Below are 144,179 nucleotides of genomic sequence, written 5' to 3'. Positions count from 1 at the left end.
AAATCTGGCTTGGAGAAGCCTTTTTAGATCACAACATTGTTAATCATCTCCCAAAAAAGAACTTGTGCCATTGTGTCCTCCTCTTTCATTTCACAAGGTGCAATTGTCATGAGCTCTTGTAGGCTGCATGCCATCATACGACAATTGGAAAAGTACTAAAAACAAGATCAATTTTTTTCAAGAACTTAACAAGACCAAACTCTACCTTGGATCATATACATGTGCAACCATTATTGTCTATCCTTGCACACGCGTGACATGATCAAAACAAACCCAAGCCTTCCTCAAATCCCCGTCTCCTGTTTGGTGCATACTGTTCACTAGATCTAAACCCGATATACAGGCCCTATGGTTGACATTTTAAACACATAACATTAGTCTGACTCAAAGCTTGCCCAGGAAAACAACTACCATGGAAGAACTCAAAAGCACATTGTCTCTTTAATTCTAGGATACTTGACTCTGCTCCTTGCACTGAACTGTTGATCCTAGAAGCACGCATTATCCTCCTGAATCTAAAAGAGAATTGGACAACTTAACAAACTATGTAAATGTTCATTCACAAGAATTACCAAATAATTAAAATCAATATGGAAAGCACATTACCTTTGACATTGAATTAGGGGATTCATGTGTTCTAATAATGGTGACAACTCCATGTTGCTTATATTTGATTCATTCTTTGTATGCTTCCTGATGACAACTGCATCCAATACGAGTTGTTTAGTGATATCTATTTGTACCTTCCTTGGACCACTTGTAGCAACCTCTCAAATTGCCTCTTGCACAAGTTCTCTTATCTTTTCCAATGCCTGCCTTGATGTGCCTCTTTGCACCTCATGCAAATGTTCCCATTGATGTATCATCAATCTCGACATATGTGGATCAGCAGGCATACAATAGTACACTGTAGCACTACACATTCTTCTATATACAGGTTTGTTCTTGCAGTAAAAACAAGCTAGTGATCCATATCCATCCGTTGTTAAGCCCAGAGAGGGAGGTTTCTGTGTGAGCTTGCCTATTATGTGAAAAATTACAAAGTTTCAATAAATACTCTTATAAATCAAAGTTTACTGAAATTAAGCCAAGACAATAAGCTTACTAATCCATGATGTTATATTCGGTGTGCCGTTCATAGTTCTACTTCCACACAAGGCATATGTGCACTCAAATAAGCCTCCACAAGAACTCTTTCATACAACTCTAGGAAACTTCACATGACTCTCTACAGGTTTCACCCAATAATGGTCATCATGTGTTTGCTCCATTCCTTGCATTGGAGAGGCTGAAGGAGCATGTACATTCAACAACTCAAAAGCCACATTACCATTATAGATTTGAGGAATCTCTTCTACTTTCTCAATATGTGTTCTTACTAATAACAATCTACGAAGAACACCAGCATGAGATTCCTTAGATAATAAGTATTTGACCACACCTTCTGAAGTGGTGTACTTGTGGGAGAATCTCCTATTGTAAGGTCAATAATGACTTCTTTTGGGATGCTTGTTTGTAGTGTTTCTTGACTCTCCTATTATTAGAATAACAAGCTATTCTATTGTTATATCTTTATCAAAGATATAACATGGTTCCTCTCCAGCAGGTCTAGCTGACTAGATAGGTATAAGATGTTCTACACCATCATCTTGTGGTTTGATTGCAAAAACTTTCAATCCAGAGTGAGGACACAATATTCCATCAAAATCATCAGCTTTAGTAATATAAAACGACCCTGTACAGTTCTAACAATAGGATCACGCTCCAAACCTCCCACAAAAATGTGAAAAGGAGTGCTCTCCATGGCAAGAAAAGCTCTCAGAAAACCAACTCAGAAACACACAAGCTCTCAAAAAACCATCTCACAAACATACAACAATGTTGGAATTAGGGTTGCAGGAAAGCACACAAAGCTTGGAGAAGAAGAAGCAAGAATGCACACAACACGCAATGTATTGGATTGTGTCAATGTACAAAAGATAAGTTAGCCCTAGAAGGATGGGCGTATATCCAAGCCGAGGGAAAAAACCTCCTAAAGAGGGAAAAAGTGCCCCGGCGGTCCTAAGTGTGTTCACACACATCACTGCCTATATAAATATGGCAACAAATCCCCCCTAGGAGTGATGGTGTGAACGAGAGCTGGCACTCATGTATAGGGGAGTGCCATGCCCGAAGTAGATCAGTCCACAAAGGGGAGCAAGCCCAAAGCTTTGCGGAAAGCTTCGAGCTTCTCACGAGGAAGTGCCTTTGTGAAAAGATCGGCAAGGTTGTCCTGTGTTGGCACATAGGCCAAGCTGATCTCTCCTGCTGAGAGTCTCTCCCTGACATAGTGATAATGCACCTCAATGTGCTTTGTGCGAGCATGAAAAACTGGGTTTCTCGCAACTGCCAATGCGCTCTGACTGTCAGTGAAGATAGAGGTGGCAGACTCCTGTCCAACACCCAAGTCAGCCATAAGCCGTCTGAGCCACACACACTCAACCGTAGCTGTGAAAGCTGCCCTGTACTCAGCTTCACAACTAGAAGTGGCCACAGTAGGTTACTTCTTGCTCAACCAAGATATGCATGAGCTACTGAGCATGAAACAAAAACCACTTGTGGACACTCTTGTGTCATAGCAACCAGCCCAATCTGAGTCCGAAAAAGCATGTAAATCTGGCGGCAACGATCCCCCCTTGGGATAAAACAACCCAAGATGTATGGTGCCACTCAAGTAGCGAAAGATGCGTTTAACTGCCTTCCAATGCTGAGACCCTGGGCTATGCATAAACCTACTCACCTGTGAGACTACAAACTGAATGTCCGGCCTCGTAATGCATACATAAATGAGGCAACCAACAACTGTCTGATAGAGTGTGACATCAAAGTGATCTCCAGCATCATGAAGACTCAACTTCAAACCTGTCTCCATTGGAGTAGCTATAGGCTTGCAGTCTTCAAGGCCAAATCTCCGTAACAATGTCTCAATATACTTTGTCTGACACAAAGCAATACCTCCATCACACTGCTTAAATTGTATCCCCAAATAATGATGCAAATGCCCCAAATCTGACATCTCAAAAGAGGCATTCAAATCAGCCTTAAAACCAGCAATATGACTCTCATTTGGTCCTGTGAGCAGCATGTCATCGACATAGAGAGCAATGATTAGATGTACATCATCCACATGTTTAACATACAAAGTGCTTTCTGTTGGACTATTCTGAAAACCATGTGCAGTTAAATATGCATGTATCTTTTCATACCAAGCTCGTGGAGCTTGCTTTAAACCATATAAAGCCTTTTTCAACCTGCACACTTTGTTTTCCTGCCCTCTTTGAACAAAACCACGAGGCTGCGATACATACACCTCCTCATGCAAATCTCCATTCAAGAATGCAGTCTTTATGTCCAACTGATGTACATTCCAACCATTATGAGCTGCCAATGCACAAATGCTACGAATGGTAGTCATACGACAAGTGGGAGCAAAGGTCTCATCAAAATCAATGCCCTTTTCTTGAGCATAACCCTTTGCAACAAGTCTAGCCTTATAGCGATCAACACTGCCATCTGGCTTTCGTTTCAACTTAAAAACCCACTTACATCCAATGGCCTTTTTACCAATAGGCAAATCACACAAAGACCATGTACCATTCTTCATTATAGAATCATATTCACTTTGCATTGCAGCCAACCAATTTTTTGAATTTTGTGCCTCATCAAATGAAAGAGGTTCTTCCTCTTCACACATACTAGACACAGCCAAAGCATAACAATCTGATGCATAAGAGGCATGCTGAAAACCTGAACGAGTACGACTAGACATAGGTGCATCAATTTTACTATCACGCAAGGTTTGCACCAGCCATTTAGGCATACCTCTAGCCTGCTCATTTTCAGCCCTATCCTCATGAATTATATCCTGTAAATCTGCATCAGAAATAGGCTGATCTATGATGTCGTTTGAAATCTGCATAGGCTGAATATTTACCTCATTAGAACTTACATTTGAATTCCCACCTGTAAATAGAGGTAATAACGTATCAAATACATCCCGTGAGCTCACACCTATTTCTTTGGTACATGATAACAAAGGCTGCACAGTATCTTCCACAAAAACAACATCTCGACTAATCAAGATACGCTTTGACTGCGGATGATACAATCTGTAACCCTTGCTCTCAGCACTATAACCAACAAAAATGCATTTGACAGCCTTATCATCCAATTTTCTGCGTTGTTGCACAGGCACTAAAGCATAGGCCAAGCAACCAAAGACACGTAAGTGACCAATAGAAGGCTTCCTGCCATGCCAAGCTTTGTATGGAGTAATAGACTGCAAGGCCTTAGTGGGACACCTGTTGAGTACATATGCAGCACACATGACAGCCTCAAGCCAAAACGCATGTGGCAAAGCTTGGCTCTTGACCATACATCGTGCCATCTCCATAAGTGACCTGTTTTTCCTCTCAGCAACACCATTTTGCTGAGGGGTATACGGCACTGTACATTGGTGTTTTATCCCACGACTAGCCAGAAATGCATCAAACTCTTTAGACAAGTACTCCCCCCTCGATCAGAACGGAGGGTGCCCACAGTACAATTGGATACATTTTCAACCATAAGCAAAAACTGTTTGAAGCACAAAAACACTTCGGACTTTGCCTTTAGTGGATATACCCATGCATGCCTTGAGTAATCATCAATGAAAGTCACGAAGTACAAGTGTTTACCAAATGACGGAGTTTGCATAGGCCCACATACATCACTATGTACAAGTTGCAATTTGCGAGTGGCCCGCACAGAACCATCCTTTGGAAACGCAGAACGCTGCATTTTGCCCAAAATACAGCCTTCACAAACATGTTTCAATGGTGCCTCAAGAGGGGGCAATGAAGCAACCATATCAAATTTCTGTAAACGCAGCAAACTAGCAAAGTTCAGATGACCAAAACGAGCATGCCATAGTTTTGCATCTGAAACTGCCTTTTCATCAGAAACTGCATTTGCTGAATCTTCCACACACTTGTCATAAGAATTGAGCCTATACAGCCCACGAAACAAGGTGCCAGATGCAATAATCGTATCACCAGAAGTCAAATCATGAACAGTACATCTGTCATCCACAAATTTGACTACAAATCCAAGTCTAGCAAGCGCAAAGACAGACAATAGATTCTTTTTTATCCCTGGCACATACAAAGCATCTGAAAGTGTGAAAGCACTACCATTTGCAGCACGATGCAAGGTAATGTGCTTTGTAGCACCACTGTCAAAATACCATACATTAGAGTCAATAGAAACTGCCAAACATGCATCATGTACAGATGGGTCATACTGGCAATACACGCTAAACGCCCATTCTGTATCCTGCACAACATTTACAGAATCTGCATTTGTAGAAGCATCCGCTCTATTGTGGCTGCATTTGACTCTTTCTTCTTTGCCTCTTTAGCCTTTAGCTTAGGGCAATTCTTAATGACATGATCATTTGCCTTACAATAGTTGCACCTGGTCTTTTTCTTGCCTTTATCAAGAGCCTTCTCAGACTTATTGTTGCTACCTATGGAAGGAGAAGAAGTTGCATACCTACTAATAGGAGAAGAAACAGTGGAAGGGGCTGCCTTACCACTTCTTCTCTGCTGCTGGGGGCAGCAATAAATGCTTGATCAACTGCACGCTGCCTGGCCCTGTTTTTCCTGGACTGCGCTTCTTGCAAGAGCTTGTTGACTAAAGTATCATACTTGACAGCATCAGGTCTGTCCTCATTAAGAAGTCTCCACGTGGAAGCAAAAGTCTGATATGTCTCAGGTAAAGCATCAAGAACAATCTGCACAAGAGAATGATCAGGAATAATCTCACCTGCAGAAATCAACTATTCTTTGAGATCTTTAATCTCAGCAAGAAAAACATTCATGTCATCATCTTCTTGCATAATCTTCAATTCTAGCTTTTTACGCAGGTAAGCGATTTTTGCCTCGTTACGACCTGCATACAAACCAGCTAGAATATCCCAAGCCTGTTTTGTTGTTTTAGCTAAACGAATATGTGGGGTGATGTTATGTTTGACAGAAAGTGCAATCAAGGCATGAGCCTGCGCATCTTTACCATCCCAACGAGCTTGTTCAGCAGTGGGTAAAACAGCAGCAACAGTAGAGCTGCTAGAACCTGCAACATCCTCAACAGATCCTACATCCACAGAACCTGGACGTACATCCATACCCTGCACAATGTTCCACACTCCTTTTGCAACCAAAACATACTGCATCATGTATGCCCAAAGTGGGTAGTTGCTGTCTCCATCCAATTCGTCATCAGCAGATAACATGCGAAATACATCATTGATGTTATCAGCCATGGCCACTGACTGAAACTGATGCAAAAGCTACCTGTAATGAAGCAAAGACTGAACAGAAGACAACTTGTGCTATGTAGCACGGTCCACAATAGAACACGTATGCCTGTTTTGCAGAAAACTGCACTGTCGAAATTTCTGCAGAAAATGACGAAAACACCTGTGCAGAACTTGAAATGCAAAAATGGAGCCCGAAACGACCTCAGATGCAAATTCTGAGAACGCAAAGCCACGGTATGATTTGCAGAGTACAGGGACCTACAAGCGCTCGTGAAAGCTCACCTCAATCGGAGAACGTGCGTCGGAGGGTGCTGGCGGTGTAGCCCTAGGAGCCGATGCCTGCTCTGATACCAATTGTTGGAATTAGGGTTGCAGGAAAGCACACAAAGCTTGGAGAAGAAGAAGCAAGAATGCACACAACACACAATGTATTGGATTGTGTCAATGTACAAAAGATAAGTTAGCCCTAGAAGGATGGGCGTATATCCAAGCCGGGGGAAAAAACCTCCTAAAGAGGGAAAAAGTGCCCCGGCGGTCCTAAGTGTGTTCACACACATCACTGCCTATATAAATATGGTAACAAACAAACTAATGAGAACGAATTCAAAGTCTAAACACGAATTATATACATATTAGAAAGTTTTTTAAAAATTATACTCATTTTTTAAAACTGATCATTATAAATAATGTCATTAATACACAAAATCTAAAATTCGTTTTCAATAATTATACTATACAATAAATGCTTGCATAACTACCTCTCATTTAATGATTATTTCATAACTAACTCCTACATAATGATTATTCCATAACTAACTCTTATATAATGATTATTCCATACTAACTACTATATAATGATTATTCCATAACTAACTACTATATAATGATTATTCCATACTAACTACTATATAATGATTATTCCATAACTACCTCTCATATAATGATTGCATAACCTTTATATCTCTGTTGTGATCCCAATTTAAGCTATAACCTTTTTTTCATCTTTTTTATAATTCCATCCATTTTTATTTTAAATAAAGAGTACATCCTTGTATTGCCCAACAATGCATGGGAGAATTTGAAAAGATTCAAAATGTAACATCTAGGCATGCCTATCATCATCATGGTCATTATCATCATCATCATCATAAGGGTCTCTCCTTTAGGTTTTACCACAGTTTTTATTTAGGTGGGAGGGTTAGTAGCCTTCCAAATGTTCTTATGCTTACAATGTAGCCTTCCAAATGTTCTTATGCTTACAATGTACAAACTTATAAAGGCCTTCACTTATTTTCGACATAGAGAGACAAAGAAGCTTGCCGGTTCCATCATTCTCCTTTAGGTTTTACCACAGTTTTTATTTAGGTTGGGAGGGTTAGTAGCCTTCCAAATGTTCTTATGCTTACAATGTACAAACTTATAAAGGCCTTCACTTATTTTCGACATAGAGAGACAAAAAAGCTTGCCGGTTCCATCATACTCCTCCATTCTTTGAAGGTCCTTAAATGTGTAACACAATGCAGTATCACCACATTGTGGAGGAATGTAACACACATGTGCACATGCATAATTGCAACTATACATGTCATGCTGAGCATGTTTTTGTAAGTATGAAAAACATCAAACATTTTCAAAATGCCATAACTTAGAAGTATGGGGGGGGTGACTAAGGGTGACCCGCCCAGTGGTGGGTGGGTGCCCCTAGTTGGTGACCCTCACCCCCCGCTAAGGGTGGCATCACCCTTAGTGGTGGGGGGTGGACTAAGGGCGAGACCGTCGCCCTTAGTCACCCCCTTGTCGCCCTTAGTGGGCAACCCCACTAAGGGCGACCGTCGCCCTTACTGGACACCCCCACTAAAGGCTCCCCCCCCCCAAAAAAAAACAAAACATGCCCCCCTCCCTACAACGCGACAGCCCTCCCCCCCCACTAAAAACAATGCGGCATCCTGCAACACAACAGCCCTCCCTCCCCCCCTCCCCACTAAAAACAATGCGGCATTCCTCTCTCCCTCCCTAAATAAAATGCACCTCCCCTCCTCCCCCCACTTAAAGCAAAACGCCCTCTCCCTTCCCCCTCCCTCCTAACAACAAAACGCCCCCTCCTTTAAAAACAAAACTCTCACAGACTCGTCCTCTCTCTCTCTCTCTCTCTCTCTCTCTCTCTCTCTCTCTCTCTCTCTCTCTCTCTCGCTCTCGCTCTCTCTCTCTCTCTCTCTCTCTCTCTCTCTCTCTGAGATTCTCTCTTTCTTCACTCGCTTTTTTTCTCCCTCTCTCTCTTTATACACTTTCCTCTCCTCTTTTCTTCATTGTTTCTTCTCTTCTTCTTTGTTTGTCCCTTCTTTCTCTTCTTTCAAAACCCTAATTTTTTAAAATTTATTCTTTTTTTCTCTATTTATATCTATTGTTTTTTTGCTCTATTTTTATCTTTTGCTTTCTTATATCTTTTAGGACTCTTTCTTCCTTGTTCGTTCTGCTTCTTCTCGTGTTACTCCTCATGGCGTCTTTCCAATTCCAAAGAGGGACACAAGTATCCTTGATGTTCAGTGATACCAAGCTGGGACCGTTTTGCATGTAGACCCCACCGTGGATACTATCCATGGAATTACTTTGCCACTTGGTCATGTTGGCGTGTCAATAGAAGATGTTGAAGTGGGAGAAGTTCCTCTTCCTTTTCCCCTCAAATATGGTGATATCAACAAGCTAAATCAAACCAAAGGATACATCATTGTGTGGCCAACTAGAGATTGTGTAAGTCTTATTTTATCTCTCTCCACCTTTCCAATTATGCTCTTTTTTAGTGATTTTTTTAGAGCAATCTGTCTTGTATATGTCGATGTGTTTAGATTGTTACAAACACATCAAAGGAAACCCCACATCCAAAGTGTGAAAAATGTGTAAAGAGCACACCTGCCACGCAAGCAAGCCAAGAAGTGACAAGTACCAAGAAGAGGAAGAGATTGCAAGAGGAAGATGATGATTGGAGCCCTCCTCGAAAGAATCCAAGTCAAGTTACTAAGTCTTTGAAGAAAGGTGCTTCTTCAAAAACCATTAAAGAAACTAAGAAAGTCGGACAGGTAGACGAGGGAATTGAAAAAGAAGGTGAAACGCCTTCCGTCATAGCTAAATATGAGGAGGGGATGCCAACATGACGGGAAGAGCCATATGAGGTCATCGGTCTCATGTACGGTTTGGGAGCCGAGCCCCAGTAGTAATGACAGTTTTATGGTGACTCATGCAACTCGCTTGCAATTAGAACTCCTACAAGACAGCCTTAACAGAGTGAAGGTAATTGTTAACCACTTTTTATCAAATCTTACATAAGGTATCTTTTCGATTACCAAGCATAACGTGTGTGTGTGTGTGTGTGTGTGTGTGTGTGTGTGCATTGTAGGTGGTGAAATCCACTCCTTTGCCACCTATACGAAGAGTGCAGTTTAGGTACAAGAAGCTAGAAAGGGAATTTTATAGGAATGGCTATGTTGCCGATAGATGCAGGTTCATTTGCTCCATCTCCTCGTCCCATAATGCACTTCAAGAATTATGGAAACAATTTCTTGGATCAAAACGATTCAACTATCAAAACAATTCTACTTCATGAATTGCCAATCCAACTCTAGGATTGCTCAATGTTTGGAATTGTCACGGATTGTCTTGATCATAGATCGACAATACTACCCCTTAAAGCACCATGTTCCAACTTCTTGAACTATCAAATGCTTGAATCACTCAATTTCTTGGATTGCTTGCTTCTTAGATCGACCGACTCAACTAATGTGATTTCCTAAGCCTACTTCAAGGATCGTAAATCCAAACTTTTGCCACATCATCAAGCAAGTATAAAACAAAACTCGACGCAGATCTAACCCTACATTACAAAACTTAGAGCTCTTGACACACGAGCAAGCTTGCTATCAAAGACATGGTGGTAAACAACCAGTTGTGATCTCTTCACCACCCCATGCACACCGATTGCAATTTGTGCATCCACCAAGGTAAGCATCATGCCAGTGGCCTTGGATTGCATGTTTGTCAAAAGCTCTTTTCATTCATAGTGCATGTAGAGTCTTCTTGGGAAAGCACAAAAAATTGCAAGTTTTATTGACAGCCTTGAGGTACAGTAAGCTATCTTGGTGGAAAAGGGAATATACTCCTTGCACATTACAAATCAACAGTAGTAGCAAAAATATACCTTATTTCCCTTCGTGGATTGTTTAAACATACAAACAATATCATAGTCAAATCGGCCTGCTTCTAGGATCGTCTACACAATTGTATCGATTTGCTTCTAGGATCGCCTACATAGACAAATCATTGGCCAAGTTAAATCAGTTGATAAAGTGGGATCGCTTGACTAGGGTAGGATTACCATGATTCAAGTTCACAGTCACCCACCACTGATTCCAAAAAATAAAATCTTAATTGAGTAAGATTGGCCATTTGTTTGCAAACTATACTTGCCCAAGACAGATGCATGCCATTTGATGCCCACACTAAAGTAGTGACTTTTATGGATGCATATGCATGAAAAGTGTTGATTATTCCTTATAGTGAAGGTTGCTTATTCCTTATAGTGCTGATTATTCCTTATAGTGAAGGTTGCTTGTTTTAAGACAAATAACACATTAGGAAGATGTAATTTTTTCACAACTTATCATGCCTTGCAAGTTGTACTACACTTACCCCTCTTTTTACAAGCCACATCACATGACCCAGGTGGATGTAAGGCTACTCATGCGCTTTAACACATCTCACTTATGCCCAAATCCTATTTAAGAAAAAGAAAACTAGGCTGAGCTTATCTACACAAAGATTAAGCAGGTGTGTGCACTGAAGAACCCAAAGGAACCCTACCTCGTATAGCTCCCTTGCTCATAAGAGTAATTTATCAAGCCACCAACTCCCTAGATAAGCTCCCACCACCGCTAACAGCAATATGAGCTAGTGCCTAACTAAAAACACTGGCCAAAGACAGGAAGTACAAGAGAGGATATGGGGGTAGCAACAGTTGAGCAGCCACCTCCCAAGAAGAAAAAATTTTCTACTACTGATGTGAGCAAGGGAACATGATGGTTGAGTTTGTGTCAAAGCTTGAGATAGACACCAAAGCAGACAAAGAAGCCAAGAGAAGGAGAAAGAAAAAAATAAAGTTAAGGCAAAAAAGGGCAAGGAAGGCATGGCCAGGGTTGAAGAGGAATAGCAAGGCACATCAAAACTACAACCATCCAACACAACCACCACCCACCATGCCAAGCCACCCCTGTAGTAGCAGTGTTACAGTTATTTGTAATCAACCAGGCAATTCTCTAAACTTTCTAAAAATTTCAAGCAGACAATGCAAGTGCTGGATGCAAGTGATGTTGTGGATTATGTAGTAGTCCTAAGCCTGAGGATAGAGGAGGGGTGCACGGAGGCAACAACATGTACAATACACTACAACTTTTGCAAACACATGCAACAAAGGTGCAGATGTATGAAACTACATTAAGAGATGCATAAAGTTCATAGCAAGAGCATGCACATGCTAAGGTTCTCTGCATGGAATGCATTATGCTTAAAGACCAAATGTGATAGCTAAGGACAGAGATAGCAACAATAAAAGAGAAGGTGTCTTCTAATCTCACACAAAAGATAGCCCTATTGGCAAACCACTTGTCCAAGTCCAACAAAATGATATAGCAAAAAATTCGAATCATCAAAACAAGAGCAGTACAGATTTGGGAGAAGCATGCTCCAAGGTGGATGAAATGCAGGTTAAAGCAAATAAGATACAAAGAGCCCTAGAGAAAAATATTGAAGATATGCTACGAGACAAGCTAAAGGTCAAAGACAACCGAGTAAAGCCCTTGCAGGAGGATTTGCAAAGAAGCACAGAAACACGATGAAGGGCCTTCAACACCTTGCACTCTACGAATAGCCATGAGGAGAGGGATGCTACTTTAAAAGATGTAGCTTTGATGATCCTTGACCTCCTATGCAACAATGAGATCCCACGCAATCACATGAAACTAATCGAATAGAGCTTGGACCTTACATTTATTTTCTAAGGGATGTCACGCCCCTCTCCCAATTGCAATTTGCCATGCCATGCACGCAGGTACCCTAGGCACTAGAAGCTCATGTCACCATGATGTTCTTTCAAGGGATCTTGGCCTTGCAAAACTTTACAAATTTATATCAAGCTAAAATGCACCCCATGATCACAAATTTCATTACATGGGTATTCTTATTTGAAAAGGCACTTTTGGATTTAGATGAAGATGGCATCCAGCTCTGATAGTTGAGGAATACACAGCTAGAGTGCCAATGGGCATTGGTAGGCATGGCCATATGCCAGGAAAATCTTAAATGACTAGGGGGCACACAAAATAGGTTGACTGACAAGACTTACCAAAAATTAATAGAAATGGCATGCCCAGCATACAAGCTTGCCAATTTTTTATTGTTCCTACATCAGAGTCCACAGGAAGTTCAAATTCCAAATAAAAGAAAACACTCGCTTCTTCAAGACAGAGCACACATAGCATATCCCAAAACCATCCCATAGGAAGAGCATGGATACATAGAAGACTTCCTGGAGGAGATGGAGCACTTAGAGAAGCGCAAAGGGCCAAAAGATTTAGACATGTCCACAGAAGGGGAAGAAGAAGAGGACAAGGACAAAAAGGGATAGGATGAGAAGCAATATGACAAAGAGCCCGAAGAAGATAAAGATAAGAATGGCCAAGGGTCAGGAGATCAAAGATCAAATCCAGAGACAAAGAACGACTCCTAAGGCCACCAAGACAAGGAACACCAATCAGAAAGAGGCCAAGGCCAATAGTTTGACAGGTCTACACAAGAATCGCCAAGCCTGAAGGACAAGAGAAACTGAAGGAAGGGCAACAGCCTAGGCAACCGCACTAATTTGATTTCTTAGATCTACCATTTCCTACAAGCCCACAAAGCAAGCATCATAAACCTCATTCACTACCTACACCAAAATAATGTTGAGGATACCCAAAGCATTTCTAATGGTGGTGGCTGATCTATAGGAAGATCCATTGCCTTGCCACTACCTAGACCAAAAGAATGTTGAGGATACCCAAATCATTTTCGATGTTTAATCTATAAGAAGATCCATGGCCAGAGCCCTCCTTCCCATGGCACACTCTATTATTGGAACATGAGGAGAGTGCATGAGAAGAAAGTTCAGATAAAGAGGGGGAATAGCTTAAAAACTAAGAAGTTAACCTTCTCCATAAACAAGAGGGATATCCTCCGATTCAACAACTTTATTTATGCCATAGCCTGCCATAGACTGTAAACTCTAGCAACTCCTAACATCTACAAAATGGAGCTGCCTCTATTGAAAGAATACATGGAGCTAAGATGGTGGCAGTGAAACAAGGATCACTTAGAACGTGAGAGGGCTAGCTATCACCACAGACCAATAAAGGATAAAATTTTCACCAAAAGCACCATGGAAAAACAACTGGCTTGGAGGCTCGTTTGGTTTGCCAGAGGCCCCCAGTACAGGGAATACTTATTGCAAGGTACTAACACAACAAAGAATAGATCCATAATTCATGCCAATCAAGAGGATCTATTCGTGGTGGAAGTACTTCAAGCGATAAGAAAAGAATTCCTTTTTGATCAACTTTCCAAAGTTACCCTCTGCTGTGCCGCACCAAGTGAAGCCATAACCATAACAATGGATGCTCAAGGTGATAAGTATATTCATGGGTGAGCATGGACTTTGAAGACCTGCATGTCCAAGAAACATGCAAGATCTTCCACACATTATCTACTTGCCTCAAAGGATTCAACAAGGTGAAAAGTTATCAAGGACAGATTTATCATGAAAGTGAAGTGCATAAATTACCTTCAATTTAGCCACAAGCCCAACTTTGAGGCAGATATATGGCTACTATGATTTTGCCATCAGCCCAACTTTAAGACACATATACGGCTACTACGAGTGCATCCAGCACCTACCATTCCATCATCAACGGATGTTTGAGGAGAGTTTTATGATGGAAATTTTCCAATGTAGGATGTCAAAGATTTTCCATCCCTTTTCTTTAAATCCTCTACTTCGACATGACGTCATGCGAAACTTATCACTCACATTGCTCATTGTACAGTAACACTTCCAAGGAAAGAAGCTAGACTGTTGTTACTTCTTTTTCGTACACTTTTTATAATCCCCACCCTGGCCACATTGTATATGGCCAAAGGCCCACCTTTGTAATGAAAGTCGGCCATATAAGGCTCGTATATGTAAAGAGAACATGTTTTGGACATCCCAACATAATACAATCTACTATTGAGCTCAAGCTTGGGAGCTCCATCCTTCTTGCTTGTCTTGTTCTCTTCTATATTCTTGCATGCTTTCCATGTCTATGCTTATATTTGGCTATGGAGTCTTGTAGGGTTTGTTTGCTTACATGTGTGTGTGTGTGTGTGTGCATGAGGTGAGCATGCTTACTCTTGAATAGCTAGATGTGGTGTGTGTGTGTGGGGGGGGGGGAGAGAGAGAGAGAGAGAGAGAGAGAGAGAGTGAGTGGAGAGGAAGCTTGCTAGCTTCTCCATCTTGTGTGATTGGATTACAGAGGTCCAAGCATTGTATCGATAGAGCTTAAGGGCTTGAACACTCTTGAGGTTTCCATTCCCACGAGCAATGCACTATCTCACGACTCTAGATGGGTTTGTACTCCTTGGTGTTGACAGGTTTTTTGTGAGGCTACAACTACTCTACACAATGTTGATCGAATAGTATCTCAATACACCCCAACGGATGGCTCCCATACATCATTGGCACTCCAATCTCTCAATTACTAGATCCAACAAGTGTGCTCAATGACATAAAAGCTATGGTGCCAGCTCAAGGAGTGCATGAGAAAGAAATGTGGCACACCCACAGAGTCAAAGAGGACAAGCTGGAAGACATGAATCTACACTTACACTAAATCTACAATCTCTAACATAGTTGTAACATAAACCTATTATAATGCAATTATATATGAGCTAATTAAATAAACATTGGAGATGAGAAAGATTTGAAGATAATATGGATAAGTGCAAAGCTGGAACAGGAAGTCGATAAGCTACATGAGCTATTAAGCTCATATGTGGATGTCTTTGCATCATGGAGTTACACAGACTTGAAGGAGCTAGATCCTGAGTTTTATCAGCATCATGTAAATCTGAAAGAAGTTACAGTTTCAGTCATACATCAATGCTACCTAATCAATCCAAATTATGCCAAATAATTAAGGAATAAATTGATAACTTATTGAAGGTGGGATTTATCTACCCTGTAGTTAAGGTGACCTAGTTGTCACCCATAGTAATAGTACCTAAAAAGAATGGAAAGTTGCAAGTGTGTATGGATTACAAAAAGCTAAATGCAACAACTAAGATAGATCCATTTCATCCATTTCCACTTCTATTTATAGATTAGATTCTCTACAGGATGTTATAGGCGTAGGCCATGAAATGTATTCCTTTTTGGATGGCTTTAGTGGATACAATCACTAAATGGGGAGCCTTTGCATCTAATGTGATGACATTTGGCCTCAAGAATTCTCTGACTACTTTTAACACAATGGTGCAAGAAATCTTTTATGAGTTAGTTAGTGATCAAGGAGAGCATTTTCTTAATGATGTTATACAGAGCTTGACCCATGAGCACATGATTATTCATGAAAAATATGTATTCTATATTATCCCTATAAGTAAATGGTCAAGATAAGCCTCCAATAAGATTTTACAGAAAATCCTAAAGAAAGTGGTCAATGAAAAGGAGATAGATTGGGACCAGAAACTTCATTCAACCTGGGGTAAAATAAACTGATAGCCATTGACTATTTTAGATGGTGGCAACAAACATAGGTTTCACACTTTGTTAATCCTATCCGCAATGATCAACATGAGGCTTTCAAACCACGTCCAAACTATTGTTGATGGTGCAAGGGGGTAACACAACCAACGCCTACACAGATGGGCCTACACAAGTGGAGAAGAGGCAAGGGACATAGTATGGTAAGCACCTACATAGGTGGAGAAGTGCCAAGGGGCATGGGCGAATAAATGGTGGGAGATGCATGGAGGGAAGGAGGTGAAGAGTGTGGGTGAGCTTTGACCAATGTGCAAATGGGTGTACGCATGTGCTTGTGTAAATGGGTGTGCATTGTAAAAATGTGTGGGTGCATGTGGGTGCATGTGCTTGTGTAAATGGGTGTGCATTGTAAAAATGTGTGGGTGCATGTGTGTGGATGTGTAAGTGTGTGTGCGTGTGGATGTATGAGTGTGTGTATACACGTGCACATGCAAATGTGTGTACATGATATGAAAGTGTGTGGGTTGCAAATGGGTGTGCACACATGCATGTGTAAATGGGTGTGCATGATGGAAATGTGTGGGATGCACACGCGCATGGATGTGAAAATTTGTGAATGTGTGTATGCACCTGCCCTCTAGGTGTTTCAAACAACTTACAAGTCGGCAGTTAAGCAAACATCATCTTCAATGATATATGATCTATAAGAAGTGGTCCCAATAGAATTTGTAGTGCCCAGCCTATGGGTAGCAATTTTCTTCGAAAGAGTCGGGAGGAGCACTAGATTCAACAATTACTTGCTCTTGGTAAAAAGTGGCTCCAAAGTCTCCAGATAGCTAATGTCATCCAACACCGCATCAAAAACTTTGGGTGGATTGAAATACCAAGTTTTGGATGTTTAAAGTTGGTGATCGAGTCTTATTATTTAATTCACAAATAGGCCACATCCCTCAAGCTCCATTAGATGGGCCCTTATCGGATATCCGGAAAGGTTGGATCCCAAAATTTTGAAGCTGCACAACTGATGAATGGTGTGAAGCTGCCCAAGGATGACTGCTCAAGGTTGAACGCTTTTTGGCTCAAGCCTTATTTTGGAAGTGTACTTGAACCCACAATTTATTCTATCTTGGTTCAAAATATTAATAATATACCACATGTCATGCATGCTTTGTTTGTTTATTCACATACATCTAATCAATCTTTTGGTTGTTGTGGTCACACTTATTTTTGCTGCCTTGTCACTTTAATTTGTGATGTCTTAGATTATAACTATAACCATAAATAGATGTGCACCATCATCATCTCTCGATATATAGAATATTTTCCATTGTAATCGTGTTATCTCTTTGAGACTTCACTATTTACTTTCTTGCAATCATTCTTTCATTTTTGCAACCTTTGTGCTCCCACACCTATTCTTTCATTAACCTTTGTGCTCCCACACCTATTCTATTCTTTAAGTTTTCTTGGTTCTTGTCTTCTTGTTGTCATCATGGTGGAACTCAAGAAGCTCCCTACTATCCTAGATGTGAATGTTGATTCCACTAGGTTATGGCTAGAAAGGGTTGGCCTTTTGTAGTTCACCTCACTACTCCTTGGACTACTACAATGGAACCCTTTCTACACCGACATAGTAGGTGGCAACCCATAAAAACACAGCACGGTGAAGACATCTCAAGGGGTGTATGTGCTGACATACCTGTCTGAGTTTTTCCATTTTCCTTTGGAAGGCCGAGTGAAGGCCAGATAAAGATACCCTGCCACTTACATGGAGCGGTTCTTTGGGCCAAGGGGGTGGTCAAAGAATACAAGATCACAGGACATCCTAACTCGGTGAATCAGATTCATTTCTGATTCCTTATAGAAATGGTGTTGTTCACCCATAAGACAACGTACATGCCCAAGAGGGCATTGGCCACATCTACCTTTTGGTGGATGCAGGGGTGAGAATTTCTTGGGCCACAATTCTATATGCACAGCTCATGGTTGAACTGAAGAATCTTAACCCCAATTTTGGCATTTTGGCAAAACAAAAACAACCCCATTTTTGCACTTCTTATATCAGGGGGTGTCTCCCACTCCAAATTATGTGTACTCTTTGACTCTGTCGGTGAGACCAGACATCAAGAAATGCCCCAATTTATAAAGAAGGTAAAGATTCATGGTAGGGTATGCCAAAAATGATATCCTGTAAGGTACATAGTGTACCAATATAAATCATACAATATGAAAATGAAGAACCATAAATGAATAATGAGATCCACACTCCAAGGACATGGAGTGACATAGTGTACCAATATAAATCATACAGTATGAAAATGAAGAACCATAAATGAATAATGAGATCCACACTCCAAGGACATGGAGTGACATATGAACACTACCATATGGATGATAATCTACATAATCTACCAATGTAGACTCTAGCAACTGTATCATGGGTTAACAAATGACCCATCACTAAATGAGTGTGCACATATGCTCGGGTGAAAAAACCTCCTAAAGAGAGAAAAAGTGCCCCAACCCATTATTAGCCTATGTCCACACATTACTATCATATAAATGCTACAAATCTCCCCTGTAGTGATAATGTGAACATGTATAAGGATCATGTGGCCCGAAATAGCCCAAGGCTTTCCGAAAAGCTTCAAACTTCTCTTGTGAGAGAACCCCGTTGTGAACATATATGCCATATTATCATGTGCAAAGACATAAGCCAGGCTAATCTCTCCTGCAATGAGCCTTCCCCTAACATAATGATAATGCACCTCAATGTACTTTATGCAAGCATAAAACACTGGGTTCCTCGCAATGGCTAATGCACTCTAGCTACTGTTAGTGAAGATGGAGGTGGGGGATTGTTGTCCACCAACATCTGCATTTGTGGATAACTCTTGGCTCTCTTCGCCACTCTTATCCTTATCTACAATATCACACTCTTCCTCATCCATCCCATCAACTATAGAACTCTGAGAAATCTTGTTCTCCTCCACTACCAAGGACTTCATCTTCTCTCCCTCCTGTAAGTGTAAATAGAGGTCACGAAGCTTTTTCTTTAATGCTTCCAAACGCCACATGATCCACATGCTTCCTTTGATCTCTCTTGACAATGAGGCTCTCCCCAACATAATGCACCTCAATGTGCTTTATGCGAGCATGAAACACTGGGTTCCTCGCAATGACTAATGCACTCTAGCTACTGTGTTAGTGATGATGGAGGTGGGGGATTGTTGTCCACCAACATCTGCATTTGTGGATAACTCTTGGCTCTCTTCGCCACTCTTCTCCTTCTCTATAATCTCACACTCTTCCTTATCCATCCCATCAACTATAGAACTCTGAGAAATCCTATTCTCCTCCACTACCAAAGGACTTCATCTTCTCTCTCTCCTGTAAGTGTAGATAGAGGTCATTGAAGATTTTTCTTTAATGCTTCAAAACACCACATAATGCAAACATAATCCACATGCTTCCTTTACATTTCATATGCTCCTTACAATGCTCACCATTTTCATCATTCCATACATATGCTTTGCAGAGCCCTTCATGATATCTATCCACCATCACCCCTTTGGCCCAATCATATTCCACAACATGGACAAATTCAAGTAGATAATGCAATTCCTCTTTGAAAGCAAGAGGACAATATCTCTCCTTGTGAGGGTTTTGGGCAATGTTTGGCATTGTGCCCAAAAGCATCACGGTAAGAACAAATGGGCATTCGGAAGATCGATGCCCATCATCACCACAATGGCAGTAGAGCTTCACCATAATGGGGAAAGAATTAGCCCACCATCCCATATATAAATATCCATCCAATGTGAGCATATAGAATCTCCATGAAAGCTTTTCTCATCATTTTAAGAAAGATATAAGAGTTGAGAAACCATAGTCATCATGAAAACCTCATCACGGATGATGGAAATTTAAGTTCAAAATTTGGAACTCACAGTCGGCTTAGATTTCAAACTTCAGAAGCTACAGCGCCTATAACTTACAGAGTTGGCACCCATCAGCAATCTGGCTAGAGAGCAATGGATGGCAGACATACAGCTGGGCAGATCCATAATGAAGCATCAACACCACCACCAACCATAGTGGATTAAGGAGATTGGAAGCATGCATGCATTGATGTCAACCTTGGTCGCCTTGCAGTGGATTTGGGTAACTTCCACCCCTAGGGGAGGATGCCATCAAGAGCAACATCCAATTTGGAAGAAAGAAGGCGTGCCACAGCCCACAACAGCCGATTACATATTGGTGTAGTTTGAAGCAAAATCATGAGTGAGGGCAAATCGAGAATAATGTCATGCATCATATCATGCAAGATGGTAACCCAATCCAAATATGTCATTTGGGCATAGGATATGTGCTTCTATGACACATGCATGTAGCTAAGCTATTGAATACATCTAATACTTCTTCTGGAGATCAGTTTTAAATGCCCTCAGCTCTAGATTCCTCTAGCTATATAGTAAGGAAATTGCATTACGACCTTGTGTGTGTGTGTGTATGAGGTCCACTAGTCCTCTAGCCCTATAGTCAAGAAATTACATTACAACCTTGTGTGCATGTGTGAGGTTCACCATGAACTAGAGGAAGACATTTCGATCACGATGACTCCACATCAGGTGGACATTTGCTCAGGGGCACAGTATCTCTGCTGAGATGTTGAACAATGCATTTGACCATGTTCCAATTTAGCGGTGGTAACTCTAAATTATAATGGCCCATAATCTCAAGAGAGTGTTGGATAAAATCACATCATCTCTCCATTTCTCTTTCCAATACTTTCATAACTTTGTAATGCTTCACCTCCTCTTGATCATAAATTCTTCATATTCATCAAGCTTCTCTGTGGCAACAGCATGGAGCTCTACACCAGACTAAGCTTTCCTTTCGAGAAGCAGAATCACTATTTTTTGTTTCTACTTAACTCTTTTCTAGCTCTTGATTTGACATCTTTAGAGCTAGGTTTTCATCAAAAAGCTCTTTTACTCTGTTAGAGTAAATAATGGTATGTTCTCTAAGAATCTTTAACTCCTTCAAATGGTCGACGTCCTGTGCTAGAGCCAGTTGTATTTAGGGTAGCATGAGTAACATCCATATTTTCAGATGGGCCTCCGAATCCACCTGTGTGTGTCAAATCCATCTTTTAAATTTTAGGTTTGGCAGGTTTGCAAGTTGAATCCATAATCAATTTAAGAAATATGGGCTATTTTGTTTTGGCAAAATTGGGGTTAAGATTCTTTAGTTTAGCCATGAACTGTGCATACATAATTGTTGCCCAAGAAACTGCCATCCCTGCATTCGCCACCATAAGTAAGATGCCTGATGCCCTCTTAGACATGTATGATCTCATCACCATTTTGTAAGGATTCACCGAGCTCATGATCTTGTATTCTTGACTGCCCCCTTCAGCCCAAAGAACTACTCCATGTCATCCATAGAAAGTAGCATGCATCTCTGTTTGGCTTTCCAAAGAAAGATGGAAAAACTTGAACATGTATTCTGGACTCAACACATACACCCCTTGAGGCGTCTTAAATACTCCATTCTTTAGGGCCACCACAAAGTTTGTCGATGGTGCAGAAAGTTTCTTCATCGCAATAGTAGCCCAAGGAACAAGGTGAACCATAGAGGGCTGACCCTTTCTAGCCATAACTTGGTGGAATTAGTATTCACATCTAGGATATTAGAGTTTATCAAATTCCACCACGATGAGACAGTAAGAAGACAAGAACCATGAAAACTCAAAGGTTTGCAAAAGCAAACAAACAATTGCAAGTAAGCAAACAATGAAAGCTCAAAGTGATAACATGATCACCACAATAGAACATACTATAAATCAAGATGATGATGGTGCACGTGTGTTTATGATTACAATCATAATCCAAGATGTCCCAAATAACGACCACATCAACTAAAAGATTAATTAGATACATGTGAATAAACACCCCTGCTAAACGAAGCATGCATGACACATGGTATATTATTAACATTTTGAACCAAGATAGAATAAACTATGGGTTTGGGTACACTTCCAAAATAATGCTTGAGCCCAAAATTGTTCACCTCCTTTCGGCAGCTTCACACCATCAATCATTGCAAGCTCAAAAGTTTCAGATCCAATCCAATCTTTCTGGACTCCGGTAAGGACCCATCCAGTAGAGCTTAGGCTTTTTGAGATGCGACCCCATCCGCGAATTAAATAATAAGACTGGATCACCAACTTCAAGCATCCAAAACTTGGTATTTTGATCCACCCAAAGTTTTTAGTGTGACATTTGGATGATATTAACCGTCCACACAGACTCCATAGCCACTTTTCACCAAGAGCAAGTAATTACTAAATCCAACGCTCCTCCAACCCTTCCAAAGAAAATCTGGCAAAAATTGCTATTCATAGGTTAAGCACTACGAATTTCATTAAGACCATTGCTTCCAAACCAAATACCATTGAAAACAACATTTTCCAAGTTGTTGACTTGTAAGCCATCTCCAGAACGCCCAAAAGGCAGAATGAAGTTTTTGCTTCCAAACCATATACCATTGAAAACAACATTTATCTAGTTACTGACTTGTAAATCTAGCAAAAACTACTATCTATAGGTTAGGCACTACAAATTCCATTAGGACCAGTGCTTCCAATCCATATACCATTGAAAACGACATTTGCCTAGTTGTTGACTTCTTGTAAGTTGTCCCAAAACAGAGGCTTGATGTTGTCTTTAAAAATCTTGATGATGATGGAGCTCAATTGAACCCAGCCAAATGCAAACATCAGCATCCACCACCAAGCTAACTTTCTTGCCAAATTTGGCTTGTTTTTACCAAGACAAACAAAGCGTGATGATCCACATGGAATGTAAAATGGTTGCCCACACCAGGAGGTAATGCACGGATTTATTAATTGAATAGGTCATGCCAAGAGCTTCATGTTCTATTGTGAAGTTCTAATACATGAGATAAGCAACATTGAGTAAGAATCTTAGGCTATGCCACCAAATCTAACCCAAAAATTGGCCTAGTTCCTTAAGATTATGAGGGGCCGTCAATCCCTTGATCACCCTGACCTTCTTGGGATCTAGAGCTATTGCTATAGCTACTGACAACATGTGTCCCAAGTGAAATTTGTTGGCCATTATAAAAGTACGCTTTGTCGGATTCAAGCTTAATAGGGCGGAACAAAACTTTTCAAGACACAAAGAAACAAAAAGACTAAATGCTCCACCACTTTACTAAACACACTGAATCTAAAAATATTGATGTGGATATAATCAAAAAGTCATAAAAGATTTCTTGCACCATTCTCCAAAAGTAGCCAGAGCAACTTGAGGCTAAACATCATCAAATTAGATGCAAATGCTCCCCATTCATTTATAAATATCATCTTTTCCCTATCTTTTGGAGCCATCAACACTTGATTGTATCCACTATAGCCATCGGAATAGGAATACATTTCATGGTCTGCCTACATCATCCAGCAGAGAACCTATAAATGGGAGTGGAATCTTAGTTGCTTTATTTAGCTTTTTGTAATCCACATAGACTTGCAGTTTCCATTCTTTTGTGGTACTATTACTATGGGTATGTCACCATGTCTACTAGTGGTTGGGTAGATGAATCCCACCTTCAATTTCTTCCCTCACTAGTTTAGCATAATTTGAATTTATATGGTATCATTGTTGTTGTCTTACTAGAACTGCATTTTCTTTCTAGATTTATATGCTACTGATAAAACTAAGGATCTACCCCCTTATTGTAACTCCACACAAAGACATTCGTATATGAGCTTATCATCTCACAAAGACATATGTATAAAACTAAGGATCTACCCCCTTCTTTGCAACTCCACACAAAGATTCGTATATGAGCTTAACATCTCATGCGGCTTTGTCTTGAATTCCAGTTCCACCTTTGCACTTACCCGTACTATCTTTGAATTTTTCAATGTCTTCTAACTTGTCCTCTTTGACTCTACAAGTGTGCCACATTTCTCTCTCATGCACTTCTTTAGCTGCCACCATAATTTTATGTCATTGGGCATGCCCGCTAGATCCAGTAATTGAGACGAGTGTCGGTGATTGAGATTGGAGTGCCGATGATGTATGAGAGCCATCCACTGGGGTGTATTGAGATACTATCCAATCAACATCTACCTCAAATAATGAGACTAGATCTAGATTATATTTGAGGATCTCCCCCCTCATCCACATCTACCCTATCTAACCAATTCAATCCTTCAACAGCACAAAATTGGGTAGACTAACTTCCATAGCTGGTCTCTGGATGCTACTGTAACCCGGACTTTTTTCTTCTAGTTTTTGAGATGTAGCTCAAAAACGCTTGATCTTTGCTTGCCACAACCATGGTCTACATAGTGGCATGGGGTATGATTCAAAAATCTCTTCCATCTGCAGGACTATGAAAATCACTAGGAAAGCAAATTGTTTTTCCTCATAGCTGCACTATGAACTCAGGAAACAGAGCTTCAAAAACTAAGCATACCTAGTAGCAGCATCTTTTTATCGAGAATCAGCTGGAGGCGGGCCAAGGAGAAAAGGGATCATCTACATGTGGCCAAAGCTCGTATGGCAACTTTGGAAATTACCAAGGATACATAAGTATATGAACTATTAGCTGCACACAGCTTGATATGAGGTCAAGTGTAGGTAGCTTATGGAAAGTACATTCAAAATGTTAAATTGATTATAAATTCAACCTACAAGCCATATGCCTTGCAAATGCAAAATCCAGAAGATGGATCCTGTGAATTGATTATAGATTTAATCTACGAGCCATTACAAATACAAAATTTGGAAGATGGATTTGGTGACATGTAAATCTAGAGATCCATCCAGAAATCCATATGTTACTCATGCTACCTTGAACACAACTAGCTCTAACCCAAGTTTAGAAATGCCCACCACTTTAGATAAAGGTACCCAGGCAAATCATTTGGAGGAGTTAATATTATTAGAGAGCAGGCCATTCGTTACTCTAACGAAGTAAAATAACTTACTAATGAGCTTACTGATGAAAACCTAGCTCTTAAAAATGTCAAATCAGTTGTAGAGATAAGAGTTGAGCAGTTCTAATCCAGACCAAGTCTCTAATAGAGGAGAAAAAGAGAGACCCTAGGGAACGCACCTCAAAGGAGGGCCTCTCAGGACTACTACTCTTCCTCTGCTCTGATCCAAATCAAGTCTCTAATAGAGGAGAAATAGAGAGACCCTAGGGAGCACACCTCCTAGTAGGGCCTCTGCACTACTACTCTTCCTCTGCTTTGATCCAAAACCCGAAAAAAAACTTCCCTCGCCCAGAAAGCATGGGCGATTCCTCTAGGATATTTTTATTCTAACCTAGTCAAGAGCCTTAACTAACCAAACTAATTCGACCGAACCCGTAAGTCACATGGTCAGATCAAGGAAGAGACTTGCACTTGGATCATAGCCCGAGCACCGTATGGTTAGCACCCTCTAAGCTGAAATGATTGAAAAGTGATACAGTGATGTCGAAAAGATTCAACTTCTCAAAAAGAAAGCTCAAGCCTTTGTAGAGCACCGTGTTGCCACAAAGAAGCTTGATGAGTATGAAGAATTTATGCATTGGAAAGAAATAGATTAGCAAGAGGAGGTGAAGCATAGTGCAAATGTATTGGCAAAGAAAAGGAGAAATCCAGAGCCAAAGGCATTTAAAGCTTATCTCCTCCAGAAGTAGTATCACATATATCAAGTAGTTTTCCTAGATTACCAACACCCAAATGACATATCCAGATTGGGTTATATGGGTATATCATATCAAGAAATTTCAGCATCTGAATATATCTTTTCTTATCTGCGATTTCCATCTCGTATTTTAGTGGATCTGACTTTTGTCCGTGGATCAGACAACACATTGTTGGGTGTGCCAGGCTAGGAAATAGCGCTTAGTAGTAGGTTATATTTAAGCTTATACTTTAGTTAGCTTAGTCGTCACATTTTCAACTTATCTTTAGTTATCAACATTCGTAACTAAATGGGTACTATCTTTTTGTATCCTAAACTGGTGTAGCTATGTAAGTGCAAAGGACAATCTATTATACAGAAGAAGATTCATTTAGTGGCAATATACCTCAATGTTTGGTGATCTTTGTCTTCGTCTTCTTTGCATGATTGTTTATTTGATTGCTTGAGTATTTCTTGTGTATAGTTAGTTATTTAATACATTAATTTCACCGTGGTGGTCATCTGCCAACACCCACTCTCACTCAGAATCAGACTTGCACACTCATCTCACTCTCACTCAATGTTTTTCCAAGAATATGAGAATATGGCAAGAATTCACAATTACTCTCAATCTTATGAATTTGTCTAAAAGAAAAATTCGGTGATGAAGAAGAAGCTAGATCTGTTGTGCTTTTCCTTCATGTAGATCCACACTTTGAATAGTATGCATGTGTCGGTAATGGTGGCAAAGGTGCTCAAAAATAGAGTGCCTCAAATAGTTGGAAAGACAAGTTTGGAGTAATATGTAAGTTGGCAAAAAAAGTGATGCTTTTTTTTGGAGTAATAGTATGCATGTGTCAATAATGGCAAAGGTGCTCAAAAATAGAGTGCCTCAAATAGTTGGAAAGACAAGTTTGGAGTAATATGTAAGTTGGCAAAAAAAGTGATGCTTTTTTTTCCTTCAAATGTGGAAACCTATTTTCAAAAGGTTGCAACTTTTCTTAAAGTGTTGAAACTTGTCTTTCAAATATACACATCATTTTGATAAAACTATTAATTGATCTAGGCATATAAATAAAGCTGAATGGTCCAACATTGAACATGGTTTTTTAAGGGCTTGACAAATAAAGCTAGGGGCCCTATTTAAATGGTCAGCATTGAACATGCTTCTTTTGAGGGCTCAACAAATCAGGATATGTAGGATGGTCTACATCAATGTTTGGGTTGAGGGTAAAGGACTCTAGTTTTAACACTACGTGAAAATGGTAAGGTATCTCTCTCTCTCTCTCTCTCTCTCTCTCTCTCTCTCTCTCACACACACACACACACACACACACACAACATAGATACGGATGCATGCATGCGCACGCGTGTGTGTGTGCGCGCACACACACACACAATCACTTGTTGAGTGAAATTCTAGAATGGGGCTATTGTTTATTGTGTGGATTCCTCTCCTGGCCTTTCTCACTACCCATTGCTTTGTCTCTCTCTCTCTCTCTCTCTCTCTCTCTCTCTCTCTCACACACACACACACACACACACACAATCACTTGTTGAGTGAAAGTCTAGAATGAGGCTATTGTTTATTGTGTGGACTCCTCTCTTGGCCTTTATCACTACCCATTGCTTTGCGTGGCTCGATATCTCCTTAGTGTGGACCCTTGATCTAATAGAAATTTAACCTTTTTCATTTTGACATCTTTCAATGTTGGTGTCAAGGGCTTCACATGTTACTTTTAGGACATTCCCTACATGAGGGACTTCAAGTATGTGGGTAACTTATTAATGGATACCTTGTTTATGATAAACTTAAGTAGTTTTTATATAGTCTTTGCATGGCATCTTTTAATAATGATCTATTCTTTCGTCTTTTTTAAATACCTTGGCATATTTTTTCTATTACTTTGCAAATTAAAGCATTAGAGTGGTTTAAACTCCCTTATAGAGTGATACTAACTACCCAATATATACATGAGCCACCACCTTGGTAGTAATGATGGTGGATTCATACGATGTTAATGCACTCTCAAAGTGAGGCTTCCCATTTCCTACCTCATTGTTCCTCTTGATAGACTGTGTGTGGCATCGCACTCTTGTCTCCTTGCCTAGTTTTGTTGTTTGACCTGTCTCCTTGTGGCCTCACTCACAGCTAATTACATGCAGTTATTTTATAAATATATGCTTAGCCTCATAAACCTTGCTTCTCATAGTTTTCTTTGCTCAATTAATCTACATGTAGCTCAAGCATGATCTTTTCATTTTTGAACACATGAGCATGCTGCAAGTCTTGCATGGATTAATGTTTTTTCTCTACATTTCTGAACACATTGCAAGTCTTAGTGATGTCTTTCCTCCACATTTCTAAACACACTACAAGTCTTGCATAGATTAGCGTTGTCCTTTCTCCCCATGTTACTTAGGAGCCCTGCTACTCACCAAGGATAGTGCCTTCTCTCTATAAATTTAACAAAACATGCATCTCTAACGTCATTGCTTAATGCTCATTGGTTACATAATTGCTTATAAGCTCTCCTACATTATGTTTGCTAATCGATATCCCATCTGATTACTTTGTTCCCCCCTGTGGTAGATCCTTTTAGTAGTTAATTTTTTCTCTACTAGGCACATCATGTCTGGTTGCCACTCGAAGGAGTCCCACTCGAAGGTGATTTTCATGGGTGCTCAAGCCACGTGGGGTGCCATGGGGGGAGCACCAGCTAGGATATCAATCCAAGACCTCTTGATCTTGAGTAAGTGCACCCAACCGCTATGCTATAACTCCCTTGGCCTGATTACTTTATCTTACAGTGGTCTACTTGCTTTAACTTCATGCTTTTAATATCAAGTGTTTCCTTTGCCTAGATGGTGGAGCCTATTTGCTACTGTCCCCTGAGTTCTTGGTACGACATGTTCAACATACGCTACCTTCATATGGCCACATAACTTCCCTAAAAGAGTGGCCTTTGTATATGGAGATTATGATCATGGTCTTGCATATGTGGTCAGGCTTAAGCCTTGTGTACGAAAGATTCCCACCTGTTTCATTTCTATTCTTAGCAACATAGTTCAGTCTAAGGTTTGACACCTTATTTTTATATGTATTTCTCTAGTGCTTGAGATTAGTCATAACTTTGATGATCAACATGCTTTCTTAAGCTTTAAACATCACTCTTGCCTATGTGATAGATTTAACATAGTATGTTTTATATAGCTTAAAGCCTCGATGTGATAAGATCTTAATCCTCTTGTCTTTGGCTATGTTACCATCAAGATGCTTATGAGATGATTAAACTTAGAGTATTGTCATGTCTTTTGCCTATTTTTATGCGCATCCATACTCACATTTATAGGATGTAATTTATATAACTCTAAGGCTTTTGGGTGATATTTACCTTTGGTTCCTATAAATGGATATGTGATATAATGTTTTCCCTTGGTCTTAGTTATGCACATATTAGACTGCTTGCAATCATATAATTTATACTCTCATGTGATATAATAGATATGTGATATAATGTTTTCCCTTGGTCTTAGTTATGCACATATTAGATTGCATGCAATCCAAGCATATAATTTATACTCTCACAACTTATTGATGTCCTAGTATATGTAGTTATGCTTAGAGGTTGTTTATAATTTATATTCTCATAACTTATTGATGCATAGTATGTAGTTATGCTCGCCATCTTCATCTTTCAATCTATAAAGATGTGACATTAATGATGACAAGGGGGATAAGTGTTGACATGTGCCTTCCTCTTAAACAAATTTCAAGCACTAGCTTGTGTTGTTTTTGGATCGTGGCAAGTAAGAGTTCTACCCTTTCAGCTTTATGGAGTAGTGTATGGCATTAGATGGTAGATATAACTTTGATACTCGACATGAACACCTAATGTTATCACGATCTCATGTTGCAATTATAAGGGTTCATGGAAATTACCAAGGAACTTGTGTGGTAGTCTTTCTTATGAATTGAGTAAATCACCAAGAATGTCCATTCATATGTACCTAATGGTTTTCCCATAATTGGTTTATGTTTAGCTCAATAAAATGTCGTTCAAATTGATTCGACAATGAGGTAGGTCCATGTGTAATTCACTAGATAAAGTGATATCGACAAATTGGAAAATAGAACACACACACACACAGACACACACACACACACACACACACATACATGAATGCATGCATGTGCACACACACCCACACACACACGCGCATGTGAGCTTACTCTTTAAAAACCTATCTACACCATTCCATTCATGTAGGCAAAAGGCTATATAGAAAATGGTAGCCCTGCAACAAGCGTGTGTGAAATTGCATCATCTGACAAAGTTGACCAGTGCACCACAGACATATTGGTGTTGCAGACAAGATGCATGAGCTTAGGCACATGCATTGTGTGGCAAGAAACAAATAAGGTGTCACCTTACAAAATAGAGGAATTCAAATTTTAAGAACAAATTTTATGGTGGGAAAGTTTTGGAGAACGACATCATCATGTAAATTTATAGCCTATAGAGATTGGGTATGTGGTTTTATAGATTAAAAAAAAAACATACCGTGGGAGAACTACTAATATCAATGCCACCAATAAGGATTGTTATCATTATATGATGCCTTATGTTATATGTACAGCTTATAGAAGGCTTGGCATCATTATTATGTACGAAATAGAAGGCTTGTTATCATCATTCTTATATGTAGCATGTCATATGCATAGCTTAAGCCTTGTAAATAATTCTTCAAACATGACAAACACAATTTGGTGGCTGATTGGGTGATGGGATATGTTGGTGACACATGGATGATGTGATAAAAGGGGGAAGCCATAAAATGTGATAAAAGGGGGATTTTTTTTTATTTTTATTTTTTGGGGGGCCTTAAAGGGGAAGATCAAAAGCCATAAAATGGGATGGTCCCTTACAAGGAGAACAAAAAAATTAATTCAAATAAAGAAAAAGACAAGAAAAGTGCTATCATTATAAATACAATTTTACAACAACAATCTCTTCCTTTTTTCACCATCCTCTCTTTGCATTTGCACTGCAGAGCCAGCTTTTGTGTTTTGTTGGTGTTGTGGGTTGGCTACTTGCTGCAGCAACGCCAGATCTCTTGCACTTGTTAGAAAGCAAGCTTCTCAGATCAATCTGCCTTTTGGGTTCGCTTTGTTTTTTTGTTTTTTTTCCTTAAAATTTCTTGAAAGGATGGCACAAATTCAGACTCCTTTGGTCCAGCAGGGAGCTTCTATGGCTGCAAACCAGTATGCTTCAACATCTTTGTATGTGGGAGATCTCGACCCTTCCATCTCCGAAACGCAGCTCTACGAGATTTTCAATCAGATTGGCCTCGTCCTCTCCATCCGAGTGTGCCGGGATCTCATCACCAAACGATCGCTTGGATACGCCTATGTCAATTACAACACCGCCCAAGATGGTATGCTAATCAGGTTTTAATACGGCTTGCTAATTGCGTTTTTATTATGCTATGCTGGGTTTTTAATTGCTTGCTAATTGGGTTTTGGATGATATGCTAATCATGCGTTTTTAAGGGTGTGCTAATTGGGTTTTAGATGATATGCTAATCATGCGTTTTCCTTTCTTGCAAACCAAACCACGGGTCATGCCCTGCGTCTCCCAGTGCCATAACCCATCACACTCTGCCAATTTTTGATACATTAATTTGGCTCATATTTCCCACACTTTTATAAAGTGTTAATTTCTTGGTGCATTGAACTCGCTTATAAAATCCACATTGTATGTATGCTTCACAACATCCTTGAGATTTGCAAATCCACATTGTAGGTATGCTTCTCAACATCCTTGAGATTTGCTGGTCTAATCTCTCTCTCTCTCTCTCTCTCTCAAGTTTTCACTTTGAGAACCATGGGTCATGCTCAACAATGGAGGATGGGACCACGTGCAAATGCCGTTTTTCCACATGGATCGTCATATTGTGCCCCCTTAATTTGGATCATATCATCCACATTGTGTCAAGTGCCTTGTTTGGTTCACCAAATCGGCTCGTATTACACGAACATAGCTCTAGATTTACTGCCATAGGATTTGAAGCCATATTGGCAATGCTGTAGCTTGAAGGCTTTGATGGGAAACAAGCATTTCTATTGAATTGATCTACACCATGCCAACACAGCTTATTGGCTTATAAAACCCACTTTGTACAAACTGCTAGCAATTCTTAGGCATATCTTTAAGGTGATTGGTGGAATGGCAGTGCGGTAATGTGAAGGCTTCAAGAAGACAAAAGTCCACATTGTATGAAGTGTGGCAGGGATGAGAACTATTGATGGCCATTGTACTCATTACAGTGGTTTCTTTTTGCAGCAACTCGTGCACTGGAATTGCTGAATTTTACTCCAGTTAATGGTAGACCAGTCAGGATAATGTTTTCTCACCGAGACCCAAGCATTCGTAAGAGCGGAACAGGCAACATTTTTATAAAAGTATGTGAAAGTCCTATCTATCTTATGATTGAAATCAAAGGGATTTTTTTTTCCTCTTGTAAATATTAATCACTAGTTTGTCTGTCGCGTGTTATAGAACCTTGATAAAACCATTGACAACAAGGCTCTTTACGATACATTCTCTGCATTTGGCCCTATATTATCTTGCAAAGTTGCCACTGACAGCAACGGCCAGTCGAAGGGATATGGTTTTGTTCAATTCGAACAAGAAAACTCTGCTCAAAATGCCATAGAGAATGTCAATGGTATGCTTTTGAATGACAAGCAGGTTTATGTAGGGCCTTTCATAAGGAGGCAGGAAAGGGAAAGGGACAGCGGCACTTCTCGATTCAATAATATATATGTGAAAAATCTTGCTGACACAACTGTAGAGGATGATTTGGAGAGGATTTTTGGTGTACATGGGGCAATCAGCAGTGCAGTGGTTATGAGGGATGCAGATGGACAGTCTAAGTGTTTTGGGTTTGTTAACTTTGAGCGTGCGGAGGATGCAGCAAAGGCTGTTGAGGCTCTGAATGGTAGTAAGTTCAATGACAAGGAGTGGTATGTTGGAAGGGCACAGAAGAAGTCTGAGAGAGAAGCTGAATTAAAAGCAAAATTTGAACAAGATCGGAAAGCCAGAATTGAAAAGTATCAAGGTGTCAATTTGTACCTAAAAAATCTTGAGGATTCCATTGATGATGAAAAGCTAAGAGGGCTGTTCTCTGATTTTGGCACCATAACTTCTTGCAAAGTAAGGACGTGTTGATATGGTGTCTTAGTGTCTTTATGTTTCGTAGATTGTGTATTCTCAAAAGCAAACCAAATCCCCCCCCCCCCCCCCCCCCCCCAAAAAAAAAAAAAGTTTTTATATTTGCGTATCTGTGTGTATGTAGGAGTGTGCATTTGTATATGCGTATGTATGTAGGCATGCCATTTGACTGGCACATGTAGCACATGTGTGACAAGTGCTGGCTTTTGGTGTCCCTGGTCTTTATGTTGGCTTGATTTGCTTACGATTGAAACTAGTTTGTTGGATATAGGTAATGAGAGATCCTCAAGGTCAAAGCAAGGGTTCAGGATTTGTCGCATTCAGCTCTTCAGAAGAAGCATCACGAGCAGTAAGTTCAGTTTGCATTCATGGGCTGTGTGCAAAAAGACATTATGGACCTTCTTGTTTGACACTTAATGATGTCAAATGATGCAGGTCACAGACATGAATGGGAAAATGGTCGGTAGCAAGCCTTTATATGTTGCACCTGCACAAACGAAAGAGGAAAGGAGGGCAAGGCTTCAAGTAAGACCAAGAAGTTCCCATATGTGTCGTGCTCCCATTATTTTCATTAGGATTCAACATTCAAGTTGAGAGTTTTGGCCAATGTTGGTAAAAGCAAATTTTATTGGTTTTTTGTTTCACAGGCCCAATTTGCTCAGCTACGTGCTCCAGTGGGTGTTAATGCAGGTGTGCAGACCAGTTTGCCAGCGTTTCATCCTGGAGCTCCGGGTATGGGGCAGCAAATATTCTATGGTCAACCTCCACATGGATTGATGCAACCTCAGGTCAGAGCCTCCAAAATGTTTTGCATCTCATAGTGCAATGTGAGTTTGGCCTGTAATCTTGGGGTTGTCCAAAATATTTTTACTCAAAAAGATCAGTTTGTCATATGTATATACTATGTATATACTGGTGGGTGACCCATGATATTTTTGCTATATGTATCTATGTACATACTAGTTTGGCGATCCATGGTGATAGAGTTTTAAACCATGAAGTGCATGCCTGCATGTGTGTGGCAAAAACAGAAACTTCCAAGGGCGAGTTAGGAAGTGCCAGATTTTGCCACGTGATTTTTTTTTTTTTTTTGGGGTGTGGATGTATTATGTGAACAGCACATAAGGTCAAGTGAGATGTCACATTGCAGGACATGGGATCACCACGAGCCACCTTATGGCTCCTACATTGCTGGTAAAACATGCATTTGAGCAATGCCAAGTACGAGGTGCTTCTCTATAAGCTTGTCAGAAGGACCCAAAAATGGAACTCACAGTGTATTGCACAGGAAATTTGCATGTGGGATTATTTACTCTCATACTTGTTCTTTGGTGAAATAATTCCTGAAGGAAAGCTAACCAAAAAAATTAGTGAGTGGATATGAACTAGGTTAGAAAAAATAGGGCTAATTTTGGAGACTCGAATATAGCCATCCCAGATACAGACCTCGACCAAGAACCTTCCTAATATGTTGGCAAAAACATGTCTTAATGACCAAAACGGTTGATTGTTGCAACCCATGAAAATGTCGTGTAAAACTTTCCTTGAGAGAGGTACAACGCATGTCATGTGCACCCATTGCACTTGGGTGGCTTGGTGTTATGACAGGACCAGAAGTTGCAACCCGTGTCTCGTGCACCCCTTGCACTTGGGTGACATGGTGACATGACAGGACTAGAAAATGCTTGGGCCGTGGGAAGTCTAGGCAGTTATAGATGCACAAACCTTACATAGTTTTGTGACCCACTTGAAGTTGATGTTTGTTGAGATGTATTGGCAGCTTATTAGGCCATGCTAGACGTTCAGGTAAGTAGCCGATAGGCAAGACACCCCAGTCAAGCAGCTGGACGGCCCATTTGTACAGCGCAGGATAAGTCTAGACAGGTTGGGCATTTGGTCTGGCAGTAGTAGCAGGTTTAATAGTAGGTCATACAGCGGGCCAACCAGTAGAAGGCGGAAGATTGTGCCCTATAAATAGGCCCTGCCTTTCCCAACCAAGGCATCTGATTCCTAGATCAGGGAAAAGTCAGTAGAGCATCACTAAGGCATCTAGCAATGCATCAAATCCAAGACACACACCACCCCACTTTAGTAGAGGAGCGTTTTGCTGCACACATGCTAAGCGAAGGCATTCTTGGAATCCCGGCCAGTCTGTTCGGGCAAGTACCCATTTGGATCAGCAAGTTGCCGTCTTTTGTTCAGCTTGGATACACAGGCTAGAGCTCTGCTAAGCAAGGAAGGAGATATCTTCACTTCAGGTCAAGGATTATGATCTGGATTGTACTTGTTTCAACTTCATAATAAAGCAAATACGCCGAAAGGTGGGGGACTTTTTAGTGGGTAATTAGCACCCAATGCTGTGTTTGATGTATTTTATTTCTCCTCTATTCTTTTTAGTTATGAAAGGTTCCCCTAGAATTGGAAAATGGATGACATTAACACCATGCATCTTCTACTATCCACTCCGGAGGATGTAGGAGCCACTGTGTTCTCATTTCCCCCACGTGTGGAGGGGTGGAGGCCACCTCGACAAAGCAGGCGACGTACCACTCCCAAATGTTGCGAGATGCCCGTGTTGCCGACGCCATGTCGTGTTGCTCTTCTGTAGTTGGAAAAATCAGGATGTCATCCAAGAAGATAGTCCCTGAACACGCGCATCATCATGCGGTTAAAAGTAGCTGGGGCGTAAGGGCATGACCACGAATTCGTAGTGGGCCTGTTTAGTTCGGAATGCGGTTTTAGGGGATGTCCCCTTCCGCAATTTGTACTTGATGGTAACCCACTTTTTAGGTCAATCTTCGAAAACACCTTAGCTTCATTCAGCCTCTCTAATATGTAGTCAATCCGAGGCATTGGGAACTTGCTTTTGATTGTTAACTTATTGAGAGCATGATAGGCTATGCAAAGTTGGGAGTATCCATTCTTCTTTTTAACAAAAAGGATCGGGGTTGCGAGCGGAGACACACTAGAGCGTATGAAACCATATTGCAGCAACTCGTGGAGTTGATAGTCCAACTCCATTTCCATGGCCTTGCTAAGGCGATATGGAAACTTGCTTGGGGGTTTGGAACTTGGGAGGAGTTGGTCCTCCAGTCTAGATGGGGGGAGCTTAGGGGGGGAGATTGTCCCAACGAAAGGCCTTTTGGAACCGGTCATGCAAGACCTTGTGCTTCTTAGAAGCACTCGTAACCATTTGGGTGGTCTGGACTCTGAACATAGATCACTGCACATGGTGCACCTTTTTGAATCTCTCATTTAGCCTAGATATGGCTAATGACAAGAAAGTTAGGTATCCCTGGCTCAAATTACACATTCTGGGTAATTCGAAAAGTGTGTTGCTCCTAGTCAATGTATGGAGTAAACTTGTGAAACCACTAGATTCCTAAGATAATGTCTATGTCTAGCAACCATAAAATCTCACACAAATTTTGTGCCCTGGATGTCTGACTTAGCACGACGAGCTTCAAACTTGATACTCATTGTCATGCGTGTGCTAAATCCATCCACTTGCTTATCCATTGAGGTTAACAGGAAATGAGCTCACCAATCGTGACCACGCCCTTCGTATTGCCGCTGTCAAATAGGACGACTCCTCTCTGGCCACCTATGTAGTCAAATGTCTTGAGCAACTCATTTCGCTTATACTCTTGGTAATGGTTGCCCTTTTGCTTATCTTCGAGCTCCCAATTAACAATGGTGCCAACTGTAGGATTGGGAGTTGGAGGACTAGCGACAACTTGGGGGGTTGGTGTGGGCGACCAGCTCACCACAGAGACTGTCGAGGTAGGAGTGGTGATTTGTGCAGGGGTCTTCTTAGGGCATGCCCTAGAAGTATGTTCTTTTGTGTGACAAAATAAACATCGTCCCTCCTCTTTATACTATTCGTGCTACTCGGGGTTGAGCTCACCACCCGTCTTGCCGGCCTGAGCCTTTTGGTTGGGAGTAAGGCGAGGTGCATTGTTTGAGTTCTTGGAGCGAGAGGCTTCTGGGGTAAACCCCGATTCGGCCTAGTTCTGGCCCTTGCCATTGGCAGCTGTTGCCTCGGCTACTCCGGGCTGCGGGGGTCTGTGGTTTTTCACTGTTGTATTTCATCTCTGCACTTTGCGCAAACAAAAGTGCCCGATCAAAATCCCGTGGCACAAACATACGCACATCCCATTGGATTTGCGTGTCTAAACCGTAAAGACCTTTCTTGTCCTCTTTTGATTTTTGCAACTGGAAAGCTAGGTGAGTGACTTTATTGGCAAATTGGAGGACTGGTTGTGTGTTTTGGCGCAATCCCTGATACTCATTCTCGAGGCGCTCAAGATAGTGAGGCAGTAGAAACCGCTTCTTGAGGTCCATAACAAATTTGTCCCATTCATAGGTAGCAATCCTAAAGTTGGAGTTTGCCTGGGCCCAATGTATCCACCAAGAGATGGCTTTCCCTTCTATGTAGCAACTAGCTAAAACAACCTTTTCTACATTTGACTTCCCACCGGTAGCAAATAAGACTCAAATTGATGAATCCATGAGTACAAAGTTGTGGGGTCAAGTTTACCATTATACTTTACTAAAATTCACCCTTTTGTGAAGGTGAGTCGCTTATGCTCCACGTGTCGTCTTTGTTCCTCCGCTTGCATTCGAAGCTCTAACTCTTGTACCTTTAAATCATTTAAAGCACGGGACTGCTGTGTTTACTCTGCAATGGAGGTAGCCGAAGTAGATATCTAGGAAGGTGTCAAATCCCCATAGGATCTCCTCGTAGAACGTTCCTGGTACAAGACTCGAAACTTGCAAACAAACCAAGCAAACGTGAAGGGGGTGTAGGCCTGACTCACCTCCCAACCTTGACAGCCGTGGGCAAGCCCACAAGTCTTGGCTGTCCCCACTGAGCCACGAGCTGAGCTAACTAGATGGACGTACCGACCAATCTCTACCTTGTGACGTCCCATACCGCCACGAAGCTACCCTCGCGGGCCTCAAGACTGTTGCTGGCCTCGGCTGCATAAAGCAGGTGCACTAGATCCAGGCTTCTGACCATAGAGCTCTCACAAAGACACGCGAGACTCTATGAACTAATGACTAACCTTGGCCACCCTTTTATAGACTCTTGGCGGTCATCGGCCGTCCACACTTGGGCGTGCGTGTAGCACACGGTAGATACACACTGTGCACGTGACATACTCCCCTTCCTCTAAGAGCTCACTCCTGAGCTCACTAAAAAGCCAGGGTAATCTCTGTGAAGAGTAGTCAATGTCTCCCATGTAGCGTTGTAACATGCGGAAGCTCTGGGTAGTCTTCTTTCAGCCCTAAACACTCTTGGAAACCTTCTGATGCAAAAACGCACCATCTGATGCAAAAACGCAGGTAGAGAGAGAGTAGAGAGAGAGAGTGAGAAGTGCTGGAAATTCAGTATATACTATGGTACAAAAAGGGTACATATCTGCAGCCCTTGGCTGCCTTCTTGAAAAGGTGATAACACACCAAAACTGCCCTAGACTAGGACTTCTAATGACTCATACCCCTAGTGGGTTGAATGAATAAAACAAAGAGCAAGTGTGCCTTTATATAGGCCTTGGAGTATGTGGGAAACTGGCCGACTGCTGGTCGGCCAGTTACTAATTCATAAAATCTATTAAATGCAGCCGACTGGGTATTCTGGATGCGCCTGCTGCCAGCACCCTCTGTCCTGCAGCCGCCGATAGCCCTCTGGTACTGTTGACGTCAGCCTCCATGCAGCCGACAGCCTTCTGATCCATGCTTTGCTCCAAGTCCTGCTCCATGTCCATCTTCTACTGGTTCATGGTCTTTATCTGTTTTGCCCCTTCTGGATCTAGCCCTGAGAATGTCCATGGCATCTGTGATGCACATGACAAGCGTCCTCCTCAACACGATCCTTCCACTTGATCTTGTATTCCGTGATAAGCGTATTACACAATCTTCTTTCACGAAATCCAAGAATCTTTTCAGGTTCGTGTGGAACAAATGTCATGTCCTCGACATTTACGATTTCTTGAGGAGTAACTAACTGGTCTGTTCCACCCAATACTTCCTTAAGTCTACTGACATGAAGTACAGGATGAACTTTCACATGAGAAGGCAAATCCGATTGATATGCGACTGAACCAATCCGTCGTGTAATACGAAATGGTCCACAGTATCTAGGGGATAATTTCGGAGATCGACCTGTCCGCAAAGTCTCGGAATCTTTCGGAACTCGCAAATACACCATCGTTCCTTCAGAGAACTCTCTAGGTGAACGATGTCTATTAGAATAAAATCTGTCTCTGTCTTGAGCACTTCTAATAGATTCCTTTGCAACTTGTAACATTTCTTGCATATCTTGCAAAAAATTATGCGCTGCATCATGCTGAAGTCGTGAAAATCCCATTGTAACAGGTAATCTAGGTTGAAAACCATACATAAGCATGAAAGGACTAAAACTTGTACTCGTATGCTTAGTACTATTATATGCAAATTCTAACATAGGAAGATAATTCTCCCATGAACTTTGTTTTTTAGAGATATATGTTCGAAGCATATCCTCCAAAATTTGATTAACTCTTTCAGTCTGGCCATCAGATTGAGGATGATATGAGGAACTCAAATTCAAAGTTGTTTCCAACTTCTCAAAAACAAGCCTCCAAAAGTCACTTGTAAACTTAGAGTCCCTATCACTGACTATGTCCTGCGGTAACCCGTATAGTCTAAACAATTGCTCGATAAACTACCTTGCTAATTGCGTAGCTATAATGGTCTTCCGTGTCGGTAAAAATCTAGGCATTTTTGTCAAGCGATCCACCACAACCCAAATAGAATCGTGGCCTTGATGTGTTCTTGGCAATCCGGTAATAAAATCCATGGAAATACTTTTCCATTTATTACCTGGGATTTGCAAAGGATGCAACAGCCCAGCCTGTCTAAAGCGTTCAGCTTTATTTGCTTGACAAACTTGACACTTGAGAACATAATCTTCTACATACCCTTTCATCTTTGGCCAATAAAAAGTGTGTTTCACTAACGATAATTCCTGTGTAGCCCAGGGTGTCTAGCAGAAGGGGCGTCGTGACACTCTTTAAGAATCTTGGACCTAATGTCCGGGATCTATGGTACACAAATTTTGTCATTACGGAATAGTAAACCATTTGAAACCGATCCCGTCAAGTGGGAATAGACTCCGTTGGACACCCACACGCGTAAAAGCACAACTTAATATCACAATTTGAAGTGGACAACTAAATAACAATTGAAGTTTGGAATGAAATGAAATGAAATAGATGGACACCAGCACTGGGGCCGGAACGGGCCGACCCCCCCCTCAATATATAATATATTATTGGGAGTATTTAACAAATACAATGCTCCATGGGTTCAAAGAACCAGATGATGTCCATGTACAAATGAATACAGTACCAAAACAAGAGGTTCGAAGTCGACGTTCGAAGTAGAGCGACCACTTGCGTGGTCCAGTCTCTACAGTCCTATGCCTTCGCTGGACTCCGCGGAGAGCGCCCCACCGGTGTTCGAGGACCACGCACAAACAGGCGTTCCCGTACTAATGCCTGGCTCTCCCGATCTCGGCACCTTTGGACCGCGGTTCTCCAAAAGCTTGGACTACCCGGCACCGAACGGGTGTTAGCCGTAGAGAGAATCCCTTATCAGATTTACCACAAAGTTCTTTACTTAAATCTGAAATTCACTTACTTGTAGATTGCAGATTGCGACACTATTCATGGACCCCTTTCGATAACGAATCTCGAAATCAGAATCTTGCATTAATTCAGCCCATCAAGCTTTCCTTCCTCTCAAATCATCTGCATCACACACATACTTGATTGACTGATGATCAGTCAATACCACAAACTTGGAGCCATATAAATAATGTCTCCAAACCTTGAGAGCGTGAATCACAGCATAAAGCTCCTTCTCAAGGGTTGGCCAACGAAATTGAGTGTCGTCTAGCTTTTCACTTTCGAAAGCAACAGGTCTACCATCTTGAAATAGAGCAGCCCCGATTGCATAGTCACTGGCATCAGTTTCAAGAACACAAGGCCGACTAGGATCAGGTAATGCTAAGATAGGTGCTTCCTTGACTTATCTTTCAAAAGTCTGAAGGCCATTTCCAGATCGTTATTCTAAGTGATAGGCTGATTCGACTTATGTCCACGACCTTTCAACAAGTCGGTCATCAGTAGTGTGAGCTGAGAGTACTCCCGCACAGATTTTTGAAGAAAAACAACAAAACCGAGAAAAGAACAAAGTTGTTTCACTGTCTACGGTATAGGCCAGGCTAGAACCTTTTGAACTCGGTCATAGTCAATGCTTAATCCATCTCTAGTGATCTTGTGTCCCAAGTAAATGATGTCTGTCATGAAAAACTCATATTTACTTAATTTAGCATATAGTCGACTTTGTCTTAAAATAGTTAAGACAATCGTGAGGTGTCTAACGTGATCCTCAAGAGTAGGACTATATATCAAAATATCATCCAGGAACACAACCACAGATTTTCCCAAATGTTCACAAAAAAGATCGTTCATCATTTACTGGAAAGTGTTGGAGCATTGGTTAACCCAAAAGGTAATATGAGAAACTCGTAATGGCCATACCTAGTCCGAAAGGCGGTTCTTTCGACATGCCTTTCATGAATACGTATGTGGTGATAGCCAGTACGTAAATCTATCTTTGTGAAATACTTCGCTTCGGCTAACCGGTCAATCAGGTTATCCGATCTAGGGAGAGGATAACGGTTCTTAATTGTCAACCTGTTCAATCTCTTGTAATCTATACACATTCTCCAGGTGTTGTCCTTCTTTCTTCTAAGCAACACAGGTGCACCCCAAGGTGATTTACTTGGACGGATTTGGCTCATCCTCAAATAATCTTCGAGTTGTTTGGCCAACTCATCCTCCTCAGCTTGGCTCATCTTGTAAGGTGGAATACTAACAGGGTGAGCACCAGGGACTAGGTCAATACGATGATCTACTGCCCTTTCAGGTGGTAAGCCTGATGGCAGTTCCTTAGGAAATACATCTTGAAAGAAATCAAGTATCTTCTTTAATTCTTTATTTTCAAACACACTTAATTCATTGACATCCATAGTAGGTATGAGAAATGAAGAAAGTGGAATCAAGACACAATGGAAAGCATTATACAAAGAAGAATCCATTATATTTCCAAAATCAACTGTATTTACAAGAGGTTCCTGAGAGGGATGTATACAATCACCTAAGACACTATACTGGGTGTTTCTATGTTCAAAAGAAAAAGTATGACTAGACCAATCTATGTGGACTTGAAGAGTCTTAAACCACTCAATTCCTAATAACAAGTCTACATGATCTAGATGCATAATATAGCACTTCAGAGTATCTTCGTAGTCCTGAATCCGGATCGGTAGTGTCTCCATCTTTCGATCCCATACTTGCCGACCCGTAGGTAGGCGTACCTCATAGGTATGATCGCTGGGTGTTGTGTCAAGATCCAATTTCTGTCAAAGACAACTGGTTAGCTGTCTTTGGCTTGGGTCTTGCATTGGTCTTTGCATCCTTTTGCTTCGGACACTCGTTATGCATATGTCCTTTTTCTTCGCAAATGAAACAACGTCCATCCTTTTTGAGCTTCAAAGCCTTAAGAAGACGTTTTTTCTTCGCTGGAGTCGAAGTTGAATTCTTTGAAGGTTGGTCCGAAGACTTTCCTTCCGTCATGCTAGCCATCGGTGCGGAGAACTTCCTTTTGTGCTTGTTCCCCTGCTCGGTAACGGGTTTAGACTTGGAAGAGACCATTGTATCATCATAGATACGAGCGGAATGAATGGCCTCGTCCAAAGTTTTGCATTTGTTGTTTTTAACTTGTAAACGGTATGAGTCGGGTAAACCCTACGAAGAAACCCAAAAGAGTAGTAGAATTCATCTTCGTAGCTTTCATCTGCAAGTCGCTAAATTTGTGGAGGTAGACCTCATAAGTGAGGTTCTGCGAGGTCATGGTCAAAGTAGCAAACCGGGCAACAATATCATAGTCATTCTCTTTCTTGAGAAATTCTTTCTTGAAGACTTCTTCAAACTGTGCCCAAGTCGTTGGTTTAGGGTTGAGTTCTTTCCACCAAAGCAAAGCTTTGCTTGAGAGGAAACTTGCTGCTAATTGGATCTTTTTGCCATCATCATATGGATGAAACTGAAAATGGACTTGCCACTTATGTAGCCAAGTGTCCACTATCTCCTTGGTACGCTGCTTTTGCTCGCCCCCAAACTGTTCCCGAGTAATATTGGGGCCTAAAGCAGATGCCAAAGTATCCATACCCGAAAGAGTAGATAGGGTACTGGTCAACAAAGAGATGGAGTTCTATAAAGCCTGCATCTGCCCGGCAATTTGTGCTTGACGTTCCAAGGAAGAAGCTTCGAGAGCAACTTTAAACTCTTGGAAATCTGATTTTGAAACAAAATCGTCGAAAAGATCGCCATCGGTGGCTTCCGTAGCCGGCAGGTCTTCACGTTCGGGAATAGGCTCCAACTCGGATTCTTGGGTCGACATCTTGAAGAGGGCAAGATGAGAGAAAAGTTTTATCTTGCACAAGGAGAGTGCTAGAGAGCTTGAGAGATGTGTGGCAAGAAGCCTCCTTGAGGGGAATTTATAGGCTTTCCCAAAAGCTTACTCAGCTATTGCTTTTGTGTTTTTTTTCTCTCTCAAACTGCTCACATAGTTGCAAAAAACACATCCAGCCCTTCTTCTTTGCAAAGCAAACAACCCATACAAGACCGAATCTTCATCACGGGTTCTTATGATGCAAAAGCAACATGCTGAAATTGAAAAAACAACAGTATATAAATATACTGAATTTCCAGCATATCTCTCTCTCTCTACACTCTCTTCTTATCCGCGTTTTGCATAAGCATGTTTCCAGGAGTGTTTAAGGCTGAAAGAAGACCCCCATAGCTTCCGCGTGTTACATTGGTATTAGAGCATCAGGGTCAACAAAGCTAAACACTGATTCAGTCCCATATGATGGTGTACAGGTCCAAGGTACAGGAAAGTACACGGATACGAAGCCCAAGGCAAGGAACACAGAATCGGGAAGATCTCGAGGAGGTTTGTTGGTGGTGTTCCACAAAGCCAGAGGGGATGGCAGTCCTGTGAGCCAGATAGGTTCTCGGGCAACGGTCCCAAGGGAGGTTTACCCTCCAAGGGTGATGTGAGAGTGCCAGACTCATTTCTCAGGAATGAAGACCAAGATAGTGTTCAAAGTCAGGGCAAGAATGGATTGTGGACTAGATGGAAACAGATGCATAGATCTTAGTTTGTGATAGAGTGGTTTTGGAGACCGGGCCGGGCTTTCAGAGAAAAGGGTTGCCAGGGATGGATGGATGACAGAGGGACTCTGGGAATAGAGTGGGATGATGACAGTCATCCAAGAACAGGTTGGAATCCCGTCATCAAGTTTAGCAGAGGGGGGTGTCATGTGCATGGATATGCCATGGACATTCTCAGAGATTACCACGAAGAGGGCAGCCAGAAAAAGACAGTAAGAACCAGGATGATGGAGCACAGAGCACTTTTGGCAGTAGACTTGGAGATAGGTGGAAGGAGGTCCCGTCAGATACACAAGAGGACAGTCGGCTACAGGTGTTTGTCGGCTGAACCTGATCAGGAGGCGGCAGCTGCACTTCAGGACACTAGGCGCATGAAGAGGCCCAGGTGGGCAGTATATTGGGTATTTAATGAACTGTCAACTGGCCGACCAGCAGTCGGCCAGTTTGCCAAGTCCTGTTGAAGGCCTATAAATAGGCTTAAATGCTCATTATTTTATTCATTCAGTCCTTTAGGGTCCAAGTAGGGACCATAATTTTGGTGTTTATCACCCTTTTATGAAAGACAGTCTAGGGCTATAGCAGAGTACCCTTTTTTGTACTATATAAATATATTGAATTTCTAGCATCTCTCTCTCTCTCTCTCTCTCTCTCTCTCTCTCTCTCTCTCTCTCTCTACTCTCTCTTCTTATGTGCGTTTTGCATCAACATGTTTCCAGGAGTGTTTAGGGCTGAAAGAAGACCCCCAGAGCTTCCGCGTGTTACATTAGGTGGTACCTAATATGGCAATGAAGTGGTACTCTGGTAATGAGGTATGAGGCTGTGCTATTTATAGCATAGAGGGGTGCTGGTCGGTCACCATACAGGAGTCGGCCAGTAGCCAAGACAAGAAAAAACCTCAAAAATATAAAATATTTCAAAAAATCCCTTTTTAGGGCTGGAAAAGTGCTGTTTCTTCACAATCGGGCGTCCACACTTGGGCGCCCGCCTGTCCATACTTGGGTGCCCGCCCGTTAGTCTATCCCTAACTTACTCGCCAATCATCCTGTCTAGCTTCAAGCTTCCCCAAACCTCGAAGCTAGTCTTGTGTGCGTGTAGCACACGGTAGATACACACTGTACACATGACAGAAGGGGTTTGGAAAGGGATCTCAATGATGACTGGAGGAGGAAAGGGTGTGGGGATGGGTGTTGAGGTATCCGCTTCTCCAAGGCCTGTATCGATATCCAAGGCCTGTATCGAAGCCTTGCACTCCAACACCTGTTCCCCTTTGATAAAATTACAGCAATGTGATGAGCTATGGTGGATCACATGCTAGAATCAACATTATTAACAAAGAGATTAGATGATAATTAAGACGTGATTAGTGAGCAATTAATTGATAGCTTAATGTAGGCATGGATAATCAAAAACCAGCAAATTCTCATTAGGCCAATGCCTCAATTTATAGAGTTTACATCCAAGCATCCAATCCCACTGATTTCTCCTTGATTCACTCCACCTCTTTTGCTTGATTCTCTCCACCTCGTCCCAGAATATCTCCACACCTCCTAAATCTCCTCATGCTACCCTTTATTCTCTTCCAGTAGATACTTCTCACCTTTTAACAGGTTCTCTCACATTTACAGATTCTCTTTTACAGCCTCTTGCCAAGGGCTTGTTCCCGCACACACCCTATTTACTTGTATATTTCAACACCCTTGGTGTACTGTGATGCGCATAAATTCCTGGAACATGGTGTTTGTAACACCACTAGCAACTTGGCTTCTTGATTTAGTCACTATAGAAGAAACAGTTTCTTGAGGGGTCTGGTATTCTCTCTCATCGTCCGATTTCGCCATAGTGGAAGTCGCATAGTCACAAGGGACGAGGACGGGACGGGGGACGGCCATAAGTAGGGAACGGGGACGGGGGAGGAAACGGCACTCAAAAAATACTTTTAAAAAAAAGTTTTTCTACTCTACAAGAGCCCAAGCCTCAAGGGCCAAGGCCCAAGCCTCAAAGGCCAAGGCCCAAGGCCCAAGGGAAGGCATCCCCAAACAGCCAGAAACGGCCAGAAAAGGGGGAAAAAAACGACCGTTGCAGGGCGCAATGGCTCCCTGCCGTCCCCCCATAGTTCCGTCCCCCACAACGTTCCCTGGATAGCAACCATCCTCGTCCCCCATCCCTTGTGCGGGACGCCTCCAAGGGGACGTCGGATCGTCCCCTTCTGTCCCCGTTTTTGACACGTCTTGAGACGGCGTCCCGGCGTCCCAAGCTGCCATCCCTTCCGCCCCTTGTGAATATGGGTAGTCGTCAAGTAAATAAATAAACCATCCACTATGTGTGTGGGAGATGTTTCTAGTCACTTCCGGAGGCTATAAACCAACCGTCCTTCAAGGGACAGAGTCACATCGGCATGGGAGTGCTACCGACGTCTAAAAACCAACCACACAAGTGGGAAAAAAAACTTAATGATGTTTAAGAGACAAACAGAGATGTGTCAATGCAATGCAGCTATATTAGATGAATGAATGATGTTACAATGAGATCCAAATGGATCTGTACTGCTGAATATGCTGCCTATATGCTGTAAATGCGGGCTGAACTGTTGTCCACTCTTTCCCTTGTCTCCTGGAGGGAAACGCTGAAGGGAGGCTTAGGGAACAGATGCTGAATGCTGATGATATGCTGAAACGCTGACCTGTTGGGCTGAACTGGCTGCGTTTGCTGTAGATGATTGCTGATGATGATGCGTTAACTGAAGATGATGCTGAGAGTGATGCGTTAACTTATCTGCTGTTGATGATGAGGGCTGATGCTGATTATGGTGCTGAGGCTGATATGCTGAAACGCCAGATGATCCAAAGGATGATGCGCTTCACTCTGATGAGCCTGCTGATGATTGAATGGATGAGGCGCCTGAATATATATATGGGTGAGAGGCTGCTGGTCGGCCAGGTGGACTGCAGTCGGCCAGTACATATCCCCATAAAATACCAATATAACCAGTCGGCTGCCTCATAAATGCCTAAAAATGCATGTAAAATGCTGATTAAATGCCTGATAATATCTATGATGCTAATGATGCCATATGATGATGCCATGTCACTGTACACCTGACTGGTGTGCACGTGACAAATATCATGTACAAGCTTTGAGGGCCTTACTCTCCCCACGGGAGATACCGGATTATCCATATACAAATGCCATAACACAGCCCAACACGAGGCAACCAAGCCGGAACATAGGCTGTAGAAATGCCGAGCCAACAATATAATCCATATACCTCCGTGTGGGTACTGATTCTTTCCCAAAAACCACGGGTCTTCATGCAATAGAGCTGGTACAACAAGTACAACTCTCCATTCAGCCGGTACAGCAGGCACAATGGCTGGTACAGTAACTACAGTGACTGGTACAGTAGGTTCAGTGGCTGGTACAGCCGGTACGGTGGCTGGTACAGCAGGTATAGCAAGTACAAATGCTGGTACAGTAGGTACAATGACTAGTACAGCAGGTATAGTGGCTGGTATAGTCGGTATGGTGGCTGGTACAGCAGGTACAGCAAGTACAAATGTTGGTGCAACAAGTACAATGGCTAGAAATCATAATAAATGATTGAATACCCTTGCCTTCAGTATTTCTTCGCGATGGAAGCCTCCAAAACAGTCCCCAACAGTCGGTATTCTTCATGGGCAGCCTTCAAGAGAGAGAGAAAGAGAGTAGCCATCATTAGGGCAGCCTTCAACGGTGGTAGAGGCTAGTGTGCAGCTAGAGAGCCTCCATTAATGAAGAGAGAGGGCTCCAATTTATAGATTTGGGCCTCCCATGAGCTAAAATGGCAAGAGAAGGCTACAATGACAAGTGGAGAGCCACACAATAGCTGAAGTGACAAGTGTGAGGCCACTTGTCTCACTTTGATCCATTTTCTAACAAGTGTCAGGCCACTTGTCTCACTTTGGTCCACTTTCTTGCCACATGTCCCAATCTAAGAGATGGGTCCTTCCATAAACTTTATCTCTAAAAATATCCCAACTGGTAGACATTCTGTCATAGGCACTTTGCCAACTCTTGGTATTTGCTCAATTCCAAATGTAATGACACGAACAGAATTTCCATCGGAGTCGGGCCAAAAATAGCAACTCTCCTAAATTTTAGGAGTGTGGTCCTTTGTATTCTAGGATAATCCCCCATTCCCAAAGCTTGTACTTTCCAAATATTTAAACATCCTGGAGTCCACCAGACCCCTTTCAGACTGGGAAATGTCGAGGCTGGTGACATGAACAATAGAAAACAAAAGCAATGAGGAATTTTGTGACATTCCCCCTGGCTTCTAAGCAGTTGACCGCAACTGAAACCTTCCACATAGGCCTTTAGAAGTTTCGGATAATCCCGAAAATAATCCTCGTCCATGCATCCATAGCCGAATAGTTTTAAAATTTCACAAGATACATTACTAGTTTGCCACCTTCATGCTTATGCTCCTTATGAAAAACTATCTGCTTAGGGTGCAATACCTCCTCAAGTTCATCCACCTTTGGTGGATCTTCCAAAACTAGTTCCATAGGAGCTGGTCCCACATAAGGCCTCAACAAGCTAACATGAAATGCATCATGTATTTTCTAGTGATCGGGCAATACCAATATTTTCTAGTGATCGGGCAATACCAATATATAAGCCACTACATTTATCTTTTGCAAGATCGGGAATGGTCCATAATACTTGTTTGAAAGCTTAGGATACCGGCCACCTTTACCTGGCCGCTTTCGAAGATGTGCTTTCTCGAACTTAAGTAACACTCGATCACCTTCCTTGAAAAATTACTTCTCGCGTGTTCTTGTGAGCTGCCTTTTTATGCCTAGCTGGAGATCTTTCTATGGCTGTCCGAACCTGCAAACACAGTATCCAAATCTCGGACATACTCATCTGCTGCAAAGATTTCATCTTTTGTTCCTAAGATAGGTGGTAGCATCACCTTGCCATAAACTATCTCAAACGGAGCCTTGTTAGTTGAAGAATGCACAGCATTATTATATGCAAACTCAACTAAGGGAAAATACTTTTCCCAATGTGTCTTCTGCTCAGATACATAACACTTGAGCAAATCAAGTACGGCTGAATTTGCAACTCACTCTGACCATCCGTTTGAGGATGATAAGCCGATGAAAAATTCAGCTTTGTGCCCATGTTATCAAACAGTGTCCGCCAAAATAAACTAGTGGTCCGAGGATCTCTATCCCCCACAATAGAATTGGGCATGCCATGATGTTTGAAAATCTAAGCGAAGAACAACTTTGCTATGTGCTCTAGCTTGATTGTCTTCCTCACAGGAATAACTTGTGTCTGTTTGCTAAAGTGATCAATGATAGTCCATATAGCATCATTACCATGTACCAATCTCGGCAAATCCATAATGAAATCCATGGCAATGCTTTTCCATGGTTCCTGTGGAATGGGTAGGGGCTGAAGCAAACTAGGTGTCTGGTGCTTGTCAATTGACTTTTTGACACACTAGGCACTCATGAACATAAGTTTCAATATCCTTGCAAGCCGCACAAAACTGACCAAAAGAAATATCTTTCCAAAGCTTGTGTAGTAGCCAGAATGCCGTGATGACCTGCATATGGTGGAGTGCGACACTCTTCATAACCTTTTGGCGCAATTTGGACCACACAAATGCAGTTTTGCATCATCAGAAAACCGTCTCGTATCGAATAAGATGGGACAGCAGTACCACCATTCAAATCAGCCCAAATAAGCTGAAAGTCTGTGTTCAAAGAATACATATCCCGCATCCCTTACAAGTCTTGATGATAGGTGGCAGTCACTGCATGTACTTGAGGCCTGCGTGACAAAGCATCCGCTACCTAATTCTTCTTGCCTAGAGTAAGCAAAATCTGAAAATGAAACATGGACAAGAAATTTGCCCACCTTAAGATGCTTTTCTGAGAGTTTAGGCTGTGTGAGAAAGTGCCATAAACTTTGATGATTTGTTTTAACTATACATTCAGTCCCAAAAGATAATGTTTCCATGTTTGTAGGGCATGGATAATGGCCAGTAATTCTTTCTCATAAACCTACAAATACAATTCTGCATGTTACAGGCGCCGGCTTTCAAAAGCCACGGCATGTCCCTCTTGATTCAAAACAGTCCCCAAACAATCTCCACATGCATCACACTCCACCACAAAAGATCTATGCAAGTCTAGAATAATAAGAACATGCCTTGAGATGATGTCGTCCTTCAACTTTTGGAAAGCTATTCTTTCTGAATCAGACCAATGAAATGCAACTTTCTTCTTCGTTAAATCATGCAATGGAGAAGCCAAGAAAGCAAAGTGTCGAATAAATCAACGATAGCAAGAACATAAACCAATGAAGCTCTTGACTTGATGAATATTTGAAGCTCTGGCCAGTCCTTTATAGCTTGAATCTTTGCAAGATCCATGCGTACACCATCTTTCAAAACAATATGCCCCAAATAATGGATCTCTGACAAGAAGGATTCACTCTTCTTTCCATTGGTGAAAAGCTTGTGTTTCCTAAGCTCTTCAAAAACAATGGCGAGGTGTTCCTTATGCTTGGTCTCACTCTTTGAAAAGATAATAATATCATCAAAGAAAGTTCATGTGAACTTGCAATGAGGTCTAAAAATTCTATCCACCATTCTATTGAAAGTGGCGGGAGCATTTGTAAGACCAAATGGTACCACCAAATATTCATAGAGCCCAAATGATGTTCTGAAAGCCGTTTTGTATACATCTTGAGATGCCACTCTAATCTGATGGTAGCCACTCTTAAGATCAATGTGACTGAAATAAGCAGCTCCCTCAAGCTTGTCAAGAATATCATTGATTATAGGAATCAGAAACCTGTTCTTGATGGTAATCTTGTTAAGGGCCCTGTAATCAACACACATTCTGTACGACCCATCCTTTTTCTGCACAAGTAAAACTAGAGAACAATAAGGCGAAGAACTTGGCCTAATCAACTCCTTCTCAAGAAGATCATTCACTTGAGTAATAATTTTCTCCTGTTGGGGAGCACTCACCCTGTAAGGAGGCCGGTTAGGAGGGGAGCTACCAGGGATTATGTCAATACAGTGATCCTCTGGCTCATAAACCCATGTGGTCTTCAAGGACAAGAGTCGTGCGTGCGCTGCGAGCTCTCCCCCTTGCTGTGCCTGCTTGCTATCGCTTCGCCCTTCTCCCCCCCCCCTCTCCCTTCCCCCTCCTCTGCTCCCCTTGCCCTCACCCTTTCTTGCTCGCCTTCTCCCCTCCCCCCCAATTTGCCATCGCCCCCCCTTCTTCCCTGTTTGCTGGCCCCTTTCTCCCCCCGCTGCTCTCTCTGCTTGCGTCCTCTCTTGCTCGCCTGCTTTCAGTGCCCCCCCCCCCCCCCCCCCCCCCCCCGCTCATGCCCAGCCCTCACCCCCTCTTTCGTTTCATCTTCGCCTCCTCCCCCTCGTTCTTCGCCTTCCCCCTGTCGTCGCCTGCGCCCTCTGCCCCTCCCTTTACCCTCTTTTTCTTTTTCTTTTTTCCCCCCCCCTTCTTTTTTCTTCTTTTTTCCTCTCTTTTCTTTGTTCTTTTTTCTTTTCTTTTCTCTTCTTTTTCTTTTTCTTTTTTCTTTTCTTTTCTCTTCTTTTTCTTTTTCTTTTCTTTTTCATTTTCTTTTCTTTTCTTTTTCTTTTTCTTTTCTTTCCTTCTTCTTCTTCTTCTTTTCCTCTCTTTTTTTCTTTCTTTTCTTTTTTTCTTTTTCTTTTTTTCTTTTTCTTTTTCTTTTTTGTGCCTTTCTGCGCCCTCCGCCCCTCCCTTTCCTCTCTTCTCCGCCATCTCTAGCCCGTCCTTGTTCCTCTGGCAGTGCCCTCAGGTTGTGGGTATTTCTTCATTGTCTCGGCAAGTTTCGGCCTCTTCTGGTCTTTGCCCCTAGGAGGACTCCATGGCAGCTGCTCCGTCTCCCCCGACCAAGGCCGCCGTTACATGCATTTCGTTTTCCGAAGTGGACCTGCAGCTTCTCGCTATGACTGTCGCATCCCTAGAGGTCTCCACTCTGGTATGCAAGATTGTCGGTAGCTGCCCCACGTGTGGCCAACTCAAAGATCTTCTTCAGGCTAGCCTCCTAGGTGCGCCAGCAAAGATCGCAGATATTCATCCTTTGGGGCACGGCTACTACCAGGTTGAGTTCTGCTCACCAGCGCCGTCTGATCTTGTCATGCAGCTGAGCCCCATTGCACTGCATACCGCCCAGGCACGGTGGCAGCACGGCTTCTACCCAACATCTGACCCATTGGCTAGAGTTTCAGGCTTTTCCGTGACAGTCTGCTTTCCAGGCCTCAGGAAGGAATGCCTTCCTCTTCTCCCAGTGATTGGTGGTGCCATCGAGAGAGTGATGGAATCCCCCCCCACCGTTGCCTCGGCCCTTGCACGAGCAGCGGGGATTCCATCTCTCCGCATTTGTATTGCCTCACTGGATTCTGTGCCTCACTGTTCACATGATATCTATTCCCAGTCTTCGAGGCGATCCCATTATCTAGCGAGTGGAGTATTTCGATCTTCCAGGCCAATGCTTTATTTGTAGATAGATGGGTCATTTGGCGAGAGTTTTCCCTCGGCGTCGTCAGACTAGGCGACCGCCCCTGGTGGTTCCCCCTCCTACTTCCCACTCAGATCCTCATTAGGGGGCCGAGGGAGGAGCAGGTTCCCAAGCCGTGGAGCCCTAGGTTTCGACCATGGATGACCCATCAGCTGGAGAGTGGCAGACAGTTGGCCCCCGCCCCGGTCGCCAGTCGAGCACCAGAGTTGAGTGGCATCGCCGTGCGTGCCAGGCTGGCAACATGCAAGAGGATTCGGTTCTGTCAGAGAACCGTTTCGAGCACTTATCATAGCACCCGCCCGCAGACAGCGGGCCCCCTCCAATCACGGAGAGGGCCCCCCCCCCCCCCCCCCCCCCCCGAGGTGGCGACCGATTCCTCGTCGTCGCGACTTCTCCTCTGGCCTTTAGTGTCCAGTGGGACAGGTTGACCCCACCCTCGCTTCGTCGAGCCTTCCCCAGCAGCATTCCTCTCCGATGGATACCTCTCAACAGCATCCCTCTCCAACCTCTCCACCTTCCCACTCCCCCTCGCCTCCTCCCCGCGCCCCCCCCCCCCCTCCCTCCCCCACGCTCGCCTCCAACTCTTCCTGCAGTCGCTCCATTTGCCCCTTCCTCTTTCTCCATGCCTACGATCCCCCTCCCCGTCCCCCCCCCCCCTCTCCAGAGCATTCCCGTAGGCCCCCTACAGCCCCTGACCTAGAGAGGAGACAGCCGGCGAGTACCGTTTGCCGCCTAGTTCATTGTTTCTCAAAGCCGGTGGAGATGACCATTGCGGCCTCACCAATGAGGGCTCTCCCACCTGAGTCTCTGTTAGCACATTCATCCCCAGTTTCTACCCATTTCTGGTGTCCTTTTGGTCCCTTTTGCATGGCCCTTGATTGTGGGCTGGCCACCCCTATTTTATATATATTTTATGGGATTTTTCCCAGCTTGTATGGTTTTTTTCCAGTCAGCCAGCTCCTGATGTCCAGTTGGCCAACATATTCAGTTCCAGTCGGCCAGCTCTCCCCACCTATAAATAGGTGGGCTGGCCTCTCACTTTTTCATCTTGCCTAGTCTATCTTTTGCTCCCTCACTTATGAGACTGCTTGTGTCTCTTGCTTGGGACTGTACCACTTCAGTATATTCAGCATAGTTGCTCCATATCTCTCTCTCTTGCACTCTCTATTCACCACACTCTAGTGCTCTTTTGCTTCATGCTCTGTGCACTCTTTCTGGAAGAGAAGCAGGAGGAGACCTGTTCTGAATGTAGACAGCAGTGGAAGCCGCCTCAGCCCAGAAACGTCAAGGTAATGAAGAATGTTCAAGCATAGCACGGGCCATCTCCATAATGGTCCTTCTGATCCCACTTCTGTCGACGAGGCTCTTTCACATGAGCCTTGGCGTCGTGCTATGCAGGCAGAGATGGATGCTATTGAACGGAATGGCACTTGGATTTTGGTGCCTAGGCCACTGCAGCGTAAGGTGATTGGTGTGCACTGGATCTTCAAATCGAAGTTCCGAGGTGATGGCAGCTTGGACAAGCACAAGGCGAGGTTGGTTGCCAAGGGTTATGCTCAGCGCCCTAGAGTCGACTTTGATGAGACCTTCGCTTCGACGGCCCGGATGACTACCATTCGCACCGTTCTTGCTCTTGTAGGACATCATAGATGGCCCGTTTTCCAGATGGACGTCCCTCTTGCTTAGCTTGGCGGCAGGTTCATGGCTTCCAAGTAGTCCACCAACAACTGGGGGTACTCTTGAAAGAACTCCTCGTCTAGCCAAGCGGCTTCGAGGGTACCTCGATCTCGGAACTTCGTATAGAACTGACGTATCCGTCGACCGGAACCATGCTTCCAATGATGAAGAAGGATCTGCTTAGGCTTGATGACTTCTGCTTCGTCTACCACGTCTGGCTGTTGTTCATCTGAAACATCAAACACTTCTGGTCCAACATATGGTTTTAGCCAAGAAACATGGAAAATATCATGCATTATCCAACTGTTAGGCAAATTCAACTTCATGGAGACATCACTTATCTTTTTAACTATTGGAAAAGGTCCAAAACTACGGAAAGAAAGCTTGGGACAGCGTTTGCCCACTTGTTTCAATGTTTGTTTCATGATGCGCAAATAGACCCAATCCCCTTCCTTGAAGTGGACATCTCGTCTAGACTTATTTGCGTGTCTGCTATAAGCTTCCTGTGCTTTGGTCAAGCGGTCCTTAATTGACTCAATGATTTCGGAAAATGATTCCGTCTCGTTTTATTAGTCTCGAGAGATGGAGACACCAATCTCATCAAAAGAGAAGAGAAACAGCGACCAAAGGCTGCTTCATAAGGAGTCCATTCAACACTAGATGAATTAGTATCGTTCAAGATGGCTTGGAACAATGGAAGATAATGTTCCCATTTGGACTGCTGGTCATGACAATATGACTTGAGAACATCAAAGGCCAACTGGTTATAGATTTCTGTCTGGCCGTCTATCTGGGGATGGAATGCACTTGACAACTGTAACTTAGTTTCAAAGTTTTCTAATAATGCCCTCCAAAAATGCAAGGTAAACTTGGAATCTCTGTCTGAGGTGATGGTGCTAGGCAATCCACAAATGGTGTACCAATGTTTGAGAAAAAGATGGGCTATGTCACATGCACTCTGCACTCTAGTGCATGGTGACAAGATGGCTCATCATCATCAGTGCAACATTGTACATTACCCTTTAGGATGGTAATTGTCGTACGTCGTGACCCCATTGTAATCCTCAGTCTAGGATAAGTCAGGCACGAGCTACGTACGTCATTCCTCAGCCATAGCAAGTCAGGGAGTCGGTCAAGTCCCTTAACCCACTTGAAGAGATTCATTCATGCATGTAGAGTCAGTAGAAACCTTAGGGTTTGCATTAGAAAGCACTCTGCATATTGCATATCATTTATCCATTGCATATAGACCATTGCAGAAGCCTTCAAATAACATCTAGTATTTTTAGAATATTTATTAGCATTTATCTGGCATTTTTCCCATAATTTACAGCATTTAAAATTATTATTCTGATGAACAAATCGTGTAGTTTTTTATGGTACAGTCGGCCAGCATTAAATGCCAACCAACCAGCTCCTTGTTCATATAAATAGGCATGCTTTGCGTCATTCCTCTCATTCAATCATAATTCAGCCATTAAGCCTTCAACGATTGGAGCCTTCAGCCGAAGGAGCATAAGCGATTGAAGCATTCAGCCTCTCAGCCCTCAACGTTTCATCCTTCAGCATCTAGGAGCATCAACGCAGGAGCATTCAGCCATTCTTCATCAAAACACAGCATCTACAGCATTCAGCCCTTCAGATCACCTTGCGTTTTCTGCATAGGAGTAGTATTCAGCATTCTTCTCTTCATCGTTTTGCTACTTCACTTTGGTGAAGGTAAAATTTAGCATTCATATTCATTCAACATTCAGTCACAACCTAGAAATAGTCCCAATCAGCCCCTACCTCAGCCTCGTATTTGCAGCCTTCCCTCATTCCATTGGGAAGAGTGCATAGGCTCGAGAGGTGTACAGTTTCTCTCTCTCTCTCTCTCTCTCTCTCTCTCTCTCTCTCTCTCTCTCAATCTCTTAAAGTTTGAAGTCATAAAAGTGGATTGCTAAACTCACGAAACTCAGGATACAGGAGGCAGTGTGAGAATTTGTGTGATAGGATCCTTAATTACGAATACTTCCGCTACATGTTACAAGGAGTGTCTCTCTGTTAATGAGCAGCTTCTGCCGTCTGTGATAGGATCAAGAGTCATAGTTCCAGGACGTGCTCAGTGGGTTACCATTCTGATTGGAGAGGATAGTGTTGGCTTCCTCAACATTTATGCCCTGAATGCGGCTGCAGGTAGAGCTATCTTTTGGAGCACTGTCCGACAGGCCCTTCCCCAAGCTGATTTTTGGTGGATGGGCGGTGACTTCAACATGATAGAGGCAGCAGAGGACAGGCTTGGAGGTGGCACGGCCACTGTCTTAGGGGTGGAGTACTCTGCATGGGAGGAGATGATATTGATTCTTAGGGGACAGGACCCTTGGCATCTTCCAGAGTTTGAGCACATCCCTGGGACTTAGCTTTTCTCGATCGGATGGGCGGAGCACTCGCCCCAACCTCTCTCGGCTGGACAGGTTTTATGTTGCCGAGTGGGCTTGCAGTCGTGGAGACATGGTTGGTATTCTGGCAGGCACGACATTTTCAGATCATGCCCCAGTTATTCTGTCCCTAGAGGACCCATGGAGGCATGACAGACATGCAAGCTCCAGGATTCCAGACAGCCTCGTTCAGGACCCCGAGATTTGTAGTCGGATTGAGCAGATATGGGCGGGTCTAGACTTTTCCTAAGGATTTGTAGCGTGCACTTTGGATGAGGGCCTTGGGGAGGTCGGTATTTTCTTATAGGAGCCAGCCCAGAGGAGATTGGAGGGATTTTGGGAACAGAAGAGGAGTCTGAGGAGGGGCCTAGCCTCTTTAAAGCGTCTTCAGGAGAGTTCCCCCGACAGCCCGTGGATTGAGAGTCAGATCGTTAAAGCCCGCACGGAGATTCGGTCCATTGAGGAGAGGAGGGTGGAGTATGGATACCATACAGGGCCTCATTTTGGACTTAGGCCGGTGATAGAGTTATTGGAGACTTCTTTGAGATAGCCGGCCCTCACAGGAGGAGAGACGATATTCGCAGGCTACGTGGCCAGGGTGGAGTTATTATTTCCGATCCCCCGCAGGTGAGAGCCATCGCCATCTTCTCACTAGTGTCCCATTATCCCCCCCAGGTGATGGATGCACGCGAAAGAGTCTGGAGACACACGAGAGAGGTGGTTCCCCCCTTCCTTCGGTCTTTCTTATTGACCCCTTTCACAGCAGAGGAGCTGGCGGAGGTAGTGAAGACATTACCCAAGGGCAAATGCCCGGGGGCAGATGGGCTTCCTGCATCTTTCTTTCTTCGCCATTGGGACCTCATGGAAGGTGGCCTTCGCGCTGCCTTCAATGAGATTATGCTCACAGGTGCCATGCCAGAGAGGCTCACAGAGGGCTTGACACATTTGATTCCGAAGGAGGGTGGTGATAGATTGGAGATCCGGCAGTGGAGACCCATCACCCTTCTAGGGACGGCCCACAAGATTTTGGCCAAGGCCATCAGCAGGCGATTTCAACCTTCCCTCCCAAACTTGATCCATGACACTCAGGTTGGTTTTGTTCAGGATCAGAGTATTCTGGACAACATCTTTACCTTTTGGGAGGCGACAACTTCGGCCAGGATGCAACACCAGGACCTCATTGTGCTACTCCTTGACTTTGAGAAAGCTTTTGATAGGGTGGATTGGAGCTTTCTAGAGGGCACTATGAGCCGGATGGGATTCCCCATGGAGTGGGTTCACGGAGTCTCAGGACTTTATTCACCATCTCACAGCCAGGTTCTCATTCAGGGAGCCTGAGGCGACAGATTCCCCCTTTCCCGCTCGGTTCGACAGGGTTGTCCTCTAGCACCGTACCTCTTCTATTTGTCGCCGAGGCCATGAGTAGTTTTCTCTCCACCCAGGAGACTTGACTTCAGGGATTGCGCCTTCCTCTCCGCACGCAGGAGGAGCTACTGGACTCAAAGTTTGCAGACGACACAGCAGCCTACCTTGTTGGAGATGTTGGAAATCTCCAGAGATTCGCGGAGGCGATAGAGATTTTCTGTCATGCATCAGGAGCACAGATTAAGTGGCACAAGTCGTGTGGTTTTTGGGTAGGCTCAGCACCCACCCCGACTTTGCGACCAGTTGATGCTTTCCAGTGGGATCTCGAGGGGCACTTCAGTCCGATACCACGGCTGCCAGGTTGGCATCGGTATCTCTCGAGCAGCTCGCTCCGCTTCTTCTGAGTATTTGGAAGAAGCTTCTATACTGCAGCTTGGCAAGGCTATCCCTAGCAGGTAGAGTGGTGGTGGCGAACCAGGTATTGCTTGCCACCATGTGGTACATCACCTCGTGCTGGGCCTTATCTCTGGCTTGTATTGGCCAGGTATAGCGTTTGATCCGGAACTTCTTGTGGGCCGGAAGTGATGGGAGGCCAGCTAGGGCCAAGGTGGCATGGAGAGTGATCATATAGCAACGTAACAGAGGGGGGCTAGGTCTCATTGATCCAGCTATACAGAGTCGTGCCCTGTTGGGCAAGTTGATTGTTAGAGGACTCCAACCTGGTGGTTAGCCTTGGAAGGATTTCCTCTTGGCCCGGATTTCAGCCTGCACTCAAAGCCTTGGAGGCATGTGGCCGCGCAGAGTACTAGATGGATCTTCACAGAGATGCGAGCCCGTGGTTTTAGTCTTGCCTTTGAGGACAAATTCGCAGCCAGTCTACTTCGTGCTTGGGATCATCTCAAGCCAGCCCTCAGACAGATTGTTCCAGTGGCCTCAGAGGAGCAGCTTCTGCAGCCTTTGATATGGAATCCCTTGATCCGTTTACCCAGTGGCCACATGCTAGGGGCCCGACCGCACATATCTTGGGGCGCCTTGATCATGGGACCAGCCAGGGAGATTGGGTTGCACATAGGCAGTTACCTCAAGAGGAGCAGGAGAGTGAGGCCTGACAGGGATCCGGGGTAGAGACAAGCTCAGCATTGGCATTGACTCAGCTATTCCTCCGGAGTGGTTGACTCCTATTCCAGACCGGACCCCCCGATATGGCTAGGTGTGTTCACCAGACACGATATTCTTGTGGCGGTCTATGGAGCAGATGAGGACAGTTGTCTGCTCGCTTTTTCTATTGGATTACATGGCAAATTAGAGAGATTAGAGCACCTCTTGGAGGATTTCAGAGGCTGCACCTTGCAGAGGGTGATTGGTTTTCGGGCACGTGCATGGCACATAGATCCAACACCGGCCAAGGTGGCTAGGGAGAGATTTTGGCGGTTATGGGTTTGGGAGTACCGACCTCTCACGCGGCTGCAGTGGGACCCTGGAGAGTGGACGTGGCATGATCCCACAGATCGGGTGGAGACTCTGAATGCCCCTTTCTTTGCCTATACAGCAAGGCTCAGCTGTAGGATCCAGATGTCGGAGATAGATGGCACACCGGCAACAGCAGCACACTGGCAGTCTCAAGGCCTATCACAGCGCTTCCTTTCAGATTTCTAGAAGAGGCTTTGGGACAGCTTTCGGCCGAGGAAGATCACTCTCTTCCTCTGGTTGACGACACACAGGAGTCTGGCAATGGGTACTTGGTTGGCAGTCAGTGGGCGGCCAGCAGCTTGCCCAAGGTGCGGCCACCCTGAGGAGTCTCAACAACATTGCCTTTGGGATGACCTGAAGGCTCAACCGATTTTGCAGCGGATTCTCCGCATCTTTGCTATGGAGAGAGCATCGACCCAGATTATCACTTGGGGTACTGTCGCTTGGGCCACTGGGGCTAGACTGGTTAGGACTTACGAGGAGGATTGGGGAGGCCATGCCCTTCAGGTCTCCCACCACGTATTGCAGTAGTACCGGTCACAGCCCCACCTGTAGGTGTTTGGCGTCCAAGCTCATGCTAGCGCTGGGAGATTTGCAGTAGCATAGTAGCGTGGCACATCTGGCGTGTTAGATGTAGCGAGGCCATCGAGGGTACCCGCACTCCGCCGGCTGAGACCATCAAGAGCATATAGCTCAACATCATTCACACCCTCCGCGGTCAGTGGGAGAAGCTGCAGGGAGGTTTTGACCGCATGCGGAAGCGGCGGGAAGCCTTCTTGAGACTTTGGAGGCTTGGCCCTTTCCTCACAGATAGAGGCGGTGACCCCATTTGGCACTACAGACCACCTATGTGGTTTTTTCCCCCCCTCCCCCTGTATGAGATAGCCTTCTCCTCATAAAGCGGCCAGCCGGAGGAGAAGCATCTTTCCCCCTTATGATCACTTGTTTCCCGCCCTTATATGAGGCGAGTTTGTATTTAGCCCTTCGTGGTTGTATTTAGCCCCTTGTGGCTATTTCTTTTTAACTAATTGAAGGATCTTTTGTAACATGCGGAAGCTCTGGGGGTCTTCTTTCAGCCCTAAACACCACTGGAAACATGTTAATGCAAAACGCAGACATGAGAGAGTAGAGAGAGAGAGAGATGTTGGAAATTTAGTATATTAATATGGTACAAAAAGGTACTCTTCTACAGCCCTAGGATGTCTTCATAAAAAGGGTGATAAACACCAAAATCTGTCTTACACTAAGGACCCTAAGGATCCACTCCCTAAAGGAATGAATGACTAACACATTGTGCCTCTTGTGGTATTTATAGTCCCTTGTACTTTATGGAGAACTGGCCGACTGATGGTCGGCCAGTTGACTGGACATCATTCCATATTATTGATGCGCCCTGCAGCAGCTGCCTCATCTTGATCAGCCGACAGACTGCTTTATCTCAGCCAATAGCTCCCCTTCAGCAGCAGCCGACAGCATCCTATGCCTTCCATGTCCCTGCTCCAAGTCCATACTGGTTCTCTTCTGCACCTTGTGCTCCAAAATTCTGGTTCTTACTGTCTTTTTTCTGGCTGCCCTCTTTTGGGTAATCTCTGAGAATGTCCATGGCATATCCATGCACATGACATCCCCCTCTGCTAAACTTGATGACGGGATTCCAACCTGTTCTTGGATGATTGTCATCATCCCACTCTATTCCCGGAGTCCCTCTGTCATCCATCCATCCCTGGCAACCCTTTTCTCTGAAAGCCTGGCCCGGTCTCCAAAACCACTCTGTCTTAGATTAAGATCTATGCATCTGTTTTCCATCTAGTCCACAATCCATTCCTTCCTTGACTCTGAACACTGTCTTGGTCTTCATTCCTGAGAAATGAGTCTGGCACTCTCACATCGCCCCTTGGAGGGTAATCCTCCCTTGGGACCGTTGCCCGAGAACCTATTTGGCTCACAGGACTGCCATCCCCTCTGGCTTTGTGGAACACCACCAACAAACCTCTTGGGAGCTCTTCTCGATTCTGTGTTCCTTGCCTTGGGCTTTGTATCCATGTACTTTCTTGTACCTCGGACCTGTACACCATCATATGGGACTGAATCAGTGTTTAGCTTCGCTGAGCTTGATGATCTGATACCAATGTAACATGCGGAAGCTCTGGGGGTCTTCTTTTAGCCCTAAACACCCACTGGAAACATGGTGATGCAAAACGCAGACATGAAGAGAGTAGAGAGACAGAGATATATATATATGCTGGAAATTCAGTATATTAATATGGTACAAAAAGGTACTCTTCTATGGCCCTAGGTTGTCTTCATAAAAAGGGTGATAAACACCAAAATCTGTCTTAGACTAAGGACCCTAAGGATCCACTCCCTAAAGGAATGAATGACTAACACATTGTGCCTCTTGTGCTATTTATAGTCCTTTGTACTTTATGGAGAACTGGCCGACTTCTGGTCGGCCAGTTGACTGGGCATCATTCCATATTGCCTCATCTGGATCAGCCGACAGACTGCTTTATCTCAGCCAACAACTCCCCTTCAGCAGCCGGCAGCATCCTATGCCTTCCATGTCCCTGCTCCAAGTCCATACTGGTTCTCTTCTGCACCTTGTGCTCCAAAATTCTGGTTCTTACTGTCTTTTTTCTGGCTGCCCTCTTTTGGGTAATCTCTGAGAATGTCCATGGCATATCCATGCACATGACATCCCTCTGCTAAACTTGATGACGGGATTCCAACCTGTTCTTGGATGACTGTCATCATCCCACTCTATTCCCCGAGTCCCTCTTTCATCCATCCATCCCTGGCAACCCTTTTCTCTGAAAGCCTAGCCCGGTCTCCAAAACCACTCTGTCTCAGATTAAGATCTATGCATCTGTTTTCCATCTAGTCCACAATCCATTCCTGCCCTGACTCTGAACACTGTCTTGGTCTTCATTCCTGAGAAATGAGTCTGGCACTCTCACATCGCCCCTTGGAGGGTAATCCTCCCTTGGGACTGCTGCCCGAGAACCTATCTGGCTCACAGGACTGCCATCCCCTCTGGCTTTGTGGAACACCACCAACAAACCTCTTGGGAGCTCTTCTCGATTCTGTGTTCCTTGCCTTGGGCTTCGTATCCGTGTACTTTCCTGTACCTTGGACCTGTACACCATCATATGGGACTGAATCAGTGTTTAGCTTTGCTGAGCCTAATGCTCTCATACCAATGTAACATGCGGAAGCTCTGGGGGTCTTCTTTCAGCCCTAAACACCACTGGAAACATGCTGATGCAAAACGCAGACATGAAGAGAGAGTAGAGAGAGAGAGATATGCTGGAAATTCAGTATATTAGTATGGTACAAAAAGGTACTCTTCTACAGCCCTAGGCTGTCTTCATAAAAAGAGTGATAAACACCAAAATCTGTCTTAGACTAAGGACCCTAAGGATCCACTCCCTAAAGGAATGAATGACTAACACATTGTGCCTCTTGTGCTATTTATAGTCTCTTGTACTTTATGGAGAACTGGCCGACTGCTGGTCGGCCAGTTGACTGGACATCATTCCATATTATTGATGCGCCCTGCAGCTGCCTCATCTGGATCAGCCGACAGCCTGCTTTATCTCAGTTGACAGCTCCCCTTCAGCAGCCGACAGCATCCTATGCCTTCCATGTCCGTGCTCCAAGTCCATACTGGTTCTCTTATGCACCTTGTGCTCCAAAATTCTGGTTCTTACTGTCTTTTTTCTGGCTCCCCTCTTCTGGGTAATCTCTGAGAATGTCCATGGCATACCCATGCACATGACATCCCCCTCTGCTAAACTTGATGACGGGATTCCAACCTGTTCTTGGATGACTATCATCATCCCACTCTATTCCCGGAGTCCCTCTGTCATCCATCCATCCCTGGCAACTCTTTTCTCTGAAAGCCCAGCCCGGTCTCCAAAACCACTCTGTCTCAGATTAAGATCTATGTATCTGTTTTCCATCTAGTCCACAATCCATTCTTGCCCTGACTTTGAACACTGTCTTGGTCTTCATTCTTGAGAAATGAGTCTGGCACTCTCACATCGCCCCTTGGAGGGTAATCCTCCCTTGGGACCGTTGCCCGAGAACCTATCTGGCTCACAGGACTGCCATCCCCTCTGGCTTTGTGGAACACCACCAACAAACGTCCTGGGAGCTCTTCTTGATTCTGTGTTCCTTGCCTTGGGCTTCGTATCCATGTACTTTCCTGTACCTTGGACCTGTACACCATCATATGGGACTGAATTAGTGTTTAGCTTTGCTGAGCCTGATGCTTTGATACCAATGTAACATGCGGAAGCTCTGGGGGTCTTCTTTCAGCCCTAAACACCACTGGAAAACATGCTGATGCAAAACGCAGACATGAAGAGAGAGTAGAGAGAGAGAGAGATATGGTGGAAATTCAGTATATTAATATGGTACAAAAAGGTACTCTTCTACAGCCCTAGGCTGTCTTCATAAAAAGGGTGATAAACACCAAAATCTGTCTTAGACTAAGGACCCTAAGGATCCACTCCCTAAAGGAATGAATGACTAACACATTGTGCCTCTTGTGCTATTTATAGTCCCTTGTACTTTATGGAGAACTGGCCGACTGCTGGTCGGCCAGTTGACTGGACATCATTCCATATTATCGATGCGCCCTGCAGCTGCCTCATCTGGATCAGCCGATAGCATCCTATGCCTTCCATGTCCTTGCTCCAAGTCCATACTGGTTCTCTTCTGCACGTTGGTGTACGTTGTGCTCCAAAATTCTTGTTCTTACTGTCTTTTTTCTGCCCTCTTCTGGGTAATCTCTGAGAATGTCCATGGCATATTCATGCACATGACATCTTTTTCTCGGAAAAAAAAAACGATCCTTTGGCCTCTCTGGGGATAATTGTCCAGGTAGGGAGTCAGCAAAACAATCAGCATAATCACTTAAGAAATCAATCTTATCTTGATCTATGGGAGCTATAGAATCAGGTTCAAACTTCAACATTATCACGTACAAAGACCAAGTAATAACAAGCTGATTTCTTTATTGCCTTGGAAATAGAAATGTGGCTTACAACGGGTATGGTACTCCCTGTGGTACCTGCATCAATACAAACTTCCCTACCCCTATGAGTAAAGTTTACTTTCTTCTCTTTGTGCAAAGTCTTGGGATCCAAACAATAATGCCATGGCATCCCAAGTATTACATCACATCTCGTAAGCGGTGCTACTAGGAGTTCTTCATGATCCAAATATCCCTGAATCTGTATGTGAAGCTTCCCGATGATAGGAGTGGCCTTGACTTCTTTGCCCTCAAAGATGGCATCTGCATGAAAGTCCATGCGCGATTCCTCGGGCTTTAGGCCAAGAGCAGTAGCCATCTAAATGGATATAAAGTTATTTGTAGAGGCATTATCAAAAAGGAATAGAGATGCTTGATACTTTAACTTGCCCCGAGCCTTGCATAAAATTCTACTCTATGGCTCATCTGCAGTATTACCCTGTACATCGGTATAACATTCACACTCGGTTTTGCATCCTGCACATTATTCCTTTTGGCATTCTGGGGGCATTGAGATTCATGTGATCCTTGATCCCACATAAGAAGCACTTCCCCTCTTTCATGCAATCAAAAATGTGTTGTCCGGACGGCTTAGGATCATCCTTTTTACCCCCTGGCTTCTTTTCAGAGTCCCCCTTTTGCATCCTTGGACTCATTGGGCATAAACTTAGGTGGCTGTCCACCCTTTTTCTGCTCATTTTTGGCTCTGAATTTTCCCTTGTATGAGCTGAATCCTTGCCTTTTTGATGCTCCCTTGCGATGTAGTTCCTCAAAAATAGTAGCTGAATATATCAGCTCCTGTAACGTGTTGTGATGTCACATGCACTCTGCACTCAGTGCATGGTGACAAACTCGCTTATCATCAGCAGTGCAACATTTGTACATTATTAGAACCCAGTAGGATGATAATTGTTGTACGCCGTGACCCCATTGTACATCCTCAGTCCAGGATAAGTCAGGCACGAGCTACGTAGGTCATTCCTCAGCCTTAGCGGGTCAGTCAGTCAGTCAAGTCCCTTAACCCACTTGGAGAGAATCATTCATGCATGTAGAGTCAGTAGAAGCCTTAGGGTTTGCATCAGAAAGCACTCTGCATCCTGCACACTATGCATTCATATGTCTGTGCATCATTTAGAACATCCCAGAAGCCTTAGGGAATTTACTAGGATTTATCTGGTATTTTTTTTCATATTTTATGGTATTTATTTGGCATTTATTGTCATTTATAAACATAAAGTTTATTAAATTATGACCAGCCAACTTGACCAACACCTATCTAGTATAAATAGGCTTGCATAGGGCTTAGTTTCTCATTTAGTCTTCAGTGTGCTAAGAGCTTTCCTCCTCAGCCCTAGGAGTACCCTTGCCTTCAGCACTAGACTAGTCTCATCCATCCCTTGGAGTACTTGAGTTTTGCTTCTCCAACCCTCTGAGCATCTGCGTTTTTTGCTTCAGTCATCCATAGTCTCAAGCGCAGCAGTTCAACAGTCCCAACGCAGCAATCCAGCAGTCCTAACGCAGCAGTACAGTAGGACAGCCTTCAGGCGCAGCCGTACAGTCCTCCACAGTCCCCAAATCAGCAAACAGCCCTGCGTTTCTTTCCAGCATCAGCCATACAGCCCTGCATTTCAGTCCAGCATCAGTCTCACAACAGTATTCAGCCCTACAGTCTGCGTTTGCAGATTCCCAGCAGTTTCAGCCTTGATTCACCAGTATACATCAGTATCCAGCATTCAGTGCATCATCTAGGCATACACGAGTCATCTGGTAAAGAGATTCTATCATTCATAAGCATTTACAGCATTCTAACATAGCTTAGAACAGTCCACCATCTTCTTTTCTCAGGCTCAGGTGTGCAGCCCTTCCTCATGCCCTTGGGAAGAGTGCATAGGCTCGAGATCAGTTCATCGAGGTGTTTCTACAGCCGTGTACAGTTCAGCCAGGCTTCAGATCCTCCGAGATCTTGCATTTGGCTTATCTACAGTCCACAGTCATTCTCTCTAAAGTAATAAAGCAAATACTATCTCGTTATCGGGATAGGGAGCCCTTCAGTGGGTAATTTGGGACCCAATCTGGTGTACAGTTCTCATATCTCTCTCTCTCATCTTTTTAAAGTTTGAAGTATTAAAGTGGATTGCTAAACTCACGAAACTCAGGATACAGAAGACGGTGTGAGCATTTGTGTGACAGGATCTTCCAATACAAAGACTTCCGCTGCATATCACATTGGTATCAGATTCAGATTGTCCACACACACCGTATCCTAGCGTGGGGGCATCCTTGGATGGTTAGATTGTGTTCTGGCACGACCACCGACTTCAGCATTATGCCCACCCTTATAGTGTGTACAAGCCCATAAGTTATAGTACATAGTACACTTAGTACTTTTAATGTACTAAGTGCACTATGTGTACTAGTGCAATATACATGTGTGATAGGGGAGTCACACACTCATCTTGATGAGTTGACTTATCCCCACAACTCTCTCTCTCTCTCCCTTCTTCTCTGTGTATGTCTCCCACATGAACTCTAACCCTAATTCTCTCTCCCATTCAACTGGTATCAGAGCCTGCATGTACTGTACGGACCTGCGTGCCGCATCAGAACTGGTCGCCTGTGTGTGCTGCGTGGGCAGGATCTCTTGTAGGTGCTAAAGCACATGTGAAGCTGCCCTGTGCAGAACAGGGCAAACCAAGTCGTAGGCAGTGTGACAATTGCAGCAGCGCTCGCAGCAGGTGAGGAGCTAAACGCCGCCAGCAAGCAGGTCGACTAGGTGTCAGCGCTGGGCAGCAATACGTCGACTAGGTGTCAGCGCTGGGCAGCAATACGTGAGCGTTGTACCTGGATTCGAGTTCGTGTCAACAGCAGCGCTGGCCCTGGGTAAGTTCGGCGACGTGCGACGGGTAGCCCGGCAACCTACTCACGCGCACCACCACCACGCGACTGGCCTTCCTCTCACGAGTCGGCGTGTTCTTTAGGAGCTCGCTTGTAGGCGTGTTCGCCTGTTGTATTGACGCCCGCCTGCCTAGTGGATAGCACTACACGCGACTGGCCTTCCTTTGCTCGCCAGTCCTATTCTGGTCAGGGTCTGCTCGCACTGGGCCAGTGCTTGCGGGTGGCTAATCACCCGACGGAGCTGCTCCTTGTTCACACCAGGCGGAGGCGGCGAAGGCAGCAATATGTGAACGCAGCAGAAGCGTGTAGAAGCGCTAACCAGTAGGCGAAGGCAGACTGCGGAGCTGCCACAGTGTGCGGTACACCTGCACGAACCCCAGCCAGCAGCGTAGGCTGCTCAGCCAACCAGGCGCAGCCAGCCATCCGTACACGCACAGCAACGAGCAGGGCCATCAGCATCAGATTTCTGCAGCAGCACCAAATTCATCATCCTTTTTTTTTCTGCAACGAAAAATTCAGAAATTTACGAGGTACATGCTTCATTTTTTTTTTTTGGATTTGCAATTGAGCAAATACAATCATCAATTGAGCAGGTAGTACAGGTGCCGAATTGCTCAATTTCTGAGCAAAATTGGCAAAATTGGGTGACATTGGTCACAACCAGGATCAATTTGCAGGAAATTGGATGTCAAAATTTGGGGCTTTTGATGTATTTGTGCAATTGGGCATTCATACATGCTGTATGATGTGAGAAATCGCACATTCGGGCAAAATTGCAGCAAATTGCAGTGCAAATCAAGGGGCTTTTGTGCCGATTAAGTTGATTTGCATGCAGGCACTCGCAGTTGATGCTGTGGACAATGTGTTGATGCCTGACAAGCACTCAATGTGCCTGTAAATCAAGGGGCTTTCATGTATTGGATGTATATGTGGCCAAGGGGAAGCATTTCGAAGACTCTGGATGCCTTCATGTGCGTCAATGTACCATGTATGATCAGCAATTGATCCTAAATCAAGGGGCTTTTCAAGATTTTATGCTTGTTGAGCTTGGCAAAGCAGCAGGCAAGACATTTATGCCTTGAATCCTCAGAAATTAGCTTGCAGTCAAGGGGCTTTTGCCCAATTTCTGTTCGGGACTGTTGTATGCAGTGTTCGGGACTGTAAAAGTCTGATTTTCACTCATTTGGACATGAACAGGAAGAACAACTCTGTTGGAAAGTCAAATGCAATGAATGCACGTGGGAGATCCCAGCAAAGGGGTAAAAGCCAAGAACGGGGAAGGAGCAAGTCCCGCTCCAAAAAGGACTTGGAATGCCATTATTGTGGCAAGAAGGGACACATTAAAAAGCAATGCTACAAATGGAAAAATGATCAAAAGGAAAAGGGAAAAGGCAAAGACAAAGACAAAGATGAAGCCAAAGATGTAAAGCCAAAGGGCAAAAGTGGAGTCAAGATTGAAGAAGTCAATGTGTCACATGCAGGTGACAGTGAGGATGAAGTCCTATTCACGTCTTCACTTGATGCCCATTCACTTCTTACAGGAGATGGTCATGGTATGCACTCATGGATCATTGATTCAGGTGCCTCCTTTCATGTCACAGGTTGCAGAGACTTGTTTGTCAGGTATACTGCTGGCAATGAAAGAGTGGTTTATTTGGGTGATAACCATGCATGCAAGATTCTTGGCAGAGGTGATGTGAGGCTTGTGTTTTCAGATGGCTCACAGCTTATGCTCCATGATGTCAGGCATGTGCCTGAGATCAAGAAGAACTTGCTTTCTACTGGACAGCTTGATGATGCTGATTATGTTACCACATTTGGTCGTGGAAAGTGGAAGATTAGTAAGGGCTCACTGGTTGTTGCCAGAGGCTCTAAGGTGGACACTCTTTACTTCATGCATGCAGGTGTTTGTCACCATGCTAATGTAAATGCAACCGAGCTGCCGGAAATCTCTATGTGGCATAGCCGGTTGGGACACATGAGTGTCAAAGGAATGGAGCAATTGTCTCGTTTGGGTTACTTGCCTTCTCTAAAGTTTTCAAGTTTTCAGTTTTGTGAGCATTGTATATATGGTAGGCAACTACAGTGCCCCCACAAGAAAGCTCTTGGACAGAAAGATGCTCAGTTAGAGCTTGTGCATACAGATGTATGTGAGATGCCTCAGCTTTCTTTGGGAGGGGCAAAATATTTTGTGTCTTTTATTGATGATGCCACACGCAAGGTGTGGGTTTATCCTCTTCGTTTGAAGAGTGATACATTCTCAGTGTTTCAGAAGTTTGTTGCTCATGTTGAGAATCAAACTGGCAAAACACTGAAGGCTTTGCGTTCCGACAATGGTGGAGAGTATATGTCCAAACAGTTTCAGGACTTTTGTGATGCTAAAGGCATCAAGAGGGAGCTCTCTACTCCTTATGATCCTCCACAAAACGGGACAGCAGAGAGGATGAACAGGACCATTCAGGAGAAGGTCCGTTCTATGTTGTCACATGCTGCGTTACCTCATGGTTTTTGGGCTGAAGCTGTTATGACAGCCGTTCATCTTATAAACAGGTCACCTAACACGAGGCTTGGTGGGAAAGTGCCAGAGGAAGTATGGACAGGGAAGCCTCCGTCATACAAGCACTTGAGAGTGTTTGGTTGCGTTGCGTACGTGCACATACGCAGGGAAATGCGCACCAAACTTGATCCTAAGTCTCACAAATGCATATTCCTAGGATATGGTGACAGAGGTGAAATGGGGTATAGACTTTGGGATCCCGTGAATAGAAAGATTATACGCAGCAATGATGTCATTTTTGATGAAACATGCATGTATAAGGAGCCTGCAAGGCAACAGGAGCCTAGCAGAGTCATCTTTGATGATGATGGACATCATGGACAACAACCAAGGGTTGTAAATCAGCCATTACAGCAGCAAAACCAGCCCTTAAATGGTGCTGAAAATGGTCCAAATGGACAGCCAGAGATGGCAGAAGATATCCCTATGGATATACCACAGTTAGAGGAGATACCGGGCATGATTTTTCAGCCTTAGGGCATGGAACAGGAGCCACCAATAGGTGATATGCAGGCTGGACAGCAACCTGCAAATGATGGTCATTGGGTACGGAGGTCCACAAGACCCTCCAGAGCCCCTGACAGGTTTGTTCCAGGGGTTGACTACTTGATGCTTACTGACTGTGGGGAGCCCTCATGTTATAAGGAGGCTTTACAGAGGGCAGACAAGGCTCTTTGGGAGCGTGCCATGAAGTCAGAGATGGATTCTCTGCACAAAAATGGAACATGGAAGTTGGTGCATTTGCCTGCAGGCAAAAAGGTTTTGCCATGCAAATGGGTTTACAGGCTCAAAGTTGCACCTGATGCAAAGCCAAGATACAAAGCCAGGTTAGTGGCTAAGGGCTTCAAGCAAGAATATGGTGTGGACTTTGATGAGATCTTCTCTCCAGTGGTCAAAATGACCACACTTAGAGCTGTATTAGCTTTGGTTGCTCATGATGATCTGGATTTGATTCAGATGGATGTGAAGACTGCTTTTCTTCACGGTGATCTCCATGAGGAGATATATATGCAGCAGCCAGAGGGTTATGCAGTAAATGGAAAGGAGAAGCTTGTATGCAAGCTGAAAAAAAGTCTTTATGGGCTCAAACAGGCACCAAGGGAATGGTATCATAAATTTGATACATTCATGAAATCCCAGAAATTCAGGAGAAGTGACATAGATCACTGCTTATACACCAAGAAAGCTTTGGATGGCAGTCTATTGATCCTCATCTTGTATGTTGATGATATGTTGATTGCCGGGAAATCTCGTCGGGAAATCTCGTAAGGAGATGGATGCCTTGAAGAAGAGGCTGCATCAAACCTTTGATATGAAGGATTTGGGTGATGCAAATCACATTTTGGGTATGCGGATACTTCGGGACAGAAATCAGCATGTGTTGTATTTGTCTCAGAAGGAATACATTGGCAAAGTTTTGCAGAGGTTCAATATGGACGGGGGGAAGAAGACTAGTACTCCTTTGCCTCCATATGTGAAACTCAGTGCTATGGACAGCCCACAGTCAGATAGTGGCAGGGCTGATATGGCCAAGATTCCGTATGCTTCAGCTTGTGGCAGTCTCATGTATGCCATGGTTGCTACTAGGCCGGACATTGCATTTGCAGTGGGAGTGGTTTCTAGATACATGGCCAACCCTGGCAAGAAGCATTGGGAAGCAGTGAAAGGTGTCATGAGATACCTGAAGGGCACACAGGATATGTGCATTTGCTTTGGCAAACAGGATGCATTAGTGCATGGTTACACGGATTCGGATTATGCCGGTCATCCAGATAACCGGAAGTCTACTACCGGTTATGTATTTACATTCACAGGAGGTGCTGTGTCATGGATATCCAGGATGCAGAAGTGCACTGCCTTATCTACTACAGAGGCCGAGTATATTGCAGCCACAGAGGCTTGCAAGGAGGCATTATGGCTATCTCGGTTAGTGGTTGATTTGGGCTATACAGGGGATATTCCATTGTTGCATTGTGACAGTCAGAGTGCCATCCAGTTGGCAAAGAACCCTGTCTTTCATGCAAAGACGAAGCATGTGGATGTGAAGTATCACTTCATCAGAGAGGTGATAGAGAACAAGCAAATTCAGCTTGTTAAGATTCATACGGATGACAACCCGGCTGATCTGTTGACAAAGAGTTTGCCTCCGGAGCGGTTTGCTCATTGCAGACACTTGATGGGCATTGGATGAGGCCAGTTTCAGCCTTGATATGGCCTTGTATATTATCATGTACATGCTGATTTTTTCTTTTCCTTCATTTAAGGGCACTTTGCCTTTAAGTGGGAGGTTGTTGGGGTAAAGGCATTATGCCCACCCTTATAGTGTGTACAAGCCCATAAGTTATAGTACATAGTACACTTAGTACTTTTAATGTACTAAGTGCACTATGTGTACTAGTGCAATATACATGTGTGATAGGGGAGTCACACACTCATCTTGATGAGTTGACTTATCCCCACAACTCTCTCTCTCTCTCTCCCTTCTTCTCTATGTATGTCTCCCACATGAACTCTAACCCTAATTCTCTCTCCCATTCAGATCCTTCATACGCTACAAAAACCGCAAGATCCGCAATCCTGCGTCCCAATGAGTCTTCAAAGGCGTCTGCAAAAATGAGCTCAACAGTGAATGAGTGCATAGAGCAGAAGCAAACAAGCACTAGAGTGTGCTGAGTAGAGAGTGCAAGAGAGAGAGAGATATGAAGCAACTATGCTGAATATATTGAAGTGATACAGTCCCAAGCAAGAGAGCAGAAGCAAACAAGCACTAAAGTGTGCTGAGCAGAGAGTGCAAGAGAGAGATATGAAGCAACTATGTTGAATATACTGAAGTGATACAGTCTCATAAGTGAGGGAGCAAAAAGAAAGACTAGACTATGAGAAAAGTGGGAGGCCAGCCCACCTATTTATAGGTAAGAGGGGCTGGCCGAATAGACATGAGAACCTAGCTGACTGGACATGGATCTGCTGGCCGACTGGGAAAAGGTATCCGACATGGGAAAAATCCTAGAAAAATGTAGGAAAATAGGGTGGCCAGCCCACAACCAAGGGCATGAAAAGGGACCAAAAGGGGACACCAAATATGACCAGAAACTGGGGATGAATGTGCTAACACCCCCTCTCAGCACTAGATGTTGAATGTACTCCAAGAAGCCGAAGATGAGGAGCCAAGGAAGCTTGAGAAAACGGCTTGGTGAACAAATCTACTGCATTCTCTCCGCTGAAGGACAATACTCCAAATGCAAATCTCCAGCAAGAACCCGTTCACGAACATAGTGATACTGTATCTCAATGTGTTTCGTACAAGCATGAAACACAGGGTTATTGGCGATGGCGATGCAACTCTGATTGTCACACCAAAGAAGAGTAGATCCGGTAGGAGGACGGCCAAGCTCCGCCTTTGTAGAGAAAGGCAGAAACTGACAAGTTCATAAGCTGCTTTTCCAATTCCAAAATCCATCCCGGAGACTTAATCTGGTAAAGATCTGCAAATGCCTTCCAAACTTCGTGTGCAGTGTCTGCTGTATGCACATGAGAGAGAACAAAATCCTGACAATTCAACATTAGAAAAGAGAAAACACAACAATCATTTGCCTGCCAAATATCAATTTGTGCTTGAGTCACACCACCAGAAGCAAGGGTGGGAGGGGTGGCATTGGCAGGTGTAACAAGCCAATCCCAGAGATCCACGCCACGCAAGTCTGATTTCACCTTCACGTTCCACAAAGTGTAGTTGGAGCCATCCAACTTTGTAGACTCAGAGAACATATGAAGTATAGTCGGGGCAGCCATCACAAGAGCTTGGGCTCAATCTCAGAAAAATGCACAATCTCAGAAGGAGTGTTCACCATAGGTACCAGAAGCCACCAATCCGCAACTTAGAACACCAAAAATTGCAAGAGCCACTTGTAGGGAGAAAACTCAGATAGATGCTGCAGCCCTGAAAAGGTGCAGCCGACAGGTGAAGAAGGGAATCTCAGAGATCAAACCAGTGAGGGAAGACCTGAATCTGTAGTGGAGAGGTGCTGGAAGAAGCCAGCCGACCAGCAGTAGAACTGAGAAGAAAACGCAGATGTTAAGGTGCTGAGAACTGAGGCAGATCTGAGGCAGAAAGTTAACGTTGACTGGGGCAGCAAATTAATGCTGAACCTGGAGCGATGATACCATGAATGAGTGCACAAAGCGGAAGCGAACAAGCACTAGTTTGTCCTGAGCAGAGAGTGCAAGAGAGAGAGAGAGAGAGAGAGATATGAAGCAACTATGCTGAATATACTGAAGTGATACAGTCCCAAGCAAGAGACATGAAGAGTATCATAAGTGAGGGAACAAAAAGAAAGACTAGACTATGAGAAAAGTGGGAGGCCAGCCCACCTATTTATAGGTAAGAGGGGCTGGCTGACTAGACATGAGAAACTGGCCGGCTGGACATGGATCTGCTGGCCGACTGGGAAAAAGGTACCTGACATGGGAAAAATCCTAGAAAAATGTACAAAAATAGGGTGGCCAGCCCACAACCAAGGGCCATGAAAAGGGACCACAAGGGGACACTAAATATGAGCAGAAACTGGGGATGAATGTGCTAACAAACAGCCCTACCGGGAAGCTCAAGTCCAATCTGGTGGTCAACAACCAAATCAATGAACCAAACTGCTTCCGAAACAAAGAGGCATCAACTTGCTCACAAGGATCATCAACTATAACTTTGGTATGCCAAGTCCTGGGAACCTACTAAAGACCACACAAGGCCTTTCGGAACCTGTAAACCACCCCCTTTGAACCCGGAACCTCAAAGCCTGGAGGCTGCTCAACATCCTCCTCCACCTGCAAGTCACCATCTGCCACTCGCTTGGCTTTCCTACAAGTCCCCTGGGAAAGAGCTTCAACTGCAGGAGGCTCTTTGTCCCCAATACTGATACGAGACATCAGAGCATAGTTCACTTGTAAAGGCTCCTCTGATTGACGAACGCAAGAACTAGAATGTTCTTGCCTACTGCTGCCAACATCTAGCAAGCCATCCACTATCTGGTCTCGGAAAGTTTGCTGCAGCGTATCCACACATCAAGTGGTCATGATGAAACTGCCACACATCACCTAACTGAGAACCTAAAAGAGAGTGCTGAGAGTTTGTAAATCCCATTCTCCACTCCACCTTCCCATACAACCTGGCCTATCGCTTTGTCCCGGAGAGCAACAAAATGCTCCTCAAACTCCACCAGTACACCAATCTTGCAAACCTCATGCACTGACAACATATGAAAACCAAGAGTGGGACAAAAAGAACCTGGGAGGAATGCTTCCCCTCTCTGCCATCGGGAACAATCTCTAACCTGCCCTCACTGTGAATAGGGATAGTGGACTCGTCACCAATCAGGATGTGACTTGCGTGCCTCCGAAGATCCTGTAATAACTCTCAGGAAGGAGTCATGTGCTTGGAAGCACCACTGTCTAGAATCCAGTCCCGAGTGTCACTAGCGGTGAGTCCAACCGCCTCCCTGCTCGAAGAGGATGAAATGCCGGTGTCCATAATGTCCAAGTGCACAAAAGCTGGAGTCTTCACGATTAATGCTGAGGAATTTGCACCCTGCTCAATGCTCCACTTAGGACATTTCTGCCAATAGTGGCCTTTCTCGCCACAATTGTTACAGGTTCTCTTTGCCTTCAAGGCGTCACGATCCACGTCGGGCTCTTGCTCAGAAGACTTCTCCTATGAAGACTTCCCTTTGCCCTTATTGCGGCCTTGCGATCGTTGGCCAATCAAGGCCTCAAAACCTCCACCCTGTGGAGGGTTCGTAAAATGCTCTTCTTGGTCCAAGACCATAGGCACAAACTCCTCCCATGTGATGGTGTTGAGCCTGCCATTGGTGATCAAAGAGGAGTAGAAAGCTGAGTACTGAGAGGTCAGATGAGATAGCAAATTGATGGCCATGTCCTCTGAAGATATCTCCTTCCCAGCTTGAAGAACCTCTTGCTGAAGAGCCTACAACTTGTTGATGTGCTCCTGCATCGTCGAAGACTTTGCAGGATCCATCAGCTGCATCTGCACTTCCAAGGAGATCCGCTTCATGGGTGATACCCTGTTATATAGAGAAGCTAAATGATGCGAAATCCCTTTGGCCAGCGTCATATGTTTGATATGATTAATCACCTGTGGTGTGCAATTAAGGAAGATGAAAGAACGCACACGGTCATTGACACGATCCCACAATTGTGCTTGAGTCTCCCGTTCTTTCCGAGTAGAGGGTAACAGCTCCCCGTCCTCCAACTTTGGCCGTGGAACACCAACAATAATGAAATCAGCCAAGTCATAAGACTCCATAACCTTCCAGATGCCATAGTTGGTCCCGTCCAACTGTCGATCCATTGGGAATGTGGGGAGAGTAGGGATCTCCACGTGCTTCTCAGCCATCTCAAGCAAGTTTGCCATCTCAAGGGTTCACAAGGTCTTGTGAAGGGAGGGTGGGTGGGAAAAAAAATGAAGAGGAGGTTGCAAATAGTATGCAAGGTGGCTGTCCGATGGTGACGGCCGCCTTCTACCTTATCTCCAACTCCCGAACAGCCCAAGCAATCTCTAATCAGCACCACAAATCAGCAAACCCTCAAGGTCCCACCGTCTCCAAGCTTCAAGCCACCTGGGGCTATGATACCATGTCAGAATGCACAGCGGAAATGAAGACAATTGCTGTAGAGAGCAAAATGCAGATTAGAGAGGGAGAGAGCAGCTGTATAAACTCGCTATATACACTGGAAAATCCCGGAAATGATACAATGGAAGTGTGGGGGCTAGGGCCAATATATATGGCCCCAGGCTGCTGGTTGGCCAGCCCATAAACAGCCGACAGCAGCAATAAATGCTCACGACCAGCAAAAAGACCAGTCGGCCAGGTAAAAATCAGTCGGCCAGCACTGAGGCTCAAGTCGGGTAGCACCAGATCAGTCAGAAGATACAGTCCTCCCACACCCAGCAAAAATGGAAAAAATTATGGAAAGTGAGGAAAAATGGGGGAACACCTAAAATGGGCGGGCACACCCACAACAGAGGCCCTAGTGTATACTATAGAGACAGGAGATGACTGCTAACACCATAAGGGTGCCCACACACACCTCAAGCCCAAAAAGGGGCTGGCTACTTGATATAGATGTCCACCTACTTATTAATGGGTGTCAACTTGCAAGGGTTATAACATTACATTATATAATGAATTAAGTGTAGAGGATATCCAATACTTACCACACCTGTTCACATGCCACAAATCTCATTAGAAAAGAGGGCATTCATACAGGGTTTAAACTTTACGGGTGTGCGGTCCGTGCCCGTGAATTGGACACACATAGTAGGGAGTTCACATGAAAACAGTTTCAAGCACGCAAACATGTGTGCACGTGCAACTTTGCCATGGAAGCACCTTCCTTTCATGGAACTTTAAAGCACAGGCATTTTCGGGCACACATCTGGCTCTCCAGAAAGCACGAGTCAGGCATCCTGTGCACGCAGCGGCCACAATACGGACAGCATGAAGTATGCCTCCCCCCTTGTAAGGGCGACACAAGATTGGGGACGAGAGTGAGGAGGACCACTTGGGTGTCCAAATGGTGACAAGATTGGGGATGAGAGTGAGGAGGACCACTTGGGTGGCCAAATGGTGACAAGGAGAATTTAGGCAGTGTGCGGACTGAGAACTGATGTCTTCATTCTCAGTCATCTTTTGTAATTGGAGTACAGTTGTAACACCTCTTTCTTGTACATAATACACATTAGTACTTTCGGAATCTTGTGTGTGTTATGTAATTCCGCTGCAGTCTTTCTATCTCTGAAAACCCTAGCACATAGGCATGAGTGTTCTACATTCTTGCTCTCTGTTTATTGTTGAGACCGTTGCATCCTCGTGGAACAGTAGACAAACAACATTAGGATTTTCTTAGTTTGGTTGGAATATTATTTTTTTCTGTACTACAGATTTGGCTTAAGACCCCTAGGGTCTTCTACCGCCTCATGCCGACGTGCATGGTAGTTGTACTCTGGATGTATACCATGATAATAGACCCTTGTGATCTTTTTTAAGATAATAATAAAATCTCTCTCTCTCCCCTTTTTCATTAATGTGACATGACTTATGTTTGAAAGTTCTTGAATTAAACAATTTCAAACCTTTGACTTTTATCTCTATGTTGTCTTTTCTTTGTATTCTTCATTTTGTTTTGTCTTGTTTAAAATGTTCCAAGTTAAGTTGTTCAATCTTGGATATAGTCCAATCTTATGCTTGGAAGATTTCACAAATTTTGCTAGTAACAAGTCTAGTTGTTTTCTGTATTCAATCAACTTGTGGTCATTGTCTTAGTGAGATAAGTGGTGATTTTTTGGGTCTTTTAAAATGTAATCAAATTGACGTTCTAAGAAGTTTTCTTTCCCTCCCCTCCCACAGCCAGCTGGATATGGATACCAGCAGCAGGTGCTTACGGGTCTACGACCTGGTGGAGCACCAATGCAAAATTTTTTTCTTCCTATGATGCAAAGGCAAGGACAGCAAGGGCAGAGGCTTATGGGAAGACGTGGCAATTCACAGCAACAGCCACAGCAGCAACAGCAACAGCCGCAGCAGGTAACCTCAAAAGTTAAATACTAATTTTTAAGCCGATGCTACTTAACTCATGTGGCCATTACCATGGTGGAAAGAACTTTAATGTGGAGAGGTTTGAAGGTCTTGACATAAGTCTGATACCACTATATGTTGTCCCCACACATGTGAACATGCCACAAGCACACGTGGCATGCAAGCGGGCGGTGGGCATATGGACCTGCACATACCCACATATGGGTCCACATCCACCACACTCACACATGCACCTGGTATCGAAGTTTTCGGGCTTTTGCTTGTATAACTTGCTGATTTTGTACCATTGTGTGTTGATGCTAGTACCTTCGCAATAACAATCGTGGTTTCCGCTACATGCCGAATGCACGGAACACACCGGATGCAGTTGTTTCTCCTCAAGGACTAATGGGCAGCATGCTTCCGGTTCCTCTAGAAATCGGTAGTATACCAGTTCCAGCAGCTGATACAAGTTTACCACAACCTATACCGATTAGCGCACTGGCATCTGCACTGGCATCAGCTCCTCTCGAGCAGCATAGAGCGGTGTGCATTCATTTTTGAATCACCTTGTACTAAATTTTTTGGAGTTCGAGTATTCTCTTGAACTTCGTACTTACTTTTGGATTGTGGGGCTTCAGATGTTGGGTGAGCAACTGTACCCATTGGTTGACCAGTTAGAACATGATCATGCTGGGAAAGTGACTGGCATGCTTCTGGAGATGGACCAGACCGAGGTTTTGCACCTTCTCGAGTCACCGGAGGCCTTAAAAGCAAAAGTAGGGGAGGCCATGGAGGTGTTGCACCATGCCCAAGCGGTAGCAGCAACCAATCAGCTTGGATCATTATCGTTGAGTGATGCTCAGAAATCCTGAGGGATCATTTTTTTTTTTGCTGGGCCCCTCCCAAAATTGTTTTGGCTTCATAATCCCAGCAAGCTCTATTTTAACAGTGTGTTTTGGTGGTGGCTGGTGGCTGGCCTAGTGGGAAGGTCATTCTTATCTAATTTTTGAGGCACTTCATTTTCAGATGAGTCTGGTACCCTGTTGTTACCAGGACAGCAGAGAATTCTTTGCTATGCGGCTCATTTATATTGACATGTAAGTAGTAGGACGACTCGAAGTTTGAAGAAAGACATTGTAGTAATAATGATTGATTATTTTTATCGTCTCTTTATGCAAAAATAAGATGCTTCAGGATTCTGCTAGCACTTATGGTGCAAACAATTTGAGCAACTTAAGATTTTTCACCTATTATGAATAATGAGATTTATGAACTTAAGGAGCACAGTAGTATTGTTTAGCTGATGTTAATCAAGTTTGTTTAATTTGTTTGTTTCAAGGATTTCACTCTTTTTTTCACAAGATAGTTTTGAGCTGTCTAGTTTCGAATTGTGTGTGCTTTGTTGATGACTATGAGAGGCTATCACAAGGTCAATTAATTTTCAGATGAAATGTAATGTATATCACAAGGACAATAGATTTTCCTGCATCACTCTTGTTGGGTTGGGGTGTCGGGGGGAGGGAGAGAGCCTTGCTCAGGTTGCATGCTTAATTTTTGTTAAAAATTACATGCCAATATTGTCTTGGCTTTTTGTGTGGGGTCTTGAATGCCTTGAATGATGTAAACTACTTCGGATTAGAACCGGGTTGAGCAGTTTTTACAAGAGAGTGTAGTGTCAGCTTTCAAAAGAATATCCTCCTGTTTGTGTCTCATGCATTTTTCTATGCATATTTTTAATCCAAAATAGTGATCATAAATTTAAAAAAATGACTTCCTCATTGAAGCCTCATGTAGTATTCTTGGTGTTAAGAATAAGACATTTTCACCGCTTGGCTCACATACATGAGATTTGCTTGGTGTCTTATGAGATTTATTGGCCTTACATATTTTTTGGTGTTTGGTGGATGCTTTTGGCTATAAGTATTATACACTCAACTTTTACTTCAGAGAGTAAAAGCATAAATTATTCTTTTTTTTTGAGACATTCAATTTGGTATTTGGAAATGAACATCAATCCGATTTTTGGAGTCTTAAGCACTAGCCACCAACATTAATTCAGGTCATGATGAGAAGAGACATATTTGGGAGATTAGTGATTTGTAAACTGCGCGTCATCATTAATCATAAATAAGACAGGATTGTAGAAGTTAGAATAACAACCTCATATTATAAGTACATGTACATGAAGACAATGCAGGTTTCTGTGGTGGCTGACATGAAAACAGTTCACAGTAATTGTCAAATTGGAGCTGCGCAAAAAGCTCCTCAAAATATCGTTGCTATCTTCAAAACAGAACTACTGAGGTGGGTAGGTGCAGCCGCCATAACCTGCAAGGACAGGTAAGATATGGAAAAGAGAGAACGAGTTATCAACAAAAGCATAGTATGTTAGGAAGGGTATTTGATTTTAAGAACCCACTCAGAAGGGGTTGTTGGAGACTTACTGGGGTCTGTGAAGACCACAAGGCCAGTGCCTTGGAAGTAGCAGTTCCAATAATTGCGGCCATGGGCCTGGTAGTACAGGTTCATGGCGTAGGAGGCGTGGGAGATGAGGGTATTTGGGTTGTAGCATGCACCCCCGGGTTCAAGCTGCCTGCAATCTGCCCCCCCTTCTCCACAGGCAAAGTTCAAGTTAGCAGTCAATTCTGCATCTGGGACGGAGGGGTTGGCCACACACCATAGTTTCTGCCCTCCTTGCTGCTGCTGCTGCTACGACACAGGACGCATAACATCATGCACATGCATGCATATATACAGTAAAACATGTATGCATGCTTAGCAGGAGCTTAGAACTCACTCACATAAACACGCACATGCATACACACCTTCATTCATTCATGCATACACACACCATGTATGTATGCACATAGCATCATGTATACATGTGTGCACGAGCGCACACACTGCACCATTGATGGCATACCATTGATGACATGCATCACTAAAGGTTTTCTGAGGTATGAATTTGACAGAGCTCAAATTCACACGTAAATGCTTACACACATGCATACGCACCTTCATTCATTCATGCATACACACACCATGTATGTATGCACATAGCATCATGTATACATGCGTGCACGAGCACACACACACACACACACACACACACACACACACACACTGCACCATTGATGTCATACCATTGATGACATACATCACTTAAGGTATGAATTTGACAGAGTTCATATTCACACGTAAATGCATACATGCCATGTATGTATGCATATAGCATCACGTATACATGCATGCACGAGCACACACACACACACACTTCACCATTGATGACATACATGACTAAAGGTTTACTAAGGTATGAATTCGACAGAGCTCACATTCACACATACATGCATACATGCCATGTATGTATGCACATAGAATCGCATATACATGCGCGCACGTACACACACACACACTCACTCACTCACTCCACCATTGATGACATACATCACTAAAGGTTTACTAAGGTATGAATTTGACAGAGCTCACATTCACATACATGCATCGTATTAAGGAATGTCTCTGCTGGGAATTTGGAGGTAAAAACATGAGGAACGTACCTGGTCCCTTGGGATTCTAGATGCTAAATTAAATATAACGGACCTTGGGATTCTAACTGGATATAAATTGATGCTAACTGCATGCCAATTGTGTATCACCAATGTGGGTTCAATTAACAACTCTATCGACCGGATTAGGCTTTAATAATTATCATCAATGGGGAAACGATTGAAGACAAGAATACCCAAATTTCCGAATTTGAGAAAACCAATGATTCTCGGTGCCAAATTCTGCATTAAGGATGCGGGAAAACCAAGGGAAAACAGGTTTATTGGAGGAACTTACATTGGGAGCTGGAGGGTTCCTGATGGCATTGTGAGCTGCAGGGCCATAAAAACACAGAATTATTTAGAAAGGATTGGGTGCTAAGTATGCTAATGTGAGAAATGCAGAGAGATTATTGAGTGGGCTGATCACCTGAGGATGGAAGGAGGCAGAGCAAGGAGAGGAGAGTGACATGCAGCAATGTGAAGGAAGCCATAGCTAGAGGAATTGCAGCTAGCAAGTATACCTGTATGTGTGTGTATGTGTGTGTGTGTGTGAGAGAGAGAGAGAGAGAGATGCCTCTTTATTGTAAGAAGTCTTGCTTGAGACAAACTTCCCCCTGTCAACTCAACGGCCCCCTTTGGTTTCAAACGGTCACAATACGGTGCCTGCCCAATCCCCTTTCTCTAGCCCGCCCTCCTCACTTGGCTTCTTAGATTTTCAAAATTTAAAGTCTAGTTCACACCTCAATGGCCAAGAGGCTTGGCTTCACACACCTGTGTGCTGGGTCCCCACATATACGAGACACACGGACGCACAATGTTGCCCGCCCAAGCTTTCTCATCGTCATCACATCTTGCCACATTCTAACAGGGCTCCAGAGTCCCGCTCTTAGACTCAAACAGAGAAACACTTTTTGGTGTGTTTTCGAGCTGCAGTCTAACACGGTTTTAGAGTCCCGCTCTTAGACTCGAATAGAGAAACGCTTTTTGCCATTCGTACGGTTCCCGTTCCCATTAGCTTTTGACGACCTCCTTCCGAGAATGTTTTACTGACATCTACTATATGTGTAAAGGCACCAAGTTGACTTCTTTTTGACATTCCTCCCCCATGCAACATGTGCCTCAATCAACAAGTCTATCCCAAAGTCCCAGAATGTGCCCATACTCACAAATACGTGGGTGTTGTGTAACCAATTTAATCAATAAGTGGGTGTTATGTAACCAATTTAATCAATATATTATCTTTTCAAACCTTCCAAAGAAAATTAGGTGCTACTCAATCTTTTAAAAAATTCCTTCTAGCCATTTGGAAGGGCCAAAAAGTTGGATTCACCCAAGCCACTTGGCTTAATCATTAAATAAAAATCAGTCCTAAAAGAAGCCCAAGTGATTATTTTTATTTGAACTTTTGAATCTTTCTAAACATTTCATAATAGCCTAAAAGTTCATGAAGTGTGAAATTAAAGTTAGATGAGGACATCTTTCTAAACATTTCATAATAGTCTAAAAGTTCATGAATTGTAAATTAAATTTAGATGACATCTTTCTGAACTTTTGAATTTTTCTAAAAATTTCATCATATAGTCTAAAAGTTCATGAAGTGTGAAATTAAAGTTAGATGAGGACATCCCTGTCACGTTGTTTCTCAAAGGAGGGGGTGCATCCCCTATTCACATGAGTAATCACCCAAAATATTGGTGCATTTATTTTCCTTAAAAATCAACAAGCTGAAATATGCTAATTGACAAAGCTCAAAAACTTTATGGTGGAGACTAAGGTTTGATCCTTAGGGAATCACATTTGCATAGTGTACTGCACGTCCATGCTAGGTGACTCTTTATGGTGGAGACCAGGGTTCGATCCTTAGGAAATCACACTTGAATAGTATATTGCACATGTCCATGCTAGGTGACTCTTTATGGTGGAGACCAGGGTTCGATCCTTAGGAAATCACATTTGAATAGTGTATTGTGCATGTCCATGCTAGGTGACTTTTTTTATTATGTAAAAGGCATTCATGTGAGTAGGCATCGTCATCCTTGACAATTGCCTCATTTGTTCACCACACTACCTTCGTGTCCATGCTAGGTGACTTTTTGTGTGAAAGGCATTCATGACTAAGCATCACTATCCTCAACAACCCATTGCCTTCTAGGGTTTCTTCATGTACTTGATTGTATAGGGAAAGCCTTTTGGACTCCTTTGTGAGGAAATTCCATACAAGGCATGAAATGGGGATCCTACCTCCAATCTGGCCGAAGCGTTTGAGATTAACGAATGAAGTTTGGGTCTAGTGTGATACTTAGATCCTTGCAAAGTACAAAAGTCAACACTTGGATACCACACATCACTTTAAAAGCTAAAGAAAAGCTACAAGACCATCTAGGTCACCATCAAAAAGTTCGTTGAATCATCACTTGGAGGATTACTCTTCGGTGAAGTCTCTATCATAGCTAGAGCTAAGGTGAGATACTAAATTTAAAGAAGTTCTAATGACTTAGTACACTCCAAAGCCATTAACCATCACCAAGGGCTACTCATTTCTTCACCAACCCTAGGCACTTTCAATGCATTAGCATTCTCTCGTGTCCCTTCATTGGCATTGCCTTCTTCATGCATAACCTCATGTAGCTCCTCCATTGCCTTCTTCATGCATAACCTCATGTAGCTCCTCCATTGGCTCGGTTTGCTTTATGCTCAAGGACTTCTCTATAAGTGCTCTTCCCCTTGGAATTATCTCCTCTTCCCATATTGCCTTGCTAAGGAAAAGTCTGATGAAGAAAACCAAATCTCAACTCCACTTTGACCTAGTCAATGCCCCTTGCTAAGAAGATCTTTGGCTTGGTAGAGAGGTAAAGTGAGGTAGAAAACCAAATATCGACTCCACTTTGACCCGGTCAATGCCCTACATCACTCTATTTTTTACTTCTTTTTTGGAAAGTCAACCTTATAATGTTAACCACCAAAACAAACTCCAATTCAGGTGCTCTTTGGCTAATGGGAAGCTTAAAAAAATATGCGCTCAAGATATGCAAAACGCCTCGAACCAAACACAAGCTATTTTTGACTGAGTCACGTTTCCGCATGCAGTTAACTTTTACCAATTGAAGGACCAAATGGGAATAGAATTGGGCATGCTATAGCTTGAAATGTAGCTCTTGGATGCTCTATCAAGCTATGTAAACAACCTCCCAATCAGCCCCTAGGATTTTGGACTGAATTAGGGTTTTACATTTCTACAAGATGATGTGAACTTTTACAGATTTGGGAATGCAATTGGTACTGGAATTGGCCACTTGATAGCTTGGATTGTCGCTCTTAGATAGCTATATCAAGCCATCTAACCACCTCCACAACATCCCTTAGGGTTTCACAGTGAATTTGGGTTTTGTCAAAAATTATCACTAGGAAATTTGGCGAATTTTTGGCATGACCTTTGCCTATAATCAACCAAATCTCAATCCATAATGGTTTGGAGTCCATACACCGAAATTTCCAATTCTTGCATGCTATTGGCAAATGATTCCATGGCTATCTTGCCAAAATCCTCAAGATTCAAGCAATGTTGAAGAATCACAAGGATAGATGATTTAATCATGATGTAATCACTATTTTAGACACAAATCTTGGAAAGCACCACTTTCTTGACAAAATCAAATCTCATGAAAGCTTGAAAGAGGCCATTACTTTGCAGGGTTGAAAAGCTTGAAGAAATCAAACATTGAAGCTTTATGCTCCCATTTTTGATACATTCAAGCTTGGCAACACTCCCGCTTTGCTCCCATTGCGTATGAACATGAGAAAAGCATCATAAATCCCTGCTTCATTTTGGCGCTAGCTCTATAGGAGAGTAGCAGTCTCATGATGCTTACTCTTAATGATTAAAGGTCAAAGTTGCTTCCATAAATGGCTCACAAATGGCCCAAACAAGTCTTAAAGCTATAGATTGCTCTCTTGAAAGGTAAGGTTTACAGAAGTAGGCTCAAAAGTGATGCATGAAATTTACAAAAATTGGGGAAAATTTTACAAAAATTAGGCATCATATCTCTAAGGCTTGATAAAAAATGGCTCAAGGTTGCTAAAGAAAAGCTTGGTAAAACATGCTTGAACTAGGGTTTGAAAAATCTCAAGAAATTTTCAAAAATATTTAGGGAAATGATGCTCAAAACAAAGCTCTGATACTACTGAGAAAGAAACTAGAACACTCATAAACCGGAGTTTGCACGATTGCACTCAAAAGAGGAGGACACACTCTTCTTCTCAAGTGGGAGAAGCCACCATAGCCAAGATAAGAAAGAAAACTATAATTGTGATTAGTAAATTGATTAGTGCCCTCATTAGCCTTATTCTCAGTTATATACATGACTGTCCTTTCACACTACACTTAAAAGTGTCCATGGACATGGTGGCCAACCTATTTCCTAGCCCTTGGCTGCTTCCACATTCACTTAATCCCTTGGCCTTGGGCCCAAAATGGACATGAGACATTTTTAGCTTTGTTACATATTTATGTACATATATATATGTCTCTCTCTATATGTGTGTGTGTGTGTGTGTGTGTGTGTGTGTGTGTACACATACACGGTATGTATACACACACACACACACACACACACATACACATACACACACATATATATACACACACACACACACACACACACACACATATATATATACATATATACACATGTATACATATATTCACATGTATATATGTGTGTGTATGTGTATGTGTGTGTGTGTGTGTATACACACACACATACATGTACATGTACATGTATATATATATACTAGTCCCCCAACCCGTCCTCCAGATAGGGAAGAATGCATACCATGGAGGCAAGCCTTAATTTGTAGCCCATCGAGCACTTGTGTTGTTGCAAGCATCATTCATTTGATATGCATGTCCATGAGATGTCCACCAAGGCATTGCCCACCAACAACCCTTGATAAACAATTGCATTAGGAATTTGTTTGTCCTTGTCACTTGCTCCTCTACTGCCCGTATGCCTAAAGATGCAAGGAAGCTGACCATGTCTAAACAAAGGCTCTCAAATTGTATAACCATTAAAAAAAGTTCACTTTTCCTTGACCTCTTCCTATTGGGCACATTGTGCAAATAGTGCAAACCAAGCACTACATCGAGTGGGTAGACCCGTCTACAAAGGGGTAAAAGTATACATGTTATCTACTAATAATAGCCAGTAAAATGAGTACAAATATTCAGGTGTGGGCCTATTTGTCTACCACGGGAAAAAACATGCACATGTGTATACATAGGAAGAAAACACACACACACACACACACATTATACCAACTATGGTCAAAAAAAAAATCTTTGTTTTGGATCTCATCAGCTTTTCCCATAGCATGCCACTTTATACAAATCCACTAGTGCGTTGCCAAACATGGTATTATTTTTAGGCCATATTTTACACCCAATGCATTCCAAGAGACAGCATTCAAGCGCTGCAATCTCAACACACATATCCATCAAAGCAATGCCAACCATAATATTTTACACCTAATGCATTCCAAGAGATAGCATTCAAGCACTGCAATCTCAACACACATATCCATCAAAAAGCAATGCCAACCATAATATTTTTTTGAAGCAACCTCTGTATATGCATTGCTCTTTGTCAATTGCTTCTATGCTTACACATACTTTCAACATGCACCACACGTACATACATATCCATGAGCATGGGACCTACATACATATCCATGAGCATCGCACTTGCAATGCTAACCATAATATTTTTTCCAAGCAACCTCTGTATAGCAATCTCGTCATGCATTGCCCTTTATCAATTGCTTCTATGCTTCCACATACTTTCAACATGCACCACACGTACATACATATCCATGAGCATGGGACCTACATACATATCCATGAGCATCGCACTTGCATACATATCCATGTGAAAGCACTTGCATACATATCCATGTGAAAGCATTACAAAGCACATATCATCCCCCATCAACCCTTGCCTACATGTCCACCTTGGTCCTCTTAGGCATAAACTACAAAAGGGAGTTCCCTAGGCTCTTGTTATTCTTTTGCAAGTGTACCACACTTGGCAAATATATGGATTGAAAGTTTGAAGTGTTTCATTGGCCATGCTAGGCATATATTGCAATTAGTGGAACTCAAGCTATTGCAAGAGCATTAAATTTGGCATACGTATCTATCTTAACATATCCCAAAAGTCCCTTTTGTACATAAATGAGGACATTCCATGAGAATTGCAATTGGCATACTGTACATTACATACATATCCATGAGCATCGCACATGCATACATATCCATGAGCATCGCACCTACATACATATCCATGTGAAAGTAGTGCAGAGCACAATATCATCCCTTGTGTGTGTGTGTGTGTCTACATGTATATACACACATATATATACACATGCACATGCTCTGTGTATGTGTGTATATAGACACATATGTGTGTACACATGCAGGGACACACATACACACTTCAAAAAATAACTATACTTACACAAATAATAAATGCTAAGGAAGGCATATCTTATCTGCAAAATTCCAAATGAATACAACTTTTTTCTTACGAAGAATACATAGAATTTCCTTGACACGATTAAACATATTTACAACAAATCTAAAAATTCTAAAAAACAAAAATTACAAAAGTTGCCTTCAAGGCTTGTCTTTGCAACTTTTCTAGGGTTTATGGTTTTCTAGTCAGATGCAGGAAGGCTCCGGAGAAGAAACAGGTTTTGGGATACTGCCTGAACAGTCCCTCTTGAGGCGGTATTCCACCGTCTCTGAACATCCGCCATCATTCTGTTGGCCAGGAAGCCCTAATTTCTGAACATCCATCATCATCTTCCTCCGTAAACCTGCAGCAGGAAACCTTTCGCTGTCATGTGGGAATGGCCGTTATCTGTGGCATTGAGTTCTTGTTCGCCTGTTAGAATTCAGCTGTAAGAAAGTATCCTTTAGGGGTTTGCATTGTAAAGGCAGGCAGTTTGCACTATGTCGGTAGCAGCAGGTGTCAGTGATGCTGCCATCACTGTTAGAGAGAAGCTCAGGGGGAAGATCGGCCAAACAAAGGTGAAAAGATACTGGCCTGGAAAAGCTCCGGAATGGGCGGATGATGCTGATGAAGATGCCGAGGTCAGGGCTTTGCGTGTCACCAAGGAAGAGCTGCTTCAGAGAGCTTTTCCATCTGAGGATGGGTTTGATATTGCCAGTGCCATGGATGACCCTAGGCTTAGGCGGCTGGCTGAAAGCCGCAGGGACAGAGAAGAAGCAATTGCTCGCCACCGACAGATCAGGCAAGCGGAAATTGTCACTACAAGGGAGGAGGAGAGGAGAGCACAGGAAGGTGCGGAGTTTGAGGAAGAAGATGAGGATGCCATTGAACGGAGGAGGAGAAGGCTTAAAGAGAAGAGGCTTAATGAGCCTGAAATGGAGGAGTTGCAAGAGGAAGAGGAAGAGGAAGAGGAGGAGGAGGAGTCAGAATATGAGACAGATTCTGAAGAGGATGTTGGGGTGAGGGCAATGATCAAGCCTGTTTTTGTACCAAAGCAAGAGAGGGAAACTATCCAAGAGAGGGAGAAGGTGGAAGCAGAAGAAAGAGCATTGGAGGAGTCCCTGAAGAAGCGGCTCGAAGAGAGGAAGCTGGAAACCAAACAAATTGTTGTGGAAGAAATAAAGAAAGAGGAGGAGATTGCCAGAAACATGGAAGCAGATGGTGATGGTGGTGAGGTTGACACAGATGATGAAGTAAATGAGGCTGAGGAATATGAGGCTTGGAAGGTGAGAGAAATCGCTCGTATTAAGAGGGATCGGGAAGACAAGGAAGCCATGATTAAGGAGAGGGAAGAGGTAGAGAAGCTCAGGAACATGACAGAGGAGGAGCGGCGGGAGTGGGAGAAGAAGAATCCCAAGCCTCTCGCACTCACCAAGAAGAAGTGGAAGTTTATGCAGAAATACTATCACAAGGGTGCTTTCTTTCAAACGGGGGCTGATGACACAGGGGGGACTGCAGGAGGTGATGACATCTTCAGGAGAGATTTTTCGGCACCGACTGGAGAGGACAAGATGGACAAGACTATTCTTCCAAAGGTTATGCAGGTCAAACACTTTGGTCGCAGTGGAAGAACCAAATGGACTCATCTTGTTGCTGAGGATACGACGGACTGGACTGATCCGTATGTCAATTTCTTCTTCTTCAACTATCATTTGTCTCCTTTTGATTTCAGTTTTTCTCATCCATGCCTGTGAGCTGTTTTACCATAAATTTGAACTCTATGGATCTGATTTATCCTGTTTATCTGGTTGCCCTAGTGGAATCTGGTGGCTTCTTTTCTATTTATTGTGCTTATAAGCTGAACACACGAAAAAAGTTTCAAGCATGCAAACATGTGTGCATGTGCACTTTGTTATGAGTAAATCTCTCGGAAATGCAACAAGTACAGCACTGGCATTTCCAGGCACAAATGTGGCACATCGGAAAGCGCGGAATTGGGATCCTGGGCACTTGGATCCATACACGTGCCATAAATAGGCGCGAGAAACTGGGAGCCCAGACACTCGGATCCACAAATTGGCCATAAAAGGTGCAAGAAACTGGGACCCCGGACACTCGGATCCACAAATTGGCCATAAAAGGTGCGAGAAATTGGGATCCCGAACACTCGGATCTACAAATTGGCCACACACGGGCACAAGAAACTGGAGAGAACCATTTAGGCAACCAAATGGTGACATCCCCCCGGTTTCTAAACAGTTGTTCCTCAGCTGAAAACCATCGAGGTATGCCTAAAGAAGCTGTGGATAGTTGGAGAAGTATTCCTCATCAACCCACTTTGCATCAATAGGAGATAGTTTTTAAACTTCAAAAGGTATCGCTTGGAAAGCTTGCTTTCAAAACTCACATGAAAGTCATTATGAATTGTCCAATGATGAGGTAATGCTAACCTAAAAGCAACTTCATTGATTTGCGTGATCACCTTGGAAAGTCATTATGAATCTTCTAATGATGAGGTAATGCTAACCTAAAAGCAACTTCATTGATCTACTTGATCACCTTGAAGGGTCCATAATACTTGGTAGAGAACTTATGATACGCTCCCTCTTTTCTTGGCCTCTTGCGAAGTCTTGCTTTCTCAAATCTCAGCAATATCTAGTTACCTCCTCTGATGTCTATTATCCTTCTATGCTTGTGAGCAGTCTTTTATGCTTATCCTAAGACCTGGCAATGGCTATCTACACTTGGGCAAAGGCAACATCAAGATCTCGCACATATTCATCAGCAACCAAGATCTCATCCTTAGTGCGAAGGATGGCTGGCAAAATTACTTTGCCATAAACAGTCTCAAATGGGCCCTTTCTCGTGAATGCACGTACCATCTTGTTGTAGGCAAATTCTACAAGTGGTAAGAACTTCTTCCACACGGTCTTTTGGTGTGCAACATAGCACTTTAAAAGATCCATCACAGCTCAATTTGTATCCTCACGTTGGCCATCCGTTTGTGCATGATAAGCTGATGAGAAATCCAATTTTGTGTCCATTTTATCAAAGAGAGTTCTCCAAAATAGGCTTGTGGTTCTGGGAGCTCTATCCCCCACAATAGACTTTGGCATGCCATGATGCTTGAACACTTGTGCAAGAAAGACTTTCACTATATGCTCAGGTGTGATGGTCTTCTTGACAGGCAAGAAATGTGCTTGCTTGCTTAACCTGTCCACAATCGTCTCATTACGTTGCTCAGTGCTGGGTCCTTGGCAAAACCAAAATGAAATCCATAGCAATGCTTTCCCATGGGTGAAAGGGAATAGACAAAGGCTGAAGTAATCTAGGGGCCTTTTGCTTATCAAATTTTACCTTTTGACAACACATGCACATACATATGCTTCTATGTCCTTGCACATACTTGGCCAAAAGAAATAGCGCTCAATCATGCATATAGTAGGTAGTATACCTCAATGACCAACACAAGGAGAAGCATGTCACTCTTCCATAACCTTTTGCCTTATGAGACAACACACATGTAGTTATTCTTCATGATATAACCATCTTTGATCACTGTAACACGCGGAAGCTCTGAGAGTCTTCTTTCAGCCCTAAACACCACTTAGAACATGCTGATGTAAAAACGCAGACAGAAGGGAGAGTAGAGAGAGAGAGAGAGAGCTGGAAATTCAGTATATTCATATGGTACAAAAAGCTACCCTAAGTCTATAGCCATAGGTTGCCTTCTTGAAAAGGTGGAAAACACCAAAACAGTCCTACTACTGGACCTACTCCATAAGGGAGTGAATGAGTCTATCCTTGAGCACACATGCCTATTTATAGCCCCTTTGGACCCTTGGAGTGCTGGCCGATTGGTCATAAATCCATAAACACTGAAGCGCGTGTTGCAGCCGCCTTCCTCTGGTATAGCCAACTCTCCTCTGGTTCAGCCGACAGACCCCTTCATGCAGCCGACAGCATTCTCTTCATGTCCTTCTCCTGGTCCCATACTGCCACATCTGCACTTTGTGCTCAAAATCCTGGTTCTAGTCATCTTTTTCTTGGCTGCCCCTTTTGGACTAGCTCCAGAGAATGTCCATGGCAATTCTTGCACATGACATCCCCCTCTGCTAAACTTGATGACGGGATTCCAACCTGTTCTTGGATGACCGTCATCATCCCATTCTTTTCCCGAAGTCCCTCTGTCATCCATCCATCTCTGGCAACCCTTTTCACTGAAACCCTGGCCTGGTCTCCAAAACCACTCTGACTCTGAATAAAATCTATGCATCTGTTCCATCCAGTCCCCAATCCGTTCCTGCCCTGACTCCGAACTCTGTCTTGGTCTTCATTCCTGAGAAATGAGTCTGGCACTCACTCCACCCCTTGGAGGATAATCCTCCCTTGGGACCGTTGCTTGAGAACCTATCTGGCTCACAGGACTGCCATCCCCTTGTCAGAATCGTGCATGCGGAAGTTTAAATACACGCAGAGAGAGACAGAGAAGTTGACGCAGAGAGAGAGAGAGAGAGAGAGGTTGGCGAACAACGCTTGAACTGCTTTAGCAATGAATAGATGAGAATTACAAAGGTGGGCATGGGTATTTATACCCTCATGATGGAAATGGCCGACCTATATAGGATAAATTAAATAAATAATTCATGCCCTTTGTTAAGGCTCGTTCCCACATGAGATACTACTTTTAACACCCTCTCTGTAGCTCATAGTGGGCATAGATGAAGAAACCAAGTCGATGCAGATGCAACCATGGACACCTCAGTACTGGCCGGATACCAAGTACACCTCGGAAAATGCACCAAACAACCTGTCTCCTCAAGGAATGCCATCTTGAGCTTCAGCTGCCTCATAGAATAATGAATTGCAGACAACTCCACATCCATGATCCCCCATTCGTTGAACTGCGAACACATCACGTTCAAAAAATCCTCTGAACCTTGAACTGTCGACACACGACGCCCAAAATTCTGCTACACAATGAACCAGGAACTCATCCCATCCATAGTCTGCTACCAATGAACTACGAACACATCACGTCCATAGATTTGTCAAGCTGTTCCATGCCAGATGCATGTGCCTTGAACTCCGACACACGGGTCCAAATCACCAAAACGGGAGCACAGACTGCCCCTCTCTGCCACTCACATGCCTCTCTCTGGCTAAAGCACGTGGTAGCATCCATCCACCAAGCTAGAATGCTGGAGCATGTGCCAGTGTAGTCCTCGCCACACCGGCAGACGCCGTAGCATCTCTAGTAGAATCACTGTCACTGTCATCCTCGTCAGCTTTGCCTTTGCCTTTGTCATTCGTCGAGCCTTGAGCTTTAGCTTTGGATTTGCAATCCCGAGCCAAATGCCCTCGCTTTCCGCACTTATAACAACGGCTCCTAGACTTCTTATTGGATTCCGATGCAGTATGTGCCGATTCTACATCCTTCGGAACTCGAATCTTGCCTTGGGAAATGAGCACTGCTTCCTCCTCAATGAGAAAAGAGCTGAGATCATCAAATTCCAGCTTTTCCTTCGTGACTTGTAAGCGTAATGCCCTCAAGACCATCTCGTACTCCTCAGGCAACTTCGTAAGAACCAAGGCAGCTAACTGGGTACTAGTTAATGCACTATTCATAGCCGATAACTGATCATGGATAACCTTTGCCTTCATTAGAAGTGATTGCATAGAGGTCCCGGTTTCAAACTTGATGGAAAACAACTGGCCGAGAAGGGTTACTGCTCGCATTGTTGAGTCTCGATCAAACATTCCTGCAAGCTTTGACCACATTTCCTTGGCAGTCTTTAAAGTCTGAATGGCAGGGGAAATTTCCTTGGTGAGAGATTCTGCAATCGCCGACATCGCCTTCGCATTGTGAGCATCCCAATCCACAAGAGATTTGAGAAACTCCTCCTCCTGAAGACGTGTAAACCGATTGCTATCCCTTCGGGGACGTTCCTCCGAGCCATCAACAATGTCCCATAAGCCTTTTCTGCTAAACCATAGCCTCATGATCAAGTTCCAATGCGCATAGTTGTCGCCATTCAGTTTGTCGTCTTTGCTCGAACACGGGAGTCCCATCTCGAAAACTCCGTCCACCTCTTCTCAGTCGACCCGGTCTGCTCGCCTTGTGCGTTTCCTCAAGCCTTGGGCTATGTACTTTGCTACCTTGAACTGGCTTTATACAGTCGTGCTACTGCCAGCCTTGTGCCACGTTGAACTGCGGGGCTGGCCTTGCTTACTGTGCACAGACTTCTTTCAACCGGTGCCAAAAAATTCAGCCTGTCTTGCTTGGGACCTACAACGCTACTAGCACTGCTGCTTCGCTGTTGAGTTTCTTGCTCCACCCAAGCCACCAGCCGCTTCTCTATCAGGCCTCCCACGCACGATGTCCCAGTCCTGTACGCCCCTCAGTGCTGCAGCAGCCACCTTCTCCAACTCCTCCGTGTGCCCAAGAATCAACGAGCACTCAGCTTTGATACCATGTCAGAATCGTGCATGCGGAAGTTTAAATACACGCAGAGAGAGACAGAGAAGTTGATGCAGAGAGAGAGAGAGAGAGAGAGAGGTTGGCAAACAACGCTTGAACTGCTTTAGCAATGAATAGATGAGAATTACAAAGGTGGGCATGGGTATTTATACCCTCATGATGGAAATGGCCGACCTATATAGGATAAATTAAATAAATAATTCATGCCCTTTGTTAAGGCTCGTTCCCACATGAGATACTACTTTTAACACCCCTCTGGCTTTGTGGAACACCACCAACAAACCTCTTGGGAGCTCTTCCCGATCTTGTGTTCCTTGCCTTGGGCTTCGTACCCATGCACTTTCTTGTACCTTGGACCTGTACACCATCATATGGGACTGAAACAGCGTTTAGCCTTGCTGAGCCTGATGCTTTGATACCAATGTAACACGCGGAAGCTCTGAGAGTCTTCTTTCAGCCCTAAACACCACTTAGAACATGCTGATGCAAAAACGCAGACAGAAGGGAGAGTAGAGAGAGAGAGAGAGAGCTGGAAATTCAGTATATTCATATGGTACAAAAAGGTACCCTAAGTCTACAGCCATAGGCTACCTTCTTGAAAAGGTGGAAAACACCAAAACAGTCCTACTACTGGACCCACTCCATAAGGGAGTGAATGAGTCTATCCTTGAGCACACATGCCTATTTATAGCCCCTTTGGACCCTTGGAGTGCTGGCCGACTGCTGGTGGGCCAGCCGACTGGTCATAAATCCATAAACACTGAAGCGTCTACAGTCGCCTTCCTCTGGTACAGCCGACTCTCCTCTGGTTCAGCCGACAGACCCCTTCATGCAGCCGACAGCATCCTCTTCATGTCCTTCTCCTAGTCCCATACTGCCACATCTGCACTTTGTGCTCAAAATCCCGGTTCTAGTCATCTTTTTCTTGGCTGCCCCTTTTGGACTAGCTCCAGAGAATGTCCATGGCAATTCTTGCACATGACAATCACATATGAAGCATGTGCATGACCAGCCATCAAATCAGTCCATAAACTTGCAAAATCTGCAAAGGAATGACACAACATGGCAGAGAGGTTCCCATGTGAGGCAACGGAAACTGCAACCACATATGGTCTCTTGGACAATGCATCTGCCACAACATTCTTCTTTCTTGGAGTGTGCACAATCTGAAAATGAAACATAGAGAGGAAGTGTGCCATCGTCAAGCTGATTACAAGGTAGCATGCTTTGCTTCATGTGAAGCAGTCTACCTTAGGAGACATGGGTAGAATAAGCTTCTTGAGATGTCATGTCCTTCGTTGCCTTTTTGTAACTTGTGTCAAGGATATGCATTGCAATGCTAACTCATGCAACCCAAAACATTCTGCACTTCTTTCCCTTTGAGCGTACTTCGCGCTATCTCCAGAATTGGGTGATTCTCGTGCTCTGCAGCACCATTTTGTTGCGGAGTATGAGCAATTGTCAAATCTCTCTTGATCCCGTACTTCTTGAAGTAGGCATTGAATTCACCTTATTTGAATTTTTCTCCTCGATCTATTTGAAACTTCTTGAGTCTCTTTCATGTCTCATTCTCTACCAAGCTATTCTACTTGTATTTGCTGTACGGCATGTACGTGCCTGTACTTGCCACACCAGTTGTACCTGCCGTACCTTCACATTTTAGCATTGGGAGGTTTATGCAAAATCAAAGCAAACTCATCAAATTGTTGACAAATAACTCATTACTCTACTCTATTTTGTTATTTGCAAGGGGGTTTGCAAGTATTTTGGCAATGATGTGCGCTACAAGCCAAGTATTTGGCTTTTTGTTAGTGAGCACACACATTGCAGGTGTGATTGCAGATTTGCAATGTTTTTTGCATTTGGACATTTGCAAATGGGATGTGTTCAGGGCTTTGCCACATGAGGACAAGCTTTAGGGGTGCAATTACTTGCCGTGGAGCTTCATGATTAAGAATCTGCTAGTGGCCAAGGGCCTATGGGGTTTTGTGTGCAAGGATGAGACCCGTCCAAACATTGCGCCTACCACACCTCAACAAGGTGAATGGCGAGGTGTTCAGCATGATCAAGCTCAACCTGTAGCACCCTCACAAGAGCAAAGAAGATGGGATGCAAGAGATGCACATGCTATGTCCCTTATTGCTTTGTCAGTCAAGAGGGCGATAATACCTCATATTAGGTAATGCAATACGTCAAAGCATGCATGGGGCACTTTGGAAGCCATGTATCAGGTGAGAAATGCTGCATAGGGCTTAGACAAGGCAAGCTAAACCTTGGGCTTTTGATACCAAATGTTGGGGTTTTGTAGCAATGCACAACACAGACACACAAAGTGAAGCAGTCGTGAGCAAGGAGGAGTCACGATATTCTATGATAATTGAGTGTGGTATCAAAATGTTGGGGTTTTGTAGCAATGCACAACACAGACACACATAGTGAAGCAGTCGTGAGCAAGGAGGAGTCACAATACTCTATGATAATTGAGTGTACCACAATGCTACTACAAAAGCTAAGTGAGAGTGACCTAAAGTATAAAAGTCTCTTCACACCCACTGTCACGTGCATCCCGTACTTGGATGCCATGTAGACATGTCTGAACAAGAAGGTGCAGGACCTGGAGTGGAAATTGGTCCCATGTGAGCCCCAGTCCGGGACGAGTCAGCAAGGGTTCCACTCTATGCGTCCAAGGTGAGGTGTGCATTGTCCTACCCATGAAGCAGTGCCAGTCCTACTGTGAGTCTCCCTTTGGAATAATGTCAGGTGATCTGTGTATCTGGTCTGCGACTGGGTGCCGGACATCTGTAGGTGCATTTAGATTGCATATAGAAGAGGGGGCAGCCCTTTTGGCTCCCCCAAAAAAGGAGGTAAAACTCCTTGCATGTCTCATGGGAAGGCTTGGAGGCCACCCTAGAGAGGGCCCGAAGACCCAAGGAACAGCCCATGTGGTGTTGGCCAACCCTAAGGAGGCCTGGACAGCAAAGTGGCCAAGCCTAGGGGAGCCAAAAGGGCTCCCCCAAAAAAGGAGGTAAAACTCCTTGCATGTCTCATGGGAAGGCTTGGAGGCCACCCTAGAGAGGGCCCGAAGACCCAAGGAACAGCCCATGTGGTGTTGGCCAACCCTAAGGAGGCCTGGACAGCAAGGTGGCCAAGCCTAGGGGAGCCTGGGGTGCCTGTCGGCCAGCTTGTGGGCCTTGGCTAGCCAGTCAGCCAGGCGACGAGGTGCAGTAGACAGGTCTGTCCACAAGGCGGCCAGTGCCCAGCAAACAGCAAGGGGCCAGGCGGCCAGCTTTAATAAGTGTGAAACAAAATATTAAAAAGCATAAAGTGCTGGAAAACAAGTCGTGGGAAAAAAACAGTGCTGGTCGATTAGAAGTTTTTGAGAGTATAAAAGCCCAGCCAAGAAAACAATTAGACTATCTTGATACAGAGTTCTACACCCACTATTGGGCACTGATGACGTTAGTGGGGATGTTGTAGTATCTAGTCCATACTATGCATAATGGAGTTGATAGTTATATAGTCTTGTGGGTTGACTACCATGAGTTTATAACATGCACGTTTCTAAAAGGTGAATTCGGGCATGTTCTTGGATTCATCTAGGTATTCAGCCGTATTAGTGGACATGCAGATTTCACATTGTGAAGTTTTCGTCCGAGTTTCGGCCAGTTGATATTGTGCTTATTCTTTCTATCTTTAGCGGTGCATTTGCCCTATCAACTACTTATTTGCTATACTAATTCTTTCTATTTGCTACTTCCCTTAGTGCTAGGATTCATTATGGCTGAGTCTGCCGTGCATCTCCGGAGGTTTGACAGAAACTCAGTACGAAGGGTTGTGTGAATATATGCTCTTATGTGTGTGTGTGAGAGCATATCTTGATACAGAGTTCTACACCCACCATTGGGCACTGATGACGTTCGTGGGGATGTCGTAGTAATAAGTATCTAGTCCATACTATGCATAATGGAGTTGATAGTTATATAGTCTTGTGGGTTGACTACCATGAGTATCTAACATGCACGTTTCTAAAAGATGAATTTGGGCATGTTCCTGGATTCATCTAGGTATATATATCTCATTATTCACAAGGGATTGACGCTTCCAAGGGCCAGGAAAGCCAAGGAGACAGCTCCAATCAAGGTGAACATTGCAAGTCAAGATTCTTTCTTTATTTTCTGATTTACATCATTCTAATAAAGCAAATACACCATTCGTGGTGGGGGCCCTACAAAGGGTATTTGGGACCCAATACTGTGTCCTCTTCTCCATCTCTCTCTCTCTCTCTCTCTCTTTCTCTCTCTCTCTCTATTTTTCTGCACATCTACTTCCGTTGTGTGCGTTATATTCGTCTTAAAAGATTGCAGAATTATGAGCATTGGAGTTACCGATTCGACCACGAAGCTTCCACATGTCACACCCACACTCCCAAAAGTGAGATAGAGTGTGTTCATGTGCACGGGGGAAAAAACATTTGTAGACATCTATGTCATGGGCAACACTCAAGGACTATGTCACCATTTGGCCACCCAATTGGTCCACCCGTGCTTTCTTATCATATCTATACATTGGACTGGTGTCCGCAGTTGTATATGCCGGGGATTGATGCCACTCATGTGATAGTGTGGACTTGGCTTTCCGTTGGGACTTGTGCCTCTGTGTACATGCCCAGAAATGCTTGGTGGATTGGTGTTCCATTGCGTCTGGTACCTCGTGTACTTGCCTGGAGCACGTCTATTTTGGTATAGTCTTATGAACGGGGATTGTCCATACCAATGCTGCATTGCATAGCATCTTTATGTGCTTGCTTGCAATTGAAATTGCATGTTGTTTTCATGCTTGCTTGACCAATGTGTAGTTCCGGGTAAGGGGATGCCCGCCCGCGAACCGTGCGTGTGAAACTGTCTGCTGACATGGTTATGTGGCATGTGACAGGTGGTATGTATTGGTCATAAACCTAGCCTTAGGAGTTAGTGTGTACATACTTCATTAAGTTTTGGGCGACCAAAACTCACTTATAAATTATGACCAGCCCGGTGTTCACACACACTGATGTCCCGAGGTGGACATAACCCAATGTCCACCGCCTAGAAGTAACCAGCCATGTGTCCCCTCTAGCTTGCTCCACAAAGCATCTACCTGCCACCTACACTGGACAACTCACCACCTCTCTCCTCCTCTCTCTAGAGATTGGCGCCTCCTTCATGAGGGCTGTTGGGTTGCATTTTCTGCACATTCTCCTTCCCAACTCCATTTCCAAGCTTGCTAAGGTGATTTTCATGCTTCCAAGAGTGATTCCGGATGCTAATCACTCTCCTACACACTCCCAATGACTGAAATTCAGCAAAACAGCTCTCTTTATTGCTGTAATTTCTAGTCTTTTTGTTGAAAACCCTAATTTCAGCCCTCCTTTCTTAAGCTGAACCATAGGGGAAGCTTTCCCAAGATTCCCTTCATCCTCTTGAAGACTTTTGTCGCGAAGAAAGGCGACAAATCGAAGATCTCAACACTCCAAGGACTTCCATCACGAAGACTTCCGCTGTCATTGACTCTACTTGCTATTGGTAAGCTTTTACGCTTAAATATGGAAGCAAGTAGCAGGAGGGAGGAACCGGATTACAAGATCACATACCCTGTGTAGTGTTCTCTTGTCCTACGTGCTCTCTTGCAGATTGTTGCTACCATGTGTTGGTGGAACAATAGAGAGCAGATGGTAGGGAACATGGACACTTAGAGGGTAGTGTGGATTGCAAGTCTGCAACGACAACTACTTGTTTGCGATATTGTATTCATATGCATTGGTATGGAAATCTGGTCAGAAATGCCCATGACACTATGTACTTGATTCTCCCAAGATCAATATACTTTATTTGAGGGAGAGGTCGGCCGTTTTAGCTCATTGTGTGTCTCTTGTTAATTCAGCAATTTACTTCTTGTACTTGAGCAAGTGTCCATCAAATCTTAGTGTATTTAAGTGTGTTGATTAGCATTGTGTTCAACCAAGCTACATTGGTATCAGAACATATGGTTCTCTTTCACTTCTATCGTGAGAGACGATCACCGTGAACACTAGCTATCTCTACACTTAGAACATTATGGACAGCCATACAATGAATGTTGGAGATGCTAACACAAATGCCAAGGACAATGAAATGCATGCTTCAAATGCTTTACAGGATGAGCAAACTCATATGGTGCACAATAGGGAACATGAATATGTGGGACAGCCGTCCCGTGGCAAAGAGAAGATGCAGGAAGAAGAGTCCATAGTCTTGAGGGCTAAACTTACTCGTATGCAGGCTCTTCTCCATGCACAACAAGAAGAATTGAACCTCTACCGCTGCGAGGATCCATTGATACATAACCGTTTGAAGGCCAAGAAAGCTGAATCTTATATGGATCAAGCAATGGCAATGATTGTTCAAGAGTTGCACATGCAATCGAGGGATGCAGCACGTGCATACTTGGCTCGTACCGAGGATGCCTATGCAGAAAAGGCAACCATCCCACATGTCTTGGAATCCCCACAGATGCCCGAACAAGAACTTATGTCTAAGAGGATGAATCTCTGTCACCAATTGGCCGACCATTTGGTCCATCTCCAGATTTGTGTCTTGTTCACTTGAGGCTAGGCCGGTTTCTCATGTGAAGAGGCCAGTATTTTTCCTTAACATGGACGGGAGCCAGACTGGTGCCACCCGAGTGTTAGCAGGATGGTGTCGTATGGACGGGAGCCAGACTGGTGCCACGCGTGTATGACCTGGACTGTGTTCTATCCATGGGATTGTCACGCCATGGAAGGGCCAGTATTTGTGCCGTGTCTTGCCTATGGGAGTGTCACTCCATAGGGAGGCTCGTGCCTGGAACTGTGTTTTACCTATGGGACTGTCACTCCATAGGAAGACCAGGATTTATGTTTTCTGTCGTGCCATTTTTGTGCCGACAAATGTTTTGTACTTGTTCCATGAACGGGAGATATGTCCATGATACTATTTTCACATGCACTCATGTTTTGCATGTTTGAAACTGTTTTCGCATGACTTGTATTCTTGTGTTTGCTTGCTTGACGTGTCACTTACTAAGCGGAGACACCTGCCAGTGAGTCGTGAAGTTTGCTCTGTCTTCTGACGAGTTTTGTTGCATGTGAACAGGTGGTAAGTGTATTGCACTTGTTGGTTTAATAGCTTTATTTCTAACCTTTCATTTTATAAGGTGGTAAGTTCACATTCATTTAAAAGTGGGCACCCATTATGGGCACCCACATATGGGCCAAGGTGGGGAGCCACACTTAGCCCCTTAAGTGTGGGGGTGGGTGCATGGCCACCTACCCACACCACACCATGAAACTGGCCGCCCCCATGCAACCTTGGGGAGCCGGCCAGCTGTGGTCATGTAACTCCCCTCCAACATCTACAAAAAAAGCGACCACCCTTCTGCTCACCCTCAGGCAATTGTGCGCCTCCTCACCCTCCACGCCTCTTCCTCTTCAGGCTGCGCCACCTTATCCTCTTTAGCTGGCGGCTGTGCTCCTACAACCAGGCGATTTCAGCATCACAGCAGGCGGCTGCTCCTCCACGCCTCTTCCTCTTCAGGTTGCGCCACCTTCTCCTCTTTAGCTGGCGGCTGTGCTCCTACAGCCAGGCGATTTCAGCATCACAGCAGGCGGCTGCTCCTTCTGCCCTGTAGCGGCTGCAGCCAGGCGTTACCTCTCCAAAGGCGGCTGCTCCCTCTGCCCAGCAGGCGGCTGCGCCACAACAGGCGGCTACCTCTTCTCCTCTGCAGGCGGCCATAGCAGGCGACTTTTGCACCCCTCAGGCGGCTGCACGTGCTCTCCAGCAGGCCACGCTTGCTCTTCAGCTGGCAGCTGCACCTTCTCCTCTCCAAAGGCGGTTGTTTCATCCTTTGCAGGCGGCTGCATCTCCTCCACAACAGGCGGCTGCACTCCCCTCTATAGGCGGCTGCGTGGGGTTGCACCTCCCTTCCATATGCGGCTACAAGCGGCTCTGCACCTCCTAGGTGGCTACACCTTCTACATAGGCAGCTCCTCCTCCTCCTCGACAGGCTGGTGCGCCCTGGTGTCCCTCTCAAGTAGCTGCACACAAGCACCTCGGGTATTTGTCTTCCATTTGCGAGCTACAAGTAAGTGAATTCAGATTTTAGTAAAGAACTTTGTTGTTAATTTGATAAAGGATTCTCTCTACCGCTAACACCCGTTTGGTGCCGGGTAGTCCAAGCTTTTGGAGAACCACAGTCCAAAGGTGCCGAGATCGGGAGAGCCAGGCGTTAGTACGGGAGCGCCTATTTGTGTGTGGTCTTGGAACACCAGTGGGGCGATTTCAATTTTCAGTTGTTATTAAGTTGTCCATTTCAAATTGTGATATTAAGTTGTGCTATTACGCGTGTGGGTGTCCAACGGAGTCTATTCCCACTTGACGGGATCGGTTTCAATCTCCATGCTATAGGAGAGGAACAATCAGTGACTTCACGCCATGCAGGAATACCTCATGTAGCCCGTGAAGGATACAATGTTTATGGTAGTGGTCAAAATGTATGGCAAATGCCATTGCCGGCTGAAAATGTGCATGCACAACACATGCATCATGGGTTGCAATTTTCTGTTGGTGCAAGTATTCCGCGTATCTCTCATGCCACTCATGCCTTCGAGTGTGCTCGTGAGGGAGAAGCTATGGTTGAAAATGTATCAATGCATGTTGAGGGGCCAGCCATGCCTCATGCTTACAGGGCACATGTATCTATGCCTTATGCATCACCTTTTGGTCCTAAAATGATGCCAGTCAACAGGGGCTGTCCCAATGGACAAACATGGGGGAAAGCATGTTGAGATGCAGGCACATGTTACCATTTGGCCACCCAATTGGTCCACCCGTGCTTTCCTATCATGTATGTACATTGGACTGGTGTCCATGGCAATTGTATATGCCGGGGATTGATGCCACTCATGTGATACTGTGGACTTGGCTTTCCGTTGGGACTTGTGCCTCCATGTACATGCTCGGAAATGCTTGGTGGATTGGTGTTCCATTGGGTCTGGTACCTCGTATACTTGCCTGGAGCACGTCTATTTTGGTATAGTCTCATGAACGGGGATTGTCCATACCAATGCTGCATTGCATAGCATCTTTATGTGCTTGCTTGCAATTGAAATTGCATGTTGTTTTCATGCTTGCTTGACCAATGTGTAGTTCCGGGTAAGGGGACGCCCGCCCGCGAACTGTGCGTGTGACTGTCTGCTAACATGGTTATCTGGCATGTGACAAGCCTTAGGAGTTAGCACTAATTTATAAGTGAGTGTGTACACACTTCATTAAGTTTTGGGCGACCAAAACTCACTTATAAATTATGACCAGCCTGGTGTTCACACACACTGATGTCCCGAGGTGGACATAACCCAACGTCCACCGCCCAGACCTTATCCCCTTTGTACAAAGGGAGTAACCAGCCATGTGTCCACTCTAGCTTGCTCCACAAAGCACCTACCTGCCACCTACACTGGACATCTCACCACCACTCTCCTCCTCCTCTCTCTAGAGATTGGCGCCTCCTTCATGAGGGCTATTGGGTTGCATTTTTTGCACATTCTCCTTCCCAACTCCATTTCCAAGCTTGCTAAGGTGATTTTCAAGCTTCCAAGAGTGATTCCGGATGCTAATCACTCTCCTACATACTCCCAATGTCTGAAATTCAGCAAAACAGCTCTCTTTATTGCTGTAATTTCTGGTCTTTTTACTGAAAACCCTAATTTCAGCCCTCCTTTCTCAAGCTGAACCATCGGGGAAGCTTTCCCAAGGTTCCCTTCATCCTCTTGAAGACTTTTGTCGCGAAGAATTGCGACAAATCGAAGATCTCGTCACTCCAAGGACTTGTTGGAAGGTTGGTGATTTCGAGCGTGTGATCCATGGCTAGAAGGTGTCTTAGATTATTCCATAAGTGGAAGCATGGGAAGTTGAAGAGCCATATATAGGCTAGAGTGGCACCTTGTCATAGTCATCTCCTCCGGCCGGTGTTTTGGGAGGTAGCTCACCGGGAGATGGGAGCCCGGTGGAGGGATGCTATAGTGCCCATTGGGGGTGTTCGTGGAGCTCAATGGTGATGCGTCTCCTACGTGCGTTAGTCTTCCACTGCGCATTCTGACATGGTATCAGAGCCCGGGCATGTGTGGTCCTGGGCGACCCCCTCGTGCCTTGGTGGCTTGTGGAGCTCGAATTGAGGGAGGGTGTTGGAAGGTTGGCAATTTCGAGCGTGTGATCTATGGCTAGAAGGTGCTTGGATTATCCCATAAGTGGCAGCATGGGAAGTTGAAGAGAGCCATATATAGGCTAGAGTGGCACCTTGTCATAGTCATCTCCTCCGGCCGGTGTTTTGGGAGGTAGCTCACCGGGAGATGGGAGCCCGGTGGAGGGATGCTGCAGTGCCCGTTGGGGGTGTTCGTGGAGCTCGATGGTGATGCGTCTCCTACGTGCGTTAGTCTTCCGCTGCGCATTCTGGCAGGACTTCCATCGCGAAGATTTCCGCTGTCGTCGACTCTACTTGCAATTGGTAAGCTTTAATGCTTAAATATGGAAGCAAGTAGTAGGAGGGAGGAACCGGATTACAAGATCACATACCCTGTGAAGTGTTCTCTTGTCCTACGTGCTCTCTTGCAGATTGTTGCTACCATGTGTTGGTGGAACAATAGAGAGCAGATGGTAGAAAACATGGGCACTTGAGAGGGTAGTGTGGATTGCAAGTCTACAACGACAACCACTTATTTGCAATACTGTATTCATATGCATTGGTATGGAAATGTGGTCAGAAATGCCCATGACACTATGTACTTGATTCTCCTAAGATCAATATACTTTATTTAAGGGAGGGGTCGGCCGTTCCGGCTCATTGTGTCTCTTGTCAATTCAGCAATTTTACTTCTTGTATTTGAGCAAGTGACCATTAAATCTTAGTGTATTTAAGTGTATTGATTAGCATTGTGTTCAACCAATTTACAGCACATGCATCAAAGTCTCGTGACTTCAAAGCCAGAGACAAATCTATGAAGTTTGACACATATCATGGGGAATATGATGCATCAAAGGCACTTGCTGTTCTTGCCTAGTTTGATATTGCTTTCAGTGATGAGGATTTCACTCAGAAATCCATGATCTGGCATGTAAGCATGTTTATGAAAAGCACTGCTGTCCATTGGTGGCTCACGGAGAAGCTCTCACCAAATCCTGTTAGATCATGGGAAGAGTTCAAGGAGAGATTCTATGCCCAATTCTTGCCTCCCAATGCATTGAATGAGATAACAATGAAGTGGTATTGGGTGAAGCAAAATGAGGGGGAATCGGTAAATGCATATGTACAAAAGTTTTTGGAAAGTGCTTTTGGAGGTGTCTCGATTTATGCATGTCACCGAGGCGGAAAGGAAGAGAAGGTTTCAATCAGGGTTGCAACCCGTGTACAAAGCGGGACTACAAATGTATCCTGGTCATACCTTACACCAACTAATCGCAGCCGCCATCGCCACCGAGGAATTGGAACTCAAATTGAGTCGATCCAATAAGGCTAAACCCTCATTTCAAGGCAAAGAGAGGGCTGTCCAAAACCTGCAAAATGATGGACAGCCACCTAAAAAGGACCAAAACCAAGATAAAAATGGTCCAAAGGTTGAAAATACACTACCAAGAAGCGTCCCTTCAAACTGAGAGATTATGGTCTCACTCCGGAGCAGAAAAAGCAATATATGAGTGAGGTGAAATGCTTTACTTGTGGTAGCACCGAGCATATTGCAAAGGCATGCCCAAAGAAGAAGAAGCGTGATAATGCAAATGCATCAAAGCCTAATGTGCATATGGTTCCAGATGTGCAGGGCAACACTTCACATGAAAGCAAAGACAAGGTTGTATGTAAAGCTTGGGGACATCTCAAGGATCAGCCCGCTTTGTTCATGTTTGATGATTGTGTATCTGAAAATTTCATATCCACACAGATGGCAGCTGCTTTGGGTATTGAAGTGGAGGACATGGGTCCTCAAATTGAAGCAAGGGTTGCCTTTGTTGGTAGAGAAGTGCAAGTCATGCCTATTTTTGGCAAATTGCGCATACACATTCAAGGCTATGTGGATCATGAGGATTTTCTTGTGGCGCCTTTGAATGGCTGTGATGTATTGCTTGGAAAGCCTTGGCATACACATATTGATCCGTGTGTCACCAGCCTGGACATTTTCCAGTATGAAAGGAGTCTGGTGGACTCCAGGATGTCTAAATATTTGGAAAGTACAAGCTTTGGGAATGGGGGATTATCCTAGAATACAAAGGACCACACTCCTAAAATTTAGGAGAGTTGCTATTTTTGGCTTGACTCCGATGGAAATTCTGTTCGCGTCATTACATCTGGAATTGAGCAGATACCAAGAGTTGGCAGAGTGTCTATGATAGAATGTCTTCTAGTTGGGATATTTTTAGAGATAAAGTTTATGGAAGGACCCATCTTTTAGATTGGGACATGTGGCAAGAAAGTGGATCAAAGTGAGACAAGTGGCCTCACACTTGTCACTTCAGCTATTGTGTGGCTCTCCACTTGTCATTGTAGCCTTCTCTTGCCATTTTAGCTCATGGGAGGCCCAAATCTATAAATTGGAGCCCTCTCTCTTCATTAATGAAGGCTCTCTTGCTGCACACTAGCCTCTACCACCGTTACAGGCTGCCCTAATGATGGCTACTCTCTTTCTCTCTCTCTTGAATGTTGCCCACGAAGAATACCGGCTATTGGGGACTGTTTTGGAGGCTTCCATCGCGAAGAAATACGGAAGGCAAGGGTATTTAATCATTTATTATGATTTCTAGCCATTGTACTTATTGTACCAGCCCTTGTACGGACTGTACCAGCTTTTGTACTTGTTGTACCACCCATTGTACCGGTTGTACTAGCTTCTATACTTGCTGTTGTTGAAATATACAAGTGAATAGGGTGTGTGCGGGAACAAGCCCTTGGTTAGAGGCTGTAAAAGAGAATGTGTAAATGTGAAAGAACTTGTGAAAAGGTGAGAAGAATCTACTGGGAGAGAATAAAGGGTAGCATGAGAAGATTTAGGAAGTGTGGAGATATTATGGGAAAAGTGAAGAGGTGGAGAGAATCAAGCAAAAGAGGTGGAGATATTCTGGAAGAGGGGGAGTGAATCAAGGAGAAATCAGTGGGATTAGATGCTTGGATGTAAACTCTATAAATTGAGGCATTGGCCTAATGAGAATTTGCTGGTTTTTGATTATCCATGCCTACATTAAGCTATTTGCTAATTACTCACTAATTACATCTAATCACTTTGTTAATGATGTTGATTCTAGTGTTTGATCCACCGTAGCTCATCACATTGCTCTAATTTCAACATGGTATCAGAGCCATGCCTAGAATCCATCAGGTTTATGAGCCCATTATCTAATTAATTAGGATTAGTAGATAATTAGAAATTAATCAAAATTTTAGTTAGTTTTCAACTAGCCTCTGTACCCCAAGCTGGTGGAGGAGCTCTAGTTCCTTGCACACTCATCATTAGGCCAAACCCTTTTAACTCTAGCTAGCCAACTCATAGGAGCTCCAGCCAGTCAAGACAGAAGCGCAAACCGCCGCCGGCTGCTGCAGAAATCGACGATTTATCAAGCGCTTTTTTTTTTAGGAGATTTTGACATTGCTGCTTCATCCAATCAAATTGCTCTAATTCCTCTTAGTCCCGGGGGTTTTCAAGCGTGCTCTACAAGCTGGTGAAGACAGAATTCAAATTAATCAAGTCTACAGTGAGATCCAAGCTCTTCATCAAATCTGCAGGTGACTTTGGTAAAACAGAGATTAAGCTTTCAATATTTGGTCAAATCTTATGTTTATTGGCTTAATCCTCTACTAGACTCATTGCTATTGATGGCCTTGAAAGCATTTGAGCTCATTTGAAGTCTAAGGCACCAGATCTGGACTCCCCGCATACTCTGTTTTCTGCACACAAAACAGTGGATTAATTTGCTAATCAGTGATGATTAATCAGTACTAATCACTGTATTTTGGTGTAATTGAGGGTTCAAATTAACCATTAGGTATCTGATACAGATCCCTATAACTTCAGATTGCAATTCGGAGTTGGTTTGATACTCCAACCATTCCGTACAAATTGGTTACCCTTGATTTAATATAATTTTTGGTAAAATTGTGCTGATAAAATTGTGATAATCATCATTTTGCATTTAACCCTTCGTTAATGCCTGTAAATCTCACTCAAATTCAAGATTATTCACAGCCAAAGTTGCATTTGGAAATGTGCATAAGAATGAATGCTATACGCATTATGTATTGGGCACATTACATCAGTGTAAATATGGGATCAGACACTGCCCTTGTCCAGAATAAGGCAAGAGGTAAGACCTCCCGCATAGATTTGGGTTTGCATTACATAATGACACAAGATAAACAGAAAAAGCCCAAAAGAACTGTCAACAAATGTTTAAACATGTTGCTCACATGGAGCAAGAAGACCTGACGAACAAGCTCATGGCCACAGCCATGAAAGAAGAAGATCTAAAGGAAGAGAAGCTGCCACGACAAGAAGACTGAAGACAAGAGAAGATGTGAGGCTCCAAAGAGTGAGGAGCCATGTGAAAATCTCTGAGAGAGAGAGAGAGAGAGAGAGAGACCCCACAACCCAATGTAACCTGTCCCAACAAAGTAAAACCACCTCTGAGCCACCGATGATGTAGGCCACGTGGTAGATGTATGTGTGAGCACTTTAGTCAAGGTCGCGGGCAACTATAGTAAGCCTTTGACACATAGAGAGAGAGATTGTCAAGGACTAAGTGTTTAGGGACTTGAGGCATTGGTCGCAGGCTATCAAGTAAGAGAGAAACTTGGTATAGGGTCCACGTGTGCTAAGATAACTTGAGGGGAGTTGTGCTAGACACTAGTCGCAGACTATCAAGTAAGAGGGAAACTTGGTATAGGGTCTAGGTGTTCTAGGAGTATTCACTTGAGGGGAGGTGTTGAAATATACAAGTGAATAGGGTGTGTGCGAGAACAAGTCCTTGGTTAGAGGCTGTAAAAGAGAATGTGTAAATGTGAAAGAACCTGTGAAAAGGTGAGAAGAATCTACTGGGAGAGAATAAAGGGTAGCATGAGAAGATTTAGGAAGTGTGGAGATATTATGGGAGATATTCTGGGAAAAGTGAAGAGGTGGAGAGAATCAAGCAAAAGAGGTGGAGATATTCTGGGAGAGGTGGAGTGAATCAAGGAGAAATCAGTGGGATTAGATGCTTGGATGTAAACTCTATAAATTGAGGCATTAGCCTAATGAGAATTTGCTGGTTTTTGATTATCCATGCCTACATTAAGCTATTTGCTAATTACTCACTAATTACGTCACTAATTACTCACTAAATGCTAATCACTTTGTTAATGATGTTGATTCTAGTGTTTGATCCACCATAGCTCATCACATTGCTCTAATTTCAACAGCTGTACCACCCATTGTTCCGACTGTACCAGCTTCTATACTTGCTTTACCAGTCCTTGTACTTATTGTACTAGTCACTATACATGTTGTACCAACCATCGTACCTGCTGTACCAACCATCGTACATGCTGTACCAGCCACTGTACCGGCTGTACCAGCCATTGTACCTGTTGTACCGGCTGAATGGAGAGTTGTACTTGCTGTACCAGCTCTATTGCATGAAGACCCGTGGTTTTTGGGGAAGAATCAGTACCCACACGGAGGTATATGGATTATGTTGTTGGCTCGGCATTTCTACAGCCTATGTCCCGGCTTGGTTGCCTCGTGTTGGGCTGTGTTATGGCATTTGTATATGGATAATCCGGCATCTCCCGTGGGGAGAGTAAGGCTCTCAAAGCTTGTACATGATATTATTCTCCTTGGGTAATAAAATACTCCAAGGGGGGGGGTCGGCCCATTCCGGCCTCTATGTGGTGTCACATGTGCAAGATCCATTTTCAGCATCTGTGGATGTTTTGTCCAGCTTTTATGTTTTATGCAAAGTGATGATGGATGTGTTAAGGCTATGGCCATGTTTAAGTGTTTTAATATGTATTGATGGTATCAACAAGTGTGTCAAAGGCCCTAGTCCCCCGGGCACCCGCCACGAGTTACATTGGTATCAGAGCATAGGCTTTCTTGGAAGCGGAGGCTTCCTTCTATCAATAAGGAAGAGAAAAGATCTCAAGTGGGGACCACACTTACCATCATTGCTGTTAAGCATGGCCAGCCGCTTCATAGCTTATGAAGCAAGAGCATGAGCAGCAGACAGCTTGTTGATCTAAGGATTTATGAATTCACAAAATTTATCTTGGAAGTATGGAGTTGGCTTTATGTGCACACGTTTAGCACTCTTTCCATATGGATATTGTGGATTATATTATCAAGCTTACAGGCAAGCTATATGGAGATATATCTCAGGATATCTTAAGGATATGGTGACGAGATATTTCTTTTGGCTTCATGACCAACCTGGCAAAGAAAAGCTAAGTATACTTTGAGTTTGCAAAGTTGGTGCTTTTGCTATTTACTATGAAGTGTTTTTGATGTTCACTAAACCTTGTATAGCTATGCAAGGAGAAAGGTGGTGTTGTTTGCCTTGAGATGGTTTCAGGGAAACATTGTTTATGGCTTCCTTTATTGGGATGGATTATATCTATGGAGATTTCTTTCTTGGACGAGATTTATATAGATATTGGGCTTCACAAGCAATTTATATGGACGAATCTGTCCGAGTTTATAGAGAAGAATCTTTGGATATCTCATGGATATGATGCTTTTATGAATAAAGTCCACCTCTACTCCAAGGTGTGTGGTTAGCACGGAGTATGTGGTAAGAGGTATGGTATACAGGTCTATGGATTCCTGGACTTCTTTTCTAGGGATTTGGATCGATCCTCAGGATTATGGATTACGTTTATGACTCCCTTTTACTGGGATGGATTATTCTTTTTGGCTCCCTTTATTTGGGATGCATTGGACTTATGAAACTCATGGTTCACATACCATGTGTAGTGTTCTCTTATCCTACATGCTCTCTTGAAGATTGTTTCTACCATGTGTGGGTGGAACAATAGAGAGCAGATGGAAGGGAACATGGGCACTTTAGAGGGTAGTGTCGAGCACAATATGCCGTGTGTAGTGTTCTCTTGTCCTACGTGCTCTCTTGAAGATTGTTTCTACCATATCTGGGTGGAACAATAGAGAGCAGATGGAAGGGAACATGGGCACTTGAGAGGGTAGTGTGAGTTGGTGGCCGAAATGTCTATAAACTATGTGTAGCAAAAATGCTTATGGAACACCAGGTTATCTATGCCTGTGAGTGATTGTTTTATCTTGTTACTTGAGCCCACCTCTCATCCAAGGTGTGTGGTCAGAGTACCAACACGGAGTGCAAGTGGTAAAGTGGACATGACGCATGGTTGGCATGGAACTTATATCTATGCCAAGGGTCATGTGGACTGATGCCTTGTTGGCAGGAGACTTATTTTGTCTCGCCCATTTACTTGGGACACTTGGATTATGATATCTGGACTTATGGGACTGATTTGTCTCGCCCATTTACTTGGGACATGATTATGATATCTGGACTTATGGGACTGTTTTGTCTCGCCCATTTATTTGGGACATGGATTTATTTATCTTTATGCCATATTAGAATCACTATCTCCCCATACAGAGGCCAAGAGGTTCATTGTTCATCTCACCATGCATGTGGATTCATGTTGGGATTGTAAGAGGGCAATTCAATGAACACTCCACCATACACGTGGATTCGTGTTGCGATTGTGAAGTGAGTGTTTCATTGTTTCCACACCATGCTTGTTGATCAGAGTTGGGATTGTATGGGAGAACATGGGAACTGTTGGGATTGGGAGAAAGGATTGTCAGAACTATGGAGAATCAGCTTTTCTGTCACCATGGTTTGTGCTCTTGAATGACACCAGTTTGTGTGCATAGCACATGTTTCTGTGTGAGGCACTAGTTTCTTGTGCATGGCACTTATTTAAGTGTCTTAGCACCTGGTTGGTGATTTTCATTGGCATATGATTATCTCATTGATATTGGTGATTGAGACACAATCAGCTCTCGTGCCTGTGTCTAGCATATCTTCCATGGAATTCTCGCCCATTTATTTTGGGACATGATTTTGATATTGGTATTATGGAGACTTATTTAGTCTCACCGATTTCTTTGGGACATGGATTCTTTAGATATATTGGATTTTTGAGACTGTCTCGTCTCGCCCACTCGATGGGACATGATTATATCTTGAATATATGGCTTGAAGCTTAAAGTTGCGGACAACTTTTAAGAAGTTGGAGGATGTCACCAGCCTGCACATTTCCCAGTATGAAAGGAGTCTGGCGGACTCCAAGATGTCTAAATATTTGGAAAGTACAAGCTTTGGGAATGGGGGATTATCCTAGAATACAAAGGACCACACTCCTAAAATTTAGGAGAGTTGCTATTTTTGGCCCGACTCTGATGGAAATTCTGTTCGCGTCATTACATCTGGAATTGAGCAGATACCAAGAGTTGGCAAAGTGCCTATGACAGAATGTCTACTAGTTGGAATATTTTTAGAGATAAAGTTTATGGAAGGACCCATCTTTTAGATTGGGACATGTGGCAAGAAAGTGGACCAAAGTGAGACAAGTGGCCTGACACTTGTTAGAAAGTGGATCAAAGTGAGACAAGTGGCCTCACACTTGTCACTTCAGCTATTGTGTGGCTCTCCACTTGTCATTGTAGCCTTCTCTTGCCATTTTAGCTCATGGGAGGCCTAAATCTATAAATTGGAGCCCTCTCTCTTCATTAATGAAGGCTCTTTTGCTGCACACTAGCCTCTACCACCGTTACAGGCTGCCCTAATGATGGTTACTCTCTTTCTCTCTCTCTTGAAGCTGCCCATGAAGAATACCGGCTATTGGGGACTGTTTTGGAGGCTTCCATCGCGAAGAAATACTGAAGGCAAGGGTATTTAATCATTTATTATGATTTCTAGCCATTGTACTTGTTGTACCAGTCCTTGTACCAGTGGTACCAGCTTCTGTACTTGTTGTACCACCCATTGTACCGGTTGTACTAGCTTTTGTACTTGCTGTACCACCCATTGTATCGACTGTACCAGCTTATGTACTTGCTGTATCACCCATTGTACCGACTGTACCAGCTTCTGTACTTGCTGTACCAGCCATTGTACCTGCTCTACTAGTCACTGTATATGCTGTACCAGCATTTGTACCTGCCGTACCTGTCGTACCTGCCACCGTATCGGTTGTACCAGCCATTGTACCTGTTGTACCGGCTGAATGGAGAGTTATACTTGCTGTACCAGCTCTATTGCATGAAGACCCATGGTTTTTGGAGAAGAATCAAAACCCACACGGAGGTATATGGATTATGTTGTTGGCTCGGCATTTCTACACCCTATGTTCCGGCTTGGTTGCCTCGTGTTGGGTTGTGTTATGGCATTTGTATATGGATAAGCCGGCATCTCCCGTGGGGAGAGTAAGGCCCTCAAAGCTTGTACATGATATTATTCTCCTTGGGTAATAAAATACTGCAAGGGGAGGGTCGGCCCATTCCGGCCTCTATGTGGTGTCACATGTGCAAGATCCATTTTCAGCATTTGTGGATATTTTGTCCAGCTTTTATGTTTTATGCAAAGTGATGATGGATGTGTTAAGGCTATGGCCATGTTTAAGTGTTTTAATCTGCATTGATGGTATCAACAAGTGTGTCACAGACCCTAGTCCCCCCGGGCACCCGCCGCGAGTTACACTGTGCAAGGCTTACAAGACCAACAGGATCACCTTCATGCATAAAGGCCGAGAGCATGTAATTGATGCTAGTGAAGATGGTGATACCATTCCCCTTTGTATCTTATGTACAAATTGAAATTTTTGCAAGAGCACAATGATTGTTTTGCTGATGAGTTACCAAATGAGTTGCCACCCGTACGATCGGAAGATCGTCGCATTGATCTTGTGCCGGGTAGCTCACCGCCTAATAGGCCAACCTATCGTGTAAGTAGCTTCTTCAGAAGGGTTTGGTTTAGCCAAGCTCTTCCCCATATTGTTCACCCGTCCTCTTGGTTCAAAAGAAGGATGGATCCTTTCGTATGTGTGTGGATTATAGAGCTTTGAATAAGCTTACCATCAAGAATCGGTTTCCGATTCCACGCATAGACGACATCCTTGACAAGTTGGATGGATCGGCATGCTTTAGCCGAATTGATCTCAAGAGTGGATATCATCAAGTGCGTGTAGTGCCTGAGGATGTACACAAAACTGCTTTCAAGATAGCATTTGGGCTTTCTAAGTATTTTGTTATGCCTTTTGGTCTTACAAATGCCCCGGCTACATTCAATAGAATGATGGATCGCATATTCCGTGGGTACAGGAAATTTACAAGTGTTTTCTTTGATGACATCCTAGTCTTCTCGAAGACCGAAGAAGAGCATAGAGCTCATTTGGCCATTGTTTTTGAAGAACTCCGTAAGGATAAACTCTTCATAAATGCAAAGAAGAGTGAGTTCTTCTTGTCAGAGATACATTATCTTGGGCATATTGTGTCCAAAGATGGAGTGCAGATGGATCCTGCAAAGATTGATGCAATTCGGAATTGGCCAGATTTGAGTTCGGTGCATGAGATCTGTAGTTTTCTTGGATTATGCTCTTACTACCGCAAGTTCATTCGGCACTTTGCATGGATTGCTTCTCCTTTGCATGATTTGACAAAGAAGAAGGCCGTGTTCAAATGGACTAATGTAGAGAGGGATGCATTCCTCAAATTGAAAGATGCAACTACTCATGGTCCAGTGTCGATTATTCCGGATTTGCAAAAGCCTTTTTGTGTGGAATGTGATGCATCTGGAAATTACATAGGACTTGTCCATAATCAAGAGGGACATGCCGTGGCTTATGAGAGCCGTAGATTGCATGATGCAGAGCTATCTCTTGGCATTTATGAGAAAGAGCTCTTGGCTGTAATTCATGCACTTACTATATGGAAACATTACCTTCTTGGGACTGATTTCATTGTGAAGACAGATCACGAGAGTTTGAGGTATTTTCTTACCCAAACTAAGTTGTCAGAGAAGCATATGAGGATGGCCAATTTCCTCTCTATGTTTCATTTTCAGATCTTGCACACCCCGGGAAAGAAGAATGTAGTGGCCGATGCATTGTCATGAAAACCGTATGTAGTAGCTATCTCGGTTGCCTCTCATGGGGACTTGTCTACCATGCGTGATTTGTATCATACGGATGCTGATTTTGCCACTATTTGGGCTGATTTAATGGCTGGTCATGCACATGCCTCATATGTGATCAAAGAGGGTTATCTCATGAAAGATAATTGCCTATGTGTCATGTCTGACATGAGGCAAAAGGTTTTGGATGAGTGCCATGCTCCTCCATATGTTGGTCATGGAGGCATAATGCCTATTACGCACATGATTGAGCGGTATTTCTTTTGGCCAAGTATGCGGAAGGACATAGAGGCACATGTACGTGCATGTATCACCTGTCAAAAGGACAGCCATTGCAAGGTCACAAGACAAGCATAAAAGGGCTGCCGACAAGCATAGAAGGCAATTGGATGTTAAAGAGAATGATTGGGTATTGCTGAAATTTGACAAAGCAAGACTTGCAAAGAGGCCTGGCAAAGAGGGTGTATATCCTAAGCTTGCAACTAGGTACTATGGGCCTTTTGGAGTGATCGAGAAGATCAATGAAGTGGCTTTCAGATTGGCATTACCTAGTCATTAGCACATACACAATGCTTTTCATGTGAGTCTCCTTCGCAAGTATGTAGGCCTGAGCCCAGTGAAACGGTCATTGAGGATCCACCAGAAGTGGATGAGCTTGAGGAGATCTTGCAGCCAGAGCAGATTGTGTATCACAAGGAACGCAAGCTTGCTGCAGGCAAAGTTGTGAGGCGTTACCTTGTGAAGTTTAAGAACTATCTTCCCATTGATGATGCTAAATGGGTAGATGAAGAGTTCTTCAAAGATTGCCCGCATGTGCTTCAGACATATTTGGATGCTTTTCAGTTGCAGACAACTGTTTAGAAGCTAGGGGGGATGTTACCATTTGGCCACCCAATTGGTCCACCCGTGCTTTCTTATCATATATGTACATTGGACTGGTGTCCATGGCAGTTGTATATGCCGGGGATTGATGCCACTCATGTGATACTGTGGACTTGGCTTTCCGTTGGGACTTGTGTCTCTGTGTACATGTCCGGAAATGCTTGGTGGATTGGTGTTCCATTGGGTCTGGTACCTCGTGTACTTGCCTGGAGCACGTCTATTTTGGTATAGTCTCATGAACGGGGATTGTCCATACCAATGCTGCATTGCATAGCATCTTTATGTGCTTGCTTGCAATTGAAATTGCATGCTGTTTTCATGCTTGCTTGACCAATGTGTAGTTCCGGGTAAGGGGACGTCCGTGCGTGTGAAACTGTCTGCTAACATGGTTATGTGGCATGTGACAGGTGGTAAGTATTGCTCATAAACCTAGCCTTAGGAGTTAGCACTAATTTATAAGTGAGTGTGTACACACTTCATTAAGTTTTGGGCGACCAAAACTCACTTATAAATTATGACCAGCCCGGTGTTCACACACACTGATGTCCCGAGGTGGACATAATCCAATGCCCACCGCCCAGACCTTATCCCCTTGGTCAAAGGGAGTAACCAGCCATGTGTCCACTCTAGCTTGCTCCACAAAGCACCTGCCTGCCACCTACAATGGACAACTCACCACCTCTCTCCTCCTCCTCTCTCTAGAGATTGGCGCCTCCTTCATGAGGACTGTTGGGCTGCATTTTCTGCACATTCTCCTTCCCAACTCCATTTCCAAGCTTGCTAAGGTGATTTTCAAGCTTCCAAGAGTGATTCGGGATTCTAATCACTCTCCTACACACTCCCAATGACTGAAATTCATCAAAACAGCTCTCTTTATTGCTGTAATTTTTGGTCTTTTTGCTAAAACCCTAATTTCAGCCCTCCTTTCTCAAGCTGAACCATAGGGGAAGCTTTCCCAAGGTTCCCTTATCCTCTTGAAGACTTTTGTCGCGAAGAAAGGCGACAAATCGAATATGTCGACACTCCCAAGGACTTCCATCGCGAAGACTTCCGCTATCATTGACTCTACTTGCTATTGGTAAGCTTTTACGCTTAAATATGGAAGCAAGTAGCAGGAGGGAGGAACCGGATTACAAGATCACATACCCTGTGTAGTGTTCACGTGTCTTGCAGATTATTGCTACCATGTGTTGGTGGAACAATAGAGAGCAGATGGTAGGGAACATGGGCACTTGAGAGGGTAGTGTGGATTGCAAGTCTATAACGACAACCACTTGTTTGCAATACTTTATTCATATGCATTGGTATGGAAATCTGGCCAGAAATGCCCATGACACTATGTACTTGATTCTCCCAAGATCAATATACTTTATTTGAGGGAGGGTCGGCCCCTCCGGCTCATTGTGTGTCTCTTGTCAATTCAGCAATTTACTTCTTGTATTTGAGCAAGTGTCCATCAAATCTTAGTGTATTTAAGTGTGTTGATTAGCATTGTGTTCAACCAAGTTAGAGACTAGCCGGGGCACTTTTCCCTCACTAGGAGGTGTTTTTCCCCGTGCACAAGAACACACTTTATCTCACTTTTGGGAGTGTGTGTGTGAAGTGACTTTTGTACTTGAGGTCCCTCTCACTCATCTCTTGTACTAGCATTGTGGTACACTCAATTATCATAGTGAATTGAGCCTCCTCCTTGCTCACGACTGCGTCACTATGTGTGTTTGTGCTGTTTATTGCTGCAAACCCTAACACTAATCCCAACATAGCTATGGTGTGATATGTAACTTGTAAAGCGGCAAAGGGGGCCATGACTTTGAGACGGGGCACTCAAAACATGCAACATCAGGTGGTGCATGAAAGTGTGAAATTTGAATGGAAAAATATGAATTAAGGTTTATATCACAAACGATCAAAAGTTAGCCTACTTTTTGAAGATGTACAAAATAACCTGGACTTTTATTGGTATATACTTTTTGATATCTAAAAATATACTTTTTGATATCTACAAAATAGAAACACTCTCGTGCCTTTGTCTGCTCCTCTGCTTCTTTTACTTCCTGCTCCACATCTTGATAGGCAAGTGCATCTAACATTTCCTTTGTGCATAAAACCGGGGCTCTGGTTATCTTACCAACACTCAACTCAAGCATGCATCAAGTGGTAGAGACCCAGACTGATGCATGTGAAAGAAGCCCATGAAAATTTATGGCTGCCACTGGTTGACCATACAGCTTGTTTTTTAAGTGTTAGCTGAGACAGTTTAATTGGTTAATTGCTCTCCCGCTGCTTGAGTAACATAAGGTGTTTTTTTTAATACAGATGGGCACGTAATGACCCACTCCGAACTACTTATAACAACAAGATGGCTGGCATGAATAGGCCTATAGGGAGGCCTCAAGGCAGCAAGAAGCTGAAAGATTGGGAATCCACTAAGTAAGGTGTTAAATCATTGCTGTCTTGATGTGAGTGCCCACCTTCTTGTACTCTTGTATGACCCAGAATGCCACGTCAATCTGCAGTGGGATTAAATACATCAAGTTTTCATGCTTGAAAGACAGATTACTGCCTTTTTTCAATGTTTAAGGTGTGCTAGCAGATTCGTGCCCGTGCTCACATGTACCTGATGCAACACTCCAGGACATTTCTTTGGGCTATGCCTGTAAGTAGAATTGTCTTGGCCAGCCTTAAACAACGTAGGCATATAGATTTGTGGGCATGGCCAGGTGTTTTCACTCGTAAAAGACTCTCTCTCTCTCTCTCTCTCTCTCTCTCTCTCTCTCTCTCTGTGTGTGTGTGTGTGTGGATGTACCTGATAGAGCTCAGATGACATAGAGATGGAGTATTGAGAGGACATGCTGAGAGACAAGGGCCCATAAAAGATGTTGTGCAGAGATCCATCACTGATTTCTTCACGGCACGAGCATCCACATCAGCCACCCATGCCGACACCGCTACATCAACATCAACTCATACCAGCCATATTCACGTCCTAGAGGAGTCCTAAGTGGGCAGGCCTACTCCATCCTACGTGCCAGGCCCCCCTGACTGACCCAGAGCACCGAGGATCTCCACCACACAGAGACAGATCCATCAGATTCTCCGATGACAAGAGGCTTATAGAGTCATGGTTCAGTTTTCATGTCCTTGTTTTAGTTTTTTCATAGCATCGCATACCCATGGTATCATTGTACTATTCATTGTCTCATTCCTTCGTAAATGCTAATAGATCTCTCTCTCTCTCTCTCTCTCTCTCTCTCTCTCCTTTCCCCTTCTCTACCCCTGTTACTTCATGGCTTTATTGTAATACGTGGTCTCAAAGACCTTTAGGTCTTTTGTAGATGTTAGTATAAATTCGTCTCTCTCTCTCTCTCTCTCTCTCTCTCTGTACCACTCCTGCATGCCTTCTCAAAAACAAGCGAGGCTGTTTCTGGTGGATCTTTTGCGTGGCTCTTTTTGTTTGTCATTATTCTTTCTTTTTTGGGGGTCTTTGTATATTAAAGAAGATAAATACGGTGGTTCCCGATAGATACGAGGTTGAACATATGCTTCTCTTTAAGCCTTTATTTGTTCACATTGCCTAGCACCTTTTCTTTGCAGTTTTTACTGCTCGAGGTAATCCATCTTGAAGGCTCCATATTACTGGAAATTTTACTGCTGAAGGTGCATTGCTTGCGTTTTGATAGGAGTTGCAATGCTTGAATAGAAATAAAACTTGCAGCATAAACATGAAAGTTAACAATACAGTTTTATGTGCCCTGTCTTCTTACACATTAATTTATCAGAGACTCGAGAAATGGAATGCTGCCTATGGGTGGCTGTCTACTTTCATAACACTCTCCTGAGTATCTCCTAAGCGATATGAACCCAAGATTGGCTGAGAAAAGGATCTTGGATTGTTTGATGCATTGTCGTCCAGGTGGATGTTGTTTTCAGGAATATTTAGGAGTATGCAAATTAGGTTCTAACCTCGGACATGTGTTTAAGAGAATTGAACTAGTTTTTGTATCTTCCATGAGAAGACACATTCGTACATGCATATCCGCTTGCAAAAATGAAGCAAAGCTACCCACATTGTCTACATGCCTCATAATTACAATGGTTGCCTGCCGCTCATGGAATGTCCAAAGGACCTAAAAAGCTAGTAAGCTAATGTCTAGGCTATATGTATGTACAAAAACCAAGTTGCCGGCATTACACATGGCATAAGCTTAGCCTTATCCCAAAATCATTTAACGTGAAGCGCTTTGCGCGGTTACAAAAGGTAGTTACAAAATAGTTTGGCTGTGCATGAGAAGCAATGTTAGCCATTGTGGTTAACATGCCTCCCTCCCTAATCTAGATTCCGTCGTGAGAATTATTGAGGGCTAGTCGATGATGAGGCATTGATCAAGTCGACAACAAGGCGAAAGAATCTGGTGGTCTGGAATACAATCATGATGCTCAATGAAATTCTTCATCACCCTGACCACGATTTGAGGCTTGAAGTATGGGAAGTAGTAGATCATCTTGTTGTCATTGGCTTTCAAGAAGTCTTCCCATGCCCAACGGCATATGATGGGGAAATAAAGCAAGTTGACCCTTAGCTTAACCTTGTTAGATGTTTTGCTTTTCTCAAGGGGACAATCCTGAAAGGTGTGTTTGTCAATACTACCTATGGCATCGTCATACCAACAGGCATCCAGGGGATCTCTCTGGCGCCCTCCCCTGCTTCCGTGAAAACCCTACATCGCGTTAGTTGGCTAGGTTATGTGGGCGTTGTGCGGGAGGAGGTGGAGGTGGCTGCTGGAAGTTCCTGCTACTTCAGGAGGGAAAGCCTTAATCCCAGCTTCTCTGAGGGTGGTCACTGGTGGTGGAGAGGTTGCTAGGAGTTGGTGGGGTTGAGGGGCACCTATGGGGGATGGTGGTAGAGATGCAGGCATGGGCGAGGTCCTTGACCCTCCTCCCTCTGCTTTTGGAGTGTCAATTAGTCTTCCTCATAAAAAATGGTTCAGTTGCTTATGATTTGACACCATGACTCCAAGTTTAATAAAATCAGATGATGGACTGTGAGGCTGTAAGTATCTATTTGCATCTTCAAGGCTATATCCCCACATGGCAAACATGGACATGGCTCAATCTGGCAGCTTGTTGATGATTCTGCTTAAGTCCACGGTGGAGAGAGGCCTGTTGACGAAGATATCAAACTGCAAATGGTTGAGGATTATAGACTTTTGTAGGAGAGACAGAGGAAGGCTAACGGCTTATGTGAAGGATGGGCAAGCTTGCAAAGCCGAGCTCCTGCAGCAGTGAGTAAGATATCCACTTTGCCCATGAGATACTATGCGGCTGTGCCAGTAGTAGTTGCAATGTTTCCTTTTTCAGCCGCTTCCATCTCTTCCTTGAGCTTGACAATCTGGGAATCTTTGTCTTGGAGGACCTTTCGGTTGAGGATATTGGTCCCCTTTACTACCTCCTTTAGCTCCTTGGTTGCCTTGTCCAGCTGGTCCTATACAGACTTGGTCTCTCCCTCTTTTGCGTTTAACTATGTTGTTTGTGTCTCTACGTGGGCTTTTTCCACATCCAGCTCCTCTTGTAGCTTTTGAGTGGCAAGCCTGTGTTGCTCAATTGTTCAATCTCCACATCTTTGGCCTTAGATTTTCTCCTCGGGCTTTACTGAGAGGAGTTGTGGACTCTGGAGGTCAGCATGTTGTTGTTCACTGGCTAACAACTGCTTCTGTGCATCAAAAAGCTGTTTCAACTTATATGCTCCATGATTTGTTTGGTATGCTTTTATTTGATTCATAAGTAGGGTGATTCTGCCAGCCTCTCACTCTTCATGCTTGCCCTATCGAGATACTCCTTAATGGCTACTGCCCCTGAGTGAAACCAGTTGAATAGTCTCCATGTAATTAGCTGCGTAGCAGTGGGCTATCAACTCTGCAGAGGGGTCTTCCTTGATTACCTTGCCCTTATCAAGCCTTGGGGTTTCCTGGGCTTGAGATGTTAATGGGGGGATTGGTGCCGCCTGCTGGGAAACCGAGGGGACCTGTGAGCTAGTGGCTTCATCTCCTACTTTGGAGGGAGAGGTATTGCCCACAAGGCCGCTCACTATCAACTCATCATCACCTCCATCTGAGACACTGCAAAAAATCTTCATTTCCTTTGCTGCCTCATGTACCCTCCTCTTATGGTGTAAGCTTGACCACAGTGCTTTTCCTCTTCTTTGTAGGGGGCTCTTGTAAACTGAATGTGTTCAAGTACCACTTTGAAGGCTTCTTCACCACCTTTGGAGGTGACTCCACTTTGGGGTCATTTTCCTAATCCCCTTGGGCTATTTTATGCTAAATTTTGAAGTGGTAACACATCTTCATCATGTGCTAAGCCATTCACATTATCAACAAACTGAAAATCTTCATAATTCACATCATCATTATCATCAAATTAAGATGAACAGTTGTTGTCATGTTTTTTATGTGATAATTCAGCATTCTTGTGTTTATAAAAAATGGCATCACATCTAATGATAATCTCTCTCTCATGAGGATCAAACATGTATGCTTTTTCCTTTGATGCATAACCAACAATTATGCATAATATGTGTCTCATGAGGATGAAACAACCTGTATGCCAAACCAACAGTTATACGTACTTAGATTTTGCATGAATCTTTCTCCTCCTTTTCATCTAGTATATACACATATGCGTCACATCCAAAGACACTCAAATGTGAAATACATGGTTACATACCTGAGAAGAAGGATTCGAGAGAAGTCATATCTTCCAATGCTTTTGTTATAAATACAACGATGTTTTGGAATGCTTTAGTCCAAAAACCATTACTAAGATTACTTGCTTATAACATGCTCTTTGCACATTCAAGTAAAGTATGCTTCATTCTTTCCACTATACCATTTCATGGTGGAGTGTAGGTGTTGATGGTGAATTTCATGCTCTTTGTAAAAATAATTGAAAACTCTTGATTTCGTTGCATCTCCTCTAAGCCTTGATTAGCTTGCCAACGTGATCTTTTAATTTTGCTTTTGAGCTCTTGAAAAACACTTGAAAGCTTGTGACTTGTGCTTCAAGAAATACACCCAATAGTTTCGTTAGTAATCACCAATAAATATAACATAAATTAACTCTTGTTGGAAGTCAAAATATCCAATTTACCCTCACACAAGAGTGAGCCCACATTCTCTCTCTCAATGTATTTTAATTTATATTACTTGAAATAGCTTGTGTGACTCAAAATAGCTTTACTTTACATGCATGTTTACCTCAAGTAAAATAGCTTACTTTACTTTGTGTATGTCTCTACTTTACATGCATGTCATCTACTCAAAATTGAAGTATTTTTTTGACTAAATAAATATTTACAAACTTTGTTAAAAAATCAAATGTCCGTAAGAACTTTTATATGTTGAAATAAGTATTTGTTGCCAATAAGTATGCATGCCTCCCAAAATGGAATAAGTGGTGGGCAACCACAAGATGAAATAATAATTAGTTAAGCGTCTCAAGATCTTCATGACTATTACTAGCTCGTCTCAATTATTGAACTCAAGATCTGCACATACATTGATTGCATTAATCATTTAATAAATTAATTGATTAAATTTTAAATATAAATATCTACATTTAATATAAGTAATCAAGGCGAAGCAGCCAATACTATCATGAATGTCGAGAGTCACCCACGTACTTTCAAAGTAGGCTATGATAGCTCGGGTTTAGAAAGGCGTCTTGATCTCCCATCCTGGAGAATTCATAATCAATAAAAAACATTAGAATATAAATTTCATGAATTACTTCTCATAAAATATCTCAGGGTTGAGATGCAATCTGTTCTCAATTGTCACAAAAGAATTTGAAATGATCATGGGCAAGTGTGGGTGTAAGATGCAATCAAGGATGGATAGGCGATGAGGTTATGATTAGTGAGCAATTGATCTAATTCCATGGAGTAGCCTTTATACTTCTCCAAATATCTGTGATAAATATCACCTCTTCTTAGCATTGTGTGCTCATGATCTAAAGAGAATTTAGAGTCTACTATCTCAGAGTCTACTTCTAGAAAAGAAAACTCGTCGTAAAACTGAGTGCACTGGAAGAGTATCTTAAAATGATCGCAATAGACTAATGTGAAAGGAGCGCCAATGTGATGAAAGATTCAAATAGAAAGTATTTTCATTAATCTTATTGAGGATCTTAAACGGTTCATAAAATCTCAAAGCTAGTTTAACTACATAGTTTTTCTCTACACTCTTTAATCGTCTCTTTTCAATCCTAAGTTATATGTAATCTCCTTCTTGGAAAGTCACAAGCTTACGTTTCTTATTGACTTGGGTCGTATAGTAGGCTTGATATTTAGAGATAGTGTCATGTACTTTACTAAGAATATAGGTATGGTCTAGTGAAGTTATCTACTGTGGAATAATATGAGAGACTCAAGAAGCAAGTAATTTTTTATCATACACAACTTCAAATGAAGCTTTGAAGTTGTGTAAGAGACATAGTATCATGTACTTTACTAAGAATACGGGTATGGTCTAGTGAAGTTATCTACTATGGAAAAATATGAGAGACTCAAGAAGCAGGTAATTTTTTTATCATACACAACTTCAAAGGAAGCTTTGCTAGTAGTAGCAGAGTGTGGTGTGTTATTATAAGTGAATTAGGCAAATGAAGGTGTTTGCTCCAAGTTCTTGGTCTAGAAATAGTGTAGGATCTCAACAAATCTAGATTAGTGCTATTGGTCGGCTATTACTCCCAATATGGAAAGTAGAACTGAAATCAATTCTAGATCCTAGATTAGAAAATAAAGCAATCTAAAAATGATTACAGAATTTGGAATCACAATTAGAAATAACTTTTGGCAAATCCATGGTGTGTAAAATAATACTTGATAAACATATGTGCAGCTTTGTGAAGCACATAATGTTTGTTTACATGCAATGAAATACGTTTCGTTACTAAATTTGTCAATGATAATCCATAGCATGTCATTTCATGCAAATGTAACAGGAAAACCAGTAATGAAATCCATTGAGATTTCTTCCCAAGGGGCATTAGGAATAGGTAATGACATGAACATACTATTTTCCATGATGTCGCTTAGCTTGTTAATAAATTATACATTTAGAGACAAAATTACCAACACCATTCTTTACATGAGGCTAATAAAAATCATCTTCTACTACTTTTGAAGTATTATGAGTATTTCTTTATGACGCATATAGATGGAGTATGTAATTATTTTAGAAGAAATTGTCTAAACGGAAGAGTATATATAAATGCTTTTTAAAGAAAAGAAATCTATCAGTGTATAAATAATTATCCAACAAGTAAGTAATGATTATATTGTACTTTCAACCATGCATGAGAAAAATCATAATTATGTTCATATATAAGATCATGCTCATATGCACCACGCACAACATCAAAAGAATGAATATCAAGAATGAAAATATTAGCAATGGAAGGACATCTACTTAATGTATTAGCTATAACATTCTCTTTACTTGGGTGATATTAAAACTTTCAATGAATGATGTCCATTTAATATGACGATCAGAAGTCAAAGGTTAACTTAGTAGATGCCTTATACTCTGTCGGTCAGATTTAATCATAAACTCAAAACCCATCAAATAATGTTTCCATATATGAAGTGTATAATCAAATTTAATCATAAACTCATAGCCCATCAAATAATGTTTCCACAGACGAAGTGCATGAACAACAACAAGTTATTTGTTTGTAAATAAGTGCTATGCTTGGTCTCAGAAGGTTCCATCTTTTGGCTCTCATATGCAAAAGGATATCTATCTTGGTCTCATAAGGTTTCAGCTTTCAGCTCTCATTTGCAAAAGAATGTCCATCTTGCATACGAACCATAAGGACCGCACTGATGCTTGATCCAATAGCATCAGTGACTACAAAGAAGAATCGGTAAAAAAGAAGAATCGGTAAAAAAAAAATTACAGTTATAACAAAGGAGCATGCATCAAGATATGCTTAACCATGTCAAAGGATTTCTGTTAGTGCTCACCCAAAAAAAAAAGTTTTCTTTTTAAGGAGCATAGTTAAAGGCAATACAATCAAAGACATGCTTGCTCACCCCAATAAAAAACCATCTACTTTAAAAGGAGCATAGTTGAAGGCAATGCAATCAAAGAAAAATTGCGAATAAAGTTTCTATAATAACTCCTTTACATTCTTAGGAGTAGGCTAAGTTTTTATGGTTTTAACCTTTTTGGGAAACTCTAATACCTTCATCAGTAGAAATGATATGATCTAGATATTTGATTTCTTTTTGGAAAGAAGAAACTTTTCTCAAGATTGGTATATACGCTTAATTTTCTTTCAAAAGTCTCAAAACAAGTGTAAATGTTGTTTGTGTTGTTCTTTATTTTAGTTGAATATCATCGAAGAAAACAATGATAAAATGTTGGTATTTCAAGAATATGTGATTCATCATTCTACTTAATGTAGTAGGTGCGTTTGTGAGGCCACAAGGCATTAGAAGAAATTTATGGTGTCATGCTTGTGTATGGAAAGTAGCTTCATACATATAAACTTAATGATATCCATATTTCAAGTCAATTTTACTAAACACACATGCACCATGAAACTTATCTTACAAATCGTCCATATGAGAAAAACATGATATCTTTTTTCTTATTCAATGCCCTATAATCTATGCACATGCGATATAATTTATTCTTTTCATGTACTAAAAGGACTATAGCGTATCCTCGGGCCAATCAGGAGCATAGTCAGCATCATTGTTGGATGCTTCTTCGTTGTGAAGTTGAGTGATTGGAAGTTTTAGAATTCTTCCAACATTGAGCAGCTAAGTGGCTTGGTTGATTGCACTTGTAGTACGTAGGGCAAGGCTTTTTGGCAATATTAGTGTTGTGATAGACTTGGGATGATTATCATTAGAGTTCTTTACATTTTGAATAGGAGAAGTGAGTGCATTGCTATTTCTTACCCAAGGCTTCCTATTTACATTAAAACCATTAAAAAAGAATGAGATCCAATAGGAGCACTGAATAGACAAGGAAAAGGTTGTCGACTATTGTTGAAGCCCGAGAATTTTGGCAGTTATTTGGTAAGAAGCATTGGATCGGTGAATGTGCTTATTTAAGCCTTTCTTTCTTTGACATCATGAGCTTGAGCAATAGCATCATCAAGTGATGTAGGTTTAAACATGTTTACTCTTGGTTTGTATGGTTTCTTCAAGACTAGATTTGTATCGACATTGAATAGTAACTTTAGGCATCTCTTCAACAACATGCAAAGTTATAGAAGAGTTTGCCAAAACATTTTGGTGTACTGAGGTATAGTCTCTCAGTGTTGGAGATGGACAAAGTGTCCCATGCACACAATGAGTTTGAGTGCAAACTACAGTGGTAAAAAGCTTACTTTCACCTTACCTTAGAACTCTTTCCAAGTAGCATGCTTGATGCTTGTCAAGACTGTTGCAAAGAATGTCCCACCAAAGTGAAGCATGATCGACCATGTGGTTGGAAGCACACTTAATCTTATCTTTTTCTGAAAAATGTCTCCTCAGAAAAGTAGTCATCCAATTGGCTCCAACCATGAGAGCACAAGACGACAAGCATCTTTTGCCATCAAATTTAATAAAAGAAAAGGTGTGACGGCTAATCTTACAATCCTTTTTAGTTGCTTGAGTGTCGAAGGTAGCCTTGATAATCTTGGCGATGCGTGTATCTTCGATATTGGGAGTAAAAACTTCATTATTATCAACAAGTTGTTACACGAGGTCGAGACATTTTTGTTGCTCATATTGAAGTAATTTCTCGAGGAGTTAAATTCAGTTGGCAAATGTCGGTGGCAGAAGTGGGAAATTGGAAAATCCACCATCTTGAACTCGATCATCTTTGATTATTGATATTGACATTGGCAGTAGAATTGGGAGTAGATTTCATGGTGCGGGTTCAAGAAAAGTGAAAAGCATCGAGAATTGTTGAAGAAGCTTTTCAAAAATTTTGGAAATTTTTACATTTTTTGTAAATTTTAGGCCTTTTAGGCTTAAAATAGGTATAAAAATACTTATTGGGTTTAAAATTTTGATGAAAAATCATTAAATTTTTAAAAAACTTAAGAGAAGATCTTTGAACTTGTGTGGGGCTAATGTACAAACAGGTGGAAGAGGCTAATCTAGAGGCATAGGGAGCCAGAGAGGTCGAGTTGGATGGCAAAGAAACCAGAGTGGAAGTGCTATTATTGTGTGACAAACTACCAGGTCATATAGCAAAGAAGTGTTATAAAAAGAAAAATGAGTGTGTGCTTTAAAAAGTAAAATGACATCAAAAGTGGGAAGCTACAACAAGGGAATTATGCATCTTTAAGCAAGCAAGTCAACGATAAAAGTGAGCAGCTATTTGTGAAATATATGCCTAGTTTTATTAATGTAGATGCAAGGAACCTTAAAGATGTATGGTATGTTGATTGGATGCCTCTAACCACATGACCATTCATGGAGAGTGCTTAAAGATATGTATTCGGGTACCCTAACCACATGACCAGTCATGGAGAGTGGTTTAGAGATTTGTAAAAAATGAAAAAAGTAGGGTATGTAAAAACAGGTGATGATACTGCACAGCCTATTGTGCATGTTGGTAAGATGCCATTATCTATGTAGGATAGAAAAATGAAGTACCTGGCTAATGTACATGTTCCCAATATTACAAAAAATTATGTTCGATGGTTGAGGAGGGTCTGTAAGTGAGGTTTAACCCTCATAGATGTTATGTAGAAGACTTTAATAACCAATGACAAATTAGTACAAGTTGGCTTCTTTTCTTTTGTGATGTTTGCTTGGTAAAATTAAACTTTCTTCACTTTACCCTGTCTATCTAAAATTCTAAATCCTTCCTTTGATTTGGTTGAGTAACTTCATACTTATGGATATACTCTTTCCGAGTTAGAATATCCAAAGGAGCCATCTCTTATAAAACGCTCGAGCCAACTAAAATACAAAATGCTCATTAGACCCTATACCTTTGGCACTATGGCACAAATTTTGGGGCATTCCAACACTAAATCATTATTGATCAAATGATATCCAGTCAACAACTATGTCAATCTTTGAACTCTATAGTTCAACATCAAAATACGAGTCTTGCTAGGTCGTGATAGTAGCCTTAGACTCAATGTAAATAAAAATAGCAAAGTCCAGAACTTGCCCAAATACTTTGTGGATCCACCTCATGGATATTTGCCATGACTCAAAATAGTGTGAAAACACTTCCACACCTACCCAAGTACACACACTGAACACTCTTGGCAATTTGGCTGCACTAAATTGATAAGTTTAGGGCTTTATCTCGAATATCAAGCACCTAAGTTTTGTGACTTTTCGTAAATTTTAAGTTCATTTGGAAGTCAACACCGAATATCAATTAAAAGAAATTACCACTTTAAGAGACTTGTTTGACAGCTCCAAATTTTCTCAATCTTCTTCTCGCATAAAAACAACTAATCTCTCTGGATCAGCACAACTTTCTGATGAGGAAGGAGAAATGATTGCTACAAAGTGTGCATGCATACAGCAAGCCATGCTTGACAACAATCAAGTTAGTTGTTGGGCACTCCGTACTAGCATCAAGATCAAGATTTGAGTGTAATCATTCGAGACTAACACCAAATTTCTTGTGGTTCACCTTTGACCTCTCTGGATAAGCTCCCAGCCTTGAGTTTACTTCTAAACCAACTTGTTTAGCTCTAAACTCGATATCTATGTCAAGAGACCCATATGATCACTCTGAATCCTCAATTCTAATCCCAAGGATTCCTCCTTGAAGACCTAAGTCAAGGATTAATTCTGGGATAATAATCTATTTACAAACCATATTCTAGAGAGATAAAGGAATTCTAGAGAGATAAAGGAATTCTAGAGAGATAAAGGAACTCTAGAGAAGTCTTATCTCTCTAGAATTATGCTATTTTCACCAACGGTCTCTAAAGTCATTTTGTAAGGGGCTTACGCCAAAAATTTTAACACAATTAAGTGGAACAAAAAGTTCTATTTGAATAAATCAAATTTAATTCAAGGATTAATTCTAGGACAACAATCTATTTACAAACCATGTTCTAGAGAGATAAAGGATTAATTCTAGGACAACAATCTATTTACAAACCGTGATCTAGAGAGATAAAGGAACTCTAGTGAAGTCTTCTCTCTCAAGGATTATGCTATTTTCACATATAATCTCTAAAGTCATTTCCTAAGGGGCTTTACCCCAACAATTTTAACACAATTAGGTGGAACAAATCAAATTTATCCTTATGTGAAACGAGATCCTATGTACATGCACACTAGGTGTACATGAGGGGGGTGCACATGCACATTAAGGTTACTAAACCTAATCTCATATATTTTCTTAGCACTAGGAGGTGCACATGCACATTAAGGTTAATAAACCTAATGCCATATATTTTCTTAACACTAGGGGTCCAATGAGGTCAAGAATATGCCTAATTGTCTTTAAGCAATTTTATCCTAAGGTAGCCTTGAATAATTATTATAGCATAGGGAGATTTTTAAATCCAATAGAATAAGTTAAGGTTTATCCTTTTAGACCATTCAATTGAATTCACTCAATGTCTGATAGTCAAATGAGGCACAGTTTATAATTAAATAAGTATTTTCTTTTCTCAAAGAATTAAATAATAGAGAAATTTTATTTTTCACTAACTAATGAACGTTTGAATTCAAACTTAAAAAGGTACAATTTATACTTTAAAATTTTTAATTTTAAATCAAGATAGGAAAACTAACATGTCTATGGGCTCTCCCACTTACACAAGAGATCCATGAGTTTTCTACACTAGCTAGAATAACTAGGCTGCAGGGTAGTGTGATATGTAAGGTACTTGCATTAGTGATGTAAGACTTAATAAAGGCCAAATAGTAGCATCTATCCCTCTTACAATGAGGCATGATAAAAATGAATAGGGAAGGCCCCATTTTATAGCCACATCCAAGTCTACATGCATGCATAACTACTCTTGATAAGTGGTTGATCTAGCCCACAATGCAACTAAGGTTTATTGTGTGCAACTAGAGTGAATTTCCCCTTTTTCTAAAGTAAACTAATAGTGGTATATGCACGATACCCAGGTTTGGTGAAAACTACTTTACCACTTACTACCTATGGTTTTACACTTTCCACTTTACAAAATCCACCCTTGGTTTCCACGATACCATGGTTTTGCAACCTTAGTCTTAGCCTTTGTAAATTTACTTTAATAATGTGCAGACACCTTGCCTAAAGTGAATTTTATTTATTTTCCCTAGGAATAGCCATAATATTTTTAACTAGATATTTGCACTAGGGACACATAACAAACTCACTTTGGAGTCTAGTTTTTCAAATTCTATTTATTACCTACTATTATCAGTGCACATGTGCACATAGACCTCCAAGGCCTTATTTAATTTTTCTCGGCTAAAAAATATTGGTACACCTACGATAATTAATATTTATATGCTAAATAATTTACTTGCAAATCTCCTATTAATGAAAAACACGACATTATTCCCATTTTTCTCTCTACAATAAGACATAGTTTAATGATTTTCTGCACTAATAGAGTACAGAGTTGTAAGAGAGATCTTACAACTACCTGAGCTGATGCTATGACTATGCCAAAACTCTAGACACCGAAGTGGCTTTGTTACACAACATGTAAACCACTAGGTGGCTAATGTGGTCAGTGTGAAGCTATCACCCAGGTGAGTCATCAATGTCTGTAGCACTAGTTTTAACAAAATGCTATGTGATGATGTAGGCTGACTTGTGGTACCACATGGCAACATAAACTCTCAGTGCCACAATGTGGGCTAATGTGTGGTACCACGTGGCATCGTAGGTTCACGGTGCCACATCATTACCAAAAAATACTTTTTAATAATGTTGGCAACATAGGCTCACGTGTGCCATGTGGCAACGTAGGCTCACGATGCCACATCATCACCCATATATATATATATATACATATATATATATATACATATATATATATATATATATATATATATATGTATGTATATATGTATATATGTATATATATATATATATATATATATATATATATATATATATATATATATATGTATATATATATATGTATATATGTATATGTATATATATATATATATATATATATATATAAACTTACCATATGGCGATGTAGGCTCACGTGTGCCACATGTCAAAAAACTTAAAGTTTTTATAATTATAATTTTTATATATATATATATATATATATATATATATATATATATATATATATATATATATATATATATATATATATATATATATATATATATATATATAAAGGAGAGAGAGAGAAAGAGAAAAGAAGACAATAAGAGAGAGAGAGAGAGAGAGAGAGAGAGAGAGAGAGAGAGAGAGAGAGAGAGAGAGAGAGAGAGCAAGCACCATAACCTGCCCCACAGAAGAGAACCTAATTGGGGAGAAGAGCTAGCAACATAATCAAAGCTGGCAAAGCCCAAGAATCAATAGGGCTCCACATCTCTCTCCTTGGCATAAAACACAACCATGCTAAAATCAAGGGAGATAAAGATGCCCCAGAGGTCCCATGCCACAGTCAGCATTGTTTGGTAACGTGAAATTTCACCTTGAAGCCATGCAAGCTCTATCATGCTTGACTCCTTTCCGCCACAATCACCATGCTTCAAAGCAACACCCAAATCCATTCGACCATGTACGGTAAGCCATCCACCATCACTCGTATTTCACCAATGTACATGCCATACTAGGTGTTTTAAATTCTTCAATTCTCATGGACAACCCAACCTCATTCACACCCACCTTACCCACCAGCCTCGCTACACATCAACACTCAATTTCCTATTTCAAACCATGTGTAAGTGTTGAAAAGAAAGTACACAAATAAGTGTGTCAAAGAAAGCAATGTGTTGGAGTTTTCATTGGAAGAAGCTTCTACACGGGCTTACCTTTGCCCAACGCCCATACAAATCACTTGTAATATACAAATCACTTGTTGTAATATACACACGAGCTCTACATCTAGTAAGCACATCAATAGGCACTGATATCTCAATTTGTATGGGCGTTGGGCTTACCTTTGCCCAACGCCCATACAAATCACTTGTAATATACACACGAGCTCTACATCTAGTAAGCACATCAATAGGCACTGATATCTCAAGCACCCACATTAAGCCTCATCACCGATAGTCATCTAGGTACGTCTTTGTATGAGGGGACCATAATGGATGTAAGCGTGGCACATGGTATGATCCATCACCTAGATCTTCCTCAAATCAGTAGGAACCTTATATGGCCTCTTCTTTGGTCCCACCACCCATTGATCCACATTGCCTCTATCCACAATGCTTTTCTAACACCCAATCCCTTGAGTCAAAAAGCCTACCCAGCTTAGCTATGGGCAAAGCTGGCTGTTGTGCATCAATAATCTAATGATCTTGACTCCCCAAGAAAAGGCATATCAATAAAATGTCAACAAGAAAATGTCAAAGAAAGAAGTTGTAGAAATTAGTTGAGTTGTAAAATCAAGAAAATGTTGAAGAAAACAGCAAAGAGAGTTGAAAGTAGTTGAGTTGGTGAAATCTTCCAATTGGAGGAGTACAAACATACCATTGCTCATACACATCACCTGTATATTTCACTACGGGCATCATATGTTTTTCATATTTCATGTCACGGCACACACACATGCACTTGCAACTAACCTCATCAATGCTGACCAAGTACATCTCTAGGTGTGGAGACCATGGTAGTGGGCACAAGCCTAGCCCACGGTATGACCCATCGCGTGGCTAGAGGACCCTCAACCTTGCACAATGAGCTTCAATGCATGCAACCTCTGGTTTGACTCCGATTTCGCAACAATAAAACCTCACCTTGGTTGACGTATTTGCAACGAAGAAGCCCAATCTTAGGCATCATGGTATGAGCTCAGGGTATAATATCATGTCACGCTAAGAAGATCTAGATTGCCATCTATCCATATGCAAATCAATCCATGGTGGTCCTGGCACTAATTCCCCCAATCACAAGGTGTAGATTTCTCTTCTACCAACTACCTAATTTTGAAGGGTCCCAACCATTTCCACAATAGAAGGAGCCTCTACATCGTCTATCACTTTCCATGCCGCCTCAACCCGCTGCCTCTACCACCAGAGCTAATCGAAGCTTCTCACCACTTTGCCCTACTTGTGGGTGCAGAGATCGGTCTCCTATTATACAGTTTAACCTGGCATGCTAACTTCATGGTGCATCTTCAACCATCCACACCTTTCCATCCTGGCAACAACTTCAACATCGATGGATGATGCGAGGGCGTGGTCACCATTAGAAAGGGGGCTATGTTAACCACTCCATAGGTTAACATGGTTTCACCTGCTTGACTTAAGGCACTTCGCCATCTTGCTCGCTTGAATGGCACGTATCTTTTGTAAGACGGCACTGGAACATACAAAGCAAATCTACCTTATGCTTAATGTCGAATAGGAAAAGTCTAAGGACTTTGTGTACATATTTGTTCAAGACTACTACTAGAGGCTAGACCATTTTTAAGTTTGGCCGACCAAGCGTGAAAACTAGTCACTTGTATATAAGTTGTTTTTGACAATAAGCAATACATATAATCATTCCCTTGCAATAAAATACTTGTAAGCTCCCCTTCTCCTCTCTTCTTGCTTGCTTGTATGCTATTGGATTCTTACCTGCTAGATGGATGCTTGTTTGAATAGATTTGATTGTAGGTTTGCCTCTTCCGTTAGCTTCTTCCTTATTTGGTTTTGGTGAGAGAGAACCATCGTGTGAAGAACCATCTCTTGTTGGCTCCATCTAGGCATAGAAAATTCAACCTTCACCCCATTAGCAAAGGAGCATTCCAATGTAACAATGGAGTGAGGATGTAGACGAGCTAGCGCACCTACATAGGGAAGTTGCGTTTGTGGCTCTAAGACAAGACCCAATGACACATGCTCTAAGGTAAGCTCTTCAATTGATTTTTAGTAAATGGAGATGATATTATATTAAAATTAATCTATAGCAGTAATGACAAATTTGTATATACTTTATCTTATAATATGTAAAGGTAAATCAATAAAAATTTAATGCAAAATATTCTTAAAATAGTGTCTATTTTTTAAATAAAGATAATATTACATTAAAACTAGTTTGTTGTAATAACAATAATTATCAATATACTTTGTTTTATTATGTGTAAAGATAAAAGTAACAAAAAAGTAAAATAACTCTTATTAAAAAATAATTATTTTTAATTACTCAATAAGATTATTTTAAAAATTAACTTAAAATTATAAGAAAAATCTAAAACTTATTTGGAATTTTTGGATGTTAAGGCTTTTTCCCCTTTATCTTCTCGAGGACTACATGCAACCACTTAATATTTGGTCACTCATTGTTCTCTAGCTACCCCCATACACCACAAATACGACATATACTATTGAACAAAGGTAGCTTCTTTCTCTTACCCAACCAAGCTTAGAAAGTATCAAAACCTTAATAGGCTTTACAAAGGAGGAGGGATGGATAGGGCTAGGTAGAGAAGAATGAATAAGCGATGAGAAAAGAGGAAAATGGACTGTTATAAGCCTAATCTTTAGATGAGAGGGGAGAGGCAAGGATCTCAATTAACATTTTTTGCGATGGATTGGACTGCTAGAGGATTGGACTGTTATAAGCCTAATCTTTAGATGAGAGGGGAGAGGCAAGGATCTCAATTAACATTTTTTGCAATGGATTGGACTGCTAGAGGGAAAGTGAATTGCATGGAGTGGAGGAGGTAGGAGGTGATGGATAAAATGGACAATGTCGAGCAATGGAAGTACTTGATTCCCATAGACTAGTGGTGAAGGCAAGTGATGGATTAGTGGAGGGCCTATGTGGAGGAGTTGGAATGCTTGATTCCCAATGCTTTTGCCAAAAAGCAATTTGCTTTTTGACTATCATATAGTAGTGATAGCCCAAAAGCTAGGGTTTAGCTAGAATTTTTAAACATTGTCCAAAGAAGGGTTTATCATATAGTAGTGATAGCCCAAAAGCTAGGGTTTAGCTAGAATTTTTAAACATTGTCCAAAGAAGAGTTTTTTTGGATGGTAAGCTTAGAAAAGTATAATTCGTCTTCTTTTCTTCTGTATACAATCACACACTCTTTATTGATGTTAATGTGGCACTTTTCCATATAAGCAAAGAATGAATTACTACATAGAATATAAAAAACAAGAAATATTATATTCTGAAGCTTGCTTATTTGAGTAATAAATAAAGAGTTATGAGTGTCAAAACATTGTTGAACATCTGCCTATGTATTCCACATAATTTTTGAAAGAAAAAAATTGCATATCCATCAAGCTTAATGAGAAAGAGTAAATAATATTTCTCTTTAGAGCAAGCTTTAGAGGCCCATGATTCCCCAACCATAGTTTGAAATTGAGGACAGGTAAACCATAATTAGATATTTGTCCCTTTTGAATCAATTCATAGAAGCCCATGACTCCCCAACGGCAACTTGAATTAACAAGCCACTTTTTTCACTCTATGCAATCATGCACAACATGGTACCATGTTAGTATCATGTGGACTCCTTTGCATGTGTGCATGGAGTGCAAAGCAACCCATGCAACCCATAGCCATAAAAATGAACATTTTTTTCTTTTTGAATCTTCTTTATGTGTGTACTTTGGAAGTTATGATAGTTTGAAAACTTCATATCCATTTTTTATTAAGCTCATTTAATGAGGTTAGTACTATAAATGTAGGTATGTACCTACATGAAAACGTATGCATGCATGCATGTATGTACTCATATGTGTATGGATGTATGTGTGTATTTGTACATATGTAAATACATACATACATATGTATGCATTCATGTATCTACTTGTGCATGTATGTATCTATTTATTAAGTGTATACACATACATACATTCATGTAAATCTATGTATCTATGATATTTCCTCATGCATGTTGCATAACTTGAGAGATGAAAAAGGGGTTTGAAAATCATTCATTTTCAAACTTGAATCCCAATGCCATCCTTCACACCGTGGACCTCATAAGGCTAAGAGGTTGTTGATCCAACGTCATTGGAAAGGCTACATCATGGAGTTGGGGGTGGGCCAAGATGGATTGCTAGCCAAAGTAAACCATATGTACTTGCCCAAAGACATATGAAGTCTTTGCCACACCACACTTTTCCATCACCTTGTGTTTTTCTTGTGCGTAATTATTGTAGCTTTTTTGTGACTCCTTTTTATAGGGATTGTCAACATGTAGCTTTTGATAGATTGTTTGTGCTAATTTGCATGTGTATCCATCAACTTGTATTTAGTTGCAACTATAAGCATTTACAAAAGCTTATTTTTGTTGACAATTCTTCTTCATTGTTTATAGAATGAGCTAAGTTTTTGTGATGCCACAAATGTTCTTCCCCCCAATCAACAATAGTATGGTAGATAAGAAAATATCAAACTACTAGAGCTTACTTCGGGAAGGATTAATTAATGTACCCCGCACTAAGGCTGAAACCTTAATGCATACTTATAATGCACTCCACACTTTAACCTCCCATCTTCTTGACTACTCCAATCTTTGGAACCTTTACCCTCACCCATCACTCGCCTCAACCTCTGCAAAATCCCTACCATCTTCCCAACTACTCCAATTCTAATCAAACCCAACCATCAAAACAAAAAAAAACACTAGTTCTTCAAATAGGCACATGACAAGGGTGCTAACCGAGAGAAAGAAAGAAAGTTATTTAACGTCAACAGAAGACCCCAAGGGCCTATGAGACCAATAGTAATACAATGGTACCATGGATATATTGAGCCATGGAAAACTGAAAGAAAAAGTAAAATGAAAACATCTGACAGTACATGTGATCAACAGATGATCCTGTGTAGAGTGAGATATGCTATGATCAGCTAATGACGATACCCACCTCGGCCAGAACCGATATGGTGGTGGAGTGAATGTCAGGCCTATGTGATGGGAGTGTGTCATGTCGACGGAGAACCTCACATATCTGTCTGTGTGGTGGAGGGTCCTGATGCTCTGGGTCGAGGATGTCTCGCTCTCAGAAGGGATCGAGCTCTCTCGCTAAGAACTCCTCTGGGGCGTGGAGCTTGAGCGTGGGTACGGGTGGTGTGCTCTGATGTCATAGTAGAGGAACTGTTATGGGCAGTGGAATCCGATGTGGATGTGCACCACAAAGAAATCTGTGATGGCTCTCTGTGAGGTGTCCTGTCGGAGCCGGGGCTCTCTCAGCATGTTGCCTCAACACTACATCCCTATGTCGTTTGAGCTCCATCAAGCACATGCCCAAGCACCTGTGATCCTCAAACTCTATCACCCGTGTGAGTGGTCCAAATCCCTCTTGAAAGACGCAGTGGAATCTCCCTCGTATCTCATAGTAAGCCGGGCAACTGAACATATAATGGGCCTCATCCTCTACTGCTCCTGTGATGCATACTGTGCATGTCCTCTCCTCGTGGGATATCCTCAGCTTTGCCATTCTCTACTCTGAGGCGGTGGGAGGATACCTTGAGCTGGCCGATCATGATACACATAGCGTGTGACATGTGTATCTGTATGTACCCCGGGATCTCAAAGAATCCATCCTCGAAGAGTCTCAAGAAGTGATCTCTGTAGAACTCACACTTCTTAGCAATCTTTGTCAGAGACACCAATGTCTGGTGTATGTGTAGCTCTAACTAGAAGAGATCAAGGTAGGGGAAATCCAAGCTATACTGAAGCGAAGGGAGACGGTCCATCTGTATGCCATGTGCATGAAACCACTCCACTACCTCAGAGTACCATGCATGGTGTCGGTAATGGTGGTGGTCGTGTCACTGATGAGGAGGAGGGCAGTCCAACTCGTCTCAATCGCTCCCTCTCCCTCTCGTAGTATAATTGCATAAAGGACTCTAGTGCTAGTCATGGGAGGCGATCTTTGTCAAGCGTGTATACATGCTGAATAAAAGTGACAATCTGAAAAAGGGCATCTGTAACCAATGGGGCCACCCCAAACTCTGCATGTAGAATGTCATGTGGTACATATGGCTTACTCTTGATCATGCGTGACCACTGACAACATCATCACATGTAGCCTCTCTATGCTCCTCCACTGATCCTTCCCTAGGCCTAGCCCCAAAAGGCTGCACCATACAAAGCCACTGGTCGTACTGGAGTATCAAAGAGCCAGCACTTAGTGCAAGGTTCTTGGAAATGTGCCCGAAAACATTCTCTCTCCATACGGGCTGGGGAAGCATGCCCCCTCGCAAGTCAGTCAATGGCAGTTGTGGTCATGCAAAACAAAGGGCCTGTAAAACTGACTCCTAGATACACATACTTCTGCACAATCTCCACTAAGGCATCTCTGTATATGAAAGAAAATTGTGAGGCGACTGCATAAGATGTGTTAAAGACCATAACCTTGGTTTTGCCCAAATTGACCGTAAGGTCACTCTCCCTGCAAAATCTATCCAATGCATTTAAGTGTTTTTGTAAACCCTCAACTGAATCTGAGATCAAGACAATGTCGTCAGCATATAGCAATATGGACACTACCGTCTAAACCAATGGTGAACCTTTATCTCCGAAACTATCCACAAATACTACAATCTCATCAATGTATAGGCCAAACAATGTGGGTGAGAGTGGGCAGCCTTGCTTAACCCCAATAGTGCTACATATTTCTCCCGAGGTCCCACCGGGTGCACGTACTTTGCCGAGTATTGCCTCATATAGTGCCATCACACCCCATATCATCTCATGTGAGAACTGGAGCTCCTGCAAGCGTCCTATGAGATGGGATTGAGGGACAGAGTCAAAGGCTTTGCGGAAATCCACAAAGCAACAATACATGTCTCTTCGAGGACCTCACCTCCCCGTAAAGTAAAGATATGGTCCAACGTGGAGAAGTTTCTCCTGAAGCCTGCCTATCCTCTTTGCCATAGAGCTCATCATGTCCTCTAGTACTGCCCCATAGATTTTGGTCATTGTGTGACCAATCATGATAGTCATGTAGTTACGTGGGTCCGTGGGGTCTCTTGCTTTGTGGATGGGGACAATGGTGTTGGTAGTCCAGGAGGGTGGGAAGCCTTCACAGAGTGCTCTGTTAAAAAGACTGGCAAGAACGGGAGCCAATACGTGGTGCCCATGGGCAAAATGTTGTGTGTAGATCCTCGTGATCTTTTGCTCTCCCATTATGCAGCTTTTTAAGAGCCCTAGTGACATTGGGGGAATCAAGAGATCAGATGATGTAGGCCGAGGGATGTGTGACATTTGTGGTATAGGTTGGTTTGGCACATCATACACCTGTCGTGCACAGGCTTTCCAAAGGCTAGGATCTGTGATAAGTGTAGGTGCTCTTTTTTATTCAAGAATGTGCCAAGCTTCTGAGTTGTCCTCGCTCAAAAAGAGCTGGTATAACTCTTGTCAAGATCATGATGGAAATGAATCCGAGTGAAGGTGGTGGTAGGGGGTGTGGGCGGTAAGGTGGGGCATGAGATCGTGAAAGAAAGTAATGCGTGGTCAGTTAGTATGGGGGGATGGGGATGGTGAAGTCTGGGATGTGTGGTATAAGAGCGGGAGACCCCATGAGGTAATCCACCGTACTAGTGCCTACCCCGTGCGAAAAAGATGTAAGGCTGTCCGATTGCGGCCATCTGGACAGCCCATTATATATAACCAGCTCATGCATAGCCCCCATCTCCAAGAAGTGTCTACCATATGGTGTTGCATTCCCCATATCCTAGTTGGCCTTCTGGAGGCCCATCTTAGCAAAGTCAATTTCTGAATCTCCCTGGAAGTCATATGTATGCACTTGTTCCCCTTTTGTCCATTCATTAAAGTCTCCTAATAGGAGGACCTCTCCTTGTTGGGAGAACTCTGCAATGTCTGCAAATAATGGCGTATATGGAGTCTTCCCTTTCTTTGTCAACTTGCATGCATATTCTGATTTCTCTAGTGGGAAGTAACCCTCCACTTTGGGTAGCCCTCTCTCAGGGCTTTGATGTGTTTGTATGTAGAAGATAACATCCCTATCTGTGTAAGTCTCTATGAAGCCTCCTATGTCTGATAATAGAGTTCCATTGCAATTCCATACTCCCATCCTCAGTGCATCTGTGGTCTCATAGACCCTGCACCGTCTTGTGGGGCGTTTATCCATGATGATGACTCGGTCATCACGATTTCCTGCCTTGCAGGCTTCCATAACCTGAACCATCCCGACTTTCCTGTGTTCCACCTGTAGGGGGGTGTGGTCATCTCCAAGGTATATTTTGGTGGTCCGGAGGGTGGCCCTCTTCTTCAAGAAAGCCAAACAGTACTCCATATCTTTGAACTTGAGGTGGAGAGACCTCTCCCTCGTCAAGTCCAAGTCCTTCTCGGCTCGCCAACCATCTACAAAAGGTGTGTCAGTGAGGCCCATCTGTCTGCATAAAGTCTCACCGTCCTCTTTTGGTGAGTTGCCCGCTTGCAAGCCTGTTACTCACACATGTGGAGCCCTAGATTGGTGACGCTTCTTTTCCTCAAGTGTGGCCGTCATGATGGATGTGGCATTCGGGGTGTGGACTGTTTTTTGCTTTTTCACAACCTCAACCCATTTGGAGGTTTCTCCAACCTCTTCTTTGGTTGCTTCCATGTCTTTTCGGAGGCCTACATGCTCCTCCCGGAATCCTAATTTGGCCTCTTGAATCTCCGTTGTGATTGCCTTCTTAGCCTTCTCTAGTTCCGCCTCAAGTTTGCATTGGCGTCTCGCAACTGGGCAATCTCTAGAGCAAGGGCTTCTTGTGTAGCTAGCTCTCCTTCCTCTTTGCCACACCTGTGCATCTCTTCCTTGCATAATTCCTCCATGCATGGAGACATGCACGCGTCTGTCCAAGCTTCCATCTCTTGTCGCATCTCATCTTGCAGCTGTTTGTACATTTCCTCTTTGCCCTGGATCTCAGTTCTGGCAGCATGAATCTCCTTTTGATGCTGGTTGAATGTCCTGTCTATCAGCTTCTTTTGGTCTGAAAGGGCCTTCTGAGCCTGTTCTTCGATCTTGTTCACTCTGTCTTCAAGAGAGAGCACCATTGTCACAATCACCCAGCTCAAGCCGGCTCAATGCACGAAGGGGTGGCTTCTGGTTGAGGGTTCAACCATTGGTCTAGGGTAGGGACGTTCTACGTTATTGGGAACCTCAGCAGGGGCAAACAGCACAGAGGGTAATGACAAACAGAGCAAATGGTGGGCGGCACGGAAACGGGAGGGCACAAGCGGAAACGCAAATAGCACAGGCGGAAACACAAAACAGATGGCGGGCAGAGGGCACAGGCGAAAACCCAAGAGCATAGAAGGCGGCAAGAGAGAGAGAGAGAGAGAGAGATCATGGACCCGTCCCCTCACTCATTACTAGACTTTTTTGGTCTCTAATTATAGTATATTGCACTAAATTATTATGTCCACCATCATACGTAGCAAGGGTCAAATCCGCATCAACTCAT

General features: G+C 43.0%; 3 protein-coding genes across 7 annotated transcripts; 2 read left to right on the top strand and 1 right to left on the bottom strand.

Moving 5' to 3' along the window:
- The first annotated feature begins 30,886 nt into the window (after nt 1-30,886).
- LOC147616924 (polyadenylate-binding protein 2-like) lies at nt 30,887-80,249 on the top strand. 3 transcript variants are annotated; one of them, XM_086776564.1, is made up of 10 exons: nt 30,887-31,031; nt 31,111-31,306; nt 32,215-32,333; nt 32,431-33,087; nt 33,377-33,454; nt 33,541-33,630; nt 33,753-33,893; nt 78,801-78,977; nt 79,293-79,514; nt 79,610-80,249. In XM_086776564.1, exons 2-10 carry the CDS (start codon nt 31,120-31,122, stop codon nt 79,841-79,843), a joined length of 1,905 nt encoding a protein of 634 aa, XP_086632690.1. In that variant the 5' UTR covers nt 30,887-31,031; nt 31,111-31,119; the 3' UTR covers nt 79,844-80,249. The 3 variants fall into 3 exon arrangements, with proteins under 3 accessions (XP_086632690.1, XP_086632692.1, XP_086632691.1); XM_086776565.1 differs by having other exon boundaries at nt 30,897-31,001; XM_086776566.1 differs by having other exon boundaries at nt 30,891-31,306.
- Nucleotides 80,250-81,067: 818 nt separating this feature from the next.
- On the bottom strand, nt 81,068-83,087 carry LOC147616923 (major pollen allergen Ole e 10-like). Of its 2 annotated transcripts, none has more exons than XM_086776314.1 (4): nt 82,950-83,087; nt 82,818-82,852; nt 81,416-81,680; nt 81,068-81,299 (listed from the first exon to the last, which is right to left on the bottom strand). In XM_086776314.1, exons 1-4 carry the CDS (start codon nt 83,011-83,013, stop codon nt 81,268-81,270), a joined length of 396 nt encoding a protein of 131 aa, XP_086632440.1. In that variant the 5' UTR covers nt 83,014-83,087; the 3' UTR covers nt 81,068-81,267. The 2 variants fall into 2 exon arrangements, with proteins under 2 accessions (XP_086632440.1, XP_086632441.1); XM_086776315.1 differs by having other exon boundaries at nt 81,416-81,677.
- A 6,103-nt stretch (nt 83,088-89,190) lies between these two features.
- LOC147616922 (uncharacterized) lies at nt 89,191-120,371 on the top strand. 2 transcript variants are annotated; one of them, XM_086776562.1, is made up of 3 exons: nt 89,191-90,712; nt 119,950-120,071; nt 120,196-120,371. In XM_086776562.1, exons 1-2 carry the CDS (start codon nt 89,532-89,534, stop codon nt 120,065-120,067), a joined length of 1,299 nt encoding a protein of 432 aa, XP_086632688.1. In that variant the 5' UTR covers nt 89,191-89,531; the 3' UTR covers nt 120,068-120,071; nt 120,196-120,371. The 2 variants fall into 2 exon arrangements, with proteins under 2 accessions (XP_086632688.1, XP_086632687.1); XM_086776561.1 differs by having other exon boundaries at nt 119,950-120,371.
- The last annotated feature ends 23,808 nt before the right edge of the window (nt 120,372-144,179 follow it).

Source organism: Cibotium barometz, chromosome 37, assembly GCF_041138505.1.
Source record: "Cibotium barometz isolate CiBa-2024 chromosome 37, ASM4113850v1, whole genome shotgun sequence".
Lineage (NCBI taxonomy): Eukaryota > Viridiplantae > Streptophyta > Polypodiopsida > Cyatheales > Cibotiaceae > Cibotium > Cibotium barometz.
The sequence above is the reverse complement of the archived record's forward strand: the minus strand, read 5'-3'. Positions and strand labels throughout refer to the sequence as shown.

What these genes read in the sequence shown, in the direction of transcription:
- LOC147616923 (XM_086776314.1), bottom strand. Translation starts at nt 83,013, where the DNA reads ATGGCTTCCTTCACATTGCTGCATGTCACTCTCCTCTCCTTGCTCTGC. An exon ending in CTGCCTCCTTCCATCCTCAG is followed by an intron (nt 82,853 to 82,949) that starts GTGATCAGCCCA and finishes ATGGCCCTGCAG; the next exon opens with CTCACAATGCCATCAGGAAC. An exon ending in GGAACCCTCCAGCTCCCAAT is followed by an intron (nt 81,681 to 82,817) that starts GTAAGTTCCTCC and finishes CCTGTGTCGTAG; the next exon opens with CAGCAGCAGCAGCAAGGAGG.
- LOC147616922 (XM_086776562.1), top strand. Translation starts at nt 89,532, where the DNA reads ATGTCGGTAGCAGCAGGTGTCAGTGATGCTGCCATCACTGTTAGAGAG. An exon ending in ACGACGGACTGGACTGATCC is followed by an intron (nt 90,713 to 119,949) that starts GTATGTCAATTT and finishes TTTTTAATACAG; the next exon opens with ATGGGCACGTAATGACCCAC.
- LOC147616924 (XM_086776566.1), top strand. Translation starts at nt 31,078, where the DNA reads ATGGCACAAATTCAGACTCCTTTGGTCCAGCAGGGAGCTTCTATGGCT. An exon ending in CAGGCAACATTTTTATAAAA is followed by an intron (nt 32,334 to 32,430) that starts GTATGTGAAAGT and finishes CGCGTGTTATAG; the next exon opens with AACCTTGATAAAACCATTGA. An exon ending in AAAGGAGGGCAAGGCTTCAA is followed by an intron (nt 33,631 to 33,752) that starts GTAAGACCAAGA and finishes TTTGTTTCACAG; the next exon opens with GCCCAATTTGCTCAGCTACG.